Source organism: Meriones unguiculatus, chromosome 4 (genome assembly GCF_030254825.1).
Source record: "Meriones unguiculatus strain TT.TT164.6M chromosome 4, Bangor_MerUng_6.1, whole genome shotgun sequence".
Taxonomy (NCBI): Eukaryota; Metazoa; Chordata; class Mammalia; order Rodentia; family Muridae; genus Meriones; species Meriones unguiculatus.
Window position 1 is genome coordinate 82,474,091 of NC_083352.1, and position 144,179 is coordinate 82,618,269.

Consider the following 144,179-nt stretch of genomic DNA (forward strand, 5'->3'; position numbering starts at 1 on the left):
GGCCACCTTGGGGGCTATCTTTCACAAATACCCATTTTCCAGAGCCACCAACTCTGTCACATGCCCTGACCACACCGGCTTCTGGGGGCTGTGAGTGTCTTGATGGAAACACCAAAACCACAGGAGGAAAGGAGCCCATTTCTGGTTGGGCACATGGCAGGACCTGCAAGGGAAGTCTGACCAGCACAGAACAGTCCACAGCAAGCTTGAGTGTCAGCATGGCAATGGGGCTCTGGTCTCAGCCTGGGGCGGCAGGTCATCATTTCCGGTATCAGGACCCTGTGCACTTAGCACGTGAGTACTCCAAGAACAAAGGCCTCCCGAAGGGAGGGACACACAAACCTGCATCTTCATGGGGCAGTCAAGAGCCAGGATGTCAGGACGACCGCTGACTGACTGGCCTGGCAGAGCCCTGCAGAGGACATGGGTGGGACATCTGCAACATTCCCCTTCCATAGCCAGGGAGAAGCCATCACTGGAGGGAAGCTCTGCTTTCCCCACATGCTAGCACACATTAAAACTACAAATGTGCCAAAGGAAGGAGCCACCTCAGACTGCTAGCTAGAAAAGGTGTTTCCTCCCATTTTATTTGATAATACATTTTCACAGAAACATGATATATTTACAAATATACAGGTAAGAGACTGCTGGTCAAAAATCTGAAACTGAAAATGTCACCAAAAATTTACAAAAGCCACCAACTGACCCAGGGAGTCAGACTGCAGAGCCTGGGAAGCCAAGTGTAGATCGGCAGAGCTTGCAGCTCAGTTCCTGACTTCTGGGCTGTGGCCGCTCTGAGCTGAAGCCCAGCACCTGTGGCCGCAGCTGAGTGCAGCTCGCCTGGGGCCGGCTCCGTGCCTGCTATCTCAGGATGCACTGGTTTGCAGGTTTTTCGAAGCTGCGAGCATTGCTCTTACTTTGGCCATGAGATCCTGTGGGGGAGACAGGAGGGAAATCTCTGAGCCTCCTGCCTTTGAGTTAATAGAGCTGTGAACCCATTCCAGGCTGCACAGGGACCAAAGTCACCCTCTTTGTCACGTCATGAGTCTCCCATAGCTGTGACCCCCTGTGGCCTCAGGGCACAAGCAGGGCCCAGGATGTGCTTGTCACCTGTGGAGAGTCAGGCTCCACAGCATGGCAATCCCACAAGGGGGACATGGGCTTCCCCTGAAAGATGAGGCTCCCAGGAAGTGACCCTCCCCCTTCCTGCATCATGGACTCTCAACTAGTGCCTGGCTGTGCGGGGCCAGAACCACTGAGTCAACAGGTGACCAGCCTAAGATTCTGACCTGGGTCAAGACTGGTCAAACAAGGGGGCAAGAACGAAAATTAGCAGAAGAGGGGTGTGTGTTTGGGGGGTGGATATTAAAAAAATGTAAAGGAAAGAGGGGGGGCACTCACAGCTTACCTGAGTTATTTTGCTCTGCACAGAGGAGACGATTGCTGAGGAGATCTGGCCATCTTTTTCCTGAGAAACCCCCCTAATGCAGAGAAAAGAGCAGAGGCTCAGACACACTCAAGAATCTCAAGATCAGTTCCCTCACCCTATACTTGTAAAACTAGCAGGGGTCTCTCACTCAGTCTATTGCTCATGGACTGGACAGTGCTGGTCCTCCCATCTTTACCTCAGCCTGCTGTTATTACAGGTACATGCTGCTGCGCCTGCTCTTCACATGGGTGCAGGGATCAACTTCAGGTCCTCAGGCTTTTATGCTACAAGCACTTTACCCACTGAGCCATCTTCCATCCCAGGAACCTCACATGACCTGCCCTAGACTCAAGATTCCTAGAATTCAAGGCCTGATTGTTTGGTAGATGCAATCCCAACAGGAACAGCCTCCTGAGACTCTGCTTGCTCAGAGACCCACTACGTCCTGCACCTTAGCCCTTTTCCCCATGGAAGGAACCTGATTGCATGGATTCAGAGGGGGTGGGCCCACATGCTCCTGCTTGAGGTCAGGACACCCACTTCAAGTTACTTGGTAACCCTTATTGGCAACAGTGGGGCCTGGCTGAGGCACTCACAGCAGGTGCTATCCAGGCCTCACTGGCCTCCTTTTGCCCTTTCCCACTGAGAGCCATCTAGAGGTCATGCTTACCTGGAGCGTTCCTGGGAGGAACCTCGGCTCTCCACAGGAGAGATGCTGGCCGAGTGGGCTGAATGGGCTGAAGGACGCTGTGCTGCCTGCTTACTCGGGGATGTTGACTGTGACCGGGCCTTGGCCTTGGTGTGAGACCGTGAGTGCCGCTTCTTTTTCTTCTCATGGGGACTTCTGAAAAGGAAATGTTCTTCTCAGGGTACATGCAGCGTGACAAGAGGGCAGTCTGAACACATGAGCTTTTTTTCCTTCTTTTTGAGATATATATTCTGGCTGGCTTTGAACTCACTGTGTAGCTGAGGGTGACCTTAAACTTCTGATCCTCCTTCTTCCATCTTCTAAATTCTGGGATTATAGGATGCACAACCATGACTGGTATGTGGTACTGGCAAATCAATTCCAGGGCATCGTGCATGCTAGGCAAGCACTTTACCGGCTGAGTACATCTCCAGCCTCATATGCATGTCTCAGAGAGCTGTAATCCTTCAGCCAACTGAGCCTGTGTATCCACAGGGTACTGGTGTTAAAAGAACTATCCAGAAGCCAGCCTCTCCATGGGAGAAGCTTGGTCCTGGGGAAATGTCTGGCATTTAATGTACAACGAACAATCTATTTGCATTGAAAATACAAAGATAACCACCAAGTGCAGCCTCTAGGAAAGTCTACACTGTTTTCTCATTCATACCAAGAGATAGGAAATTATCAGCCAAATCCTACACACTCCTCCTTCAACTGATGAAAACTCAGGAGGAGGCAGCCTGGGAGTGTCTGCTGCATGCAGTGCCAGCTCAGTTCTGACCACTGCCCTGCTCCTGTTGCAGGACAGTGCTCCCAAGCCCATCAGGCCCCATTCCACTCCTTCTGAAGGCTCTGGCATTGCCTAGCTGTTTCTACCATCTACAGATGTATACACACACACAAGATGGAGAGCCTGGGAAGACACATACTTGGTGAATGCTGTGTCTTCTCTCACCCCAGCACACAGGGCAGCAACACTGCCAGCCTGCACTCCCTCTCCTACTAAGTCTGTTCTGACATGCTCTGCAGATCTACCATTGACTCCTTGGGCTTTTTCCTCCCCTCTGGGCTGCAGTACACTACCAGACAGCCTCCCTGCTAAGCTCTATCTTTCAAAGTGGGTCCATTTTAATGGGAGTACGGGTAAGTCAGTTTTGACTATTTCTCTCTTGTGGTCATCATGGACTCGGCTCTGAGGTATTTGGGTTTCCAAAGGGATCACAGAGGCACAAAGGTCCTTCCCAACTTGGCCCAGCCATCTATCCTCCAGGAAGAGCCCACCAAAGCCTGTCCACACAGCCACTGATTGACAAGGCTGAATCAACTGTTACTCTGGGTTGCACCCTGTCTTTTACAAGGCTGTATAACTCCCTGCATATCTTTGGTGTCATGATGTGGAATGCTCCTGCCTAAAGAGAGGCTGTGTTTGGAGTCTGTAAGTATGGAAACTAAGGATGGTTTTCCATTCTTCCACCTTTTCATGAGTCCTGGGGATCACACCCAGGCTGCCAAGATTGTAGAACAAAGTGCCTTTACTTGCTGAGCCATCTCAGCAGCCCTGGTTTAATCCTAACAGTCTGACTTCACAGAGGAAGAAGTCAAGCTTTTGCAGGAACAAAGTAGTTTGCTTACTTCTGAAGTTGCTGAGGCACTCTTTGCAACTTGGCCCTCTGTGCTGTTGCTGAGTGGCCAAAGCAACACTGTGGCCTGTTGTTTTGGAACATTCTCTCAGTGGTGACCTCTGCTATATAGGAACCAATCCCCATACCACTGTGTGTGGGGCTCAATGGTACTTCCAGGTAAACCTACTCAATGGTGCTTCACCTGTAAATCTAGGCATGTCCTTACTTGTTCTTATGCTAACAGCAGCACTGTTCTGTGTGCAGTTTTAGTAAACTGACATCCCCTTGCTTCTGTGCCCAATGTTCCCAGTAAACTCTGGGAAGAAGAGCAGCAATAGAGTCTATCAGGCGCACCTGTAACTTTGTAAGAAACTGTACACCGTTTCTAAGAGGAGGCCTCAGGCCTGTGGCTATGAAAACAGGCTGGGAACACCCTTGTCCACTAAGCACGGCCACTAAGCAAAAGCAGAAACTCTGTGTTCCCTTACTCTTGACTTACATCCTCTCTGTGTGCCCTGCTAATGTGTTTTTCTGTGATGTCAGTGGCCTCTGGCTTTGACATGGACTTCAGGCAGACACAAGTACTGTGGGTGTTTTTATTTCTAGGGGAATAACCACTTGGTCTCTCAACTGCCCCTGGAAGCAGGTTTTTCACGTAATGATGCTGACTTTCCTGCTCTTTCCTGCCATTGGTAGGGTCTTCTGTGTTCTTGTGGGGTGCACGTGCACGTGCATGTTGGAGGACAACCTCAGACTTTGTTCTTCAGTTGCTATCCACTTTCTTTTTTTGGAGACAGGGTCTCACTGTGGAAGCCTGGCTGGCTGCAAAATCAGAATTCTGTCTGCTGAGTTGCAGGGGCCTGCCTGCCTGTTTTGCTGGTACTGGTATTACAAGCACGTGCCTGCCATCTGTTGTGTGTCTCTTATGGCTAGAACTCAGGGCCTCCTGCTTGTGTGGTAGGCACTTTACTGGCAGAGCTGTCTCCCTAGCCCACCACCAGGGTTTTCTATACCTAAGGAGTCTCAGGCACACATTCTGTCTCCTTGTTCTGTCTTGTGCATTTAGGTTGTTGATCTAAATGAACCAGTGTCAGTAGTTCGTTCTTTCTCATCCCAGTGTCCAGTGGGTTGAGCAAGTTCTGCTAGAGAACTCTACCATCCCTGAACTGCATCAGTGCTGTGGTCTAAGCTCAGGTCAGACTGCAGCGTGGGCTTGGAGGATGCTGCAATCCGCTTGGTGCTTTGCCATGAGGCTTGACTGTGGCTTCCACAGGGATCTAGGCTCTTTGATGGTCATGGTTTCAGAGTTTGTCTGCCAGTTCCTAAAAAGGCCTAGAATTTCTGATGGGTTTGAGTTCGATCTATAGATTACTGAGGAGAGGAGGTGTGAGCAGTTTGTGAGAACTGAGGAAAGGCTCTAGGTTTCTCAGAGGACTGGTCTGTGACCACAAATATGCGGAGTTCTTGCTGGCCTAGGAATTAGTCATATGGTCTTGGAGGTGAGTGGAGAGTGGCCCTCCTCTTTCCGCTGAGAAGGTCCCTGAGCAGTGACCTCACTACTCCTGCATGCCGGACTCAAAGAGAAAACTGGGTTGGAGCTGAGAGTAAGGTTCTAAAACTGTAAATTCCAATACCTAAACTGGATGTTCCTAAATAGACAAGGAACTGATCAGGTGATGTCCTTCCCTGTATCAGTTTGGGACACTGTCCATCTCTCTGGGAGACTGAATTGCCTTATTATTCATTACGAGTCTGCAGGCCTTTCCTGCTTGATCAATTTAACCACAGACTGGTCAATTCTTTGACTATTTTCCATGAACCATCTTTGGTTCTTCTCCTTTCTTTCCTTTCTTTTTTTTTCCTTTTCTTTAAGATTTATTTATTATGTATACAATATCTGCCTATGTTTTGCCTGCATATCAGAAGAGGACACCAGATTTCATTACAGATGGTTGTAAGCCACCATGTGGTTTGCTGGGAACTGAACTCAGGACCTCTGGAAGAACAGACAGTGCTCTTAGCCGCTGAGCCAGCTTTCCAGTCTGGTTCTACTCCTTTCTTATGCTGCTTGTTTTGTATTTTGCAAATGTCTCATCTCACTTTTATAATTTCCTTGCTTCCACTGTGTTCTTTCCCCAGATTCTTAACATAGATTGGCCATGTTTCTACATTCTGTTCTCTTGTAGTATAATGCAAACATTACAGAAATTGCCCTCTTTCCTAGCTGGTCCCCACAAAGCAGAAAGGCCACACTTCCACATCAGCTACCTCCAAGAATGGCTGACTCTTTTCCAGTGATGACTTCTCTCAGCAAGGATACATAAAGTGTGCTGTAAACGCACCTGTGGCTTTCCATACTGTCACAGGTCTTTAGCACACTGCTCTGTGATGAACACAGAGCACCACTGTCTTAGTCAGTGTTGTACACCTACTTCAAAAGCAGGTGTGCTCTTGGGCTGCAGGCCATGGCTGTAAGTCTCCGGTGTCTGCCCATCTGCTTGCACTGCATTCTGTTGTTTCTGTTCCAAACACTGGAAGAGCCATTGTTCCATTTTGCATACATTTGGAACATCATAGCCTGATGCTAAAATACCCTTGCCATGAAAATGGGGAAGTGGATCTTTCTTGCCTTTTAAAAATCTTTTCCGTCAGTATATTTATCTTTAAAGTGCCCCCCCACCCCCCGAATAAAGTTCCACTATCCCAGGCTGGCTTCAAACTGGTCATGTAGCTGAGATGACCCCACACTCCACCTTCTATAGGCATGCCTTGTTCAGGATCCTTAGTCCTCTCCCAACTGAGCTACACCCCAGGCCCTAAAGTGTCTCTTACAGGAGGTACAGCTCCATGAGTGCATTGTTTAGCCATGGAGAGGCCTTGGGTTCACCCCTACCACTATCCAAACCCCCAAATCTCCAAAACAACTACTGTATAAAGATCTGTCTGACCTGCTTAATCATCTACTTTCTCTTTGCCTCATTTGTTTTCCTTTCCCTTCCCTGATCTTCTATTGTGTTTTGAATGCAGTATTAACTGCTTTATATCCTCTCAGCTTTTATTCATTTTATTTATTTTAGCCTGGCTGTCCTAGGGCTCTCTCTGTAGACCAGGCTGGCCTTAAACTTACAGAGACTGCCTGCCTCTGCCTCCTGAGTGCTGGTGTGTGCACCACCCCTGGCTTCCTCTCATTTTAAAAAACATTTATATTTACTTATTTTGTGTGTGCATGCATACACTTGTGTGTGGCAAGGCTCCCATGTAGAGGTCAGAGGAAAAACTGTGGGAGTCAGTTCTCTTTTCCAACATGTGGGTTTGGGAGACAACACCCAGGTGGTCATGCTTGGTAGCAGGCACCTTTACCCACTGAGCCATCTCAGCAGCCCCACCCTATATGCTTTTCAGCCATGTTTTTTTTCTGGTGGCGGAGGGGACTGTAATATACATCTTTTCTTTTTCCAAGTTCACCTTGAATGAGGAGCATCTCAGACACAGTGAGAACCCTTCAGTCATTAGCTTCAGATGCTATGCCAGATGCAGCGCTTTGCTCTAGAAATGCAATGGCAAGGCGCTACTCCTACCGTCTCCTTCCTTACTGCAGTGAAATAACCAGGACATCCTGTTGGTGACAGTGGGAACTTTGTGTACTCCAGTGAAACACGATTCACCACGCGTGCACATGCTGTGTAGGATGCTGCTGTTTGCTTTCATGTTTTACTAATTTTGTTGGGTTATTTGGAGACAGGGTCTCATGAACTTATGCAGCTGTGGATATCCTTTAACTCTTGATCCTTCTTCTTTTTTCACCTTCTGAGTGCTGAACGGCTGGCTAGGTCACAGGTGTGCACTGCTCTGCCCTGTCCCGCATTTTTCACTCTAAACACATGTATCAGGCTTAGATCCTGAGTTTCAAACCTTCACTAAAAGGAAGTGGGTGGGCTGGAGGGATGGGCCAGTGGTTAAAAGCACTGACTTCTCTTCCAAAGAACCTGGTTCAATTTCTAGCACCCATATGGCAGTTCAACAACCATCTGGCCTCCACAGACACCAGGCATGCATGTGATGCACAGGCATACACGCATGTAAGCAACCATGCACATAAATAATAAAATAAAAATTAGAAGAATGAAAAGGAGTAGAGAAGGGACAGACCTCAGAGCTGGGGCAGGAAAGGCAGCAGGGAGTCTGGACATTTGTACAGAGAAGCTAGTGTCTACAAAGAACCAAGAGTCAGAACAATGTGACAACTGGCTTGGAAGCTCCTGGAGTCTGCCACAATCAGCCAGAATAAGGCAACAGAAAATTGTATAGTCAACAATGTCCAGAGCAGTGCTCAACACGGGAGGAGCCAGCTAATGAAAGAAGAGAGACAGGACCAGTAAGTAGCTATTCTTGTCGCCACCAACTAACATGGCAGAAAACTGCTGGGAACAGAGTTCTGTGTTTTGCTTGGTGTCCCCTAGAAGGCGACCTGCTTGTTCTGAGAGGTGAAGGCAAAGGCAACTTTAGCTGAGGGACCAGGTGTACCATTACTAAGGATGCATTCTGCAGAGAACTTGATGCTGCTTCCATGGATGAGTACCATGATCCTGCCTGTGGCTTTCTGCAGCACCTGCAGCTAACCAGGACTCTTTAGCACATGTGGGAAGAAAGGGCAGTGGGTGGAGCCAGAGGGTAGCAGGAGAGGACACACAGCAAAGATGTTGTTGACCAAATGCCTCTGTGTGCTCTTGGTACCATGTTAAAACCCCTAGTTAGTAGACAGGACAGTGGTGGCACACACATTTGATCCCAGCACTTGGGAGGCAGAAGCTGGCAGGCCCCTGATTTCGAGGCCAGCCTGGTCTACTTATCAAGTTCAAGGACAACCAAGACTAACAGAGAAACCCTGTCTGAAAAAACAAAAATAAAAAACAAAACTGCCAAATCAGCCTGCAGGAAACTGTTTCAGACTGTGTGGTGTTGGGGCAGCAACATGCCCCTCCATCTGGGTGACACAGTGTCAGAGTAACAGTGAATCAGCTACAGGCCACAGGACTAAAGCAGACCCCACCGAGACACTGAGATGGAAGCATAGAGAGAAAGATAGAGAGAGGGAGGAGAGGGAGAGAAAGGGACAGAGGGAGGAAGAGAGAGGAAGGGAAGGAGGGAGAGAGAGGAAGGGAAAGGGAGGGAGAAAGGGGGAGGGGAGAGAGGGGGAGGAGAGAGAGGGGGAGGAGAGAGAGAGAGAGAGAAAGGGAGAGAGAGAGAGAGACAGAGTCTGATACAGGAGGACTAAAGGAGCTGGATGGCAAATGTACCAGCTCCAGGCCTGTGGCAGAAAGTATTGGGCTAGTAGCTGTACACTCTCAGTGGCTGTTCCTGGGTAACCAGCAGTCCTCAGCTGAGAGGTCTCTAGTGCAGCTCATCTACCTCTTCCTGTCTTTTTGGGAAGACAGTGCTCCAGCAGAAAAGCTTAAGTCCTGATGCCTAAGACAGGGACACTGGCCCCTCCACACATTCTTCCATCATCTCCCCTTGAATGCAAAGGTTAATTTGAGGGCAAAGCAAGCATTTCTTCTGTTGAGAAAGATCTTTTGCTGTAAGAATTAATTTTAGACCATGCCCTTTACATATACCAAAGGTGATGATGAACTTGAAATGTTAAACCACTTGCTTAAGGAACAAAGTCTATGCACTGCATGCAGTAGCTGGTAGGATTACAAAGGCTGGAATGTAATTTATAAATGTGAACTTGTATTGGAAACCTTTGATGACATCCATCAGCCTAACAGCTCCTCCAATGGCTTCTCAGGCTAAGGAAAGTGATCCCTTTCCCCAATTAACAGAGCATCCTGTGACCAGCTAACAGGCTGTTTTGTGCTATCACCTTAGGCTACCTCCAGAGGAGAGATTCTAAGGTCAGTGCTCACGTCCTTTGTGGGCAACAGCTGGGGCCCTGGATGTGTACTCTTCACCTGAAATCCAGGGTCTGCTCCCTAAAAATTGTAACCCTTTCTGGCTGCTTTGTCCCACGATATGTAGAGGTCTGATGACTCCTGTTCAATTGGGAACTAAAGGAATCCATTAGGTGACACTAGCAGTTAGAACCAGGAGGGTGCTCCAGGCTAGCACCTATGCTGAGAACATGGCTCCCATAGAGTGGCTGCACCCACTGCAGCCGTGGTCTAGATTTCCAATGTCTTCTAAAGGCCTATACAGAACTTTGTGCACTGTGTGAAGGCTGTCTTTGTAGTATTCAAATGCTGATTTCTGTACCAGTCGAGAGCTGAGTACAGGACACACTTTGCTGTTGTTATTCTTTGGCTGCATCATATTTCGGAAACATACTTCCCTCAAGTACTGATTAGTTTAAAAAAAGAGCTGACTGGCCAATAGCAAAGGCAGAAAAGAAAGGTGGGACTTCTGGGCAGAGATAGGAACTCACCAGCTGACATGGAGGAAGAAATAATGCCCGGACTCTGACTGAGAGGTAATGGACTATGTGGCAAAACACAGATTAATATAAAGGGGTTAATTTAAGTTAAAGCTAGTTGGGAACAAGCCTAAGCTAAGGCCAAACTTTTATAACAAATAAAAAGTCTCCGTGTCATTACTAGGAATTGGTGGTCCAAGACTACTATACTATTATAAATTGGCACCTCAAAGGGTACAGGTCCTGCAGGGAAGGTCTGGTGCTATCAAGAGGCACCTAGTGGAAGGCTAGTAGGTCACTGGGAACATGCCCCTAAAGAGGGTAACAGGGACCAGACCTTCCTTTTTGCTTCCTGGTCACCAAAGGGGTTGGCCCTAACATGTGCTTCCACCACAATTCATTGCCCCAGCACAGGCCTAAAGCAACAGGGCTAACAGACTGAGATCCTGGAAGCTGACCACAATCAACCCTTGCTTTCTGTAAGCTGATTATCTCAGGCACTGCACTTTTAGAGATGGAAAGGTGATGAGCACAGCAACAAAGATAGGTGCCACAGAGTGTGGCCAGCTTCCCCAAAGTTAGAGAAGAGCAAGACAAAGTGCTAGGCCTCGAGACTGACAGGTGAGGCCAGGGCAGCTTGGGGTTCTCACCAGGTGAAAGTGCTAGAAAACTGTAGCTCAGAGGGGTAAAAGCCAGGCTCAAACATAGTGGTTGGGACTTCTGCTCTATAACCATGTTGGCTGACCTCCCTGTTATCTTCATGATGGAGAGAGAGATACCTATCAGAGGTTCAGAGCCAGAGCTTGGACCCATTCTCTGCCCTGCTCACCATCATTCATTATTCACCACCCAGGCTCCAGTGGCCATTACTAGAGACAAAGCAGGACACTGAGTCAGGAGTTTATACTTTCCTAGTTGACCCCTCTGTTCCCTGTAGACAAGTAAGAGGGACTGGGGCAGATCCAGTAGAGACAGCAAGGTCTCTGGGCTAGTGATAAAGAAAAACAGGGTCCAGAGAAAAACCATGTGAGGCCTCCATAGGCATGGACACAAGTGTGCCCTGGACCCCCACACCCTCGCTACTGGTGATCCAATGCCAAGAGACAGTACCTTACTATTATGCTAGGTAAGCCTGGGCTCCCAGAAGAGACATTATTACTGAAGATCAGGACTGCACTCTTCCACTATCTGCAACTGTTTCACAGAGGTGACACCAAGACTGCATTTTTCCCCCCTGTGAGATATGGTAGCCTACCTGGACCGGGTCCGTTTCCTGCTGGCTCCAGGGCTGCTGCTCATCCGGTAAGCAGTGGGGACACTCCTGTCTTCCCGTCGTCTCTCGGGAGAATGAGCTCTCCTTCTCGGGGACCGAGAGCGTGACCTAGATAGACAACAAGGTGGAGTTTAGTTCTGTCTGAGGCCTGGTCTTTGTGGTATACACATCCCTAGCATGAGGCGAGAAGCCCCTGTCTGAGATGCAGGCTGCTCAGAGCCCTGCTTCTTTAGAGGCCCTACATACTGACACCAGCTTGGAGGCACAGCACCTCTCCCCACCCCTGCCTGCACTACAGCAAGGCGCGTGCGTCTCCAGGAGGCTGCGCTTGCACTCCCCTGCTCCTGCCTTGTGCTTACTCTTGGCCTGAAGCTTTCAGCTCACTGAAGATGCTCCTACCCTCAGGCAGAAAAAGGTGCTGAGATAATGGCAGTAGGGAGAAACTAAAAGCTGAGAAGCCAAGGACTGCAGGCTGCATCTGGCCATCCTCCTGTCACTCATCTCAGGCCGCATGGCAGGAGGCATCAGGAGCACACTGCAGGGCCACTGAGGCATCAGGAGCACACTGCAGGGCCACTGGCATGAAGCCCAAACCCTGCATCTGCTCAGAACATGATGCCCTCATGACAGACTGACTACTTTAAGTTTATGGGGGGCTTCATGGTCACAAAACCATCTCCTAATACTTATTCTTTGATTCATGCCGGAATATATTCCACAAAAAGCAAGAAAGACCCTCAAGACCACCTCACCCTTTGGGGTGTACAGAGCCTTAATAGAGGGTTTCTCAGTGATGGCTTGAGACTTTAATTTTAGTTCTCCGTCCATCTGCTATTTCAGGAAAATCTGCAATAAGCAGAAATTTAGGTGGGAAAAAAAGCCCTAACAAACTCAAACTCCTCTCTTTGTTCTGTTTCCATGACAACCCACTCAAAAACAATATAAAGAGAGCAGTTTGATTCCCTCATTTGAAAAAGTTCTTCATTGAATCATTCTAAGCACAACGAAGTCCTCCCTCCCAATACAAACAACACACAGTTGTTCAGGAAATCAAGTTCTGGTCACACCCTGGCTCCCATGAGCCCATGCCGGCTTCTCCAGCAGGGCTGGTCTAGGCGGTGTGCCTCCCCAGACCTTCCCTAGGCTATACAGACTACAGAGGTGGGGGCAGTCAGACACCTTGACGGTTTACCAGGTTTCCCCTCAAAAGAGCTCCAGGAGTCAAAGCTGCTCGAGGCCGAGGCTGCCTGATAACTCTCCTGCTGTGCTGCCGCCACTGCCGAGCTGCTGGGACAAGGCTCCACACTCAAGATCCCTGGGGAGGCTGAGGGCCTGCGGTCGGAGGCACATACTTCACATTCAGAATGAAATGTGCCGGGCTGGGTGCTACCAGAGCCGTGAGAAAGCTCCGCTCACTCAAAGCTTTAGCACCTATGGATGCTTAGCATAGAATTCTACAATAAACTCAACAATTAGGAAAAATAAGTTAGTTTTTAATGCCTGAGGATTCAGAACGTTGAAGTACAATACCGTTTTGCAGTGGCTATTAGTATTATGAATTCTTCAGAACACAGTGGCTGTTCCCAGTAGAATTCAAATCTTCTGGGAAGGAAGCCCTGCTCAGAACAGGGCAGCAAACAACAGCCGGTAATTCCTTAGGTCTCACTTTAGTTAAGCAAGCCTTAATGCTTTTCATTTTGTTAACCAGGCTCTTAATACTGATGCCAGGATAGGGCAAGAGCCGGGAATCCCAGCTTAAGAGTAAAGCTGCAGTGCAATGTCACAACAGGCCTTCTTAAAGAAGACAAAGTGCTTGAAACTCAAAACTTCCAGGCATAGTTCGACAAAGACATCCCTTCCTGAATGACCACAATGCTTTGCTCTGGGAGGCAGGAGACTCTGAATGATAAAACTCCAAACTAACGTCTAAATGCTAGTGTCGGCACCGACAGGAACCAACTCATCTGCTCCACTCACTGCACCTGGGCTTCTCAAGCTGTGGGACACCAACAGGTGACCTGGCAGCCAGGGTGCGGATCTAACCTAGTGGGAACTGGCCAGTGGTGTGAAGGTTAACTGCACTGGGGTCAAGTCACCCTCTTGTTCATTCCTCCCACAGGCTTGTCATTGTAAAGTGCAGACACCTGAGCCTTACCTGGCTTGTTCACAGGTCACCCTAACATAAAACTAACAGCCCACATCCATATGGGAAGTGTCACCACACAGAAGTTCCAACCATTCCCCTTCTCCCTTTAAAAAACATGTTTGGGGATTACATTTCCTTTTCTGGTTTGTTAACATAGTTTACCACTGAGAAACAAGATAGTAAAGACTCACCAATTTCACACTAAAATCGAACCTAAATTTTGTCTGAACAAGTTTCTTTTTGGCTTTTTGTTGTTGTTTGTTTTGTTTTTAGAGACAGGGTTTCTCTGTGTAGCCCTGGCTGTCCTGGAACTCAGAGGTCTGCCTGCCTCTGCCTCCTGAGTGCTGGGATTAAAGGAGTGTGCCACTACACTTACTGAATGGTAAATAAAACTAGCAACAAACAAACAAACAAAACAAAAACTCATCAACTCGACCCCCTCCCCCATTGGAAGGGACTTATAAAGTTACCCTTACGGAATGTTCTTATGCAGATCCTCTCCAATGGCTGGGCTGCCCTGAAAGTACTACAGATGACTTAACTGTGTGCCTGCTGCCTCAGCAGGACTTAAAGCTGGACACAGCACAAGTAAGAGCAGGGGCAGTGGCACAGACATGATTTACACTTTGGTCAAGGCTGCCTCAAACTCCTCACAGCCACTGTTTCTGAGGTGCTGAGCATTATGAAACCAAACATTCTTGTTATGAAGAGCTTGCTTTTGCAGATACAGTGCCACCTACAGTTTGGCCATACAGAGTAAGTGAAGCTTCAGCACTATGGTAGATCACACAATAAACAAATCATACTGTCCTGCACTTTATATGGGACTAGAACCACTTAATATAGAGAAGATAATAATGCATTTCAGTTGCAGTATGCTCCCATTGGAGAATGCCAACAACTGTAGCATTTTACTTTGAGCTAGCAGTCATCATTTAAAAATGACCACTTAGGATGTGTCAGGCCTGAAAAATAAGTCTAGTAAGTACGTCCTATTGTAGCTGTTACCATGGTAATGGGCTACTCTACCTGAGAGGATAGTTAAAGACAAAATAATGACAGTATCATCAGCACTTTCTGCACTGTAGTTAAGAGTGTCAACAGCTCATAGTATGGAGCCTGCCATCATGATTCAGTCACAACTGCAACAGTGTATTTGGTGTTTCTCTCTATGTAAAACAGGCTGGCCCTGGACATCCTCCCTTCTGCCTCAATCTGAGTGCTGGGATCATAGGCATGGCTACTGTACCACTATAACTGCTTTCAAACTGCTTTGATCCTGAGAGTGCTAACAGGGCCTGGACTGGGCAAGCAGTTCTGCTTTCAGCTTGGGAAAATATGAGCAAAAGGTAAAGGGTGTAGTCTGCTGTGCAGCTGAAGACGGCTCCTTCCAGGGGCCATGTTCCAGCTCTCAGTGTGTTGTATGCACAAACAGCAAGCAGCTGGTGCAGATGAGGGTGCGTGTGTGTGTGAGAGAGCACCAACACTCTTACTACGCAACAAGGCTGTACTTTGTCTTGATGTTCTATCTAAACCATAAGACCAAAAAATCAAAGATGGACTTATCTCCTGCCCTAAAGGATGTGAGTTATTTAACCAGATTAATCCAAAGTAGCTTTGTGATCCCACCTCAGCCACTGAGTCAGAAGTTTGGAGAGCTTTGAGAATAACCAAGCTCTGACACTGTAAAACATTTTCACCAAAGGTCAAATTAAGATAAAACTGGTGGCCTGCCATGAAAGGAGAAATAATAGTCAGAAAAAATTCAGTGTCATTTTGTCTTTTAACTGAGAATTACACTAAGGAGTAGGGTTTTGCTCCAGGACCTGTAGGCACTGAAGACAGAGTATTATAGAATGAGTTGATCCTTTATAGCGAAGGACTACAGTTAAATATAGCCAGGAACTTATAATGCATGGGTTAGGTGAACACTTCCAGTCAAGGGCACCAACCTGGGGACAAGCTGGACAGTGAGAAGTCAGTGGCAGTGTGCCGTACCACATGCTGGGATTAGTGTGGTGCCTGCATCGAGGAAGAGTCTAGGAGCTCTCTCTGTTGGCTCAAGGCCTGGGAGTCATGATGGGGCTGTTCATCCCCTTGTCTGAGCCCTGGGGTACAGGAGATCAGGGAGAATTGACTGATTGGCCAGAAGGAGGCTGAAGGACTGGGATAGCCTGTGCTCTTTGGATCTGTAACAAATTCTAGGAGCATAAAACAACAACAAACCTAAAGCATGACAGCAAAACTATTCATTTAATTACAAAATAGCAAGGTTTCTGCATGTGCATAGTAACAGTACCAAGTGTTGAACTTCTAAGAACTAGAGCCAAAGGCTTACCATGAAGACAAAGCCACCCAAAATGAGGACTTGTCAAGCCCTGGCCTTGGTGTGGGTAAGGAAGAAGAAAGCATGCTGCTTTCAGGATATACGCAGACAGACCAATGTGCACAGTACATCCAAGAACACAGGGCACCATCCCAGAAGAAAGATGCATGCTGGGAGTGAAGGAAGCTGGGTGTGTGATCAGAGTCCAGGGGACACATGAATGTCCAGGGCAGGGTGAGAGCTAAGGACTGAATAGGTGCTCTGGATCTCACTCACACCAGCTACCGCTGAGCTTCATTTTAAACCTTCTAATACCACAGGGTATGCTCTGAGACCCCTGAAGTACAAGTTTACTAATTCTGTTGCCAGAAACGTCAAGCCGCTTCCTGGCTACCTGGCTCCTTATCAAGAGAGCTTTATGGTGGGATGTTTGGAGAGGCAGCAGGCTCAGAGGAGGAAACAGATTTCACACTCACTGGAAGACACTGTTTGGAACATCTGAACACAGACTGGGCGGAGGGCTGCTGTACCACTTCACACTCAGAGACAACCAGCATAGGAAGTTCATTCACTCCAGCATGGCAGCCTATGAACTCCTACAACTCAGCACATGTGCCAGGCTCTTTATAACCTGTAAAGCATCCATCCTGCTACCCCCTAAGAGGAAGTCTCAGGCTCTCAAGTTTGCTGCTACATAGTCGAAGATAATCTTGAATGCCTCCATCCTCCTGCCTCTATTTCCCAAGGACTAGGATCACAGTCATGTCTCCAAGCTCACCCACAATTTCCTTTTTCACACATTTCCATGGAAGGGCGGATAACTTGTTTTATTTGTGTGTATATGTAGAGGGCAGGACAACCTTGGGTGTTCTTCCTCAGCAGTCATTCACTGTGAGTTTGTTTGTCTTGATTTTTTGTAGCCCTAGGTAGCCCAGAAAATGCTATATAGATGAAGTTGGCCTCGAACTCAGAACACACCTGCCTCTGCTTCCCAAGTGTGGGGAGTAAAGGCTTCTGCCCCTACACCCAGCCCATTTACCTTACTTTACAAGACAAAGTCTCTCACTGGGTGGATTTCCCTGATTGGGCTAAGCTGGCTGAAATTTAGCCTCAGCCTGTACCCAGCTCCCCTACGCTAGAATGAGAGGCATGCACCACTATGCCTGGCCTCTTCATTCAATTCCTCAGGTTGGCAGCAAGATATACTGACTGAGCTATCACCCTAGTGTAACTTAGACTGGCCTTGAATTGGAGATCCTCTTGCCTCCGCCTCCTGAGTAAAGAGTGGGTATAAATAAGCAATCAGATAAGAAACATAAATAAATCATGTAACCTGTACTGGCTGATGAGCTCTGAAAAGCCTACACAATGGTGTTTGAAACATTTCCTTTAGATTTGCAGGACACAGACACACCCACACACACTCCAGTCTGTGCTCATTTTACATTTCTGCTGGTTCTACGGGTGCGAGGAGGAAGCTCAGAGTGTAGGGCAGACCAGGAGCAGGAGGGCATGAGCGCAGCACACCCACCTCGACCGCCGCACTGTCCGGTAGGCACTGGGCAGGGAGTGCTTTGCTTTTGAGTGGGATCTAGACCTGGGCTTGGAAGATGAGTGGTACTTGGGGGAGCGGGACCTCGTTCGAGACCGTTTTTTGTGCTTCTTCTTCTTCTTTTCTCTTTCTTCTTCTCCTCTCGGTGGGTCTCTGCATCTGCTTGAAGGCCTTTCTGGAGGCTTCACCTCCAACATGGGCAGAGTTCTGCCTCCAACCAGCAGAGGACAAGGCATGACACCAGTTTCCTAAAAACAAAGTGAACGTGTGGATGTCAACAGGAAATACAACTCTAAAAGGGTAGATACTTGTCTCTGAGGAAAGACCACCTTTCAGTGGTTATCTATAAACATCTCCCTGCTGTGTGTGGTGGATCAAAGCTGCGACTGAGAAATAGAAAAAGCAGGTGGGAAGCAGAGATAGGAGAACTGCTGTGAGTTTGAGGCCTGCTTGGGCTACAAAGTTAATTCTAGACTAGCCTGGGTTAGAGTGAGATCCTGTCTCAAAGGACAAGCCTCTGACCTATCAGGAGAAATGTGGTCATCGAGTGGCACTCATGGAAGAGTTCTCATTTTGTGCCTGTAGGACTTAGCAGTAAGATTTATGGAAAATTCAAAGTAGATGCTCTGTGGGACCAGCTGCCCATTCTGCCCCAGATGTCTGGGAGCCCTGGAATGGAATGGGGGTAGAAGTGGAGAGCATGTCATTTGTAAACCTACAACTGTGGGTAGGAGGGCCGCCTTCCTGCTTTACTCGGGTCCACTCTGGCAGGCAGCTGGTGAGCATCCATGCACAGGACTTAAAGAATGCTAGCTCACAGTGAAAAGTTATCCAGTGGGTTGAACAGAGGCCAGATGGCTACTTGCAGTTGTCACACAGGAAGAAGGTCTCCCAGCTTTTCCCCAAGCTTCCTGCCCCTTAGGCCACTATGCTTAACCACAGACAGGCTAATCACCATTGATGGAATATTCTTAGCCACTGCTTAAAATTTTAGTGTGCCATTAACCTCTTTCTTCTTTTAGATAGGGTCTTACTTAAGCAGCCCTGGTTGGCCTGGAACTCAGAGATCTGCCTGAGTGCTGGGATTAAAAGTATGGGCCATCATACCCATTCAGCAATATTTTTCTATGTCAGTGAGTACAGTTTAAGACATCACTGAAAAATCACACCTACCTAAGTAAAAATCACTTCTAATGGCCAATGGCACTGGGCAGACCAGCGCGCAGGAAAGGACCATGTTACACACGTATGGTGAAATGCTGCCCCAAGCGCACCTGCCCATCCTGAGGAGCTGGCTGAGCTCGTCTCAGTCTGACACATCTAGCAGTGCTACCTATAACCTTATCTCACTTCCTTTTGGAGCCTGTGAGAACTCTTGACTACATCTATGTGGTTAACTGGGTGACTGTGCCAACATTTGTAGGCCAAGTGTACATCAAGGCGTTTGGTGAAGTAAATGGCAGTGTATTCCATGAGGTTTCTTGAGATTAGTAACATTTTGGGTTTGACTACCATTCATGAACTGTCCTTGTTTCAAAGCAATCAGACACTTATCACCATCTGCTCCTCAGGTTCCCGTTCTGTTGAAGCAGCTAGTGCACACACAACCAGGGAGACCATTCCAGAGTCAAAAGCCGTGGATTACAGACTGGGCCAAGGCTGGCAGACAAGATGAGAGAAGGCACTCTGAGAGAAGGCACAAGCTGGGTCAGCCACCAGCAGGCTGATGACAAGTGACTTTGATAGACTGAATTCCCACTAAAACAGCCAGATGAGAACAGAGGCAACCTTGTGTCCATGACTTGTTTTTATCTATCTGCAGGTGTGGTCTTACCTATTTTTACAAATCACACTTCTTTATATATTACGTGCCTGTGTGTGCAAGTGTGTGGAGGTCAGAGGACACATTACTGAGTCAGTTTTCTCTTTCCACCATATGGGTCTTAGGGATCACACTCATGCTTACTAGGCTTGGCAGCACCTCTACCTACTGAGCCTTCTCATACTGTCCTGTCTAACTTTCACCCCAACTTGGAGACAAGGTCTCATGTAGCAAAGGTTGACTTCAAACTTGGCATAACCAAGGATGACACAGAACTTTGAACCTCCTGCCTCTATCTCCCCATGCTAAGGTAACAGGGTGTATTGACGTGTCAAAGACAGCACTCCACCTACTCAACTACACAGTAGGCTTATAGATATGTCTTAATCTCTGTTCACTGTACAAATGAGAGTGAAAACAGTAAGCAACTCAGTCAAATCCCACATACCACTACCCAGGCAGGCCCTTGTTTGAGGTTTCTCTGCTTGCTGCCCATGTTTTCCACAGCTGCAGAGCTCATGTTTCTGCACTCCCTCCTGCACGGTCCCTGCCACAGTGCCTCACCTATGCCCTCACCTGAGGCCACAGTGTACTTTGTTCTTTCACTTCTCCAGGAACAGGCTTTGAGGGACCAGAAGATAGTCTACATCTGTGGGGCTCTAGGAAATGGGGTTATAGTGCCCTAGTGGGGTTGCTGCTATGTTTTGCCACCTTCAAGAAAAGCTCATTCTGGAAAGGCCACTGCAGAGATCATCCTGAAAACAGGACCACTAAAAATATAGACGGTGGACACAGAAGCAGCTGGTCTGGATATTCAGGAGATGGGGAAGAGTCTTTAACCATAGGCGCACTGCAATTAAAAGTTAAAAAGGGTGAAGGAGATGGGTGTGGTGGCACATGCCTGCAACCTTGAAATTTGTGAGGCTAAGGCAAGAGAAATGATGTGAGTTCCAGCCCCTTTTCCCTTTTCAACAACAGCAAACAAGAGGAAAGGGCTTGTTCTGCATTATGAAGGAAAGTCAAGTGTGGTAGTCTGAATGAAAATGGCCCCCATAAGGCCCTAATGGAGTGGCAACATCAGTGTGGCCTTGCTGGAAAAAGTGTATCACTGGGCTGGGCTTCGAACTCTCCGCATCTCTCTAGCACCAAGTCTGCCTGTCTGCTGGCCATGCTTCCAGCCATGCTGCTATTGGACTTAAACCTCTGAACTGTAAACCAGCACCAATTAAACATTGTCCTTTAAAAGAGTTGTTGTAGTCATGGTGTCTCTTCACAGCAACAAAACCCCAAGACACCAAGCATATAAAATATTTAAAGACACTTGGAGACAGACAGGCACGACCAGAATTGTCACAAAACAACACACACCACTGCTGCCAACAGCCTTTACTGAGAGTTCCTGGAGCTAGGCACTGCTTCACATGGCTTCACACAAGGTACCATGTGATGGCTCTGTTCAAGGCCATCACTTAGGACCAAGCTGCCGGGGTTCTCCATGACCTCTTGGTATTGAGAATGAGCTCATGGACTCCCACACAGTAGTACTCTGCCACAGAACTATACCAAGCAAAGATACAGGTGAGTGTCGTTTACCCTCTTTTTTAATTACAGTACAATACAGACACAGGTGCTGACACTGAGATCTCTGCTCAAGTGTAAGCTCAACAATGTGGCTCCAACCACTGAGGCCCTGCTCTAGCCATATCTGTCAGACCACAGGCAGCTGGAGGTCCTGCATGGGAGTCCATGGGCTGAGCTTCCTGATGAGGATCCACGCCTCTGTTCCGAGACTGCAGCCTGCATTTGATGTGTTTATAGGGCGACTGTCACAGTCTCTCTTCACAGACTCCTGTGACTATGCTGGAGGCAGGTGCAGGGCTGCTGGCACCAACTTGGGCTGGGGCTCCAAGGGCAGGAGAGCCCAGAACCAACTTTCATCTACTGCAAACAAGCATGCCATCGGGACTACCGTCTACGTACCTCCACACTGAAAGCACTTTCCTCAAGCTTCCCAACTTCTGATTCCGGAAGAGGATTTTTTAAGGTTTGTAAAAACAAAGCTGCTTTCCTTTTACGTTCAGCCTGAAGCTGCTTCTCCTTTGATTCCTTGGATGCCTGGGCCAGCTTTTCCCGGGCAGCAGCAGCAAGACGATCCTCCAGCTTTTGTTTTGCTAAAGAAAACAAAAAAGGCAGAGTCCACAGCAAGCAGGATATTATTTCTAATTTTCACAGGTATATAAACACTGGCTATATAAACACTGTCATTTTAAGACGAACCTCAGAGCAGGTAGACACCTGGAACAGACCAGAATTTAAAGAAAATAAACTTATGATGTCTTTTTACTCTCAAAAGCAGCGAGGCTGAAGGGGTCCCACGGTGGCAGAATCTGGGGCTGGGTACTGGGAACAGCAGAATGGTTCCTAGACACAGGAGCCCCAAACACTCCAAGTCAGTAATGAATGATGCCCTGTGGGAAGTGTCTCAGCTCTGAGGGCATGGCAAACTGCTGAGCTCACACACAGGGAGTACACACACACACACACACACACACACACACACACACACACACGGTGACTGTAAGTGCACTGAGGGTGAGCACCTGTCTCTGGAAGACATGCTTCTCTGGCTCCAGAGCCTCCCATAACCAGTGTTGTATGGTCTGTTCATGCACAGCCAGAAACACAACCCAAGAAAAGCAGTTAGAACAAGCTTAGGCAAGCACTGTAGCAGTTCCAGCCCCAGCCTGAACACCCCACATGCTACTGGCCATGCTGTGACCCATGAAGATGAGCCGAGGCTGAGAAATCAGCTCCAGCAGGCATCATCTTCAAGGGCTGATGGTTCTTCTGAAAGACATTCTCACAAAAGGGCCTCTCCAAGTTTGGTGCATTAACCAGAGCGGGGAGTCCAGGCCTGGTGTCTCACCCCGGGGCTGTCGTCCAAGTACAAAGTGCGCCTCCATTAGAGCCGTCCGCTTAGCACATTAGGCTGCTCTGAGTACAGATTGCCAAGGGCACTGCATCAAGCTAAGGAGTGCACAGTGCCACACAGCATCACAAGTGGGGCTTTCAGAACGCTCCTGCATGGCTCCAGGCTTTCGTTTGCAGACTTAGAATTTCTAGCTTAGAACATAAATCTTATATTTGTACTCTTTTAAGAACTTTCAAAGCTATCGACAAACCTTGCTTTGCTTCTAGCTCCTCCTGGGTAAGCTGGGGTTTCTTCTCCTCCACAACCACACAGGGTGGGGCTGCAGCTGGGCTGGGGTTGGCCACACTGCTTGTGCTTTCCTGGCATTCCCTGCCTTCTTCATCTTCTTCACTATCATCATCCAGTTTGACTCGGTTTTTTTCCAGGGGAAGGAGGTCGTTTTCCTTGGCCTTGATGGCAAAGCTTATTGGAGCAAATGAAGCTGTTGAGAAAAGTTGGTAAGTGTGACGCACTTTCAGGCTACAGAGGCAGAATGCACAGACACTGTCATACGCAGTACCAATTACAAGAGAGATGGTTGACAGGCAGATGGCATCTACAGCGAAGGCACAGTGTGTATGTGTGTTGTACAGGTGGGGCCACTGCAGTGTCAAAGCATTTAAACAGGACTCCTTTGACCACTGTGGTGCCCATGATAAGCATGGTTCAGACACACATCCATGCTTGTCATGGGCAGCACAGTGGTACTGCCATAGTACATACCTACTGAACATGGAGTGGCCATCTTCAGGGTTAAATGGTCAATTTTTGTCATTTTCCTTTTTTAAGAAAACTTTTAAACATTTATTTGTTGTGTATGCGAATGTGCCACATGTGCACGTCAAGGTTAGAGGGCAACTGGGAATTAGCTCTCTCCTACCACAGGTTGTGGGCATTAAACTCAGGTTGGCAGAATTGGTGGCACGTGCCTTTACCCACAGAGACATCTTACTAACCTGTCATTAAAAAAATTATTTTGAAAGAATCTGGCATGTAGCTGAATTGGTGTGAGTAGGCATGTGACATGGCTCAACTAAGAAGCATTTAAATAAGCCTACTCTTCAAAATCTAAACCAAAACGACAACCAAGATGAAAACAAACATGGAATCCATTCCTTTATTCAGCTAACACGACAAGCATCATGCCAGAACTTACTTTACACCTATTACAAACATTTCAAGGTGTAACAAAAAATTAGGGGATATAGCCCCAACCCCTAACCAATGGAGGAATACTTAATTTAAGAGAAATACAAAGGCCTTAAAAAAGAAAGTCTTCCTGCGCTTGAATCAGCTTGTCAAGAGTCTCTGTCAATCACTATGCCAAGTGACTCTTAAAGGTGGCTGGACACAGTTGGATGCTATAGCCTTTATTCATGACAAGTGTCAAGAAGCTACAATGAAGGGCATCTCCAGTGCACTGGAAACCACTGCCTCTGAGTGAAGTGGGTTGTGGGAACACAGGTTCCAGCAGGGCTATGACTGTGGTGCCCTCCTCCTAGACTCTTAGCTTCCCAGGGCAGGTCACCTGGCCATGTGCTGGGCTGAGGGAGACTTTCCTCACACTGTGTAGGTTAAACAGGACACATGCCTGCGACATACACTGTATTTAATGCCCAAGACCCAGGAGAGCTGACTTCCATCCCACACCTGGCAGGCAGCACAGCACACTTTACCCTCTTGCGGTGTTGTAATGCTGATCAGACACTAACCAAAGTCTGCAGCTTTTCTAGCAACCCAGGTGCCTTCGCTAATGGTGTGGTGGTGAAGATCTGCAGAATGATGCAGCCCAAGGGTTGACTGCTGAAGGCCGTGGTGAGTACTTGGTGAGGTGATGTGGGTTACTGTGCCTATGCTATTTTTGTACATGTCTTAAGGTTCCTTAAGAAAACTAAGTTTAACAAAACAAACCCTTTACTGCCTGTAGTAATAGAGTCTGTTTAATAAGCAGAGGGTCATGGACATTTTTAAAAGAGAGGAAATGTAAATGGAATAAAATGTAAAAGAAATAAAATGTAAATGGAGTCACTTATGAAGTGAGAGTAAAATACACGACAATTTGAGAACACTTATACTGTTTCCAGAAAAGGGAACAGTCCTGCAGATCATGTCAACCCAAGTCTGTAGAACATTTTGCCATACTCAGTCTGGAGAGGCATTCACAGCTAGACAGAGCCAAAGCACCATATCCCATCCCTCCCCTTGCCACCCAAGGAACCTAATTCAAGTGTCCCCTAACCTGTGTGTCTAGGTGCCCTGCCCTCACTCAGTGCTGATGACGCGGTTACCAGGTTCCCCGTGTCCCACTGCACTAATGAGAACCAACAGGCCAAGGCTAGGAAGCTTCTCTAGGTAAGTCAGCCTAGTCAAACGCCTTGGGAATTCTTCTGGAATATTTTGCACGCCACTAATTGCATTACCACTAATCTTAAAGCTCTTTCTCCAAGTGCCCAAGACTTGGTGTGATCCAGCTACATCTGCCTTTCTTCACTGTGCTCAAGCTGAGTCAGTCAGTCATCCTTGCCTGCTGCCTGCAGGATCCCATCCTCCTGGCACATCTGACTTCAAGGCCGGGGTCCAGCAAAGCCTCTCTGAAGCACACCCATGGCCTTAAATCCTTCTTCTCCACATGGGTATAAACATAATTTGCATTTGGAGATGAGGTCTTAGTTATACTGCCCAGGTTAGTCTTAAACTCCTGAACGCAAAGGATTCCTCTCTTCAACCTGAGTAGGTGGGAATGCAGGAGCATGGCACTTTGGCTGGATAAGTGATATTATATATATTGTGTGGCATTTATACGTGCACACGTATGTGTAGGTGAGCACATATATGAGAGTGGAGATGAGAGGCTGGTGTCTTCCTCTGCCATTTTCTACCTTACTCTTTGAGACAAGATCTCTCACTGAAACTGGTATTAACTAATGGCCGGCCTGGCTGGCCAATGAGCCCAGGGAATCCTGTTTCTGCTCTTCCTTACCCCAGATGCTGGGGTTACAGTCACCCTTGGCTTTTCAGTAGATGCTAGGGATATGAATGCAGGTCCTTATCTTTGCATAGTAAGCACTTTACTCATACAGCCATCTCCTCAGTCCCAATACTAATTAAAAAGAAAAAAAAATCTAGTTTTACGATTTTGTTTCAGATTTATTTATTTTATGTGCATGAATGTTTTACCTGTATATATGTACATACATGCCTGGTGTTCTTGGAGGTCAGAAGAAGGTGCTGGATCCCTTAGGACTGGAGTTACGGATGGCTGTGAATCAGTATGTGGGCTCTGGGAAGTGAACCTCTGCAAGTGCAAGGTGCTCTCACCTGCTAAGCTGTTTCTTTCCAACCCCAACTACCAATCTGAGAAGAAAGACCAGCGTCTTTAAAACAAACCCTGGCACACTAGCCTTGTATTTTCTTCTGAAGAATGGCCTCAGCACATTTTCTGACTCAAAAAAACCTCTTTCTCTCTCTCTCTTTTTTTTTTTTTTAAAAAAGCTCTTTCTATAGTAAGGGCATTAACCCTCTATCTTCTAATTTACTGTTCCTTTGACATTTGCCTTTTGACTTTATTCCGGCTCTGTTTCCCTAGATCTATTAAGTCTGATTTCAATTCTGGCAATTCTCTGATTCTAAGATTATATATGTTAACAATTTCTTTCCCTTTCTTCTTACTCTTCCCTCTTCCTTTTGCTACAGGGTCGCATGTAGGCTCACGAAGCTGTGGCCCTGAGCTCCCACTCCTCCCGTGCTGAAATCATGGGCAGGCACTGCCCATACTGACTGCACTTTAAGACACTGTACTTCTGAAATCACTGCTGTTGAGATCCCTAAGTCTTATTAACTCTTTAAAAGTGAAGAGGGCTGGCGAGATGGCTCAGTTCATAGGGCACTTGCTGCAAGGTTTGACACCTTGAATTTGATCCCTGCCCGGGACACACATAGTAGAGTAAGAGTCGAAGTGGGACCTGCCCGTCCAGCGTCAATTATCATTGTATAGGGAAGTTTCAAAAGCAGCAGCACTTTCTCAGCGCCCCAGAAGTCTGCTTGCAGACAGATGATAGAGTGGCCACACCAGAGCCCTGGAACAAGACCCACTGCCCATTCCTGTCACCACTTTATGTAGCCAGGTTCCATTTAATATTTTAACATCGTGCTTCTTAGTGCTGAGGTCTATAGATCGCTGAGCTCTTAGAGCTCAACTCCCTGGCTCCTATAAGCTCTGGAGGAGCTTTTGGGGTGGAGACAGTCTGGTTCTCCAGGGTGGATTAAGCCAGCCTTTAATTTGTTTTGGCCTCTTGCCTGGTTCTAGAGGCTGTTCACCAAGCAGTATTTCAGAAAATCTCCCGGACTAAAAATCTGTCAGGTTTTCTTCCTTTCTCTTCTTTTCCTGAAATAATTTTGGCAATTTATGTCTTCTTTGAAATGGTATTTTTCCGTGACTTGAGTTCATTTCCATTTAAGGGGATGAGCATGCTATCCTTGTGTATTTTAAAAAAGATTTACAACGTTGTGTTTATATTTATATTATTTTTCTCTTAAGCACACATAACACAGTTTACTGACTTTTTAAAAAATTACTTTCTAGTAATTTCTCCTTTATGAGCATCTTATATCAGAAAGTTTACATTTGAAATCCTGCCTCAGCTTCTGTAGTGCTGGGTTCTAGGCCTGTGCCATGTTCTGCTCTTCTTCCTCTCTGCCTCTGATACCAAGGACTGAACATGCTCAGACTAATGCTGTACTGAACCCCAGCTCACTTCCTGGGTTCACTGCTCACTCAATCTTTTTTTTTAATTTTGTTCACCAACATAAACAGGTAATGCTATTGTCTTTTTTGGAATAGTATTTTATTGCATAGTATTTTTCACCCTAGGCAGTATAGGGGATAGAATGCAGGGAAGTGCTACCACTGAGCTATATGCCCTAGCCCATAATAACTCTTTGATGTTCTCAATGCCCTTATTTCTGTGGACTCAGGACTTCGGGGTGCTGATTCGCCTCCAGGTCTGGCTTTCAGATGTGCTGAGAAATGAGGCACTGACCTGCTTTCTCTCCTCTTCAAGAGAGAAGCCTGGCTATTTCTACGTGGATGAACCTCTCTCTTCTACACCTGTCCCTTCCTTTACGATTTCTGAGAGCTTCCCGAGCTGTTCTCTAGTCAATCTGACTGATGCTGGTGATCTTCCTTTTCTTTTTGTTTTCTTAGATAGGGTTTCTCTGTGTAGTCTTGGCTATCCTGGACTCACTTTGTAGACCAGGCTGGCCTCAAACTCACTGAGATCTGCCTGCCTCTGCCTCCCTGAGTGCTGGAATTACAGGTATGCACCACCGTGCCCAGCTGACCCTGGTGATTTCATCATGCTTAAGCTACCAGTAATCTGGAGCTGTCACAGAGGCCCGAGTTTTATAACATCTCAGCTCTTTTGAACATAAAGACCTAAGGATCTGTTCTAATACTCAGGACTAGAGGCTCAGCAGCTGGCTTCTGAATCTCTGCAGGGCTGGGCTTTGCCATCCTGAACCTCAGAGAAGCAGGTCTGCTTCTTCCAGGTCTCACTGTGGGAGGAGTGCTGTCAAACACCATGCATCCTGTCCTCACTTCTCGGGCATCTCCTGCCAGGGTGGGCAGGCTCATGTAGCAGCTGGTCGTGGAGCTCCTTTCTCTGTGGCTCCTCAGCCAAACCAGGCAAGAGCAGTCTGGAGGGTGCCTCCTGGAAAACAGCCAGCTCATGGATGTCCCTTAGTCCCAGCTTTCCACCTTCTCCTTGCTGGCAGTGCCTGTCTGTGGATCACTGTCCACAGATCTCTCTCCTCCCCTTAGAAGTAAGCACTGTATGTCCTTCCAGCATGGGATAGTATCTTGAATGGCTTCGAATGCAGAAGCTGCCCCTCTGCTTGGCACTGTGTCTCTGCTTATTTCAGTGAGGGCTGGAGTAGATAGTCACCTGACTTTGTAAACAGTGCTTTCCTAATAATAGCCAGATTACTGTGAATACTCACCATTACCCCACCCCATCCCAAAGGCCACTCCAGGTCAGGCAGGAGACTGCTGCCTGTGTCTACTGTCACTCTTCTACTCAAGCTTGTACTTCTTCTGTTGCCACTCCTACACTAGGCACTGGGTCCCCAAAGGACCCCACCTGTCCCTCTGTCTTAACCTCAAAAAGTCAATGCTAGATAAAGAATTTGTTAGTAACCACAGAACCCACAAGAAGCAAAGGCCCAGATGCTGGACAGTACACCTCTCCAGACTGAATCACTAGAAACACCTGTCACCAGACCACATTTCGGACCTCCCTTATCTCTGAACATCCAACACCACACCCTTTTCTGCAGTCTCTCTTTCAGTAAATGGAATCCGATGACTTCTTTACATTCTACCACAGGGCTCTGCTAACTGGCTCGAAGCAGCCTTTCTCCTGTCTTCTATAGTATCAGCCACTTACACACATCTGTCCTGCTAGACTACATCACCTGGCCAGAGGCAGGGCAAGGAGACCAAACGTAAGTGAGTGCAGCACTGCCTGACAAATGTGCTCAAGAGAGCCATGTGGATAAAGAAAACAAACTTCATCACAACAGTCTGCACAGGGACTGGAGCTGGAACCTAGTGGAGAGCACTTGCCTAGCTAAGTGAGTCCCAGGAGCAGTCCCCAGTACAAGGAGGTGAGCACAGAAAGTTTCAGGGGGAGGGTGAAACAGTATCTGAAAATGTATAAACACATCCACTAAATGGCTCAAGCTGAAAGCTGACGCATCCTCGGACTAGCTTCTATCCACAGAGCTCCAGACACATGCTGTAGAAGCAGGACAAGGTGAGCATGTCTGAATATGGCAGTTCACGACGGCAAGCCCAATAAGCCCCCATGGTTGAGGTACCTAGTCCTGTCCCTCAGGAGGGAAGCCCATGAGGCTTGGGCTTCATCTGGGCAGCGCACCTTTTACGAGCTTCCCGTCCACGGTGCTCTTGCTGGACCCAGCCTCCTTCTTCCCGCTGCCTCTTCCCCCAGTCTCTGCCATACCCTCAGGAGCGGCGTCCTCCCCAGCTTCACTTGACTCTTCAGCAGCGTTTTCTGTAGGAGCCTCTTCAGCTGTTGATGCTGCCTGAAAAAAGACATCACTGAGCACGGCTACATGACAAATACAAGGGTTTGTCAATATATTCCACAGTCCACACCTATAAGCCCACCATTCAAAAGGTAAAAGCAAGAGCACAAGGAGTTCAAGGGTATCCTTGACCAAAGAGAGTTTGAGGCCAGTCTATGCTGGATGAGGTCATTCTAAAAAACACATCAAAACTCATCTCCAACCCATCTGTAATAGCCAGCCTTTCCACATTTGAAATTCTGGTGTAGGATTTTCTTGGGTGCTTTCGTGTGTCTGTGTGTGTGCGTGTGTACTGGACCCAGGGCCTCTGATATGCTAGGCAAGCGCTCTGCCACTGAGCTACATCCCCAGTCCTACCTGTATTTTTCTAGTATGACAGACTAAATGGGGGGAGGAGTAACTTCCCTTGGAGCCTAGTTACTGAGAATACATTCAGAACAGTCCCCCACTGCCTATAGATGAACGAGATGCTTCAGTCTCAGCAATTATTTCCGGCAGAATAAGCTCAAGAGTGTGAGGGACAGGACAAAGTGCGGCGAGGGCAAGAGAACTGTTCAAGGGACTGTGTGCCTGTGGCAGCCAGAGTCCAGCATACCCACCACAAGGAGCATTACAGAGCAATCAAAAGCAAACTAGGCACAGTGGCACACCTGCCATCCTGCACATGGGAGGCGGGGGCAGAAGGACCAGGAACTGAAGGCTAGACCATGTCCTTCACTCTGCCAACAGTGGTGTTTGTTTGGAACATGCAGGACAAATGGTTACCGAGGCACAAGTGGGTGTTTCAAAAGACCTAAGACAGCTTCACCTCTTGAAGGGATGGGTTAGACATAGTGTAGACTTGAAAGTCCAGGAAGTCCCTTCTGTCATCAGCGCTCCATGCCTTCCCACCTGCAGCTCCTACCTGTGTGCTACCGCCTCCTTCCTTCTGCAGAAAGAACTGCTTTTTAAACTCATAGTAGGCGTTGTACTGGTGCCAGGGCTGAAGGAACTCAAATCTGTGAACAGAAAAGGACCTGGTGACCCAGCATGACCTGCACACAGGCTTCGGTGTTTCCACATGTGGTCTGCACTGTGCTGGACAGCTCATAGAATTTATTAGAACAACTTCATAGACTCTATGTGAATCAGGCAGAGGGCTAACCCACTCTCCAGGGTCCTATCACAGGTAAAAATGCAGCTCACATTTTATACACACTGCCAGGTGTAGGGGATAAGGACCCTTGAAATATGAATTCCAGCCTTTCAAGCACCTACATTTTTACTGCACAATAGAAACAACAAGAACCCTCTCCAACTCTAAGTAATTTAATAAGATGAACGAACAAAAATATGTCTAGTTATAGATATTCTAGAGAAGATGAAAGCACAAAGGAATCATAACAGGATTTAAAGAATACTAAATGAAAACCCCAAATCTCATATACTTGACATGCTTAAATGTTTTGAGGTTTTCGTTGTTGTTGTTTTTTCAAAACAGGGCTTGATCTCAGGAAGTCATAAATGCCAGGCAAACACTGCCACTGAAATTCATGAGTGCCAGCCCAACACACCCCAGCCCAACACTTAAACCTCCTCATCTCACCTCTGATCGTTCTTGGCTCGAACACTGGTCTCAAATTTAAGGCCGTTTCTAGCGACGTACTCTGCCAGCTTATCAATCACAGGCTGGATGTCAGGGGGCGGGGGTATGATGGCCACGGGAGCAAGCGCACTGTGGAGAAGAGCTGGTGAGCAACCCTGAACTTGGCATAGCTTAAGCCTGGCATTGGCAGTTGGAGGGTCCTTTCCGGTTCAGCCACGTAAGAACAAGACTCTTGTTCTAAAGACAAGAAGCCCCTCAACCTAATGAAGCCAGTTCCTGGGCACTAATAGGGTCCAGATCACCACTGATGAAGTGACAATACAGGAAGCTGCATGTGGCACCTTGCAAGCCCAATACTGGAGCCCAGGTTATACAGTGAGACCCTATCTCAAAAAAAGAAAAGAAAAGAAAAGAAAACAAAAAACAAACAAAAAACAACAAAAACCTGACAGTGGGATTTATTAAAGAATGAGGTTCAAAGTCTCAGAGACAAGTTCAATTCTTCTTCCCAATTAGCATTCATTTTTAACTATGAGCTACTTCTTAGGAACAAAAGAAGGAAAAGTCATTAAAGACAGCTGTCAAGCATGGCTCAACATCCTTCACTGGTTCACTGTCTCAACAGTGTGGCCCCAAGTGTCATTCCCCAACTCCTCCCACAGGCTAGGCTAGTGATCTAGTTCTTAGTGTTCTTAGTTCTTAGCCCACATCTGACTTCTAGGCATGATTAGAAAGGGGAGCTTTAGTCAAGCTTTGCAGCAGCCTCTAACAGACCTGACACACACAGACGACCCTCCATGGGGTGCTGAGCACTCTGTCCTTCTGCTATTAATGATTTTATACTAGATGCCAACTGTACAATGTGATATCTCAAGGAGTGGCCAACAGAGCCCTTCCCTCACTCAACTGTATGAAACCCCGTGGGCTCTGACGAGTTCAGTCTGCCTCACTTGGGCTCTGCTTAACCCTGCCCAGCTGAGGTGTCAAAACACTACACCAGAGCAGCCCAGAATTAAGGAACAGATACCAGGTGCTGCCCGAGAGTCACATTCAAATGTGGCTAGATTTCACTGCTTAAAAACTGTTTTTGGTATTAAAATGGGGTCTTGCTCTGTAGCCAATTATACTGAAGAATACCCTGAACTCCTGATCCTCTTGTTTCCACCTCCCCAGTGCAGGGAACACCCATAATGTAATTATCTAGCTGGCCTTGAACTACCCACTCCTCCACCCCAACAAGGACTCATTGTTTATCTTTGGCTAGCTCACTGTGTAGATGATCTCAGACACTGCCTGACCCTGCCTGGCCATGGCTTTGAACTTTTCCTCCTTTTGTTTCATCCTTCCAAAGCTACGAGTACAGGTGTGCGGCAATACCATATGAATGATAACCATGCTAATTATGGAGAACACTGGTCACTGCAGCAACCACCATGCTGAACAGACGGCACATACCTTGTGGTGGTGGTTGTGGAGGTAACCCCACTGCTTGTTTCAGCTGTGGTTGGGGGTGGAGGAGGTGTGGTCCCGGGAGGTGGTGGTACAGTGGTAGTCACACCGGGCGAACTGGACACAGTCACTCCAGCAGGAAGGGTGCTGTAGTAAGTGGCCACATCGATCCCAGGTGGGGGTGGTGCTAGGCAGTAGGTGCCATCTGGCAACATGTAGTAGCTGTAGTACATGGCTGCCACGGTTGCTGTAAGAAACAGGTTTTGTGAGCAAGAGGCCAATGACAGGTGTCACAGAGTGAAAGTGCAATGTCCCCCAAAGGCTCAGGTTTTAGTTCCCCTGAATAAACGCAACTCCTTTCTTGTGTACAAAGTGCAGGTGGGAAAGTCCTCCCTAAATGCAGAGTGAAACTCCCTCTCTCTGCAGGAATAACTGATGGAGAGCCCTCTTCCCACTTGGCTTGTCAGCTAACCTGATATCACACAGTGAGTGAACTCCCTAACTCTCCCTCGCCCAGTACTGGCTACATTTTCTGGAATCTGTTTTTTTTTCCACTCTATTGTTCATTTTAGAAACTGTGCTGTCCACATGCCCAGCATGGAGCCACTGTATTCAGTTCAGAAGTCTAACATCTCTGGAGCTACTTCTAGCCTTTCCTATAATCAACAGTCATCAGTATCAGCCTCCTGCTCACTTTCTGCACAAAGGACAGCAACCTACTGTGCTAATACCAGTCCTGAAAGGTAACCATCTTCTTGAAACATTTTTATGGATTTATTTATTTTATTATTTAGATGTACAAGTATTTTGCCTGCATGTATGTGTGTGCCTGGTGCCTGCAGTGATCAGAAGAGGGTGTCAGATCCCCTGGTACTGGAGATCCGAAAGTTGTGAGCTGCCATGTGGGTGTTAGGAAACCCAGCTCCTCTTCAAGAACAGCATGTGCTCTTACTGCTTAGCCAACTCTTTTGGCCCTACTCATCTTTTTGAAAAATGTTCAAAACCAGCACTGAGCAAAGAAGGCTCAATGAAGTCACAGGGTTTTCACTTCTAATCCTCTTGTAGATAAATAGCAATGCTGTCTACAGAGGGAATTAATTTCCTCTTCATTAGGGGATAGGAACGAAGGACTCTTACTGATTTTCACTTGTTCATCTGAAATGGTGGCATGGTAAACCACTGTGGACTCAGCAATACATAGCCGCTACTGGGATAAATATCATGGTAGAGTAATTACTGTCCCAGAGGGAGGAGAGGAGTCTTTCTAGCTCTGACAGAAAATGTGTATGCAATTCCCTCATGCTGTTGGAACAGTTGTGGTGTGACTCACCTTTTATCAGGCATGTCACACACATGAAGTCTGCAGTGCCATCCCAGCTCAGTATTACAGACTCTGGTACACAGGAACAGCAATAGCTAAGTGTCTGCATGGGTTATGTGGCCCTGGGCATTTTCCACCTCTGCTCACAGACACCTAATACATCCCTTCAGATGGCAGGGCCGGCAAGGAGGAGCTCATGGTGAAAGACGGATCTTCTCACTGGCACCCGTTTTCCAGCACTGAGCACTCAGTATTTGTTTGGTCAAGAAACATGATGTGCTAGCAAGATGTCCAACCCAGTATCTTGGAGAGCTACCCCTACAAACACTGACAGTACTGGACAGAGTACCACTTACAACTTAATCAGCAGCAAAGCTTCAAAACCAAACTGTTTGGTGAACAGGTCTACAGGCACAACAAAGATTACTGAGGCTAGACCAAAGAGAGGTGGCACCTGCCTCCCACTGACTTCTTACTCCATATGACAATGCTCAAGATTTCAATTCAAGCCTCAGAGAGGACACTTCTGTGACCTCAAAAGGACTCCAGAGGTGGTGGTGTTCTGGCATAAGGCACTACACAGGCTCAAAAGACCCATGCTGTAGTTATGCACACTCTTCTTCACACTGCTGTTCCCAGAGTCCCACACACAATGTCAAGGATGAATAGGTGTTAAGGAGGAAGCTGGATCTGCCGTTTCCTGTAAAGGGCACCAGAGCAATGGACAAGTCCCAACAATGGCGCGAGAGCCAGGCTTCTCAATGGTCCTAAGCCCATTAGCTCATCCTGCACACATGAGCCCTCACTCTGTTGCTTCTGCTTCTGCTATGTGCAGTGTCTCTGCTTGTCTTGAGGCTCTTCTTAGGTTTAACCCACTAGCTCCTGTTTTTGGAAGTCCCTCCCCCAGGCAGATGTGGGAGGACCCACACCACCTGTGGTAATTCCTGCAATGCTAAGACTGCATGCCTGTTACTGCCCCAAGGGAGGCACATCTCCAAATCATTGACAAGTCCTTGAAAGCTCCTGATGCACTCAGAGGGTAGAGCTTAGCTGTGCTGTTCTCAAATAACCCAGTGCTGAAATACTGTGGTGACCACAGCCCACACGAGCCAGTCCTGGCTCAGCGTCTCCTTGGCTACCCACTCTGTAGCAGTGGAGTCTATAGCCTTGTCACCAGCTGACCCCAGGTTTCCAAGCCACTATTAAGTACCAACAAAAATCCTTATCCCTCCCCCCACCACACACGGAAATACCCCCACAAACATACTCACAGGCTTTCTTATTTTATAATGTAAATTACAAATATACTATCTGACTTTTCATAATCTCACTTTAAAGCCTTCTGTAGAATCTTTCATAAAACTTAATTAAGTAGCTCAAGTATCATGTTTGCAATATCTTTGCAAAATCTTAGTTTACATTAAAAAGCCACCTAAAGATTTTAAGGTTTTATATTTTGCAAAATAATAAAGGTACCAGAAACCAGCCAAGTAACAATGTAAATGTGCCTAATACTACTGGACTGTCCAATCAAACACATCTCACAATATTATTCAGAAAGTCACATATAGAATATAACAAGGTTAAATAAGATGCTATTACAAGAAAAAAGAAAAGGTGCTGGAGAGATGGCCCAGTGGATAAGATCACATACTGCTCTTAAAGAGAATCCAAGTTCGGTTCCTAGCACCCACACTGGCCAGCTCATACCCATCTATAACTCATAATGATCTAAAACTCCAGTTCCAAGGGACCCAACTCCCTCTTCTGGCCTCCAGAGGCACCGAACACATGTATACAGAAAAACAATCATGCACATAAAAAGAACAACACACTTAAAAAAACAAAAAACAAAAAACATGGCACCTACAACAGAAGATGTGGATAGCAGTGCCATGTAAGAAAAGTGGCTGACCCAGGGAACTGCCCGTGTTCTCTAATGCTAGGCTGCTGTTCCCAGGACATGTCCCAAGAGGCCTCTGCTGCCTCAGCATGTTATAACTGAGGTTTCCAAGGGCTTTGCTTATATTCCCATCTTGATATGGAGTCTTGTTCTGTTCCCAGCTGGTCTCTAAGCCTTAGGCTCAAGTAAGGACCCTTCTTCAGTTTAGTGAGGAGCTAGGACTACAGGAACACACTATCATGGCCTGACCAGGAGTGGGTTCTTAAGTGAGTGAAAATATGATGTGCCATTATGCTAGTAAATACACTTCATGAGAGCTGTAGACCCATAGCCAGTAAACTGACAGGACTCCACCAGGTGCCCAGGCCATCTAGACAGCAACATGGAGAGGTGAGCTGCTGACTGGGAGGCCCACTCAGAAGCACTTCTCCAGCTGTGCACAAGCTTCCATGTGCAACAGCCCAAGGCAAGACTGGCAGTCTGCCTAATCATCTTTTAGTCTTTTCTTGAACTTGCTGTACCGTGGAGGATGGCCTTGATCTCCCGATAATCCTGTCTTTACCTCCCCTGCACTGGAATTACAGGTGTGTGTCAGCACCCTCAGTTTATACAGTGTTGGAGACTGACCCCAGGGCTTTATACTTGCTAGCAGCCATTCTACCAAGAGTCACACTGCTAGCCCTTTAAGCCCTGTTAGAGCCCTTCAACTCTTGCTGAGCCCAAGCACAGGTGTGTGCTGAGGTTCCAGAGACCTTCCTAAGACATACCTATGACATTAAAGGAGAGATGTTAAAAAGCTCACAGGTCACCTGAGGGATTCTGAGAAGCAGCAGTGACCCACCTTCTGGCTATCCCTGGTAAAGTACCCTGAGGTCAAGTGCGGGGGTGGGGGTGGGGAGGGAGCCCACTATGACTCTGCCCTGGAGCTATGAACCGTTCATGCCATACCCTTCAACCTCCTTCCCACCTCTAGCTGTCTGACAGGCACTCCTCAGCCTTTTCTGAGGACAAAGGTTTCACATTCTATTCCTTTGATGAAGGCAGAATTACTGTCTCCTGGGCTGTGTTTGTCTAAGAACTATTTACTCAGCACTCCTATCTACAAAGTTCATACTTGTTCTAAACCAACTGTGTCCAGAACTGTCTTGGGCTTTCATCTACACCTTACAGGAACACACCAGCATGCCTGACCAGGACTGGGTTTTTAAGTTCTGGTCTCCGGAATGCGATGCATCCAGTCAGATTTCCTGGACCTCTCAGCAATACCTCTGCCAGGAGTTCAGACAAGCTTCTGTCTGGGAGGCATTTCCACGAGCTTCTTCTTCCTCTTTTCTTAGGGCCTCTGTGAGAACCACCCCAGCTCATGACAGATTTCTCTTAAGCCTTTGGTCAGAATCATCTGTATTCTCACTGTGCTGTGGGAACATCATCCACTGTGAATAGCGCTGAGCCCTGCATGGCTGTTATTACACACATAAACCCATAAAGGTTTAACTTGCAAGTCAGTCACAGTAAGTGTGACAACAGAAATAAACAGTGAAGTGGAACTACTCCAGTAATGTACATAATGGAAGTTAAGCGAACAGGGTTATTCTCCAAACATGCCACTGTGCTGTGCACATAGATGGCCTAGGCACAGGCATGTAGCAATGCTAGACAACCAACCTGAAAAGGACCATCTGAACATGAACTCTAAGACAAACAGAAGACCAGTCCTATGTGAGATCGGGAGGGTAGCGATCAGCTGGGCAACGGAACAACTCAAGACGAGGTGGGAACGACTGGGACAATTCCAAATCTTATCATGCAACTCATAATAGTGCACGATTAAAAAGTTTTGCAATGCTTGTTTCTGGAAATTTCCATTCAATATCCTAAGACTGTAGATCTCATAGAAAGCAAAACTGCAGATGTAGGGCCTGCTGTCTCTCTACTGTTTACCATCTGTTTTGTTCTCTAGAATGGCAGTGCCAAATGCAAATACTTTGTCTAGGCATTCCTGACATAGCACTGGCATGGACATACTGTTCAGTGAAAGTACCAGTTGCATAAGAGAAAACAGGGAGTCTCAGCCTAGGCCAAGAGAAGTGGTAGCACAGAGCACCCCAAAACTAGAGGAAAAAAACACATATCTACCCATAATTCTAGGTCCACTCTACTATCTATCCAGTAGGAGCAGAGTCTATACAGTTTCAGATATCCAAGGACTGAAGTAAGAAGTATGTCTTCCTGCGTAGTTTCTTGTGGCAAGTTACTAGAGGATGTTCCCGGCAAACAAACAAGAGCCCCAAAGAGACAAACACAGGAGTTAATATAGTCAAGTGATGGAGAAACCACAGCAAAGCCTACGACTGTTGGCTGAGACCATAGCCTTAGACGAGAGTGGCAGACTAAAAAACAGCTGCCAACAGCCAACATACAGGTGCCCAACCTGATGGACCAGCCCACTGTCCTTGGCTTCAGTAGTAGTCACTACGGCTTAGAAAGATGGCACTATTAGAACCCAGGATGACTAATCTTGATTGGTGGTTCTGAAAGCATATATCCAAGAATGATTAAATAAGGGAAGAGAACTCTCCAGAATCATGCCTAATACAGGCTGTGGCACCAGGAATGGGTCCAAAACAATAACCAAAATCCCTGTAACAACTCCACTCAGGCCATATGATCCAGCAAACCTGATGGTATCTGAGGTGTCCATGGTAGCTAGGGATGCTGTTTGTAGCCTTTGACAGGTCCACACAGGTGAATCATAGTAGAGGCCTTTGGATTTTGGAGCCAAGACCTTGTTGCCACCTATGGACCATAATTTTCTTTGAGACAGCTCTTTGCCTGCTACTGGGACTTAATAGAAACTGAATATTTGACAATGGGTACTAATCTACCACGTGACTTGAGCTGCCCGTCATAGGCTAGGCATTACCATCATCAACAGGAAGTAGTATTTATGTGATTGGGCTCAAGCAGGTCTTAAAAGTTACATGAAGAAGTTACCTAAATGCCTATAGTTTCTACTCTTCCAACAATGCCTTCTGTCCCCAAGCATTACCTCATAAGGTGTTCTCTGTGATTGGATGACTGAGCACAAGAGCAAGGCCTTATTTATTAATTTTATATAAAGTCCATCCACCAGAAGTAGATAGCTAGGTCTAGTATTATAGTACCTTCCTGGGATAACCCTGAAGGACACGGTGAAGGAAAATCCTTGTGGTGGGTACAACTTTGGGGAAGAAACAGAGTTGTGTATTTTAAATACTATTTTTACTCATTTATTTCATTTTCTATTAATTTATTTCTCTCTGTGCATGTATGCATGTTACTGGCGTGTACTGAGGTTAGAGGACAACCTGTAGGAATTCTCTCCTTCCACTAAGCGGATCCTAGGACTGACCTCAGGCTATCAGGCTTAGTGGCAAGCACGTTTACCTCAATAAGGTATCTTGCTGTTCATAAACATTTTATTTGGACAGATGTGCAATATACACTGACTTATTGGCCATACCCAGTGGTTTGGATGAACGACTTGGAAGGAGCATAACTGAAAAACTGGGAGAAAGCCATTTGGAGAAGAAGAATATACACAGAGCTCTTCAAACGAAGTGAAGATAACTGTGTCCTGTGTATTAAATGTTTCTCAAATGGTGACATATCAGTAGAGGAAAATGTCAACAAGCAAGTATGATGGCCTGTTTTGTAGACAGAAGTCAACTCCTTTTCTTGGCCATTCTTGTCATTGCCCAACAGACTCATGAACAAAGTGGTCATGATGACAAAAATGGAGATTATGCATAGGATCAACAACATGAATTCCCATTTGTCAAGGCTGACCTAGGTATATTTGCTACTGAGTGCCAAGGAATTCATTTCATACAGTGCGGGCTCACACTCTTGGAATTCAGTAGTTTTGCCATCCTAAAGCAGCTGGCTTGACAAAATGGTGGAATGGCCTTTTAAAGACACAGCTAGCTACAGAGCCAAGTAGGTGGCAGTGGCCTGAAGGGCTGGGCAGAGCCCTCTAGAAGACTGCATATGTTTGATTCAGTGTTCAGAATACGGTAGCTTCTCCTATAGCCAGGATTCATGGATCCAAGAATCAAGGGGTAGAATGGGAATGGTACCACTCAACCACTACCCTTAGTGACCCACTGGCAATATTCTGCTTTCTGTTCCTGCAATCTGCCCTGCTGGCTTGGATGTCTTGGTTCCAAAAGGAGTGCTTCTATTAGGAAGCATAAGAAGTATTACAAGGATTCAATTAAACTGTAGGCTGACTTTCCCCTGGCCACTCAGGCTCCTGATGTCCTTGAGTCGACAGAATAAGAAAGGAGTTACTAGAAACTGGAGAGACTGGACCGCAATGGAGGAATGAAGAGTAGAGTCTTTTTTGGTGTGACTACATTCTGAGCAAGTATGAAACTAACTACTCAATCCAAGTAGGGTGGTAAGAGCCAGAACCTTCAGGAGGCCGAGGCAGCGAGGACACAAATTCTAAGCCTTTCTGTGGTATGAAGTGAGTTTCAGACCACTCCCACAGGTAAAGAACCAGGACTTGCTGAGTATATGAGTTGGGCAGTAGAAAAATTTAAACAGCTATGGCCAAATGACCAATCATCTGGCCAAATGAGGACTGTAACTGCCATGTATGTTTCTGTCTAACATTGTTAAAATGTTTGTGGATTTATATGTATGCAGATATTTGTATTTTCTTTCTTTTCCTATTCTATTACTATTAGTATAGTAATAGTATATAGTATTAAGAAAATGTCAGTACTTAAGTGTTGTTGATCTACGTATCATATTTAACTTATAGGGTATAGACATCTGCTCTGGGGGAAAACCGGTATATTTCCAGTTGTACATAGTACACTTTTAACACTTCAGGCTGAATTATGGCTTTGTTATTCATTTGCAAATTAAGCATGATATAAAGAGTAATGGGGGGGGTCAGGCTGACAAAGGGTAGACTCGTGATGCTTAATCTTGTCAACTTGATGGCAATTAACTTGACAGAATAAAATAAGCAACATGCCTCCGTAGGGGTCTGTGAGTGCACTTTCCGGAAGGACTAACTGAGAGGTGACCCATCCATAAGGTGGGCAGCATCTTCTCATGGGTAGACCACATACATAATGATGTTTGAGTCAAAACAGTACTGCATGCCTGTCTGCTTTCACTTCTTTCTCTCCTAAAAAAGATTTTATGTATTTTTATATGGATGAAGTGTTTTGCCTACATGGATATCTGTGCACCAATGTGTACCTGGTGCCTTCCGAAGCCAGAAGACATTAGACCTCCTGAGACTGGAGTTACAGGTGGCTCAAAACTGAACCTGGGTCATCTGGAAGAGAAGCCAGTGCTTTTCACTGCTGAGCCATCTCTCCAGCCACTTCCCTTCATTTCCTGCTGGTAAGTCCACTTAACTGTACTTTTGCTGCGACTGTCATCTCAGCATTTTGTTGGTATCAGACTTCAACTATGCTAGCCTTCCAACATATACTGAAGACTAACAACTCTCTGGAATCTTCCAGGTCTTGAGCAGCACCCTGATTGCTGAAGCATTCAGCCATATTCATTCAGAGGTCACCAAGTTCTCATTTTCTGTAGCATGCAGAGAGCTGGTGGACAACCCAGCCACTACTGTGTGTGCTCTTCTAATGAACCCTTTCCAGAATACATACTATATACACACACCTTCTACAAGTTCTGTTCTTCCCAAGGTGTAAGACAACCAAAACTCCACCAGGTTGGAGTGTTAAAAACTCTGAGAAAGCTTGAGGGGTATATGAGTGAAGTCAGATCACTGTCTGTCACAGAGAAAGATCCCAGAGCACGTAACCTCAGGATGTGGAGGAGCAGAGGTATAGCTACAGCAAGGGTGGGTAGAGCCTCACCCAACACCAGAGACCAATGCTACAAGTAATTCTGGAACCCAGATTGTTCTGTGAGGTGCAGAACAAGTATGCACTTGACTTTCAAAGTATAGTTATATCCCACTCTAATTGAAACAAAAATTTAGCATATACTCATTATAATCAAAGAAACGAGGAACATCTTACCTTATTCATCACATTCTTGAGTTTACAGCAAAGAGGAAGCACATTACTGATACTTTCCCTCACCCCATACTGATGAGCAAATAAAGAGTCTTGTGTGAGCCACATATCCAGCCCTCATTACTATTTATTTATTTTTGTGTATGGTATGTGTGATATGTGTGTGGTACCTGCATGTGACAATGTGTCATCTCCAACTGTTTCTGCCTTATTGCTCTGAGATAGGCAAGATTTTTCACTAAGTCAGAAGTTCACCATTTTGGCTAGGTTGGCAGGCCAGTGAACTCCTGGGATCTTTCTGTCTCTAACCCCACGCTGTATAACTGGTATGTGCAGCCACATCTGGCTTTTATGTGTGTACTGCTGATTTAGACTCAGGTCCCCATGTTTCCAGGCCAAGTGCTCTTAACCACTAAGCCATCCATCTTCCATTTCCTCCTTTATTATTCTGAAACAAGTTTTCAATAAGTTGCCCAGGCTGGCCTGGAATTCACTCTATAGCCCAGGTGGGCCTTGATCTTACAATCTCTTTCCTCAGACTACTATAGCTGCCATTAAGGCCTGGATTACCAGGCATGGTTCCATTTTCCCTCTCAGTTACTTTCTGACACCCACTTGCAAAGTAAGGATTTGTGTCAGTCAGCTGGGCACTATAGACCTAGCAGTACATGCAACTGAGTGGTGAGTCATCTGAACAGGACAGTTTTCAAGATGGATCCATGGCATCAGGACTGGGGAAATGGTGGTGAGGCTGTTGCTCCTACCAAGATGTGACGAACAAAAGAAATCATCTATTAAATGTGCAGGGCACATGGTTGCTGACACAGCACTGTGGATAAGTAATAGGCTGGCAAACACAGCTGTACTTGGGAATTTCTACCCAGGATGAATCAATCCGCTCTGAAAGTAGACACAATGAAAGTGATCCTTTGAATCAGCACCTGACTGCCTCTTGCCAACAGAGCCAAAGCAGCAGAATGTGCTGGGAAGATTTTCTGCTGCTGTTTGAGAAAGCTGGTCTATGGCTGACAAGGCCTCAGCAGAGTCTAGAGTTCATCCTCGCAGACCCACAAACTTCTGGCATATCCTAGTCAGATTCTTAGTTAGCAAGCACCACTGGCAATCTTGCTTCATGGCTAAGCCTGGCCCCTCTTGGATTTACACATCCACCTATCAATTTTGCCCTCCACCACTGGCTTGTATGTATTTCTGTTACACCTCTTCTCTATCACCCCGAACAAACTGATGCATTTCTTCATGAAGCTAACAATATAACACTTTACGAAAGTTCAAGAACAAAAAGAAACAAACAAACAAAAAAACCCCAAAACCAGTACCAAGTGTTTCCCAAGAAACAAAGCTAGCTTAACAAAACTTTTTTTTTTTTTGCTAAATTTACAAATTTTACTAAATGTACGTTTTAAAGTGTATAGGGCTCCAAATAAAAACAAGGGAAATAAGAATGTAATTGCATGATGCTTAGGTCAATGAGGGTTCCATGTGACTGTTACCAGTGATGTCACAGCCATCTTAGTGTGTGTATGCACACACCAAGGTATAATCAAGATGTACAATTTTCTAACAATGCAGTCTTCAGAACAAATCCCTATGGGTAAGTGACACAGGGATAATTAGGTAAGTTACCTCACTATTTGGGACTGAGAGTGGGGGTGGGCAACACTCTGTAGAAAGACAAATATTGGGGGGCTGGAAAGATGGCTCAGCGGGTAAACGTATTTGCTGCCAAGCCAAATGACCTGAATTTGATCCTCAAGAGCCACACGGTAGGAGAGACCCGATTCCTGCAAGTTATCCTTGGATTTCCATTTTCATGCCATGATACACGCATAGCCACACATACACATATACAGAAACTATCATCAAAGCTGCTGACACAGGACTGTCACTTCTAGCAGACCAAGTGTGCTAGTGAGGAGAGTGGCACTCTTCCTGATTCAGGATTAACTGCCCATCACCTTCAACCACACTCTGCACCACACATCCTATGCAGACATGAGCTGATGGAGCTCACTGTGGCGCTGCTGACAACTCTGGACAAAGGCTGCAAGCTTGGTACTTTCTACAGAAATACTTGTCTGCCTCCCCAGTACCACAAGTCCGCCCCCGCCCCTCCTGAAAGGCAACTTTTTCCAAATATAAAATGCTTTTACATTTAGTATCTGAAATTTTCAGTCTTTCTGAAAACAGGGAAAGTGGGAGGAGCAACAGCTCTTCTTGATCCCATAACAACTGTGACTTTCTTGATTTTGTTTGTTTTGAAACAGGGTTTACTCTGTAGGCTAGGCTGGCCTTGAACTTGTGGCAATCCTCCCATCTCTACTTCTTAAGTATGGAAATTACGGACACAGGCACAAACCACCATACCCAACATTTGGTTTCTCGCTCTTTTCCATTCTTTCAGTGTACAGCAGTTGCACTGAGAGGATGGTGTGTGCATCCCGGCATCTTGTGGATCTACTCTTACCACTCCGCAATGCTGTACTGAATTAGTCTGTCTGTACCGTTGTGACCCAAACCCCAGACATAAAGTATGTAAGAGAGGAATGAAGTTATTTTGGCTCATGGTTTCAGAGCTGCTTAGTTCACACTATGGTAAACCAGAAGCAAAAAAAAAAAAAAAAAAAGACTAAGAAAGAAAGAAGCCAAGGCAAACCCCATGTCCTTCAGAGGCTCTATCTTTTACTTTTCATTCCCTCCCAATAAAGCTGTCATATTATAAGACATCAAGGAACTGTCTAACTCTTGATTTGATAAGAGTCCTTGTGATCCATTCAACTGCAGAAATAAACTCACAGATATGCTGAGTGGTGTATGTCACCATTCCCTGCAGTTTCTCAGGAAACACTCCCAGCCAGCCAGCCAGCCAGCTGTGTGCTTCCTTCACCTGCTGCACCTCTGAGCACAATCAGACTGGCAATCTCAGGGCACAGGAGTCCCAACAGTACAGTTACACTCATTCCTTTTTATCTAGCAATGTATCCACTTCCACAAGGAGGCAATCACAAAGCAAAACTTAGGCAAATCTGCAGTGACTGCCTGGGAAGGCTTGCTCTAAAGCACCACAGCCTGGCTCACTGCCAGAAGCAGTCATTTCTCACGGATGTGTTTTGCCAGGACCAGTGTCAGGATGATTATTACCACAGTAATCTCAGAGTCAGTGAGGAACTCCACATCACCTTTTCCCTGACAACAGATGCCTGCTGCTATTTGTGCACTGCAGCAGGTATCGTGAGGTAAGCAGACTTCTTTTGTCTCCGAAAAGCCCTGCTTCCTTCACACTAAAGTTGCACACTCAGTGGAGGCCAAAGTGTCTTGAGCATAAATGTTGGCACCAATAACAGTCATCGTCACTGCTGAGTCATTCCTTTTCAGCACAGGAAAGTTCACACAAAGAGTGGATATTGAAAACCTTCAAAGTCTCCAGAGGTAGAACAGGGGAAAACAGAGCCGAGAACCCCAAGTTTCTCTTTCCCACACAGTCAGCTCAGTTCTCTAGATTTTGTTTCATCCTCTGATCCCAGGTACCTGACTATCAGGAATCCCCAAAAGATCCTTTCCTAGTATAAAGCAGTCAGCACTTTCTAATACAGAATCTTCTACTGTAGAGGGTAAAAACAAAGTCAAGCAACCTCAAAACTCCTTACAATGCGCTGCCCAGTTTTTAAATAGAAAAATGTCACTGTCCTCTTCATCCCTGCAAGCATACAAGAGACTTAATAACTGGCTCAGCATCTGTCTCAAGGACATCCCATTACAGTAGACAATCCCATTACAGTAGTCTGCTAACAGGGTGCACACATTGACATATCTGAGAAAATGGACACCATATGCCACACCAGTTTACCTGCCCTGTTGCTGCCCTGTTGCGGCTTCTGGCTGGGGAGATTGCTCTGACATGAAATGCTTTTGCTATAAGCATAAAGACCTGTGTTCAAGGCCCAAATCCTATAGAAAAATACACAGTGCATTGTTGAATACTTCTAATCCCAGAGCTTGGAAAGTGGTGGCAGGAGGGTGAGTCTGTGGGACTCTCTGTTGAGGCTGTCTAGCTTAACTGGTGAGTTCCAGGCTAATTAGCAATTTGTCTCAAGGGAGGTGATTATGTAGGCATTTCTGAAATCCTCTGGCCTTCATACAAATGTGCTCTCACATGCATACACACACAATAATTAATTTTTAAACACACACACAATAATTAATTTTTTTAAAAGCGTACACACACACACACACACACACACACACACACAAATAATTTTTTTAAAAAGTGTCTTCAAGAAAAGACTTGTTGTCAGGCATGGCGGCTCATGCCTTTATCCCAGCACTTGGGGAGGCAGAGGCAGGTGGACTGATGTTGAGTTTGAAGCCAGCCTGGTCTACAAATCGAGTTTAGGACAGTCAAGCTACACAGAGAAACGCTGTCTCGAAAAACAAAAAACAAAATACAAAAAGAAGGAAGGAAGGAAGGAAGGAAGGAAGGAAGGAAGGAAGGAAAAGAAAAGAAGAGGAAAGAAAAGAAAAGGCTTGTTTTGCCATCACCGGCCTGAAAATAGAACTGGAATGACTTATGCAGTGGTGCATGAAGGTCACATCTGGGATGGGCCACCAGATGTATCCGTACATCCAACACGTTTAAAAGTTCTTTCTTTTCTTGGATTAGATTTTCCTCTAGAAAAGCCTCTTTGAGCTAAGTTAAAATTTAACTAAGTAAAAATTAAAATTCGCTCATGTATGTGGAGATCAGAGGAACCTTCCTCCAACTGCTTACACCTTATCATTGGAGACAGGGTTCTAAAGTTGTGTTCTGGGCCGTGGATGGATAAGACCAGCTGCTTTAGGCTCCCACCTCTGTGTCTTCCTTCCTGTGCTGGACTGTGCCCTGGAACAGTGAGCTGAACAAACCCTTTCTCTCCCAAGCTGCTTTCTGCCAGGGTACTTTATCACAGCAACAGAAAACAAGCGAGATCAGAAGGTAGGATCAGGACGCTGTCAACCAAGCAGGGGTCAATGTGGGGTTCTCATCTGTTTGTTCACATGCCCCAAGTGCAAAACTGCATTCATATATTTAAACAGAAAAATGGAAATAAAAACAAGAAAAGTAGTTATTTTTACAATATAGAAAATATATGGTTCTCAAATCCTGGTGGCTACAGAGTTTTTGTATTGTTTCCCCTGATGGCATTTCATGTAGAACCTGTGATCCTCCTGCCTCTAGCTCTTGGCTTATATAAAAATATTATTGTTGCCCAGCTATCTTGTCTGTGGCCACTTTCATATGACAATCACAGAGGTGGGCAGCTTGGTAGGACCCTGGAAGCTGGAAATGTTTACTCCTGACCTCTAAGAAGTTCTGGCCCCAGACAGGCTGTACAGCTTAGAAAGAGGACTGAAACACGAACACAGAACCAACGCAATATGAACAGGATCAATCAGAGAATACAGAATAATCACCTGATGCCAAGCAGAGGCAGAGCCACAACCAGGGAACAGGACCTTCACAGGAAAAGGAGGACCAGAGCAACAGTAAATGGAACTGAAAGAGCCTAACAAAGAGGGGAATGTGAGCCTCCTGCTGAAGGCACACACGGGAAACAGAGCTGACTAAGCAAATGACATTAAAGGCAGAGGTGTTCTTTAGGTTGCCTCAGGTGCCCGGGTGCAATCAGCACATAGCTAATGTGCAGGGAAGATGAAGGCATGACTGAGTCACTATGTTGTAGGCGGTAGAGGCTCAGTAGATGCTGTATTGCTACATATGTTAAAAGGCAGCAAACACTTTCAGATACAAAAGAATTTAAGAGAACAGCATCAGACCCAGCAGACGAAAACCAGTCAAATAGTAACACCAGCACCTGCCAGCCCAGGGTTCTCTGTGGTGTCAAGAGTTACAATGGGCTCTGGTTCACAAAGCTCTGAGGGACAGAAACTGTTATCTGAAAAACCTCACACACAGACCCTGATGGACTTCTTTTACACAAAGGTTGAAGGCTGACTTTTTTCTTTCTTCTTTCTTCCTTCCTTTTTTTCGAAACAGGCTCTCACACTAAATATATGCCATGCTAACTTCAATCACAAGAGCTTCCTGCCTCTGCTTCCTGAGTGCCCTGAATACAGCAGCTACCAGGGGGTCATTAACCATGTGCCACTGGGCATTTGCTTTTCACTTATGCAAAAATTTGTGAACTTCTGGAGAGCCCCTATAAGAAACTAGTTTATGAGACTCAAAATGTCTAAGAGCTAAATTAAATGTGGAATTCAACTGAGGATTCTGTGCAGAGAAAAACAAATCTAGTCAGTCACAGAACTAAGGTTAAGCAAGCAGGAATTACAGTTATAGACAGAACACACACCAGCTAAGAACATACACATCACTCATAAAATATCACAAAATGAAGCTAATACTCATACCAAAACCAAGCAGTCAGCAATGAGTAAACAGAAAGCGAACCAGGCATGGTGGTGCATGCTTTTAATCCCAGCACTTGGGAAGTAGAGGCAGGTGAATCTAAGTGAGTTCAAGGCCAGCCTGGTCTACAAAACCAGGATAGCCAGGGCAACATAGAGAAACCCTGTCTCGCAAACACACAAACAAACAAACCAAAAAAGGGGGGGGGGGGCGTGCTAGGCAAGTGGTTCACCACTGAGCTATACAACCCTGGGGAAAAAAAATGATTTCACGGGGACTCATTCCCTAGAAGACAAAAACATGTAACTTACCTGTCCTGACTGGTGTTAGGGCTGAACCTGGAGTCCTGTGCCTGCCATGTAAGTGTTCCACTTCTGAGCTACATCCCCTGACCACCAGATCTCTACTAGAGAGTTCTTTCAGGGATGCTTCTTGAGTGGTGAGCAGCTTTACCTACAGTTCAGCATTAAGTTACATCACAGGGTCTGCTGCTGAGCTCCAGTCAAATCTTTCTACCATAATCCACACTGCTTAGGTTTTGCTATTCAGGCCTGGCTCATCCCTTTCCTCTGTGCTGAGGTAGTTATGTGGGCTTAAGCCTCCTCAAGGATGCTCACGAATTCGAAGAACCACAGTGCCTTCTTTCTGTCTTTCTACCTCCCGTGACTAACAATTACACTATCTACAAAAGAAAATGCCATAGTCAGCAGTAACCCAACTGTTAACACTGGGATAGGGACCAGTGAGATGGCTGAGTGGGTCGAGAGTCTTGCTGCCAAGCCTGACAACTGAATTTGATTCCTGGGACCCACATGGTGGAAGGACAGAACTGACTGCTACAGAACTCCCTACATGTACTATGTTGTAAATGCGAGCACACACAAACTTTAAAAATACAATAACAAATGTAAAGTAGGATAGGGCTAGGGAAGTGGCTTAGCAGGTAGACTCGCTTGTACACAGGCCTGATGAACTGAGTTTGATGCTGAGAACCCATGTCAAGGTGGAAAGAGAAAGTGACTCCACAAAAGTGTCCTCTGGCTGCCACAAGAAAACTCTGGCATACATGTACCCAGGTTCACATGCAATCGTATGTACACACACAGAAAACTTAGTCACAAGGAATACTTTAACTTTAGTTATTTTTAGAACATTACAGAAAGCATTGTTGGCTCTGACAGTAGACAGTATTTTAGCGTTAATGCCTCTTGCATAATTTACTTATACACTTCTATAAGGATTTATTGTTAAGTAGCAAAGCAATACAGAATAGAGCTTGAAAAATGGTTCATCATCAAGCTAAGAAATGAAAAAAAAACTTAATTTTATACATCTTAATTTAAAGAACTTCTAGAAGAAATTTCATAAAATAAAAATTAATTGGTCCTCTTTTCTAGGCTGTACAAATCTGGGAAAAATAGTGGAAGGTGAGCTACAAGGAGCCTGGGTATATCCTGGGTTACTGAGTAACCACTGCAAAAAAAGAAGGTCCACTAGCTTTGCTAGCACAGACCTATAGTGCTGTGCCTAGACAACAGTGGGCTGTGTTTTCAAGTTGCACATCAATGTCACAGCTGTGAAAAACTCACTCACCAGTGGACCATATATACCTGAACACCTGAGGCCAGGGTACAGCTCAGTGGTACAGTATTTTTCTAACATGCATGAAATCCTAGGTTTGTCCCCAGCATTACCTAAAGCTAGGTGTGACAGTGCATGTCTGCAATGCTAGCTTGTGGAGTTGGAGGAAGGAGAGTAGCAAGTTGGAGGTCATCCTTGGGTACAAGGTGGAGTTTGAGGCAAGCTTGGGTTACATTAGTCCATGCCTCAAAATACAAAGCAAAACCCTGAATGTTTGTTGGCAAGGGGTCCAAACCACTTTAAATGACAAGCAGCTGTTCACAGAGGCAGGTAAACCAGCCACCACTCCACCTCTGCTTCCTTCTCTCAGTTCTCAATGACACTATACCTGACACCTACAGAGATGTCCTCCCTCTACCTTACAATGGCCTTCCTCCACACACTCTATGGGACCCCCCACAGCGCAGACAGCACCATTCAAGGTCCAGTGCGCAGATGGTGTGCAGGGGAGCAAAACACCCACACAGCTCCCACTATGCTGTGGTAAAGCCCCCTCAGTCTTTGGCCACTACTGAAATCCTACTCAGAATGGGTGTCCTTGGAGACTAATGGGAATATGCTTTGGATGTAGAGCTTACAGAGTCTCATACTTAATGTCATTCATACTGCCTGCTCACACCCACAATCCCACTGATAAAACCACTATCAGTTTCTCTTTGCTTCAGTGACATCCGTTTTTTCATTCAGGCCCTTTGGTTAAGAAGCCCATAAGACTGTGTGTATGATCTTTCTATGGCCTCCAACCCAACTTTGCCCTGATGCATTGTGGAACCTCCCTAGGAAGCCCTTGTGCAGAGGCTGGGGAGCAGTTGGGCTGAGCCTTTGAAATGAAGCACACTCACTTTCACCTTACTTATTTGTACCGATTTCTGACTGTCACTTATTTCCTATCTATCTAACAGTGAAAGTTATTTGTACATTAAACATTTCCCCTATTTCCTCAATAGGTTCATTAAAAACAAAACCAACAAAACCATTTGTAGGTGTAATCAAGTGTTGACTACTGGCTTAAAGAGGATGGCTGGCTCTTCCTCCTGCCGAAGTGTCTTTCTTTATGACAACCTCCCCATCTGGCTCTGGAACTCAGAAGTCAGCTTTTGGATGCCTGACGGCAACAGCTGGCTCTCTTTTCCAGACACTGCTCTTGACTCCTGGCTGTGCCTGCCTTCAGGCTCTCCTCTGCGCTACCCTTTGCAGACCAGTCAGTGCTGGCCTCTCTGTGCTAAGGCTGTAGAGCAACTTGAAGGACAGTGGGTTCCACCTGACTCAGGCAGCCTGCGCCATGACACACCAGGCGGAGTGGTCTCTTCTTTGGAAGGTTGAGATTTTTGCTTTTATCAGATTTTTCTCTTAAACAATTTCTTTTCAGTTAAACTTACTGTAATTACGTATTTGGTTAAATTTTATGCCAACACACAATTTGAATAAGAAGAGAATTGCTGTTTCTGTGAATATAAAGTTGAATGCTTTGGAAAAATTGGACAAAAAGCCAAGTGCTTTAAAAAGCTACTGTGCAATTACAGAAAGAAAACCGTTGAGGCCTCAAAATAACAAAATAAAAGCCTACACTGCAGTACCATAGCACTTGGCACCTGCTTCCCAGGACAGAAACCTTGACAGGGATGGGGGTGGGATGAGAAAGGTGGGGTACAGAAGCCCAGGGAGCAGCTATGGCCCAGAGCTGAAAGGGTGGAGAAGAGCACATACAAACTCTTCAAAATAAGACTGTGGGCCAGTGAAGGTGCTCACCCACCTGACAACCAGAGTCTGATCCCAGAACCCACTGAGGAGTGAATCAACTCCTTGAAGTTGTTCTGTCACCACCACATGCGTGCTGTGGCATATACATGTGACTTAAGCCATATACACACATGTATACACGCACGCATGACACACGAGAACACACAGAGATAATAAATCAAACAAGTTAAACAGATAAAGACCAGGCAGGTTAGCCTGGTGACAGTGAGATCTGCTTCCAAGGATTGCTTTCAGATCCACAACCACCATCTTCAGACCTGTTTTCTCTCCATATTTTAAGACCTATTTTGTGAGCTTCCAAGAGCAGATCACATTTTATAATCTGTTAGGATATGTCCCTCCTGTATTAGACTTCTTTTCAAATTTCTCATATTCTGCCTTACTGTTAAGATAATCAGGGAAATTTCCATAAACCACCCTAGGTTTCACTTGTCCGTTGCAATACGGAATCTTAAAATACTATGAAAAAGCTTTCTTCAATGTTTCATTCAGAATATAATAAATTAACATTCTATATGTATAAATGGGAAAACCAACGCCTGCAGAAGTAACACAACACATACAGACAAGGTCTCACTGTGCAACAGCCCAGGCTGGTCGGACTATGCAGACCAGGCTTTGAACTCTCAGAGATCCACCTGCCTCTGTCTCCCAGGTACTGGGATTAAAGGTATATGCCATCAGGCTTGTCATTTAAGATTTGCTTTTATTTGTGTGTATGTTTCTATATGTGTTTGTGACTGCAAGAGGTCAGAAGAGAGTACCAGATCCCTTGGAGTTAGAATTATAAGCCACTGTAAGCCTCCTAACATGGGTGCTGGGAACTAAATTCAGGTCCTCTGCAAGAGCAATATGTACTCTTAACCATTGACCCATCTCTCCATCCCTCTTAACATTTTAAAAGTTACTCACTAGAAACCATTCTGAGAGCCTTGTGCATTCCTAGAGTAAGGCAAGAGGGTACACAAGCATGTCAGGCATGACCTTTATCCACAGGGCATCCACATGTACAGACACATGGCTGTTTAACACACCAGTACAGTGAACACAAAGTGTGCTAGCTTGGTAAAGAGGGCACATATGGGTGTGGATAGCCATCATCGCCCCCTCTGCCCCTCTGCCCACAGTAGCCTTGCACCTCTTTATAGTAACAACCCTCTGCATTAGCCTCTCCATCAGCCAGACATGTTCATTCTTCTCATTACAAGAACCAAGGGCATAGTCGTACTAAGCCACAGGCAAACAGTAATTTATTGCCAGGCTATCACCTATTCTTTGAAGTGCAAGTGCAATGGAATCCAGGCACACTCTGCACTGAGTCCTGACATTGCTGCCCAAGGCCCCACAGTCCCAGGCACTTCCTGCTCCAGTCCTGTCAGCTAAGTGGTAAGGCTTGGTGGACACTTGCCGAGGAAGTGTCCAAGGACAGGGGCAAGGTTAATGAATGATGGCGGTCAGTCATACATATGCATGAACATCTCTCCAAGTGTCATTCCACCCCTCTCTGCAACTGTGGGAAAGAAGGAATTCCCAAGAATCTCCTGAAGATTCAGGAGATACAAACCCTGATACAAACCAGGCTAAGTCATAGGCCACTGTCTGTAAGCAACATTCTGAACATTACAATTAATTAACGAACCTTTGGAAGTTTAACAGTAGAACACACTAGAAAGATGCAGAATAATTTAAGGGCAGTGGAGGCTCAGGGGGAAAATGCTTGCTGTAAAGCTTGACAACCTGAGTTCTATCCCCAGAACCCACATAAAAAGAAGTGACTCCACATGACATGGGCATCACTCCATCTTACACATGCAGCAATAATAAACAGAAGCAAAACATGCTGAAAATAAGAAAAGGACAGCAGGAAAAAGGCCGGTGACCTGCTGCACAGGACCCCTGCAGTTTCCTCTGTTAACACTTAAGCAATCTAATCACCACATGTGGATAAATTTACTGCAAAAGAACTTAAACCATCAGCTGTGACTGGTCTAAGTCACAGTCCCTCTGTTTGACTACATTTAGGTGCTGTACTAATGAATGGCTGCAAACCAAGTGCCACCTAACTGAGCAGAGCCAGAGCTGCTTCGAATGACCAGCAATGGGCCAGAGAAACTCCAAAAATTCCAGATTTTGGCCATTTTACAGCAGGAGGTAACAAGCGCTTGACAGTGATTTGGACTCAAGTAAGTGTACAGAGCTGTAAGACAGGAGCAACAAGCTGAAGCAGACACCCACAAAGAAAGTACAGAGGGAGGCAAGATTTCCAGGCAGGTACCTTACAGAGCTGGAGCCCTGGAGAGACCAAGGCTGTTCCTGTCTGCAGCAGACCCACAGCCAAGGATGCTGGGACTTTTCTGATGGTTTTTGAGCAGTTTCATTGAGACTCAGATCCTAAGCTCTAGCCACTGGCCTGGCTCTGCTGTAAAACCACAGGGAGTCCACCTGTTGTACCCCATGATTTTCTTGATCTTGGGCAGAGAGCTGTGTTGGTAGGCTCTGAGGACTGTGGTCCTTGTAGCTGATAATAGGAACATATCTGAAACCTACCAACCCCATGTATATCTGTTTGTTCTTACAAACTCCAGGCATCTAAATAATCTATGCTTCCTTATGTCCAGGACATTTCATCAAGGCCTGATGCCCTTTTTCGTTGAGGGCAGTGTTGAGTAGGACTAGCTCTCAAATAGAACTTAATAAGCCTGAGACTCCCCCAGAGCCACAGGAAGAACTGTGGGGTCCTGGGGCCCTGTCTTGAATCTGTCTGATCCTTTGACATCCTATGCTGTCAAAGTTTGCCTCAGGCCACTGTTCCCACTAGACTGGGGATGATGAGTCACAAGGAAGCTATGATCAATCAGCTTGCTCCACCATCCTGCCTGGCCCACAGTGTCTAGGCACAATGTACCACAACTGACCTCTGTGTGTAACTGTTCAGCCTTTAATGACAGAGTTAACTTCTCTACTGCTCCCTTCTATGGCTCTAGAGGGATACAGAAACATGAATAGACAATGCATTTTATTTAAGCATTTTGGAAGGACCCTGCTGTTCAAGGTTGCAGCCCTCCCAGTCTGGATGGCCATTCTGAGCTCCACGTTAAGGTAAAGGACTCGCTCTCACCAGCAGGGCCTCCTGCTCTCTCCCTAGCTTCACCTAGAGAGTATCTCTAGACATAGATGTCCCTAACCACATTTGATATATTGCCTTTGACACAGCGTCCTGCTAGCTCTCCCCTCCCTGCCCCTATACGATAGTTAGGTACTGTGTTCCAGTTCATGATAGGATCATGCTGTTTAATGCAAATCAAGCATCCTTCAAGTGCCTAGTTTTAACCAATGATGTACAGCTATCCTTGAAGTCCCCACCTACTCCCCAAGGGAATTAAAGTTGAACTAGCTCCCTGAAATGGTTCTCAGAGTGTCTGACCTCCATATGTGCTTGTTGGCCTTCCAAGCTCTGTACCTTGTCTCCTATCCCTCCTGACTTCGTGGGCTGGTGGGAAACAGCCCTCCAGGCAGGAGAAGAACTACAAAGCACATTCAAGACAGTCCTGGAATAGGAATGCAGGGGTTGGGCAAGATGGATGGCTCAGTGAGTAAAGTGCTTGCTGTGCAAGCATGAATGTCTGACTTTGGATTCCCAGTACCCCTGTAAAGCTGGGAGTTGTGACTTGCACCTGGGACATACATACAGAAGGATCCCTGGGGCTTGCTGGCCAGCCAGTTTAGTTAAATCAGTGAGCAATCCTATCTCAAAAAAAGTAAACAGTAGAGTAATCCAATCTAGGAAGGAGCCCAATATCCAAAAACCCCAAACACACACCCACACACAACCCCGCCCCCATACCTCTCCCTTTCCTTAGGTCTATGCATACAAAAAATTAGGCAGAGATTAACTAAAGATACTCAATATGCACTTGTGATACTCCACATGCACTTGTGAACAAGGATCCACATACGTGAACATGGATGTACACATGAATATATATACACTTAAAAAAACAGAAAAGCAGGGAACAGGCATGCATGAGGTGGGAGTGGGTGCCAGTATCCATTCCCCACTGGAGTGCAAACAGACTGCTTGGCAGAGCCTCCAATTGCTACAGATTAAGTAATTCACGAGCTTTCTCTGGAGCTACACAGGGCATGAAAAACAGGCGGACTATGCACATGGATCTCTTCCCAACTGTGCACATGAGCCAGCAGCAATCTTCAGAATGCTGCAGGGATGGCTGGCTGTACTGGGATGTGACAGCAGGGCACGTAACATGCAGCCTTGCAACGCTACCCATTTGATCATTTAAAGAAATGATCTACACTCCAGCCCAGATTTGTTAGGGAAATGCTCACAGAATTCACTCAGGAAGTGCTTCTTTTTAAAGATAAGGTCTCACTGTAGTAGCCCAGGCTCACCTTGAACTCAGAGATCTATCTGCCTCTGCCTCCCAAATGCTGAGATGTAAAGGCCTATGCCACCATGCCCAGCAACTGATTTTCAGTCTTGTCACTTTATCACATCAAAATGCTACATCTGTGTGGACCAGTGTGGAGACAGAAGTGCAGAGGAGCTAGCATATATAAAGACTGTTCATCCTCCATAAACGGCAGCTCCCTCCCTGGTGCAAGACCCACCCCACAGGCATCTCCCTTCATGTGAGGAACGCAATGTGCAGCAGGCCAGCTACCGCACAGGCTGTTTCTTCTTTGCTAGGGTTCTTCTTTCACATGATTCTCACACAATGCTTAGCCTCAGAACAGCAATGAGACCTGATACATTGAACCTAGGACAGACTGTGATCCCTCTCCAGAATGCTCACCTTCAATGCTCAGAAAGGTAAGAGAGCAGCAATCATAAGATTCCAAAGAGACAAAATCCCCTGCACATTACATCCAGCTCCCTATATTCTTAGGCCCCACACCTACTATTCAAGTAGCTCTGATTCAAAATAAAAGAGGACAAGATGTATTTGTATTGAACAGGCACTAATTTTTCCTTGTCATGACCCCTTGAACAATACAGCATAACAACTATTCACACAGTCTTCACAGTGTAGAACAAGTTCTGCAGGAAGGAGTCTAGAGTCTGTGAGGGAAACCATAGGTTTTCCTATCTGCTGGAGGGCAAGTGGTATCCCTAAAACTAACCCCTGTAGAAACTGAGGGACTGTACATGCAAAGCCATCAAGACAGACAACCTCACATCTTCTCACCCCTACGTGCTGTTGTCAACAAAACTGTTTCTGCCTAATCCTGTGCCAATACCAGGGCATTCTCACAGCACCAAACAACTCTGCAGCACAGACAAGACTAACCGATCTCTGCTCTTGTCATTCTTAAGGGTCTGTGCTCTGTTTAGCACAATAAAGTTTTAAACTTAGGTGCCACTTGCCAGCCTCCTCCAAAGCTCTAGCCAATCATGAGCCAGAGGTGTCAGTGTGGCTTTGGGAAGCATGGTTGGCTGGTGCTTATTTTTCTGCCCTTGTCTGACCTTCTTTTTCAGGAATGCAAAGCCATGGGCTAGGCAAACATGCCCTCCAGGTAACTCCCTTCTGGACCAGAGGGGAGGTTTAGAAGGAAAGCTCCGCAGGATTGAGGGAGAGCATGGGGAGCAGGGTGGCAGTGGTTGCAAGCTGGATATACAACAGGATGATCTGGGTACTCACAGTCTGTCGTGTACTCCACCTGGGAGGGCTGTGTGGGTGTGCCATCTGCAGTGGGAGGGGCTGGAGCTGAGCTGTCAGCCTGTGCTTTACGGACAAGGGCTGCTAGAGGGTGATCCGGGTCCACCACCTTCAAAGGCTAAAGACAGAGAAGACAAGTGGCCTTAGCATCTTCTAAGTTCTGAGCTGTGTAAAATTTCCTGCTGAGAAGAAGACTCAACCTCACAGTACTATGGGCACACCTTACAAACACCTCAGCACACACTCAGACATAGTGAAAGCTGCCACTGCAGAGGCAGTCACTTATGTCATACTCAGAGCAACAAAAAAAGAAAAGCTGGAGGCCATGGCAGCAGAAGCACATACATGTGTCCAGTGAAGAACCCCATCTGGGCACAAGAGCACATTTGCCCTGAGGCTGCTAGCTCAATGCTGGCCTGCTGGCTCCAGTTCAGCTCTGGTAACTCTCCTCCTTGAGCCTCTGAAAACCACCATCCTCCATTACTCCTCTAACCATGCCACCACCCGTAAAAGCACACACTCCCAAATACAATCTTCTTGGCAAGAACCACTATTCTTTAAGCTGGGGATACACAAACAAGTCCTGTCCAGTGAGCCAAGTGCTCTAGCTGAATGTGAGGATTGGAGGAAGTAAGGAACTAGAAGTTATCACCTCTACAACTTCTAAGCAAAGTGTGGAGGGAGCACTGAGTCCAGACAGCTACTAACCAGTGTGGAGACAGACTCACACAGAACTTCAAACTCCAGCCTTCCTCAGTGGGGCTGGATTTCTCATCAACAGCTCTTACCCTCCCATTAGCCAAGAGCCATTCTTCCCAGACATCAATACTCTTCTGTGACCGTGCAGAACCATGCTTCAACCTCACAGACTGTCTTCTACATTACAAACGGCAGGGGGAGAGTGCAAATGCACTCACTGATGATCTCAAAGATGAGAGGAGAGCCGGAGGTAAAAGCATGTATTTACGAATTATCTATGAAGGGAATCGAGGCTCCACTACATTAAAAACCCAGAAAATCCAATCTTAAATTCCAATTTACAAAACAAATTAGCTTCCAAGTCTTCACCGACACTATTTATATAATAAAACAGCAATTGTTTGCTTGTGCAACCCATAATGTAGGCATGTAGGAAAACAAATGCTTTGTCACCACATGGAACAGAGAAATGAAGACAGCTCAGTGATAAAAAAGACATAGCTATACCACAGGAAATGGCATACTTTGTGTTTCCAAACGTAAATGAGGAACAATTTTGTGACAGTGTGAGCCTAGTGAGGAGATAGAGACCTTCATCAGCTCTTCCAAGCGGCTGCTCTTCTTGGAAGCAAAGAGAGACGGGTGTAGGTAACTCCCATCCTCCTCCTCATCTTCATCTTCATTGTCAGAGGTCGTCCCCGACTCTGGAATTGAATTAAAGATGTCGGCTATCAGGTTTGATTACACACTTGTTATCTCAGCACTTGAGAGCCAGAGACAAGAGAATAGCTGCAAGTCTCAAGCCAGACTGAGACTCTAGCCCCCACCAATTTTTTGTTTGGGTTTAACTGTTAACATGACTAAATTATCACTATTACTTAGAAGGATTCTGCTTGGTGGCAGATACTTGTAGTTAATCCCAGCATTTGGCAAGTGGGAACAAAAGAAGTTCCCACTTCTTTTGAACAAAAGAATTCAGAGCTAGCCTGGGCTACAGGAGACATAGTCTCAAAGACCAAAATAAATATGGGGCTACATAATGACTCAGCAGGTAAGAGTATTTGTTGTTCTTCCAGAGGACCTATAGTAGGCAACTCATAACTGCCTGTACCTCTAGCTGCAGGGGACTTAAAACCTTGGCTTCCACAGGTACCTAAACAGATGTAGCATAGACTTTAAAGAACAATCACATACATATACACACATACAATACATATACACATGTGTGTATATATATTGGGTTTTGAAACAGTTTCTCTGTGTAGCTCTGGCTGTCCTGAAACTTGCTCTGTAGACCAGGCTGGCCCCTGCTGCCCAAGTGTTGGGATTAAAGGTGTGTACCACCACCACTCAGCCATAAAAAAAAAACCTCAAGCAAACAAACAGATAAATCTTAAGTTAAAAAGACAGACAGACAACTGATTAACTTTGGGAGCCACTGAGTTTGATCCCCAGAATCCACATGGTAAAAGCAGGCCATCCTCTGACCCCCACATGTATACAATGGCATGAATGGGCCATATATACAATATAAACAAGTAAACATTAAAGAAGAGCAACACAGGCTAGGTGTGGTGGCACATGCTTTTAAGGTCAGAGACAGGTGGGTCTCAGTTTGAGGTGGGGTGGCATGTGTGAGGGTATTTATATAGTAAGGGAAGGGGACAGGGAGGAGAAAGGAGGGAGGGGAATGAATACAAATGGGTTGAAAATTTGAAAGCAGATAAGGGCAGAGTCCTACATAATTTCCCCCCCTTAGGTACTTGTATACAAAGCCCTATACAAAGGGGTAATGTTCCTAGTTGTTATACAAGTTGTTCAGAAAAAAGCCAGACAGAAGGGAGTGCCCTTTTTCTACCTCTCAGCCTTCCTTTGGTGTTTACTGGCATGCTTTAATGAAAATTCTTATTTTCAAAAGGGGCAAAACCCTTGATTCATGAAAGTAAAACAGTAACAACTGAAAAGAAATGAAAACCCACGAAAACTCAGAATTACCACAAATACGGAATACATGTACAGTTGTACTTACACAACTGTAAACGTTAAGATTTACACAGCTGGACTGGGTTGGAGGTGCAGCTCTATTTGCAGGGTGCTTGCCTGGTGTGTGCAAGGCTGAGGGACAGGAACAAGGTGCAATAGAAGACCTGGCTAGGGAGGCTTACCCCTGGGAGTCAGTCAAAAGGGAGACAACTGGCTTTCTACGAATCTGAAATGGAGACACTTGCCAAACAGCTTCAGATAGGTAATCCAAGTCAATGGAAGCATCTGTGTGAACGTGTGTGATTTAACTTCCTACCCTATGCACTGTGGCGCAAGTGTGTGCACCTGCAGAATAATCTGACAGTGAAACTCTTCTCTTCAAACTGTTAAGTAGCCAAAAGGACAGGAAACATTTCCAGCCTAGATGACTGCTTGGCTCACATCAATATTTAACCGTAAAGTATGATCTAAGGATTGAGAATGGTGCACCAGCAGGGCTAATGAGCAGATCACAAGAATTCAAGTCTGGATTTCAGTCACATTCCTCTGAGAATGGGTACCTTCACACTTCCAGACCACCCTTCCTACCCTGAGGCAGTCCCACGTACTTTTTTTCTCCTCGTTCTTGTTCTCTGCCAGCACCGTGTACCGTCCTTCCTTCATGGCTTTTTGGATAAATTTGTAGTAGGGGTTGAGGTAGTGATCAAATCGAAGGAAGTCGAACTGCGAGTTCCGTGCTTGCTTGGCCTTCAGCATGATCTCAAACTGTGCTCCCTGCTTACACACGAAGTTGGCTGTGCGCTCAATGATGGCATGCATCTTGGCTGTTGGTGGCTGAGGAAAAAATCATGTAATCAGTCTGTGTGTGTGTGTGAGCACCCACATGCACGTACACATAAAAATGAGTTACAAGATTTAATTAAAAGGAACAGCTTGGTTTTACTGTCCCAATTTAAGAAATAGGACATTTCAAGGCTAGCAAGGTGGCTTAGCAAGTGAATATGCTTATTACCATGTCTAACAACCTGAATTCAATTACCATAATCTATGTGGTGGAAGGAGAGAGCTGACTCCTGACCTCCATGTATGTACTGAGGCACATGTGTGCTCCCAATGCCTCCAAATAAGGAAATGTACAATATTTTAAATATCAACAAAGAGTTAACACTAGAAAATTACATGGAAAAAACCTGGAAATTATTCACACTGAGGATGGGTGGTTAAGATGCTTATGTAACTTCAGGGCCTTATATTTTATAAATGAAAGTGGCTTCATTTCTCAAATTTAATGATGTCCTAATTAATAATGTCCTCCTCACTTTAAAAAGTAGAAATGTTGAGAAACCCTGTCTCTAAAAGCAAACAACAACAAAAGAGACAGAGAGAGAGTAATGTCAAGACCATGAGATGGCTCAATGGGTGACAGTGTCTGCTGCTAAGTCTGATAACCTGAGGTCAATCCCTGGAACCCTGCAAGCTGTCCTCTGACCTCTACACAGATGCAGTGGTGCATGTTAGACCCGCTGCCACCACCAAGCAAATGCACTGTAATAATTTTTTTTTTTTTTTAAAGAGAAATGTCTACAGTTTTAAAGTTATTTGGCTCCTGGGTAATGGTTCCATGTTCAAGGAAACCCAGTGTACACTGGGATATGGGCCCTGATGCAGATTTTCACCAGCTCTGGCTTAACACAAAGATCCATTTGCAAATCAGTCCATTTTCTAACATACCAAGGATTGAGGATCACTTCAGTATGACCTATGAAGGTAGGCTTGATTTCGCCACACAGCCTCTTAAAGGACCTCTTAATCGAAGGCCTCAATGTCTTAAAATCAACTACTATGATAATACTGTGACTGTAATAGTTCAAACACAGCACCAATCACTGCACAAAAACAAAGCATCTTGTTTTTATTTTTTTTTCCTTCACATTATTTATTTTTTGTATGAGTGTGGGTGCTCTTGTGGACGATTTGCCTGATAACCTGAGTTCAATCCCTGGAACCAGGACAATTTGCAGGAGTCAGTTCTCTTCTATTATATGGGTCCCAGGAATAAAACAGGTTGTCAGGCTTGATGGCAAGTGCCTTTATCTGCTGAGACACCTTGCCAACTCCAAAGTATCATTTGAACGTACTTCAAGATGTGCGACCAGGATAATAAAATATAAGAAAAAAACCTTTCTCCTGGAGAAATCCAATGGTTAATTCTTCTTGTCAATTTGGCAGAATCTAGTATCATGTGGAAGATGGGCCGTTGAGCACGCCTGTTGGGGATTATTTTGACTACTGTTAAATGAGGTGGAAAGGCCTGCCCACTGTGGTCGGCACCAAGCCCTGGCTCGGATCTTGGACTGTACACAGCAGCATGCGCATTCATTCCTCTGTTCCTGATTACAGATTCGATGTGATCAACTGCTTCAAGCTCCTGCCACCCTGACTTCCCTGCCAGGACTATATCTTGAACTTTGAGAAGGGGAAAAAGCCCTTCCCACCTAAGTTGCTTCTATCAGGGTACTTTATCACAGCATCAGAAGCTAAGGCAACATTCTCTCACCTGTACTACTCGGACCTAAAGTTCTCTTTCATTTACGACCGTCACTACCATTCCATCACTATAGAATACTATTTTAAAGATATACTCAGTAAGCCTGCTATGGTAGCAGCATTTCATTCCAGCACTTGGAAGGCAAGGTAGGCAGTTCTCTATGAATTCCAAGGCCATATAATAAAACCTTATTTCAAAAACAAAACAAAACTAAAGCTCCACAAAAAAACAAAAACCCCAAAACATCAACAATAAAAACAGGTAATAAAAACTGGGGTACAACTCAATGGCAGAGCACATGCTTAGCACTCTTGAGGCTCTGGATTTGAATTCTGGCACTAAATAATCACATAAGAGCCCAAATCCCCCCTCTACCTGCACACAAACATACAAAAAAAAAACACAAAACAAAACAAAAAAACCTCAAATCAACAAACATGTTAAGTATGCATGTCACAAAGCCTATATAGCAGAAGGGAAATGTTCTTTTTGTCTCATCTTTGTGTTAAGTCCTGTTTTGGGAGCCCTTCTCCCTGGTAACTCCATCGGCTTAGACCCAAACTCAAGAAGAACTGGGAAGTGGGACAGCCACAGGACAGGAAGCTTTTTCACAAAGATAGATTTCCTAAGACCTCTGAGAAGTTCTGGATAGACTCAGCAGGGGAACAGGAAGGGGCGGTTCAGAAAGAATGTGGTAAATAGGGGAGGGGTGTCTGTGAATTGTGTGAATGAAAAGAAACACACACACACACACACACAAAGCACCAGATCAGTTACACAACAGATATACCAACAGGACCACAGGAGAATCACACACAGACTCAAGGCTAGAGCAGCTCCCACAGGTGGGGGATGACCGGCCCTCCTTTACCATAGATAAATGGACAATGAAGTTTAGTCAAAACTCAGGAGAGCTGAGCTGCACTGGAGCTCTCAGAGCCCAGGGCTTCTCCTGTTTCACAGGACTGGGATTTGCAAGCACAGATGCACGGGAACAGGCCTAGAACACAGCATGTCCACAGGAAGTGCCTACAGTTCCATAAAAGACTAAAATGTTACACATAGCATATAATAAAGCCCTCTTTTTCCTTTCCCACTGTCCAGAGCACTTTCCCAGAAACATGTTCTAACAGGCCTGCTAAGCAGTAAAACTTCTGGGCCCCTAGCCCTGACTAATGGTAGCTTGTGGAACCCAATAAAATACAGTACCAACCCACAGGCAAGCCCATGAGGCCATAACCACCTGGAAGACATCCTTCATGGCTCAGGACTCATCACACTAGGTGCAGACACCCATGTTTGCCTTTCTACTGTCTTGGGAGAGAAGAATGGGTGGAAAGATGGGCCAAACAAAGAACTCTGCACTTCATCTCATTTGTTACAAGGCTCCACAGGGCAACACAGCCAGCCAGAGTAGATAGCTAAGCTGATGGGTGGGACTCTGGGAAGGACACAGGGTTTTGAGTACCTGGGAAAAGGACAAATGACTATAACATGTCAGGACACATGATACATAAATACATATTTGGAGGAAAACAGGTTTTCTGTTTCTCTTCTCTTGGAGCAGAAAAACACACCTATAAAAGTACCATAAAACAAAACAAAACAAACTTCTAAAATCCAAGGTCAGATCATCCAAAGAGGCTTGAATCCTAAAGGCTCAGCAGGCATGGATCAGGGACTGTGAGTCAGTCACGCTGGCGTGAGGTAGGTACACAACAGGAAGCAGGCAGTGACCCCAGGTGTCTTGTGTTCACTATGCTCTCACCCAACAGCTGGTATAAACCAAGAGCGCCAAAAGCACCTGCCTCCTTCCCGGTCAAAGCCTCCCATCTTCAGTTGTCAAAGCAACACTCATCCATAGAACCTATGTACCACGCATGCTTAGTCACCAACCAGAACTACCACCAACACCACAAAGGCAGTACACTGCCACCAACACTCCACAATCTACCAAATGAGAGCCACAATTGAGAAGAGTAAGATACTGACAGTGACAGAGGGGGGAAAAGGCAAAGTAGACACTCAGCCAAGGACTCGAGCAGGTTTTTCTTTCACACGCCACATGCACTCTATTCAGGGACCTCTCAAATAACACTGGAGAACTGCAGGAACAGAGCAAGGCTCCCTTCAGTGTCTGTAGATTCAAGGTAACTACTGAACTAGTGATGCTCTGTACAGAGCTGTCAGATCTTATAACAGGAATAAGCCATCAGCATTCTATTGTATCTATGTTTTTATGTTTGCACAGACATTAAAAAAAATCTTTGTGTCAAAAACAATAGGGCTGAGAAGGCTCAGACAAAAGGAGCTTGTTGCACATGCATGAGGACCTGCATTCAATCCCCAGAATGCACGTGAAGAGCTGGGCATGGTGGCATGTGCCTGAAATAGCATCACTGGGAAGACAGAGGATGAAGAAATAAACCTTAGGGTTTGAAGTTAATCAACCCAGCCCAACATGTGAGCCCCCGGTCCAAGAGTTACTGTCTCAAAACTAAGGTGAATGGCTCCTGAAAAAAGACACCTGACGTTGACCTCTAGCTTATACTTGCAGGAGCACATATGCACACAAAACACCTCATACTTGGCAGATAGAAGAAAGAAGATCAAAAGGTCAAGGCTAATGTAGGGTATGTAAATTGAACCTATCTCAAAAAATGGGAAAGGGAGAAGCTGGAGAGATGGCTCAGCAATAAGAGCACATATTGTTCTTGAAGAAGACCCAAGTTTGAATCCCAGCACTTTTAGGCGTACACTTGATTGTAACTATTTCCAGGGGAATCTTACACCCTTTTCTGGCCTCCTTAGGTACCCTCCACACTTGTGCACAATGCTCCCCGGCCCCCCCACCCGTACACATAATGAAGAAAATAAACAACTAGGTGGGGTGGAATACACATTTAATCCCATTCAGGAAGCAGAAGCAGGCAGAATTCTGTGAGTTCCAGGATAGCTGGACCCAGGCTTTATTCCCAGCACCCATCCACCGTGGGCAACTCACAACTGCCTGTAACTCCAGGTCCCGGGGATTTCACACCCTCTTTTGGCCTCCATGGGCACCTTCACTAATGTGTACCGCCTCCTACACAGACATGCATAATTTAAAATGAATCTTAAAAAACCAAAAATATGTCTTAATGTAAAACTAGGATATTAACTCTTCAGGTAAACATTGTCAGCTCTAACCACAACAAAACAATCAAAAGACAGAAACAGGGAAGTAACCATAACAGTAATCACACAGACATTTCTACCCAGATTCGGAAAAGACGTCAAAAGGGAGGGTCAGGCACCACTTTCCCTCACAGGATGCAGGAAAGGAAAAGAGTAAGAGCCTCAAGTCCATGTGAACTGAGGGTCACCAAACTAGGGGTAGAGAGACTGTCAGGGGGCTGTCACCGTCGGTGGGTTAGGGTGTTTACTGTCCACCTGATGATGTAGTGTGCCAAGCATATAACCTGGAACAACTATCTATACTTCTGACATTTGCCATTGAGTGAAAATAATATCAAAACACATTTTCCTGAACATGAATCCTTAGGAACCCTTTCCAAACATGGTTGGGCTGGACAGACACGCCTGTTATGGCAGCATTTGGTGGGTGGAGGAAGAGAGGGTCAGGAGTTCAAGCCTAATCTCAGATACACACTGAGTCTGAGGTCAGCCTGGGTTACACAAGACTCTGTTTCAAAACTAATTTAAAAAGGGACTGGCAAAATGGCTTATCAGACAAAATGCCAACCTGGAGCCTCAACTGAGACAAGTAGGAGCATTCAGAGCTCTCCCTCTGCTTTCCTCACACATGGAAGGGTGACCTGGACATGTCACATGCATCCAAGTGTCCAATGAATGTAAGGCAAACAGCAAGTGCCTCCACAATTCACACCAGAAAAAGCCAGAAGCAGAATCTTTGCTGAAAGCAAGACTGCCCTTGAGCACAACTGTTTTCACATCTGTATGTGGACTGCAATATCTCAGCCTAGTCTTGAATGGCTAGTAAACTCAGAGATCCTACAGAACTCCAGAGACCCAGTGCAACTCACTGGTGCACACAGCTGGTCATGGTGCTCTACTTCCACTCTCTCCTTTCGTTGCCCCTTCCTTTTGTTTTAAAAATGTATGTTCTTAAAAAATACAGTACGTATGTATGTATGCATGTATGTATACATGTATGTATGTATGTATATGAATGTGTATACCTTCATGAGGCTATGTGTACTGTGTGTGTAGGAGCCTGGGGAAGGCAGAGGGCGTAGGATGCCTGGAACTGAAGAAGTAGGTGGTTGTGAGCCACCTGATGTAGATGCTGGGAACAGAACCAGGGTCCTCTGCAAGGGCAGAAAGCAATTCAAACAGAGCATCTCTCCAGACCTCCTCCTCTTGTTTTCTGAGACAGGGTCTCTGTCTGAAGCACTCAGGCTGGCATGGAACTTGAGATGCTCCTGCCTTAGACTCCCAAGTCCCAAGATGACAGCTGTGCACCACCACACCTGCTACCATTTTTCTTCAGAGGAAGTGAGCTGTGCTCTTTCTCTACAACTCACAAACAAGCATGCAGCACAAAGTACCTAACAGTGGCTGCGTTTTACCACCTGCCCTCTCATGCAACACAAAGAAGAGCAACAAATAGTAGGAATGTTTGGGAAGCACACATACCAGCTCCACGTCAGACGGGACACTTAATCCTAGAGGGGCAATGAAAGGCTCTTCATTTTCTTCCAAGTTTTCAGCCTCACTTTTCTCTGTTAAAAAAAAATTAAAGAACTTCAACATGATGACTCACTAACAGCAGGCAATGATACAGTCTGGTCTTCTTACTCTTTACCACTGCACCACTACATCCAAAAACCCCTTCCAGCTTCCTGCTCTATCCCATTACATCTGACTCTCCCGTTCACAGATTCCAAAGAGGTGGTGGGTGGTGCAGCAACAGGTGCATGTTTCTGGGGCAGGTGGAAATGTGAACTCCAGCTTGGGTATTTCTTGACCTTGGGATCCTGGGCATATGCTTCCTATATCTATCTGTCTGTGTTTATTTCAGCGCAGCCCAGCTCACTTCCTTGGTGTAAGGGAGCTAACACACAACCACTTCCCCAAAGCAGAATACTTACGGCTTAGGAGATACTCAACAAATATTCTTTAACTGGGCATGGGTTTGCCACAGTGCATATGTGGACATCAGAGGACAACCTTGGGTTGTCCTTCAGCTTTGACAGAGGGGCAGCATTTGGGCTAGCTGAACAGATTCTAGCTCTACCTCCCATCTCCCATAGCTGTGATGGGATTACAGCTGCTCCTGCTATTCTTTCCAGCCTTTAGATGGGTCCACATGGATGTACAACTAATATTTTCACCAACCAAGCCACCGATGAGTGTTCTTAACATCCTCTGACAGTAATAGAGACTAGTTATCTTTGTCTCTTTTATGCTAAATGGGTAATTTTCTTACCATGCTGGATAAGATAGAGCCTAGATCCGCTCTACCACTCTGAGCTAATTCTGCCTTTACCAGACCCTTGTTTAAAGCAGATGTATTAACTGGCATCAAATCTACCCTTCGACTGTTTCTGTAGATCGCAGATAGCAACATAAGGTAATCAGTGTTTGATCACCAAATTGTAAAACAATAAAGCCGCTCCACCCAAGCAAGCTATCCTCTTTACAAAAGTAGTCACAATGCATTTTTAAAATGTCTATTTCATCCATTAACTGTTGTCTGCTATATACTAGACAAGGTCCCACATGCTATACCTTTTCTGTAACACAGAAAAGTAACACAGCTCAATAGCCAACTGAATCTTTACCCACTTATTTATTTCTAAAATGACATTATTTTGTGTGTGACTACACATGTGTGGCGGTCAGGGGACAACTTGTGAGGGCTACCACATGGGTTCTGGGGATTTAGCTGTGACATTAAGTCTCTGTAGGATGTAATCCAGGTTCCTATTTTAAATATATGAATGGCTTTCCAAAGTTAAAGGTCTTCCTCTTCTTCAGACAGAACATCTGGCAACACTGATTGTCAGTGACATGTCCCTAATGCCTGAAGTTCCCATCACTGTTACTGAAGATAGCTAATGGTATGTCCTACTATGACAATGATGCTCTCAAGGCTCACGGAGCTCACACAAGTGACCAAGGACTCTGCTTCCACTATAAATGCTTAGTTTTTGACAGTGCTATTTTTTATGTTTGGAGTAGCCACATTAGCCTAAGGAGGGCACTGACTTCAACCTTTAATGTTGTACTAACAGGCTTGTCTTTTTGTTTAGTTTTAACAAACCCCTCAGGTGTCTTTCATTGGACACTTCTTCTGGGGACAGGAGATGCAGAAAGATGTTCATAACATAGTGTTACTAACAATTCCTGGGCGAAACAGAATGGATACTGACATTATGGAAGTGTGATGATTAGAATAAAAATGGCTCATGTGTCTGAATGCTTAGTCACCAGGGAGTGGCACTATTTGAAAGGATTAAAAAGATTAGAAGATACGGCCTTGTTGGAGGAAGTGTGTCACTGGTGATGGGGTATGAGATTTCTAATGCCCATGCCTATCCCAGGGTCTGACTGTCTGTCTCTGTCTGCCTATGGATCAAGATGTAGTTCAAGTATTGCCTCAGTACCTGTCTGCATACTGACATGCTCCCCATTGTAATGATAACGAACTAAGCCTCAAAAACTACAAGCAAGCCCCAGTTAAATGCTTTCTTTCCTAAGAGTTGCCTTGGTCACAGTGCCTCTTCACACACAATGACTAAGATAGGAAGGATGCAGAAGCATGATCCCAGGATAAGGAACTCCGTGAGACCCACCCTAAAGGAGCAGGGGAGAAGTCACTGGATCCAGGCAGCTAATCAGAACTGCCTTCCACTGGCACTCACAACTCATCTTCTAGTTTCTAGCTTTGCTCCAGCAAAAGAAGGAACCTCATAGTGTCACAGTGGTGCTGCAGCCAATGCCCAAAAGGGTCAGGCCTTCTCTCCCCTCACCTCTCTGCTTTGAAGGCTCCTCCTCTTCTGTGGGCTCTGATGGGTCATAATAGTCACTGCCGTAAGTGAACCCTACAGCACTGTAGTTCCCATCCTCCGCCAGCGCTTCACTCAATCTTTTGTATTCTTCCTCTTGAATAAAAATGAGAATTTTATTAACAAAAATGGAAGTTTACTGAGAAAAACTCACAAACTTCTAAAGTGCAGCTATCAGTAAAGCATACAATACACTCTTTTTTGAGGAGAAAATGTTTCTGGAAATGCACACTTGGTATCTATCGGTATATACTTTTGCCAGTATGTGTTTACCCACAGACAGAAGAATACACGTCTTTTATGGAAAATTTCTTCCTGCTGAGGAAATTTTGGGATTAAGAACTGTATTAAAGATCATTAAAGCAAAGACAAGAACATTTAATTCATACGATACTGTTAAAGAAGAACAGTTAAAGAGTTTTGTTTTTTGGGTTTTTTTGTTTTGTTTGGTTTTTTTTTTTGTTTGTTTGTTTTTGTTTTTCAAATCCCAGTCTGCCCTCAAAAGCTGGGAAAATTCTCTGTGGCTCTATATATAAACTATCCTGAGGTCCTCTCAGAACGCAAAGACTCCTGTTTTTCCAATCCACTGGGTACTGTCAAGATAATATCAGAAAGAGTGAGTATAAAAAAATGAATGGGAGTAACTTTTAAATACTTAAAATTTTAAAAAGGTGTGGCTAAAGTAAGTCTTTCTTGAGCAGTACCTTGCCTTGCCTCCTCCTCAAGCAAGTCCGTATGCAAGGCTAAATACCTCTCTTCATCACACAGCGCCTCTACCCGCGCCTCCTCTTCAGACAGCTGGTAGTCTCGGTTCCACGTGGCGTACTCAGCATCGTACGCAGAGAGGTCATGCAGGTGACCACGCCCGTCATATCTGTAATGTGAACGAACTGGTCAGTGGACAGAAGTCTACACCCATGCTGATTGTGTGTGACACTCTATGCACATACTTACCAATTAAAAAATGAAATAAAAATATTAAAACAAATACAAAGCTTCAGATTTATATTTAACATGACTAGTCATCTCTCACCTACTTCTAATCTGAAGTAATCATAACAAAGTCTAAGCACCTCTCTACAGCACAACAGAACTTAGAGCTAAAGGCAGACAATCCTTTAGGGCAGAAAACGTATCCCCCTTGCTAGCAGTTCTTACCATGTATGCTTTGGTCAACCATTCAATGCCACTTGTAAAAAAATATCTGTTCTCAGTAGTTAAATATCACAGCTTACATTCACACAGACCGAGTCCATAAATACCTATCCGACAGAACCAAACGGGCGAAATTTCCTCGCTTCTTCCTGCTAGTCCCGAACTCTCAGGAGAGATCTTCACCAAAGAAACTTGCGTCCATTGGAGGTAAAATCTTGGCTAGGCTCGCCCCTAGCCACTTGGCTGAGGAAAGAAGTGCTGGGTTATGTGGTAGAGAGACACACATACAAAGGAACAGTGACATATACATGCAGTTTAAGGAGGTTCACTGCAAACACGGCAAAACCAATGGAAGGCACAGCTTCAGTTTGTCCCTTTAACTTTAAGTCCCAGGATGAATACACATCATTGAAGACCAATGGGCACTTTCCAAATATGACTAAGAAGAGCACTTTCTGCTATGTTTGAACACAAAGAGTCGATGGAGATGCTGTCAACGTACAACCGCCAGACAGTAAACGTGAACGAGTTAGTGAAGTTTAGATACTCAAATTTAGGTTGCAAAAGTAAACGTGGACTGAGAAAAGTTTGAATAATTTATTAATGTTGACTTTTTTTAATGGAGACCAGATTAAGGACAGAAAAAGCACACCACTGGAAAAAGGCCAAAAATTCCTGGGAATCCCAACTGTTTCATTTTATTAATTATCAAAATGTGTTTAACTTTGATGTAAACCTCCTTAACTTACAAATGTATTATTTTCAAATATTACACATATACATGTGTGGTGTTTGCTCCCCACCGGTTTTGGGAGATCTAGCTCAAATCATGCACAGGATGATATGGAAACGGCATATGGTGTAGAGGCCTCAGCATTTGCCCAACTGTAACAGTACAACACATCACAGTGAGTGCCTACGAAGCCTGACAGGTCAGGCAATATCACTTGCTATCAACCGAGGTTCAAAGGCATTGCACATTCCAGCAGAGTGGACCATCAGATCCAGAGCGGATCTGGCCTGCAACACTCCCTTCATGAGTCCTTTCTCCTAGATCTCTCCACAAATGGAGATGTAAGAGACTGTAAGGCCTGCTAGTCATTACTGTGTCCATTCTGGTCAGTTCAGTGGTCATCCCTACAGTCATGCATGTCCCAAGTCTTTGCAGAATCCAGTTTTACTTGTCTCAAACGATGGGTTTCCTTCACTTGGAGAAAACCACTCCACAGCTTAATGGTTGCCCACAGTTAGCCTTTCAGTCCTGGCCTCAGAAGCAATACTGCCCAATGGAAGGACAAATACCCAAACCCAGGATGGTGGAGAAGGAAAGAGGGACTGAAAAAAATGAGAAGAGAGGTGGGGAGCAAACCACCCACATCATGTAATGCCATCCTTTTCAAATCAAACACCTTTAGGAATCCAGTCCCACCCCTTTACCCTCAATTCAGGGCACCCTTAAGTGGGTGTGATTTGAAAAGAAACAACACAAAGGTAACCCAGCTCCACCCTTCAGCTTTAGGAAACAGTGAAACCAGCTCTAAGAAACACTACCCCTAAGAGCAAGGTCCGCACGGGGTCGACCGGCCTCCAACAGACGGCAACTTCACCCACCACCGCGGTTGGTCAAATGGTCGCATAACCGCGGGGAGGGTCTCGCCGGACGCCAAAAGTCAAGCCGGCCAGAGACAGTTCAGGCTAACTCACGGGGTCCAAAAGAAGCTTCTACCCACGGCCTTGGCGTGCGGCGCTTCGGAGGAACAAAAGCGCACTCCCGGGCTCCCTCCCGCACAACGAGCGGAGGGACAGCGGCACCCGCCCCATGGCGCGGGCGGGAGGCCCGGGCAGCTTCCACCGCGCTGAGTCGCCAGCGGCAGCCCGGGCTCGAGGGGTTGCGGGAGCAGAGTCGATCCCTTCGGCGGACGGCGCGGCGCAAGCTCTGGCCGGAGCCTTAGGGCCGGTTTCACCGTACCCTCCCCCCGGACGCCGGGGAACTTAGGGCAGGGAGGCCCCCGGGTCCCCGGGCTCCGCAAAACCCCCTTTCCGGTCCTGGCCATCAAGTCAACATCAGGCGAAATCAAGCGGGCGAGGGAGGGGAGGGTCGACGGGTGGGGGGAGGAACCGACCTGTCGATGAGGATCTTGTGGTCCCCCATCCAGGGGATGAGGTGCTGTCCCTGTTCTTGGGCCAAAGCCCGCTCGTCGTCGCGGAACAACTTGCAGGCATAGCCGAAAACCAGAAGCTCCACCCGGTTGCCCCCAGTGCCGGTGCCGCCGGGCCCGGCCTCCTCCTTCGCTCCGCCTTTCCTCTCTGGCTTGGCGCGGCCCCCGCCGGCACCGTACATGACAGCGTCCCGGACGTCCGGGCCGGTCTGCTGCTGAGCCACACAACGTCCCTGATGCCTCGCCTAGCCTACCCTCTCAGTCAAAGGCGCAACATCCCCGTCGCAACTTCAACACAGCCGCCATAGCGAGCCACAAAATGGAGGAAACGCAACTTCCGCTAAGAGGATAGCACTTCCGGAATCTAGTGGTAGATTCGTCACGCCACGAGCTGTTTGCTCCACTAAAGAAATATGTAGGCCTTAGGTGTTGTTGTCCATTTCTATCTTACGATGGGAATTTGTGTTCATGCAAAAATTTTGTTTTTTATTTGTTTTGGATGCCACTAGGCTTGGCGAAAGTGCAGTTAGTGGCCGCGCGCCAACTTCCGCTGCAGCTGGAGAAACCATAAGGTATGGAGGCGAGGCCGGATTTTGTTGGGAGGGAATCCCTGCTTAGTGAGGCTAGCGGTCTTTTGCTCACTTCTGACATCCCGGCTTTTAGATCACTAGGGAGCCTAGGCTCTCGTCTTCTGACTCAGAAGGTTTCCCGAGCTTGTGAACCATAAATATTTGAGGCGGTGAGCTGTCAGTGCCTGAGAGCTGCAGTGGCCGAGCGAAACCCCAGCTAGGAGACAGCGCGGCCGGATTCTTTTTTAAATACAGGATCTCACTCTGAGCCTGTTTGGTGTCGAACTCTGGCAATCCTGGCTCGGTTAAGTTGCTAGTATTACCGACGTGAGTTCTGCTGGGCTGCAGTTTTTCTGGTATCTGGCCAAGATTCTTGGATCAGAGAGTTGAGCAGGATGGAACATAATGGTCCTGCTTAGGAAAGAAATTTCCTTATTTCTTTATTCCCCTTTCAGTTCTGAACATGGACTCAGGGCCTCACTCTTGCTAGGTAAAACACTATCACTGAGTTATATTCCCAGCCCTTTTCGTTTCAACATAGGGTCTTGCTTAGTTTCCCAGGCTGACATTTAGTTTGGGATTAAGACATTTCCAACTGCTTCCGAAATGGACACAAACATATTCTGTTTTGTGTACTACATTTATGCAAAGCAACATATTTACTTAATATGTTTTCACATTTACTTAATATGTTTTACTTAATATGTACATCACACGTGCTTAAATTTTTTATTGCATTTTATTTATGTTGTGTATATATGTGTGGGGAGACTGGTTAGATCCTAGGACAACTTCCCTGTACCTCACCCCCACACATATATAACTGTACATCTTTAAAAAGTGGATAGTGGTTCAGGAAAACACTTGAGGTTGATGTTGGCTTCCACGTGCATGTGCATTTGCATACACACACAATAGACCTTGGGTGTTTTGGCTTTTTCCTCCTGGGCTGTCAGTTGTACTAGTCAGCCTTTTGGTTTTTTTTCCATCCAGACCTGAGCTGAGAAGAAAGGTTAGCTGATTACTTTCTCTGCCTTTCTGAGATAGCAAGTTTTCACCCCGGCATCTGACTTCTGGGTCTTTATTGGTAAAATAGAATAGTTGGCATTTTCATCATTGTTTGTAATAACAGATGATACTTGAGAAATGGCATCCAGTGTTGTTCTCTGGCACACATTTGATTTTCATCTAAGGCTTCCTTAGGAACATGATGTCCTTTAACACTGTAAGTCAGTGGCTTGTGACCCCCGAGGTACATGAGCTCATGAAGACTGTCTTTTGGGACCACACATCTGTGATGTAGTTGATGCATGCACTGGTACTTCTTGCCCCAGCTGGCTTGCTATCTGGGCCTTGGCTGACTCGTGTGTTTAACAACAAAAAAGCACAATCATTTGATGATTTTACCAATAAAGACTCAGGAGCCAGATGCTGGGGTCAGAGAGACAGAGAAAGCACCCAGCTGACCTTCCTCCTCAGCCGAGGTCACAAAAGAAAAAGGAAGCTCCCCTCCATGCTGTCTCAAAAAACCCTCCAACTGAATGTTCCTCCATTCTACTTTATGTGCATCCCTCTTGACTTCCTCTTATTCTTCATGTTTTTTTTTTTTTCCTGTGTTCACTTCTTGTCAACTGGTTGCTTGCTCTGCCTCTTGACCTTGGGTTAACTTTATTTACTCCTGTTTACAATATTCAAGCAGAAAACACTTGGATTAAAAGTGTGTGCTAGGGCTGAGCCACACCACAACTAGAACCCCCCCCAGTAAATAACACAATCACAGGATTCACAGTGTGATCAAATATTTTGCAACAGATTGACTCACAGTGAGATCTAGGCTTCTGCTCTCCCTCAGGCCTTATTTGTGAATAATAAATTATTTTCTTGTAACATGTTGCAGGAGTGTTTTCTACCTCACTGGGTTCAGACACTGCTAGCCAGTGCACATCAAACATGCCTCACACTGAGCTTTTGTGGCCTCTGTGTCTTGTCTTGTGGAGGCCACCACTGGTATGTCCCTCCTGAGTTCATTTTTGTGTTCTCTGTTTCTATTTGAACTTTTTTAGAGGGGGACAGGAGTGGGAGTTACAAACTGGTATAAAAGTCTCAACAGAAACTGCCCTGGTTTTATCCTGTGGGAACCTGGCTGGGTTCATCAGGAGACCTCTGGTATGTAAAATAAAACCTAGAATCATAGGTTGGTTTTGATCTGAGGAGGTTAGGTTTCTGTGTGGAATTTTGTCCTATGCCACATATAGTTGGATGTGTACATAAGAACTACAGGTCCAGTGGCAAGCTCCAGCCTTGCTTGCTCTTTCTTTTCTTTCTTTCTTTTTTTTTTTTTCCTTTTTGGAGACACCAGGCTGGCCTCAAACTTGTTATGTAGCCAAAGATTACCTTGAACTTCTGATCCTCCTGAATCTACTTGAGTGCTGGGATTACAGGGGTGCACTGCTGTATGTGGTTTATATGGTCCTGGGGATGGAACCCAGAGCCTCATGCATACTAGGCAAGTACTTTACAAATGGACTGTATCCCTAGCCCATCACTTGTGTTTAACACCAACTTTAGAGGCATCTGGATTAAACCACACTGCTGGAGCTTCCTAAGGCTGCTGCTTTCAGGAATATGTGACCTATTTCAAAGGAAGTTTGATTATGCATAAGGGTGTGGTTTTGGCCTTCTGTCATCAAAAGGTCACGTATCAGTAACAAGTACAGACTCTAGTGAAGACTTGGTGAATTTTAGCTGGCTCAAAGATCCTGAAAAATAACTTTAGCCTTCACCGTCCTCACCCACATATGGGAGACTTGAGATATTCGAGCCTGGTGGGAGTATCCCACTACTTAGAAGCTTCTCCACAGTGGCCTTGGAAAAAGGTGTGCATGGCCTTAACTTCATAGAAAGAGGCTAAGAGGCTTACTCAAGGCCCCAGATCCCTGACTAGCTGGATGAGGTCCAGGTGTTGCCAAGGAAGGTCCATGGGTTATGTTTCACAGAGAAACCTGAGCTAATTGTGTCTGTTTTCACAAGCGCTTGGATCGACCTACAGAAACATTGGTTAAAACATGGGTGTTGTAACATTTTATAGCTACATCTTGTGTCTCCCTGGCCTGCTTTGAATTGTGGTGGAAGACAGCCTTGAGCTTCGGTTCCTCCTGCCTCTACTTCTCAAGTGCTTAGTTACAAGCATTAGTCACCGTGCCTGGCTTCAGGTCAGTGGTTCAGCCTTCGTAACTCTGTGAGCCTTTAATGGAGTTCCTCATGTTGTGGTGAGCCCCAACAATAAAATTATTTTCATTGCTTCATAACTGTAATTTTGCTCCTCTTATGAATCATAATGTAAAGATCTGTGTTTTCTCCTTGTCTAAGGCAACCCCTCTGAAAGGGTCATTTGAATCCTGAAGGGGTCTCAACCCACAGTTTAAGAACCACTGCTCTATGTGGTATTGGGCTCTAACACAGAGTTTTGTGTGTGCTAGGCAAGCACCTCACCAGCTGAATCCCAACATCCTATTTTGCTGTTTTGTTGAGAGATGGGGTCTCAACAATACATAGCCTGGGATGACCTTGATCTTCCAGCCTCAGCCTTGTGATGGCTGGGATCAAAGTTCCATGCCACCGCACCCACCCACCATCATGTCCTTAAAACAAGAGTGTTGTGATTGCAGTGTGCCCCAGGCTTCAGTGCCTCAGCTTGGCGTCTTAACAGCTTAGTTTGGAGATGAATGAAATGGGAATTGTGCCAGGTGCAGTGGCTGCATGCTGCCTGGCAAAGGGGAATTTTATTTTTTAAATAGAGACAGGAGTTTACCTTGAATCTTCACAGTGATTGCACCTCCACCTCCCCATCCGCTTGTATTTTCTGAGAGCTCCAAACCTCAGGGAAAGAATAATAATAACAACAAAATTTGTTCGGTCCTAACAACCATCTTTAAATTTTCTTCCCCTCATGTGTGAGTGTAAGGGGCCTCTGGGTGGGTCAGCCCAGAACACACCCAGACACCAAATTCTCAACACAAAGAAGATTTATTACTCTAGTGAGGTAAGGGTGCCTTCAAGGGGGGTGGGAGGGTGGGGTGGGATGGGCTGGAGTGGGGGTAGGAGTGGGTGAGTGGGGGACAGCCTCTCTGGACTGGACAAAGACAGTAGAAGGTGTTTCTGCAGGAGTGGTTCCTCCCACCCAGGGTCAATCTGGCCTACAGTGTGAGTTCCAGGACAGCCAGGGCTATACAGAGAAACTCTATCTTTAGAAACCAAAAACCAAATAGATAGATAGAGAGTGAGAGCGAGCAGTCCTGGTCACTGTCCCTGTCACTGACATTGTGTTGGCTTCAGTCTGCCCTGCAAGGTGGTCTACCAAGTTACTAGAACTGTGTGAAATCTCCGTGTTTGACCTTCCTCCTTCCTCATTTGTAAACCTGTAATTTTTTTTGAGAATCTCATTGACACGATTAGGAAGTACATTCACAGTCAAAACACATTAACTTCCTTTCCACCAACATATAGGAAGAACTTCCTTGACTCTTTTTGACCCCTTTTGATCTTATCAGCCTGGGATTCTGTCCAGTGCCCCTCAAAAACCACTCTATGTTCTCCTTTTCGAAAACAATAACAAGTTCTTCAACAATTATCTGAACAATAAAACTTTAGAAGTCACTCAGCCAAGAACTGGAAAAATGGCTCAGCAGTTAAGAGCACTGGCTGTTCTTCCAAAGGTTAGGAGTTCAATCCCCAGCAACCACATGGTACCTACACCCATCTATAGAGAGATCTAGTGCCCTCTTCTGGCCTGCTGGCTCACATGCAGGCAGAACACTATATAATAAACAGATTGTTTAGAAGTGAAGTCACTGAGACCATATATGCTACTGTGAAGACAGTCAAGGGTAGCTCTCTTGTGACAGGTCCACACGAATGTTTTGGTTGTGTGCTATTCCTCTTTCAAATCTATTCTAAAGCCTTCCCTCCCTCCACTGTGTGTGTGTGTGTGTGTGTGTGTGTGTGTGTGTGTGTGTGTGTTTGTGATAACTATGTATGCAGAAGTGAGTCTGGAAGTCAGAGGACGATCTTGTGTGTCAGTCCTTAGCTTCTATCCTGATTGACATCAGGTCTTTTGTTCACTGTAGCACACACCAGGTTAGCTGGCTATGAACCTCAGGAGATTAGGCTGTCTCTGCCTCCCATCATTGAAGCAATGGGATTACAGACCCATGCTACTGTATCTGGTTTGACATGGATTCTGGAGATCCAAACTCAGTTATTCATGCTTGTACCACAAGCAGTTTACCCACTGAGCCTTATCTCTAGCTCCTAAAGATTTTTCTTTTTCTATTTTCTCACCATTGAGACAAGATTTTTCTGTGTAGCCCTGGCTGTCCTGGAACTCACTCTGTAGACCAGGCTGGCCTCAAACTCAGAGCCACCACTACCTGGCTCCTTTACTTAATAAATACAAACTCTGTTTCATGGTAGAAATCCTTGAATAGAACAATGCCGAGCACCTCATTTTCACCTGAAGGAAGTTGTCTGAGGAACTCAACTGGGTTCTGCACGGCAATGCAACATCTGCTTTTGCTGATGGGATTATCCGAGTCTCTTGGTCCCTTTCCAACTTAGCTGCAGTATGGGAGCTGGAAGCATGGAGAGAATTAAATTCTTCATGTCAGATCATAAAAGAGGCTCCATTACTTATATAGTGAAGGTGGAGGAAAAAAACCCAGTTGGCTGAAAAAGATGTTGTGACCTGCAAGTCTTGGGTCAAATGTGTCTTTGAGATGCAGTCCCTAGTGAATTCATAATTGGCTTGTTCTTTCACATAAGAGCCAATATCAAGATCGTCACTTGGGTCTCCAAGTGTATCCCCTGTGGATCCCTCCCCATCTCACCTTAAAGACTACTCTAGCCTCAGACAAGCCGGGCTCAAACTCAGGATCAGTGCTGGGATCATAGAGTGAGCATGCCTGGCTTCAAAGATCTTTCTTTGGGACCTTGTAGAGACATTTTTTTATTTGATGTACAACTTTCCATAGCTGTGACAAAAATACCTGAGAAAATGAACTTAGGGTAGGAAAGTGTTATTTGGATTCATTTCAGAGGTTTCAGTTCATGGCTGCTTAGTGTCCATTGTTTCTGGGCAATGGTGACACCATTATAGCTGGGAGGGTGTAGGGAGGGGCAGAGCTGCTCACTTCTTGTCTGGCATGGAGGGAGAAGGAGAGAGGGAGGGAGGGAAGAAGGGAGAGAGAGAAAGAGAACACACAGTAGTAGAATACAAACAAAATATACCCCTTTATCCCTGTGGCTTACTTTCTCCAATAGGTTCTACTTCCCAGAGTATTCCCCATCTCCCAGTATCCCACAGTTAAGCTGTGAACTCGTCAATGGACTAATCCACCAATAGGGCCAGAACCATACATTTCTATGATTGTTGCCACAGTGGGGACCACAAAGTCAACACATGAGCTTTGTGGGGCCACTTCAGATCCTGTCCTAGTTTGCTTTCTGTTGCTATGGAAGGGCAAGGTTTGGCTAAGGGTTTGAGTCCATCATCAAAGGAAGCCAAGGCAGGGACTCGAGCCAGGAAGGAATGGAAACAGATCACGGAGAAATACTGCTTTCTGACGTGATCCCCAGTTCAAATTCAGCTACCTTTATTATGCAGCTTGGGCCCCATGTTCAGGGATGATGCAGCCCACTGTGTACAGACCCTTCCACATGAATTAGTGAAGAGGAAAATGCCACCCCCACACACACACCCAACAGCCCATAAGCCATACCAATGGAGGCAACTCCTCAGTTGTGATTTCCTCTTTCCAGGTTGACAAAAACTATGACAGACCCAGACCATAATACCTGATAACAGGTAAAGCTCCAGGAAGGAACACCTCAAACTAAGCCCAGCTGGGTTGTTTGAGGATAACTAGGAAGGTCCAGAGCACCATCCTCTCCAATTCTGAGTGAGGACAGAGAGGAGGGCATGGTGCCTCCCTATCCACATGGCAAACATACCCTAAGGGTCTTTGGTTTCTCCCGGGTTCCTTTGACCTCAGATTCTTCTTTTGATGACTCAGCTAGGGTGCTGCTGCCAACCACAATGCCCATATGCAAATTAGGAAAGCCACTTACTGTGCATGACACTAGAATCCTTGATGGAGGGACAATGGGCTCCTCTTCATCCTCTCAGGGTACAACCGACATTACCATGCAGGGTGGCCCTGACTCCAGTTTCAGAAAGTGGGTTCTAACCAGATAAAGTTAAAACAAATTTCCCCAGCACCTCCATTGTAGAAACTTATTCTCAAAGGATCAAGTGTTGTGTGCAGAGACACACGCAATAACAAATTTATTTAGGATGGCGGCAACCTGGGAGGCCAGGTAAGTGTTGGAAACAGAAGATGCGGTTTGTAAGTGATTATACATTATGTTTGCTGCATACCAAGCAGGCATTAAGAAGCCTGTAATGTATACAAAGAGGCTGGAACAAAGACACTCATTACGGTGCTGTGTGAAATAGAAGATCGAGATGAATGTTTGTAGATAGGAAATTGCTTAAGTAAGTTATGAAACATCTTACAATTGGTCACAGAGCCATTAAAAATAATGAGGGCACTGAAATGTAGCCATTTAGAATCATGTACTATATAAGAATGCACTAAAATTGCTGCCATCCGAGTACGTATGCCTATGTGTATGTGGGCAGGGGTGAGCAGGAGTGGGAGGGGATAGGCTTGTGTGTACTTGTTTACATACATAATCTCTCTGAAATAGGGCTTACAGACAGCGTGATCAATGCTGTCTTCAATAAGGACAAGGTTTTGTGAGGCCAAAGTAGCAACAACAGTATAGCCTGGACTGCAGGGAATGCGAATGGTTACTAAGAACATTTACTGCTCTTCCAGAAGATCCAAGTTCAGCTCTCAACCCTGTATCAGGTGCTCACAACTGAAACTCTAGTTCTAAGAAATCTGGCCTTATATTGTGGCTTCCATAGGCACCTGCACACATGGGACTCGTATAGACGAACACGTGCATATAAATACAAATAAACCTTTATTTAAAATGTAGCTTAAAGCCAGGCATGGTAGCATGCTCCTGTAATCCCAGCACTCTGGGAGTCAGAGGCAGGGGGATCTCTGTGAGTTTGAGGCCAGCCTGGTCTACTAAGTCCAGAACAACCAAGGCTACACAGAGAAACCCTGTCTCAAAACAAAACAAAACCTCAGCTAGTAGAGGCACTGGGTTCAGTCCTTAGCACTGTATAAACTGGGCGTGGTGCTACAGGACTGTAGTTCTAGTACTTTGGAGGTAGGGATAGGAGGATCAGGAGTCCAAGGCCAGTCTCAGCTTCATTGTAAGTTAGAGGTCAGCTATGGGTTATATGAGATCCTGTGTCAAAAAAATTAAAAACTAAAAGAACCCTCTTGCAAAACAATGAGGGATTTATTCTACTCATAACCATTTTGTATGTCACCTTTTTGAGCTTTAGTCCTGTCTTATTTTGGGAAATGAAAACAATAAACAAATAATCTGTAACAATTACAGAACCAGTTGCTCATGTAAGGTCCTTCGTAAAGCATCTTGGTTGTGGTGGGAAGCTACCAGCTCTGGGCCACCCAATCTGGGAACCATTGCTCAGGGCCTACAGTATTTCTTCTCCAAATCTGTAGTCCTCTCACATATAGTCTGTACCTTTTTGTTTGTTTGTTTGTTTGTTTTTTGATCCAAGTTCTCTCTCTGTAGCCCAGGTTGGCTTATACCTCACTATGTAGCACAAGCTGGCCTCAAACTCAAGGTAATCCTCCTGCCTTGGGATTGCAAGCATGGATTAGCATTAACACACTCTACCTTCAGGAAGCTGTAACTGTTGAGAACAGTGTTTCCTGGATTTCTGGACCAGTCGTGCAGTGTCCACATAGAGACGTCCCATCACTGCTTTCTTACTGACCCCCACATATTACCAGGGTGCTGGGTTGAAAATATTTTAAATGCTATTGGCTGCTCACCCCACATTACCCGCAAATAGTACCCATGACTTCCAAAGTAGCCCCCCCCCCAAGCTTCTTCCCTGAGGCCCTCTTGGCTCTGACTGTTCCCACTCTTCTTATGCTCAACAATTCTGGCAGGTTGAAGAAGCCCAGAGGGGAAGTTCCCAATCCTGGTCCTCTTGGGAGAGGGGATGGCCAGTACCATGTTTTCATCTGTGCTAAGGCAGGAGAGATTGAATAGGGAACAGGGTTGAGGTCAGATGGGGAGAATAGGGAGCTGGAGGGGGCTCAGGTGACACTTGCTGTTACTGGATTCCATTTCATTGATCCCTCATCATTTAAGAGCGGCCCTGAGTCCACAGTCTTGGGTAGCTGCCAGTTGGGGGGTTTTCATAGCAGCTTGCAGGCACTCCCATCTCATGCTCAGAACCATGTTTTAAGCCTGAAAATACACCAGTGGTCAGCGGCAATCCCCAACCCGGTTTCCACCCTCTTTTCATATCCCTTCCCCCTTTCCAAGGCACAGACCACTGTCTGTGAAGCCTGAAGGGATGTGGCACTTCAGCCTCCCCAAGAAAGGATCCTGAAACCTGAGATGAGGCCGTGAAGCTGGTAATTCATCTTGGAGCATCTCCAACCCTCACTGGAATGGTCTGGAAGTGTCTTGAGTTCCAGTGTGGCTGGAGGCATTCATTTTGTTCTAAGAGTTCAAAGTCTAGGCAGCACTGTCAGAAGGGGACCTACTTAAGTTGTGTCACTTTTTTTTTTCCTTCAGGGGACAGACATAGACGTAGGACAGATGCAGAGAGTCCTAGGAGTCTCCAAGGGGATGAGGCCTGATGGACCTTGGGAAAGACACTTTCTTATCAAAAGCAGAGACAGCCCTGCTAGGAGATATCTGTCTTTGCACTTCATGTTTCAACTGTCCTTTGAATGTCTGTTAGAGAGGTGTGTGATGTTGAATAAAATATATTAGACGCTCAAAGGCTTCTCTGCTTGGGGGAAAACCACCATGGCCAAGGAATCGTTCTCCTCGTCTTCGCAGTAGCTGTAGCCTAAAAAAGCGTTGCTTGTGCTCTCAGCCCTTTTCCAAAAATCAGTGTGCCCCTATCTAAGGAAGTTCCAGTCTAAGCCTAGGTTTCTGTCAGCTTTTGCCTCCAATTGGTGTGACAACTTAATGTAGAAAATATATTGGGCTCTCAAAGGCTTGTCTACCCCAGCTAATTCCCAAACAACCAGATTATAATTTATTTTATAACCCTTAAGCACTAGAGCTGTGCAGATATCAGCCCTCTAAGCTATTTTGCTATCTACCAGCTACACTTTCCATGTTGCTTACCTTAATCATTCCTGTCTGAGCTGCTTCTGTTCCATCAGTCTGTCCTCATGGCCACGTGCTCATGGTCCACCTTCTTTCTTCCTTTTATCCTTTTCCCCAGCCTCATGGTCTTTCTCCAACCCCAAGCCTAGAAACCTAAACTCTGCCTACCTCTCTTCTGCCCAGGCTGTCAACAGCTTTATTAGCTAATCAGGAATAATTGGAGAGTTTTCTTTACATCAACTACAGGAGATGGTTCAACATACACCAAAATGCCTGTGGCAGGGAGATAACCAGGTCTCAGGGCACTGAAACCAGCATCTGAAAACACAGTGCACAAGACGCTTCTCCAACAGTGTGACGTCTCCCTGCACTCTGAAGAGATAAGGAATGTAGAAAGGCAAGGTGGAAGGAAGAGACAGGGTACCAGCTCTGAACAGTTACAGAGTCTCCTGGCACTGGCTCCAGCCCTCACCTTTGCTATGATAAACATTCTGACTCAAACCAGCTTGGGGAAGAAAAGGATTTATTCGGTCAGGTCACAGTTCATCGCTGAGGGAAGCCAGGGAAGGAACTGAAGGCAGGAACCTGGAGGCAAGAAGTGAGGCAGGGACCATGGAGGAATGCAGCTTACTGGTTTGTTCCAGTCTCATGTTCAGAATAAGAATACTGGGGTTGGGGATTTAGCTCAGTGGTAGAGCGCCTGCCCAGCAAGTGCAAGGCCCTGGGTTCGGTCCTCAGCTGTGGAAAAAAAAAAAAAAAAAAAAAGACAAAAAACAGAATAAGAATACTATTTTAATTCTGCTCGATTCTGCCCACAATGGGCTGGGCCCTCCTGCACGAATCAACAATTAAGAAAATGCCACATAGCCCTCTTCACAGGCTAATCCAACAAAGGCAGCTCCCCAGTTGAGTTTAGCCACCACACCGGCTCTCCCTGACATAACCTGTTTTATTCACAACAGCCATTCTCTTGTCTTTGTTTTTGTCCCTTCCCACTTCTGGAATGCTTCCTTCAGCAACTCTCTTATGAGGATATCTGCCTTAGGTTTCTAATATCCTTGACCAGACAGTGTGGCTTTTTTGTTGTTGTTAGTTTTTATTTTTGTTTGTTTGTTTGTTTTGAGACAGAGTTTCTCTGTGTAGCCTTGGCTGTCCCAGACTCACTTTGTAGACTAGGTTGGCCTACAGAAAATCACAGAACTCACCTGCCTCACAGGTGAAACTCACAGACATTCACCTGCCTCTGCATCCCTGAGTGCTGGGATTACAGGCGTGCGCCACACGCCCAGCACTTTGTCCGAGGACCTGAGATGCAGAAGTGATGGTTGCCCTGGTTTATGTGGGACAATGGGGATGGGGTGCTAGGAGGGGAGTTAGAAGAAGAGTGGGTTGAGACTCACCACTGCTAGCCCTGGGAATTCTAGATGCCTAAGTGAGACCTGCTTCTCAAAGACCACAGGCTTGCTTCCATGTGTGCACACGAGGAGATGATAAAAGCCATGGGCTGTTTCACCTGAATGGCACTTTAAGCCTCTGGCATGGGGACTCCAACTGTGCTCTGCTGGCGTCGGCTGCAGGTTCCTGATGAGGCTGGAATACAGCTTCCATCGCTCAGGCTGAGACCAGAGGCTCTGCAGCCGAGCCTGCATTTCTCCCACAGCAGGGCTAGCAGCAATTACCGCGCCTGATTGATGCCACACTGTTTCCCTCCTGATTTATGGAGAGCAAGGTGGCTCGGTGGGGCCAAGTGTTCACGACACAATCATGACTTTGCTTCAGCACTGGAGTCTAACTATGTTCTGGGGACAGGAAGGGAAAGTCCTGACCTTTGCATACTGGAGTGTTGGGGAGAGGGTTGGGGAGCACCCACCACCATTTCCAGAGCCTCAGGAGTCTCAGTGCTCAGAAGGGCGCAGACTCTACTATTCAGATCCAGTTTTTCCTCCTGAAGTACAGACAGTTGTCATGGCTTCACTATGGCTTCTTAGGGCAATTTGGTAGCCCCATGCTGGCAACTGTGGATTTGTCTGGGTCCTTGCGCATGGTAGAAATTTTCTGGTGAGGCTGTTTTTGGCCTTGATGACAATGCTGTTGCATATTCAGAGGCTGACTGGGCCCTCTCCTTCTCCTCACTATCTTCTCCTTCCACCCACCTTGAGATGCTAAAGCAGTGAATCTCAGCCTTCCTAATGCTGTGACCCTTTAATACAGTTCCTCAGTTCCTCATTCTGTGGTGACTCCTGTAATCATAAAATTACTTTCGTGGCTCCTTCATAACTGTAATTTTGCTACTCTTATGAATTGCAATGTAAGAATCTGTGTTTTCTGATGGTCTTAAGTGACCCCTGTGAAAGGGTCATTCAAACCCTCTGAAAGGGTCGCATCTCACAGGTTGAGAGCCACATTTCTAGAGTGAGTCAGGCTAGGAGAGGCAGGGGGCTGAGGCAGGAGCACTGTTCCAGCGCCAGGCTTGCTTGATGGGACATGGGCAGGAAATGTAGCTATCTCTTCTCCTCCCACGCCCTTCCCCTCCCTTTTCTTCCCTAACATGTACATTTATTTGTGTGGTGGACAAACGTCAATGTCAGGTATCTTCCTTGATTACTCTCCACCTTAGTTTTTGAGGCAGGGTCATCACTGAATCTGGAACTCACTTGTTTGACTAGATCTGCTGTTCAGTAAACTCCAAAAATCTGTCTGTCTCTGCCGCCTCAGGGCTTAGATTACAGGTACAGGCAACCATGCCAGCCTTTTCCCACTCCAAATGTGGGTAGTGGGGATCTGAACATAGGTTCTCATGTTTACACAGTGAACTCCTTACCTACTGAATGGTCTCTTCAGCCCTTTCCTTTTTAATTTTAGAGTGTCTCATTCTATAACTCAGGCTGGACTTGAACTCACAGCAATCTTGCCTAAGCCCCCATTGATGTGTGTGTGTTTTTAATCTGAGCAGCTCTTAACTTTCCAGTCATCTGCTCCTCTGAGCCCTCTGAGTGTGTGGCCACCGAGGTAGCCATGAATGCAGATATTGATGAGGCTTGACAAGAAGTGTCTTTGTGTCATTCCATCTCTCTGCAGCCCTTGGGGACTAGCTTCTTGGTTCTAGTCCTGGGCTCTCTGGCCTTGTGTAAAGGTGACTTACTTTGGATTCCCTAAGGTGAGCATGTCATTAAACTAGCCCGAGCTCAGGACTTTATCTGAGCCAGTGTGGAAAGCAGTGGATGGATTGCTATGCACTCATCATTACAGCTCTCCAATTCCAAAGACTTTAAAACAAACCAGCTTTTCTTCCAAGGCTCCTCTGTGAAGGGACCCCTCACTTTAGCCGCCAGGTCATGAGTGTGACATGGAGGGTTTCCTGGCAGAAGGAACAGCATGTAGAAAGGCCCCAAAGAGGAAGAACTGATATGTTTTGGAAAGACCTGGAGCTTCTGATGAAGGGAAAAGAGGAGTGAGTACCCCAGACATCAGGAGGTCACAGTACAGGGGTCTCTGAAGACCTTGGCCACCAAGCCCTGGCATGGACTATAAGTTCATGAAACCAAAGCCACTGAGGTTGGTGTGGCTAGGAAAAGACAGGATCTTTGGATTCCGGAACAGTTGTTCTGCCTCCCACCCCTCACAGTGTACTTGCTCAGACAGAGTGAGAATCTGTGCTCTTGTAGAACCACCTGCTTCACAGATGCTGGGCAGGGAGCTATTTTGGTCCAGCTCTCAGGTTATATTGGGTCTAATCATCACAGTGCAGTAGTGATCCCCCCTGACCCACAGGTTGAGTCTGAGTCTCAGCAATCATGGCCCTGAGGAGCACTGAGTTAACAGGAGTGGTGTTCTGAGATGCCTGAGGGAGGGATAGTGTCTCCCCACTCCTCGCCTTTCAACCACCTCACACGTTAGCCTTTCATGCTATCTGAAATGGATCCCAAGCCCTGCAAGGACACAGCCTGATAGGCAGCGGGGACCCAGGGGCCCTAGCAGAAGGTCTAGGTCATGCCTCCTACCCTGAGATATCTGGAGGGGCTTAAGAACATCTGCAGAATTGCTCAGGTGGTAGCGGTGGTGAGGATGTATGAGAAACTGTGATCACTCCTGGCTATTGGCTGAAGCCTCCCTCTCACGACTCCTACCTAACCTTTGTCTCTGTGCACGGTGTCTGAGACACATAGATTATAATGAATGCTTGTTTCTGCGAGGCTTGGTAGCGTTAACTGTGTGTATGAGTGTGATAACTGGGGCATATTCATCCCACTAACAATCTCTGTGTTCATGGAGCAACCATCAACCCTTGTCCTTGGCAGCAACACTTTTTCCATTGTTTCTCTGGGTCTGGCTACTTTAGACACATTATGTAAGTATAATTGTGTAGTTACTTCTTCTTTAAGACTGAATAATATTCGATTGAATAGGTGTACCCCATCATCTTCACACACTCAAGCCTTAGGATAATTGGACTGCATCCAGATCTTGGCTCACATGGGTGAGTAAAAAAAAAAAAAAAAGAATTTCCAGATTCTGCCATTGGTTCTGGATGAATGCCCAGCATGGGGATGACCGGGTCAGAGACAGGCCTGCTTGTAAGTTTCTGGAGGACCTCCATAGTGTTTCTCAGGACAGCTGCACTAATTTAAATTCCATTTCTCCTTGCCAAATTTGGTTACTTTCTGATTTTACTTTTTCATAATGACTGCTCCTATGGGGAGAGATGATGGCTCGGTATGGCTCTGATTTTTACTTTCCTAGCGGCTGGTGATCTTGAATGTCTTTCAGTGTATCTGCTGGCCATTTATGTAGCTTCAAGGAAGTGTGTTCTTAAGTCCTTGGCCCATTTTCACCAGGGTGGTTTGGTTTTTCCTGTTGAGTAGCAGAGGCTGTTTACGCACTTTACACATTAACCCTGGCTGCTCACAAAGTGGGAGGTCGTTTTCTCCATCCTGCAGGTGACCATGCCTCCTGATACAAAGAGAAGCTTTGACACTGTCATCTGATCCATCAGCTGTCACCTTTGCTGTCTGGACAGTGTCAGCTGTGGGACATCATCACATAGTGAAAATTGTTCCTCGTCTTGTCAAGACCGTCTCCCCTCTTCCCTGAGGAAGTTCACAGCTGGGCCCGCAACCGCACATCTGCCCATCTGAGTTCATCTTCCGTGCTGTGTGAGGTGAGGGTCTACCTCCACATCTGCACATAGAGGCTGAATTTTCAAAACCACGTGTTCAAATGTCTCTCCTTGACATCTTTCCAAGATCACTTCATCGCCTCTGTGAGGCTTTGCTTCTACCCTCTCTGTTCTGTCTGGTTGCTCTGTCTGTTTTCATGTCCACAGCCTTTTGACTTAACTCCTGAGTCTTGCAGTTTTCCTAAAGTTGTAAATGCGGGGCTTCCCACTTTTTTTTTTCTTAAGAATGTTTGGAGTCGTTTGAGATTCTGTATGAACTTTATTTTGTTTTCTAGATCTGCTGGAGGCAGCAGAGGGCCTTGCGACATTGGCAAGGATGGCACTGGTATGTGGATCATGTTGGATAACACAGTCACTTACCAACACCAATCTCCAACACGAGGCTTCTTTCCTGTGTTTGTATTTTCTGTCAGCAGTGTTTGCAATCTTCAGGGTTGAATATCTAGTCTCTCTAGCCAATCCCCTTCCTAGGTGTGTCATTCTCTTCACTGCTATTGAAAGTGGGATCGTTTCTTAATTTCCTTTGGGGATTGGTCATGTTGCTGTCTCAGAACAAGGCTGCTTTTCCATGTTGTTCACTCTGTGGCCTTGCTGCCCTTGTCCATCCATCCTGACATTTGTGGTGTTTGGGGTTTCCCTGTGCAAGGTCATGTCATGGGCAAATGTGTCTTCCTCCCAGCCCCCTCTGCTGTGGTGGCAGAAGGAACATGGCACAACCTTGGTATTCTGTCGTGTTCTGTGACTTATGATGGGAAGTGTCTGGGGAAGGTCCGTTGCCTCAGGAAGAAGGTCTGTTCTGGTGTGGTTGTGTGATCATCTGGACAACCGTGTCTTCCAGCTCTTCTGTTTCCTGTGGCCTCACTGGCTGACCCAACTGTTCTTGTGAGTGGCTGCTTCAATCGTCTGCTGGGAAAACGGTGTGAGATCCCCCCCCCCCACTGGTGGCAAGCATGCTTCATCCATCAGGGTTTTCCTGCAGGTGCTGATATTCACACATTGCATCTCCTGCCCAATCCTCTCACAGGAGGTCCTTCCTGCCTCTTGTGACAGGCTTTCCCTGGGTGCCTGTTTTGTCTGACACACCTATGGCTACCTCTGCTCTCCTTTTGGTCACCATCTGTATGGAATACATTTTTCTGTCTTTTCCCTTTTAAATCTGTGTATGTCCTTGTATCTAAACTGTGTGTTTTCACATGTATATACACACAAAGACTTTTTAAAAAGACAAAACAAAAGGGATGGGATACAGCTCAGTAAGTTAAGTGCTTGCTGTGCAAGCATGAGGACCTGAGTTCAAATCCACATAACCCATGTAAAAGTAGACAAAGTAAAACACATGTGTTCCCAGTGCTCCCAGAGCATGATGGGAATCAGACAGGAGAATCCCTGGAAGCTCATGGGCTGGCTAGCCTGGTGCACACAGCAACCAATAAGAGACCATGCCTCAAACAGACAGACAGTGAGGACTTATACCCAAGGTTGTCATCTGATCTACACACACACACACACACACACACACACACACACACACACAGCTATAATAATAAGTAAAATAAAACATAAATAAAAATTTTTAAATGAATGAGTAAATAATTATCTTCTAGACTGTCTGTGCCCGAGTCTTACTTAATTTCTATTCAGTTGCTCTGATTTCGTGGGGACATGCCATGGCTTTCCCTCCCTGCATCTTCAGTAGCACCTCTCACACTTACTGCGGGAACCACATAAAGTGCTTTAGAGTTTAACACCTGTCTTAACTGTTAGCAACCCGACTTCAGTCACTCCGCCCTCTCATGCCCCTCGGCTTCATACCAGCTCATCACAGGTCACAACTCTTTGTTCTTCATGTCCGTTAACACAGAGCCACGGTGGCCTCTCAAAGGCAGGACCAATGGCCATTCTTGTTGAGTGTCACAGGGTCCCCAGGTCACAGGGAACCAGTAATGGGGACCCATGAGATAAGAGGGGAGCAGGTCCTCCTCCATAGGAGATGTCACCACTCCTTGCTGCTGTAGGCCAGACAGCCATGCCAAGGGTTTTACCTCAGAGAAGTCAGAACTTTTCAGTGCCTGTGTCTAACTGGCAGCCTTCAACACCAGTGTGAGGCTTAAATATTCATGTGACATCTCATTCACTCATGTCCTGTGCCTGGAAGCTTCACTCTACCCTGACCTGTGCCCAAGGTCAACTCCTCATGACAGAGGGAACAGAATGAAGCCAGGCTTGGGGTTCTACCCATACGCTGGGGCCTAGGACACTGACATGGGCTCCACTAGTGACACAGGACAGTGTAGAGGGGATAAAAAAGGAACAGTCACTCAAAACCTCATTCACTCACTCACTAAGCTGCTTACTCACTCTTTCATTCAAGCTTTCATTTCCTCATTCATTCATTTATTCACTCAGTAATTCACTCATTCACTTATTCATTAACTCATCCATTCACTTACTCATTCATTCATTCTCTCATTTATCTGCTCACTCATACCTAGAGTTGATTTACTACCATGTCAGGGGGTTCTGGGTCATAGGCAATTTGAGGATCATGTTTATGGATTCCAGGTGAGGTCTTCTGAGCTGACCACCATGGAGGACCAAGTGTCACTTGAATCCTTTCCTCCTTGGTTTTCAGTCAGGAACATCTCAGGGGAGGACAGTCCCTCCAGGTTTACAGTTGAGGAATCTTAGGGGCAGGCAGGTTAGGCATGTGGACCAAGCCAACCTGGGTGGTCAGAGGCAGCGTGGTGTCCACATCCTGATTTCCTGGGGCCCCACATCCAGTATGTCTTCCATAAGACCCATGTCTGAGTGATCCCTCATTCTCTAGAGTCTCATTCTCTAGAGTGGGGACCTGTGCAGCTGAGCTTATCTGCCTGCTGAGCATTGGTGCCTGTTTGGTTCTTTTTGTGCCCCCTCCCCCCCCCCGCGCCTCTGTCCTGAGACCTAAGCAGGAGTCTGGGTGCCTTGCCTGGCTCTGGCTGGAGCTGGCTTGGGGAGGTGTGTTACACCACCCACAAATGTTGATTTCGTGAAGCATGTTTGTCTGCAGCGGGTTGGGATAGGGGGAGGGGGACCACGAAGCTTGGAGCTTCACAGATGAGGCCACAGGCCACTGGTGCCCCCACTCGACTCTGGTGCAAATGCTTCTGCAGCACTAGGACAGGAGACAGTTTGGGGAAAGCAAATCCATGTCCACTTGGTTCCTTGTCCCTGCACCAAGGAAGGCTGCACAGCTGGCACAGAAGCCCTGGGGCTCAGCGGTGAATCTTTCATAAGGTACCAGGTTCAGGGGCCTCTGCTCCATGTTGCCCCATGGCTGTCCCTGCTCTGTTGGGTCCTGCCATCTGGGAGAGGAGCTGTTCGCACAGCAGGGGAGGACAGGGCTCTTTGCTTTTTCCAGTGTTGCTTCATATCAGGGCTGGCCCAACCCTGCTCTGTGCTACAGGGGACAGGCCATTTTTAACCACCCCTTACTCCTATGAGCCCCCTAAAGGCCATAACCAGCTCCAAGGGGGCTGAGAGGAGGCACCATCTCCATCCCTCTAGGAGCTTCAGACTGGTCACTGCAGTTGGGGTGGAGTTAGACTTTAGGGTTAAGTTCAGGCTTGCTCTAAGACTCTCCTCTTTCCTGGTGCTATTGTCAGGGTCCCATATGAGTAGACAGCCGAGGGTCTGTCCTGGGACCCCGAGTCACTCTGTGAGGATCAGTGAGACCTTGCTTAGGAGGCAAACCTGAGCCCACGGGCTTGCTTCATACTACAGCGCAGCACAGCCCACCTGACTGATAAACACCATCTTCCCCTGAGCCAACTCCTGGCCTCAGCTATCAGACAGAACTGTGGGGACAGACAGGAGGACAGCACAGGGGTCTCATTTACAACACTACACACAAGAGTGAGAGGTCAGTGGTGCCTCTGGAATGACTTTAGGTGTAAGGGTCAGCACATCCTGGGGCTTCCTGTGAGCAAGGGCTACATTGCCTAGGGTTGGGGGAGGTGGGGCCAGCCTTGTCCTGGTTTGAGGAGAGTGTGTTTTGCTTCTCAGGCATGAGAGTACATTTCCAAAGCCCTTGATCTCTTTAAAAACTTCCTTCCTCAGAACCCACATGCCTGAGAAGGTCATTCATTTTGTGCCTGCATGAAATCAGGTGGTAGTGCGGCATTTCCGCGTGGCTGCTCTAATTCATCAGGCGATGTGCACATCTCTCCTCTCCTTGTCGAGAGTTTTAACTCATGAACTTGTTTCCAGGACACACGTGATTGGCAGGGAGAGGAGAGGATGGCATGTCTGAGATGAACACTGGAGAGCCTTCTGTGTCCTTGTGCTTCTGTCCTGCAGATGGAGGCCCCGCCCTGCACACAGACCAGCGGTGTGTACAATTGTCTCTGCTCACCTGGGCCTTCAGACTGGGGCCCTGCGCTGCCCTTGACTGCCATGGGCTTGGGGTAAAAGTGGTCTTTGCCAGGAAGGGGCAACTTGTGGAGGACACAGTGACTTCTTCAGCCTCCTTCAGGGTCTCCCTGGTCTGGGCCCATAGTCCTGGGTCCCAGAGGTTACACCAGAAAGTGGACAGATACTCTGAGACACTCTAAGGCAAGCTTTTAAGAACTTCATCACCCCTTTCCATGGCATCTGGCATGTAGAATACTGGTTCTCAACCTATGGGCCATGACCCCCTTAGGGGTCACATACCGGATATCTTGCATATCATATATTTACAGTATGAGTCACAATTGTAGCAAAATTACAGTTATGAAGTAGCAATGAAATAACTTCATGCTCAGAATCACCACAACACGAGGAAGTGTGTTAGAGGGATGCAGCATTGGAAGGTTGAGAACCACTGTAACAAAACATCCCACAGAAACTGCAGAAACCTCAGCCCTGGCCAGTAGAGTAGTCTCGGAGATGGGTGAGGGATCCAGGGACAAATCAGTGATGGAACTGGCTAGCCCACAGAGAGCCTGGGTAGCCTGAGTGATGATGTCCAGCCCAGAGCCTAGCAAGCATCCTCTGGACTCCTTGTCTGGGGCCCAGCAGCACCTGCTCTGGACCAGAAACAAGCTTGGGAGAAGTGCTGTCTGCCATCATTGTCTCTCAACTGTCACAGTAATCCCAGGGCACAGGGTTCCTATAATGCAAATTAAAAGTTTAATTCTGAGTGTGAATTTTAGTATTCACACACACACACATACACACACACACTCTCTCTATGTATATATATATATATATATATATATATATACAGAGAGAGAGAGAGAGAGAGAGAGAAAACTATATATATAACTATATATAGAGTTGTTGTTGTTTTATTTTGTTTTTGAGACAGGATTTCTTTCTGAAACTCTGGCTGCCCTGGACTTCAAGGCTGGCCTTGAACTCACAAAGACCCACTTGTCTCTGCCTCCCAAGTGCTGGGATTAAAGGCATGTGCCACCACTGTCTGGCTATAATTTTGGCTTTTTTTTTTTTTTTTTTTTTTTTTTTTTTTGACAGAGTTTCTCTGTGTAGTGCTGGCTGTCCTGGAACTTGCTCTGCAGACCAGGCTGTCCTCAAACTCATAGAGATCCTCCTGACTCTGCCTCCTGAGTATTGGGATTAAAGGCGTGCGCCACCAACGCCTGGCTATATTTGACAACATCAGTCTAAATGCAGATATAAGATCATTTCCCTCATGTGATAAATCATCTAAGAGACACTTGGTTCTCCTGGAGGGTGACTGGAGGTAGCCAGACTGACCCTGACCTGGACTAAGAGCTCTCAGTTTTTGGGGTGTGGATGAAGTGAGTAAAGCCACGAAGGAGGGGAAAGTGTGGCCATGACCACCATAGCCACAGCCTCAGCCTCCTCTCTAAGACCTCAGACCCCCTCTGTCCTGTCTTCCCAGCACCCTAGTGAGCCAGGCTCAGAGCTGCTCAGTGAGGGTCACTGCTAATGCATGGCCGTCATTCCACATCGCCACCATGTGCTGTTATTCACAGATGTCACACATATCTTGTTGGAGGAGGAGATGGTGACCCAGGCTGGGAAAGCAGGAGGCAGTGACTGGGGGTCTGCAAGAGTCCGGGGACTCGTAGGCATCTCCAGCGCCATCATGTGTTAAGTCTGCTCCGTGACACCCAATGAATCCAGCAGGCTCCTCGAAGTAAAAGGCAACTGGACCCTGGCTGGAATCTGCTGCGGGTCTGAGGCCCACAGACCAGAGCTGATGTTCTGAGAAGTGTGTGGGTTGTGTCTCTTCCCTCCGTCAGAACTCCAGTATATCTCAGCCAGAGGGCTCCTCTTGACCTCAGATCAGCAAGGCCCCAAACACCCCAGCTCAAAGCAGTCTGGGGAAAGGCATTAAAATAGAAATTGCTAGGACAATGGCTTACTTAGATTGCCTTTCTGCATTTGCTTTTACAAACCCTCACCCAGAACTATGTTAGTGGAGAAATCTCCACTGGTTGTGGGTAGGCAGCTGGAGACACAGGTGAGAAAACTAATTTCTAAGCACCGTGGGGAGAAAAGCATTTATTCCACCTTCTTAGGTTCAGTAACTGGAGGTGTGAGAATTAAGCTGACAAATAAGTTAAGTGGAGAACAAGTACTTCTTTATTTTTATTTTCTGACTTTACAAGGGCATCAGAGGGCATCAGCAGAATAAGCAAACACCCAAATGCACAGTAAGGTTTGAGGGCTTATAGATTCAGCTGGGTGGTGTTGTGGAGGGCAGGGAGGCACTTGAGAAGATACAGAGGCTCTGTCAAAAAACAAAACAAAACAAAACAAAACAAAACAAAACAAAACAAAACAGGGGCCCTCAAGAGACCAGGGGGAGTGTGGTGGTTATAACTCTCTGAGTGGGATGAGGACATAGGGATTTCCAGAACGAGAAACACATTCCCAGTTCCTCAGTTGCTGTGGCAAAACATTCTGACAAAAAATAACTTAAGGGAGAAAGGGTCAATTTATCTCACAGTTCAAGGACATTTCTCATCACAGCAGGGAAGTCATAGAGAGGAGATAGGACCTTGGGGCATATGTAGTGAAGAAGTATGGTTTGTTTGTTTGTGCTTAGCTCACTGTCTCCTTTTATATAACCCAGCATCACCAGCCCAAAGGATGAGTGCTGCCATGGGTGTTTGGTCTTCCCATCTTAATTGGCCCTAGCCCAGTATAGGTAATTCCAATGGCTCCACCTCCACCATTCTGCAGTTAACACAGTGGGGGAAGGCACCATCTCTCAGTAACAAGCACCTCCCAGAGCTCTGGGCATTTTCTGGGGGTCCCTAAAAACTTCTCACCCCACCACCATATGATTCTGAATCGGAAACTATTTCATCCTCATTTGTTATTGATAACAACAGCATACTGTAATTCAACACCCTTATTCAATCCCAGTTTTGAACCCCTGTCATGTTACCAAGTCTCTTGTTCCTGGGAAGAGGAACTATTACCATCTATGTCACTGTTATCATCGCCACTATCACTACTATTGCCATCACCTCATCATCACTGTCAACATCATTACCATCGGCATCCTTATCAATATTATCACCACTACCGTTACCCTCATTGCCATCCATAGCATCATCACCAGCAATATCACCATTATCACAACCATCATTGCCATCATTGCTGTCAACATCATCACTATCATCACCATCATCATCAACACTATATCCATCAGTGTCACCATCATTGCCATCGCCAACACCACCATCATATATCATCATCGCTAACTACCATCACTATCATTTCCACTATTACTATCATCATCACCATTATCATTGCCCACCTGTTTGCTTTGTTTTGTTTGGTTTTCGAGGTAGGGTTTCTCTGTGTAGCCCTGGCTGTAGACCAGGCTGGCCTCAAACTCACAGAGATCCACCTGCCTCTACCTCCCTGAGTGATGAGATTACAAGCCTGTGCCAATGCACCCAGCTGCCCCACTTGTTTGCAGACTCTCTATCCCCTATACAGTTGAAGCTGGATCATTGTAAATCTACTCCTTTCCCTTCTAGCCTTTCTTTTCTTCTTCCTTCCCCTTTCTTTGTTTTTCTTGGATTTTGACTTTATAGTGACTTTTATAATGCATTTATGAATTTCTCAAGATGAGATCTATGTTGCACTGAGGAGAGTGGATAGCTGTTTCATGCTAGGCTTTCTGTTAAAGGACGTGGCTAGTTCTTCCTCCCTTTTCAGCATCTTTGCCTCTCTCAGGAAGAGCTGTGCTGTCATCCTTGTCAGTATTTAAAAATGATGCCCCTCATACACAACAGATATAAAAGTTTATCGGATGGAGATGGAGAGAGAGAGACATGATAGAGGGAGGGGCACCCCGATAGAGAAAGGAGAGAGAGCGGGAGAGGAGCAAGAGAGAAAGAGTAAGAGAGAGAGAGAGAGAGAGGGAGTGGCAGACCAGTCACTAAATACATGGTCCAGATGATGTCACAGGACACAGGCACTGACACAGGACATTGTCAGGAGCCTAAAGGTCCCCAAGGGAAGGCCAGCCAAACTGCCTGCACAACAGAATATTCCTCACATACACCCCGCATAAGTGGGGATGAGAACATGATATCTTTGTCCCTCACTGTTCTTCAGGAGGGTGTCACTGTCCTAGCTAGTTTATTGTCAACTTGGCACAAATTACAGTTATTTGGGAAGAGAAATTTTTAATTGAGAAACACCATCATAACATTTTCCTGTAGACATGTCTATTTTCTTATTTAGTGATCATGTGGGAGGGCCCAACTCATTGTGGGTGGTACCATCACTAGGCAGGTGGTCCTGGGTTCTAGAAGAAAGCAGGCTGAGTGCCAGCATGGTGGCACATGCTTTAATTCCAGCACTTGGGAGGCAGAGGAAGGAGGATCTCTGTGAGTTCAAGGCCAAGCCTGGTCTATAAAGTGAGTCCAGGACAGCCAGGGCTATTACACAAAAAGCCTGTCTTGGAAAACCAGAGCAAAAGCAAAACAAAAAACAAAAACAACAAAAAACCAAACAACACCCCCAAACAAACAAACGAACAGACAGATAGACAAAAACAACAAAAAAGTAGCTGAGCAAGCCACGGGGAGCAAGCCAGTAAGCAGTGATCCTCCATAGCCTCTGCATCAGTTCCTGCCTGTAGCTCTCTGCCTTGCTTGAGTTCCTACTCTGACTTCCTTCAATGGTGGATTGTGATGTGGAAATATAAGCAAAATAAACCCTTCCCCCATGTTGCTTATGGTCATGGTGTTTTATCACAGAAATAGAAACCCTAACTAAGACAGTCACCAAGACAACACATCAGAGTGCCAGTTGCTGATACAGGAGGACAAAAGGAAGCAGACAACCTCTGTATGTGTGGTCAACAATGCCTAGAAGGGGCCAAAGCATGGTACTGACCCCTAGCAAGTGAGAGCAGGTAGGATGAGAATTAGTCCAGGGGCTGAGCTGGACCAAACTTAGGGGAAGAACACAGGAGCAAACAAGAAGACTAAAGGGAATACTCAGTGGAGACCACAGCCAGGCTGAGGTCTATGCAATGCCTAGGAGAAGTAGCAGAGCCATGATGACAGGAATGCAGGGTGGTACGAGTGACAGAGTGATGATAGCAAGGATGACATGCTGGCACTGAAGTGATGATGGCAGGGATGAGAGCATATGTGAGCATGGTAAAAATCACCTTCTAATGAGTCTTGTCAGGTGTTGGATTGCTGGGCTCCACCTGTACCATTCTGCAGATGTGGAGTTAACTCAGCGGGAGGTGCCATCTCTCAGGAACAAGCCCCTCACCTGTAAGTGACCCTGCCCAGAACGCTGGGTATTGTCTGGTGGTCCCTAAGAACTTCTCATACACACCCCCATGATCTTCTGAAGTGGAAACCATTTCATCCTCATTTGTTATTTGTTTTGTCTTGTTTGTTTTTTCAAGATAGGGTTTCTGTGTGTAGCCTTGGCTGTCCTGCTTTGTAGGCCAGGCTGGCCTTGAACTCACAGAGATCTACCTGCCTCTGTCTCCTAAGGTGTTTGCCACCATGCCCAGCTGTCATTTGTTATTGATAACAACAACACACTCTAATTCAGCACCCTTATTCAATCCCAAGGGGGATGGGTTGGCTCTGCCAAGGAGAGCAGTGGGCAGTAGGTGGCCAGGAATCCAGAACTCTCATCTCTTCCCCCACCCCCCGGGCCATGCTTCCCCCAGGGCAATGCTACCCTCAGGCATGTCTTCTCTGGGTTCCCACTGGCTGTCCTATGTCCACATCTGCTTTGGCTAACATACAATAGGAAAGGCCAGAGTCTCTCACTTAAGGTCTCCTGGCATGTGATTGGATATAGTGAAATCTCACCCCTATCAATCTGGGGGAAGGGTGGGGTGCCAATTGTCTGAGAATTTACCCAGTGATTTGACCAAGGATAGAGAGAGATTTCAAACTCTAGGAAGGGTGCATTCTTACAGTGTTGGAATAGGCATTGGGATAAAGCTACTGGGTAGAATTCACCCTAAAAGCTGGCTGCTTTGCTGTGTTAAAAAGGGGCACAGCTTAGCAGTGGAGACACCCCAGGGCTACATGGCATAGGACATGCAGGCAGAGGGATCCCCCAGTCTGGCCTGGGCTATAACTGCTGGCTGCGTTGCCCTTGAAGGTGCCAGCCTCTGGGTCACAAGTCAGCTGAGGAGACACCTGGGGCGTGAAGGATGCCTTCCATGGGCTCCCTCCTTCCTACCAGAGCCTACCAGGAGACGAGGATCTCCACAGAGCAGCAGGCAGTGCTGTACAAGTGTCCCTGATGATAAACTGAAACACAGAGCCATAAAGACTGCGGGAAGCACACACAGTAAAGCAATTAAAGTGATGTCCTGTATTTCGTCCCAAGGATGGGATGGATGAGGACTGGTGAGAACATTCATCCTTTACAATAAGAATCAACTGACTATTAAAAATTAATTCATCAGTTCCTGGGAACACATACAAATCATCTGTGCTGTAAGGACCTGCTAATCTAGGATCTGTGCATCCCGAGTGGATCTGGCCTTGACAGCTGAGGTGCCGAGGCTGCCTAAGGTCCCTGTGTTCTACAGAGTCAGTCAGACAGACAGACAGACAGACAAACAGACAGACAGACCAATACAGCACAGGGTTCCTGCTCCTGTTTCCAACACAATCCTTTCTTAAAAGGCCAGGCATAGAGGAGAGTGGGGCTTAGATCCTCCAGTTTCTTATCTCAGACTGTTTGCCTGGGGCAGAGAGACAAGAAGGTGTGATGAGGTCCCAGGACAGATGATCAGCTCCCTGTGAGACTACCCTGCCCTTGGTCTGTCGGCATATACTCTGTGATGGGCCAAGCTCCATCTTGTGTGTTCCATACTTCATACTGACTGGCCTACTCTCATCTAATGGGCCCACCATGCTCTATCCAATTGGCCCCACACTCCATTTTCCATAGTCCATCTTGATTGGCCCAGGTTCATCGAGATTGCCCATCCCTTCCCTTCTGATTGGTCAGTGTTATATTTTGACAATCCAGGATCCTGAAGAGTATTATTTCAATCAGCATGTCCCACAGGACCTAGAAGGTATTAGGAATCCACTCACCCCTCATCTCCTTGCAACTTATCCCCAAAGGAGAGACTTTAGGCAAAATAGGAGGTTGACATCCATAAGCTCATGGGATCCCTTCAACTCTCTCTCCAGGGAAAATGGACGTCTGAGGATCAGGCTGGGATCTCAGGGGGAAGTTGATGTTCTCTTCAAACCTGAAGCTCCCTTCATGCCACACTTCTGCCTATGGCCTGCCATCTCTTTCACTGAGGGCAGGACTCTGGTCCATGAATGGACCTTTCCTGTTGCCATCCAGGGACAGACTGAGCAGTTCACAGATCTCATGCTGAGCTGGATTTATAAAAACCAATTGGGTGTGTTCCCAGACTGTCTTCTGAAGCTGAGATCTGCTCCCCATCCCCCATTCAAGGTGCAGTTTTCCAGGTCTCCCTGGAGAGCCAGGTTCTTCTTAGAACCTGTCAGCTGTCCAGGAGTGGAACAAGAGGAATGGGATCACATGTGTCCACTTCAGCTGCACAATGCCTAAAACCCCAGAGCTGCTGCTGTCCTCTAGGTGAACATTTAGAAAATAAAACGGACTAGGGAGGAGTCACCGCCAGCCCAGGCTCAAGGACCCAGTAGCATAAGAGCCCCTTGGTTCCATCATCTGTAACACAGGCTGATGATGGCTTCGATATAAAGCTGTGCTGGGGGGGAGGGGAGCATGGCATTGCAGCCTGGGGACTTGTGCAGTCAGTGATTAGAAACCTTGCAATCCTGAAGACTCACACAGACCGAGGTGGAATCCTGTACCAGCCTAGTAAGGGGAGCAGGGTATTCTCTGAACTCCATTGCTTGCTCTTTGATCACTTCCTCCTGGAGAGGTGGCCTTGCTAGGCCACAGAGGAAGAGGATGCAGGCAGTCCTGAAGAGACGTGATAGTCTGGGGTCAGTTGGTAAGGGAGAAAGGCTCTCCTTTCTGAGGACTAGGGGATGGAGATAGGGGGATGAGGGAGGTAGGGTAGGACCGAGAGGAGACAAGGGAGGGGGCTACAATTATTGGGATGTAAAGTAAATAAATTAATAAAAGAAAAGAATCACTTGCCAGGACTTGGCATAGGGAATAGGTACCAACTACAGGCCTTCTCATGCCACCTGCAGACATTTTAGTCAGTGACAGAACAAACATCTGTAAGACATAGAAACCTGGTGTCTCAGCTCCTGGACAGAGCCGTCCATATGGATTCTTGATGATTTGAGAACTAACTTTTGACTTGTGACCCAGAGCCATCTAGTTCACATGAGACCTGACCTCACGGGGCTTGTCAGTTCTCTGCTCACCCAGCTGCCCACACTCACATCTCAATCACTTGTTCAAGGTCCTGGATGACTCAGGCAGCTGGACTTTGACACCTGTGTTCTTTCAGTTCCCCTCTCTCATCACTATGTAGGTGCTTCCCAGTGCCCCTCACCTGCAATGGGTGATACTGAACCATCTTGAAGAGCAACAGGTGTGAGATCAAGGCCATGGCCAGAGGATCAGCTTTTTCCTTCCTTCCTTCTTTCTTTTTTTCATAGCACACTCCTGCCCCATACACTTGATGCACACACAGCAATGACCTCTATTGACCTCAATCTGCATTTCAGATCAGCTCCCTGGTTCTGCAGAGAGAGCAGCAGTTCTTCAGTATGAGAATGCCATTTCCAACCCCTCTTTGCCTGAAAAGCCCAATTATGGCTCCTCAGGTTGCTCCAGACCGTGACAATCCCCAGACCCCCAGCAAGAGCTGGGCAGAGTGAAGACTGAAGGCAAGCAGGAACAGCACTGGGCCTCCAAGCCTAAGACAGAGGAGCTGGGCCTCTAACTCAGAGGACCTGGCCCTGACCTTGGCCCAGACAGCACCCAGACCAGTCCAAAACAGCCTGGAACCCTACAATCCTGCAAAGTGCTAGAACCTGAAGGCCATCTGAGGTGTGGTGGCCACTGGAGTATCCACAACTCCAAGGAAAAACTGTGTTGGGGTTGGTGACTCCTTCCTGGGGCCAGAAACACAGATGCCAGCACCACCATGAGATGGAGAGAGTCCATGGCCTGTGCTGACAGCAAGGACAGTATGGTCCCTCCTGGCCTAGTCGCCCTTCACTTCTTCACTCCTTCCCCCATCTCAGTGAGTGACGGAGATGATCTCTGTATTAACTGCTATTATTTATCATGTGTTTGCTTGCCAGGCCATTGGCCAGAGGGAAGAGACTTTTCACCACACATCATCTTTAGCAGTTGAACAAAACTGACCTCAGACCTTCTGTGAAAACAGCCTCCAAATGTATCAAGGGCATTACGTGGAATGCAAGATTGTGATTTCTCAGAGGGGGAAAGGAGCCATTTTTTTGTGACCTTGGCATAGGGGAAGCTGAAAGCACAAGCTACAGAGAAAAGAAAAGTCGGTCGATTTCATCAAAGTTAAAATCCTTCATGCTGCAGAAGGCACTGTTGAGAGAGTGACAGGCCAGCCGCAGCTGGGCAGGAAGCATCTGCAATTCATATGTGACAATGCACTTGTGTGCAGAACACAAAAATAAGCTCAGACTCAATGACGGCCAAACAAAGACCCCAGTGTTCTTTAACCCGACCAAAGTTTCACACAGACATTTTACTCCCTAGAGTACAAGTAACAAATACACAAGAGAAGAAACATTCAACCTCACGAGTTACGAAGAAATTGAAGATGAAGGAAGCAGCAAGCGGTGCCGTACACATTGATAGTATTAAATGTCAGTCTGGAGAATCTAGACTCACCTGGTAGATCTCTGGGCATACAAATGGGGGTAATTCAGACTATATCAGTTGATTTGGGAAGACTTGCCTACCATGGGTAGCACCATTCCATGGCTGGGATCCTGGACTTGGGATAAGTGGAGAAAGAAACTTGGCCGGCAGTATGAAATAATTCTTCTCTGTTATCCCTAAGTGTGGATGCAACATGACAAGCCTTCCTCCTGCTCTGAACACTATACCTTCCCTGCCTGCTTTCATGGCTTCCTCACCATGATGGACTGTGTTCCTCTGTAACTGTAAGTCCCCCCAAGCCTCTTTCTTTCTTAGGTTGCTTTTGTCATACTACTTTGTCACAGCAGAAAATAAATAAGACAGAAACACTCATTTAGCATGTTGGATTTATTTCTTATTTATTCACTTATTATTTATTTATTTATTTATTTATTTATTTGTGTGTGTGTTTCTGCACACACATGTGCACCACGGGAGTCTGTCTTTTCTTTCCTCTGTGGGTCTTGGGAATTGAACCCAAGTACTTGAGTTTGGCAGTCAGCACCTATGTAATGCTCTTTTTTTGAACTCTATTTTGTTTGGGGTTCCTTAAAGCTTCCCCCTTCCAACTCCCCAAACCTAGGTAGGAGAGAGAAGGTTAGTGGGGAGAGGGGACACAGACCCCTTTATTTCTCATGGCTGTTTAGAGTTGATGGGTTCTTTTAGGGCTACACCAATCTCCAACAAGAGCAAACTCAGCCAGCTGTTTCCTTCAAGCTGCTGTGCCCCTAAGCGTTTCTCTCAGTCTGTGTACTCCAAATTGCCACACTGTCCTTCTCTGCTCTCTCTAAACTGCCACTCACCACTGAAGGAGCCACACATTCTCTTTCTTGGCTTTCATATTTATAGCCTCAGAGCCCTAGACCATGCCCCTCTCCATGCTCTGCAGGCCATTACCAGCTGTCAAAGGCCATGCCCCACAGAAGACAATTATCAGCTGTGAACAAACTAAAGCCCAACTAAAATCACACACTTGGTATTAAAACAAAAACACGTTTACATAACATAACTGAGTTTACAAAGAAAACAAATTGTCTATTACACACCTACCCACTGAACCTTCTTCCTGAATGTTTTTTAAGAAACGAGAGAAATAGGCAGCTCAGTCTCCAAGTGGGGTCCCTAGTAAGGGGAGCAGGGGCTGTCTCTGACATGAACTCAGTGGCTGACTCTTTGATCACCTCCCTCTGGAGGGTGCCTTGCCAGGCTACAGAGGAAGACAATGCAACCAGTTCTGATGAGACCTGATAGGCTAAAGTCAGATGGAAGGGGAGGAGGACCTCCTTCCCTATCAGTGGACTAGGGGAGGGGCATGGGGGGAGAAGAGAGAGGAAGAGTGGGAGTGGGAGGAGATGAGGGGGGTACAGCTGGGATACAAAGTGAATAAATTGTAATAAGTAATAAATAACATTTGAAAAGAAAATGAAATGAGAGAAAAAGGAACTGTTAATGTCAAACGGGGGTATGGTGATGGAGCAACAGGAAGTCTGTGTGCTGATGCTCACTTGGTGCAGGCCAAACAGTTTCCAACTTGTTAAACACCTCCCATGAGTCATAGCCCCAACCCCTGCTCAAAAGAAATAAAGATGGTGACTACACATGGAGAAATGCTCTTAGCTTCATTTATAGCCACAGACCCTGGAATCAATCTGAATATCCCTTGGGCTGTGGCTAAATGTGGGACTCATGCTCCCTACCACTCAGCAATCACGACTGAGCACAGAGCAGGGCTGCTGGTGGGGGCAGGAGAGTGTGGATGAGTCTACAGTGAGTTAGTGTGGCCAAGGGAAGGAGAGCTCAGACTCTGCAAGGCTTCATTCCCTGTCCCGATGCCCTGGACAGCTGGAGATAGAGAGTGCAGTGCAGGTACCAGGGTTGTGGCATGTGAGACACAGAACAAGTAGATGAATTTGGGGGGGGCACGGGCTGTGCTGGAAGGGACCCACATAGCTCCTGTTCTTATAGAAAACCAGGTGTTGCAGACCACAAAGTGAAAAAAAAAAAAAAAAAAGATGAAGGTAAGAGTGGCTTCCTCTTCCACCAGCTGAGCCAAGGAGCAGTTCCCCTGGGGTGCCCACGTGTGATGGCTTCTAATCCAAAGCTCAGGCACCTGAAACAGACCAGCAGGCTGGCATTCAGGGCTGCAGCATACTGCCATAGAGCAGAGGAGGTGCTGTTTTTCATGTGCCCACAGGAAACACTTCTGAAACATCCTTCCATGAACATACTCTCTGTGGAATAGCATGAGGGCCAGTATGCAGGTCCCTAGGTGCAGGTCAGGCTGGGAACAAGAGGAGAACCTGGGCCTCCCAGCCACATGGGGATAGACAGAGAACAGGCCTGCAAGGACAATGGCACTGCATAGAGATGAGGTCTCCTATCCTAAGTCATTGGATCCAACTCTCTTGGGTCATGAGTGAAGACCAGGCACCCCAAAGTGATAGGAAATCCCCCCCAAATGAGAAAGCCTGCAATCTCTTTCTTCAAGGAAGGCATGTTTGTCTTCAGAGTTAAATATGTGAACCTACCATGCTCACTCTGCAGGGTGTGTTATAAATTACATATCACACAAGGGAGGTGAGTGTTTATGTAATAAGATAAACACAGAGTGTCAATGCTGTGGTGATAAATCGTCTGCCAACAACGCAGGGAAACTCCATCCAGAACATGCTGACCCTTGAGGCTTTTCAGGTACAGTAACTGTTGTGTAGACTTTAACCCTGCAGGTGTGGAGGGACGGGGAGAGAGCCACCGCAGAGGCCGAGCTCCTGGGAAGTCAGCTCTATGGATGCATCACAGGTCTCAGCATCTCAGCACAGCCTGGGAGACAGGGTAGCAGTGAGAATGCCAGTCCAAGGCGGGGCCTGTGAACTTTCCCTCTAGATTCCATGACAGGTGAGCCAAGAATAGAATCTAAAGGGGAAGCATTGTTGGTGCACACTGGCTCCTTGGGAAAGAGACATCAGTGACAGCATGAAATGTCAGTGTTTACAAACCGGAGGGCTCATGTCCTGTGCCACCTGTCTCTGGATTTAAAACACTAATATTAAATGTCAGCTCAAAAGTATGAGGGAAGATTCCTTTCAACATGGTGGGAGAGGTTCTGTGGACCGAGTGTGAAGCCTGCTAGTCTAGAGGGGCCAGCATGCCCCCTGGCTAAGCTGATGTGTCTTCCCCAGGGTCTTCACAAGAAGGGGAATAGGAGGGAGGCTGGTCTGTGGGAGTTCAGGACAGCTCTCTTCTGACCAGACCCAGAGGCAGGGGAGGTAGGTACAGGTGGGGGAAGGGCTCAGACTCAGATGCAGGTAGGTTTGACAAGGAGGGGGAGGGGCACAGACCTGGATGTGGGTACAAGTAAGGGAGAACTACAGACTCAGGCACAGGTGACAGCTTTCCTCAATGGTCTCTGGGGACTGTTCCCTGCACATTGATGTTTGGCTTTTTCTGGATGGTGGGAAGCAGACCCTCCCAGCTGATTTCATCCCAGGAAGAAGGCAGCTGGGCAACAGGGACATCTGGGACACTTCAGAGGCATCGGCAGGTCCCATGAACATGTTCTAAGTGTGTCTGAAACCACAGAGCAGAGCCCTCATCTCAGCCTCACCAAGGAGACGGAGGGTCGGGGCTGCCCAGGGATTGCCAGTACAAAGCTGGGACTCTGCGACGTATGTGGAGCACAGGCCTCCGCAGGTGCAGTGACCCTTGTCAGCTCTGTAAGGGTCAATGACAGCGAGATGCACTGCAACACTTTCAGCTTGTGCTCAGCCCTGATAGTTCCAGAAGAGAAAGTTACTCCATCTCTCAGATGTTTCGTCATAGGGGCCTTGTCTCAGGTCTCTCTCATAGAGCTTTAACAACTTCTGTCTGATTAATTATCAGAACGGAACCCAGGATAGGAAACATCTTAGGCACCAAACTTGTGCTCACTCTGAACACAGTTTAAATCTTTATTCCCCTCCAGAATTAGAAATCCCATTACCAGGCCTTGCTCTGCTGTAAATGGCTAATTGCTGCCTCTTGTTAATTAGCGAGAGGCCGAGGGCTGTGTCTCAGCCTCTTGGCATAGTAGAAGGGAGCAGTCACTCAGAAAATGAGGCCTAGGTGACAAAAGTAGGCTGGTAGCTTGGGACAACATCCCAGGGAGGAGATGATATCCCCAGGGGACAATATTCTAGCTGTAGAAAAGGAGCGTAACCAACTCTCTTCCCCCGTGTGCGTCTGTGGGGGAATCCTTGCACCCTAGATTCCGATTTTCCTTTCCTTGAGGACACCCACAGGCTTCTCAGGAGAGAAACCTGCAGGATTACTTTTGCCAGAGGCTCCTACAAACCCAGAGTGAGGCTCCTCCAGACGCTGGAGGGGTGACTAGGGGAGAGGCTCTGTTCTATTTGGTAATGCTCCAGGCTGACCTGAAGTCCTGCTTTCCTCACTCTGTCTGAGAGCTGGGGTTGCTTGTTAGTTATGCTGATCAGAGCTCTCCATTCTCTCCAGGGCCATTGTGCAGGGCTGGGCAGTCAGCTGCGCCTTTTTGGAGGAGACTCTATCTCACAGGTCCTGCCTTGAAGGGCTGTGGAGGGCCTAGACAAAAGAAGCTGAGCTGGCAATTACAGGGCAGGAAGGAAGCCTGAGCTGCCTGAGTGCCCTGGGCTTGAAGCTTGCCCTCTCATGTGTGTCAGTCATTGCATTCGGACTCCTGAGCTCAGCCTACAGACGAGCATGGACTGGGCACTTGTATATCTTGGGACACAGCAGCCTGGGGTCACTCTAAGAGTGGATGGGATATTAGATATGAGATGAAACTGGCTTGTTAGGCTACCTGTGTGCCACAGAAGCCTGACCCCTCCCCTGCAAGGTGTCTGGGGACACACTGATATATATGTATTTTATGACTCATGAATTTGGCCCTATTGCTGTGAGCTGGCTCCGGCCTGGAGCTCTAGCTGAGATCCAATTTCCCCAAAGGTCAGTTTGCTTCAAGGAAGCTTTGTGCCTGCTGCGCTCCTACACTGACACTCAATGGACATGGCAGTTCACCACGAGGATGCATGCTCTCTAAGGTTGTCATGACAACGGAGGCAGACAGTCTCAGTGGGGACAGGGTCAGCCTGGAGACCTGGCCCCTCCTCCCATTCTGAACTCCAGCTTGGTGAAGGCTTCCTGCTCAGCTCAGGTGAGCAGCCCTGACCAGGAAGGCCAGGGAGAGGGAGGGGCATGACATGTAGGAGACTTTTTTGCTGACTACCTGTGCAGGAATGCCCTCCTGCTCCTCTTCACGGGAACAATAAAATTTACTTTTATTTTTTGCATATATGTGTCCCTGTGTGTACACATGTGTGAGCACAACAGCATGAGTGTGGATTTTGGAGGCCAGCTATTGGGAGTTGGTCTTCTCCTACTATGTGGGTTCTGGGGACTGAAGTTAGGTCATCAGTCTGGACGGCAAGCACCAACATCTGCCGAGTCATCTCACCAGCCCTCACTCGGGAAAACCTTCCACTGTCCTTTCAGGTTCTATGGCTCAGGGACTGAGGTTGAGATGCTTGCCTGAGGTCTACTGAGCTCCCAGGCTTCACGACTGGGACAAAAACAAGAGCTGTTTTTGATAAAAAACTGTCACTGTTTCAAACAGGATGAGCCACAGAGGGACACAACCTCGCAGCATAACTGCATCCCTCTTTCCGGTTCCTCTGTGACTGAGGGGACCATCAGCTGCTGACATGGTGCTCAGTGTGAAAGACTGACCTCAGAACTTGCATACATGTTGGTCCTTCATCTTGTCCTCCAAACCTCCTCGGGCTCATGTCATTATTCTCCTCCCTGCTTCACACACAGGGAAACATACACAGGGAGCAGAGTGACCAGGACTGTAACTCAGGCCTTTGGGGGCAGATCCTGCTGCCTGCTCTGCTTCTGCAGCCCCTTCAGGGCTGACATCCATGACATCTCCAGGTCCAGGCTCTTGATGAGCCCTTTCCAGCCTGGTGGTATTTGCTGCTCACGGTAACCTTAGCCTACAGCCTGGATTATCATCACTTTGTACACTTGCCAGATGTCTTTGTGGAGTGTGGACACTGCCCAGTTGCCTTCTGGGTGCTAGGGTTCAGAGAGTAACACTCGTGCCATGCTGTGGAAGGCTGCTGGCTTTGACGAGGATGTAGCAGGTAGCCTGCAGCTTTGGGAGGGAGTAGGGGAAGGAATGAGGGTGGTTATGAGGAAGGTGAACACCTGGCAAGGAGGATGTGATGGTATGCATAACAATGGGGGGGGGCTAGAAGGTGGAGAAGTTAATTCTTTCCTTTGGGTCCCTAGGGGGAGCCCCTTTGCCAGCGTAGAGGCCTCAGCCCCTTTCTCACAACTGGGCCCTTGGCCTCCCTCCCATTATGAGAACTGTGGCTTTTGCTCTCAGTGAGGTCACAGCTGCAGGAGTCTAATGCCTCATTCAGTGGCTCATGGGCTGGAGCTAGAAATAGACCTGGGTAACCCACCCCTGCCCACATTGTAGCCTGGCTCCTGCCTTCCCTTCCCATTTGTGGGTGGAACTAGAAAAAGACCTGGGTGACCCCACAAAGCCACACATTGCAGCTGGCTGACCTTTATCTCCACACCCTCCTGTGGAAACCCCAGCTTGGGAGAGGCCTCTTTCTACACAAGGCAGCCTTGTGTGGTTATCTGAAGGCCTTTCAAGCTGCCACGTTGCCCTTCTCCTGACAGTCCAACTATGGCCTCCTTCTTTCCACTGACCCCTGGTCTCTTCTATTAGGGCAGGTGTGAGGGGACCCACAGCCCTGATGTCCCTCTCCCCCTCCCTCCCTTCCTCCCTCCCTCCCTCCTTCCCTCTCAGACAGAAGACTCAGAACTGCCCCAGGAAATTGTGGGCAAGTGAAGCCCAGTTACTATCCTAAGAGAGCAAGCTATGTGATATGTGATATGCCATGTGGCTAGAGAAACTGGGCATGTGTTGGGATCAGTAAGCAGGCATCTCTACGGCCAGCCCCAAGGGACCTGACAAACGGGTTATCAGGCATTTGTGAAGACCACCTGCTGATCACCTGGAACTACCTGCGCATGCCCTGGGTCACCTTATAAGAGAACTCCTGGAGCCCCTCCTCTCTCTCTTTCTCTTCCGCCTCGTCTCTCTGCGACCCCCTTTCTCTTCCCCTAATAAACCTCCCACGTGGAACCGGTCTCGTGGTGTGATTTGTGAACCCGTCGTGTAACCTTCACAGGCGCACGTTTTTCTAAGAGCACGAGACATACTCTATCTGTATGTGGACAGTGTGTATCCACCTAAGCATTCACATGTGTCCATGTATGTATACAGCTCTGACTCTCCCTGGAGGCAGGACTCCTGGATGTGGTTTCTGGGATTTGATGTCTCATCAGCATCCAGGAGCCCTGTGTGTACCACTCCTGGCACCAAGACAGACCTGTGTTTGCTCAGAAGCAGCTACTGGGTGCTCATAGAAGCTCCATTGCTGAATAAAGCCTGCCCGTGCTCAAAGAATGAGAGAGTCACACAGGGACACTGCCTGCAGCAAGTAGGGATGCCCTTAGGGGCTCTTTCATCTGGGAGTCCAATCACCTCACTCAGGCCTGACAGGGTCTGGCCAGGAAGGAAGGGTCCAGTGTCTACATCCCTTGAGGACTCAGCACCACTGTGGAGCAGATTCTGGCTCTGGGCTGGACCACAGTGGTCCACCATGAGGCTTTAGGTACTTCTGGGGACAACCCCACGCAGAGATGTGGATGTCTGTGTGTCAGCCTGAGTCTTTAGCTAGCTAGCTCTGTGAACCCTGGAAAGGAGTCCCTGGACTGTGGCCCTGATTCATGTTCCATTCTGTCACATCGTCTCCAAAGTGGGAGGTCACTGTCCCTTCTGGCACTCACCTGCTATTTACAAACTTTGGGGGAGAAGGGTGGGCGGCTCTTGCTCAGTGCTACTGATTCCAAGAAAGCAATGGGTCTACAGCTCTAAGGAGGAGTAAGCCACGCCCCCTAAGCAGCATATTCCAGCCCAGGCTCCTCGCGTTGGCTAAAGGGATGACCATGTGACCTAATTGTCCAATCACAACCTGGGCTGGGTTTCTTTCTGCGCCCCAGGGAGGGAAAGAGTCTTGGTAGGCACGTGCCAGCTGGATACGGATCTTGCTGGAGTGTGTCCAGGCTGCCTGAGGACTTGGGGATGACTAAAGTGTTTTAGTTTCTTTTAAAATTGGAAGAAAAATGAGCTCTTAGGCCAAAGGAAGCGTTTTTAAAATACAACATTGATTGATTCCTGTTCGCACCAGCCACAAGCTCTAATTTGAAAATTTGTTTTATGGAGGAAGAGCTCATGAAGGCGACAGAAGCCACAGCGCAGTTGCATCTACTCTTCCGCTCATAGTGAGGCCATCTGGCCACACGCTGGCAAAGATGGGAAGGGAGACAATGGGGGCCTGGGTTCTGGGCAGACAACACAGGCACGCTTACAGCTACTTACAGCACACTGCAGCCTCCCGGTCTCACTTGGAATCAACTGCCTATTGCACAAATAGAAAAACTGTGGTCCAGAAGGGTTTGGCTCATGCCAAAGTCACACAGAGACAGACTTGCAGTCCTAGTTCTGGCTGCCGAGGGGCTTCCTGCAGGAGGTCAGGGAACACCTGGATCCAGCCTGGTGGTGTGTTTCTCAAAGAGCTTCGAGAAACACGCACGGGGGCAGGAAGGGAGGTGGCCAAGCTGCTGGGACCTCAGCCCCTATTATAGAGGACTGCTCTGTGAGTCTGGGGTTGGTCTTTCCTCCTAGCAGCGGAGCTAGGGATTGCAGAAGCTGAGCAGCATAGTGGCTGAGCTGTTTGGTGGCAGCTTATTGTGAAAGAACTAGCCAGAGAGGTGTGGCCTCTTGGAGGTTTGTAGAGTGTGGCAGGTATATAGAAAAAGTCCCTTTAAACTTGGTGTTTGTGTGTGCGCGCGCGTGTGTGCACTAGCACCTGTGGGTACAGATAGGATTTATAGATGTAGACATTTAATTTCTGCCAACGTCATAGCCACAGGCCTCTCTGTCAAGGAAGTAACAGATCAGATCCCAAAATGAGCAATTAGAGCGATTGCTTTTTGAGTGAAGAGCCTCTGGCAAAGTAATTTAATTAAAAGTGTCATAACTCAAGACCCAGGCAGCTGGCAGGGGGTGAGGGATGGATGGATAGCTTTTTCCAGTGCAGAGGGAACAAGAAGGGTAGAACCCCAGTAATATCAGCACTAGGTTGGTGTGCAGATGGAGAATTGTCCATCATCCAAATGGCTCCCAAGACTCACCCCAGTGGTATTCAGTAGTGTGTGTCCCAGGGCCTGGAGGACCATAACTGGAGCATTGATGAGGGCATAGGCTGGACCCCTGTGAGTGGGAAGATGTGGACCACATGACAGTGGACAAGCGCTGAGGTAGTCAGGGTCCGAAGGGCAACAGAACCAGGGAACAGGGGACGTGGCCACCTCCAGGATCAGGGACACTCAGGGAGGAGGAAAGATGACTTCCTGCTGAGATGGAATCAGAAGGTCCATGGTGGTTTGAATAGTAATGGCATAGACTCATGTGTTTGAGTGTAGTACTATTAGGAGGTGTGGCCTTGTTGGAGGAAGCGTGTCACTGTGGGGGCAGGCTTGGAGGCCTCCTATGCTCAAGCTATGCCCAGGGTGGGGCACAGTCTCCTAATGCTACCTGCAAATCAAGATGTAGAACTCTCAGCTCCTTCTCCAGCACCATGTCTTCATGCGTGCTGCCGTGCTTCCTGCAGTGACAACAATAGACTCAACCTGTGAAGTAGTAAGCCAGCCCCACTTAAATGTTTTCCTCATTAAGAGATATCTTGGTCATGGTGTCTCTTCACAGCAATGGAAACTCTAGCTGAGACAGGCCCTAGTTGAGATGATGGATCAGCAGAGGGTTCTGCCGGCATGATGGATCAGCGGAAGGTCTGCCAGCATGATGGATCACAAGAGGGTTCTGCTGAGATGATAGATCACAGGCAGGCCTTGCTGGGGTAATGGATCACAAGAGAGCCATCACATGCTGGCATGATGCATCAGCAGAAGGTTCTGCTGGGAGGAGGGATCAGAAAGGTTCTCCTATTGAGCTCCAGGGCTAGACAAGACCACTAGGGTGGTAGGTGAGAAAAGGACTTTTCTTTGATGCCATGTTAGAAAGGCTCTTTCTGGGATGAAGAATATGGCTCTCCTGTTATCTTAGATCAGTTTAACCAGTTGCTTGCTTGAGGAGGCATGCGCTGTAATTCCAGGCTGTAAAGTAGCAGGCACACCCTCCTTCAAGCACACCCCCTGACTACGGGGAAGATTCTAGAGCATCCTGAATGACCCCAACTTTGACCCCAGTTTCTTCTCTTTGAGGGAGCAGAGCACAAATTAGGTTTCAGATGCATTAATGGCATGGCAACCCCACTAAAAGGGAGGAAATTCCTGACCTCGTTCACTGACACTGAGGTGATTTCTGCAGGCTGAATGACAGCTGTCCTCTGGCTTCCTTGTGTAGGCTGTCTTCTGAACAGACACTCTGTTCTCTCCAAATACCCACAGACTACATCCAGATAAGACCCACCAAGTCCTGTGGGGATCTTTTAAAGGTTCTGCAAGTGAAAATTTCCCAAGCAAAACCTTATCAGGTCTAAGAGATAGCTTAGTGCACATAGGAGTTTGCCACCAAACTGGATAACCTGAGTTTGATCCGGGGACCCACAAGGTGAAAGGAGAGAATCAGCCATCACAAGTTGTCCTCTGACCTCTATGGCATGTACACACACACACACACACACACACACACACTAAACAAATAAACAAACAAATGTAAAACAACCCCGAAGCAAACAAAGAAGAGATGGAGAGAAATAGCTCAGTGGTTAAAAGTACTTGCTGCTCTTCCAGAGATTACCTACATTGGGCATCTCATAACCGTGTGTAACTCCAGATCCAGGGAGTCTGACACTGTTTTGTGGCCTTTACCACATGTATGTGCATGCACGCACATGCACATGTGCGCACACATGTCATAAATAAATAAATAATATTTTGTTTGTTTGTTTTCAAGACAGGGTTTCTCTGTGTAGCCCTGGCTGTCCTGGAACTCAATCTGTAGATCAGGTTGGCCTCAAACTTAGAGATCCACCTGCCTCTGCCTTCCACGTGCTGGGATTAAAGGCCTGCACCAACACCACTTGGCCATAAATAAATCTTAAAATCTTCATTCTGATTGTGGTGGGAAGTTACATTAGCGAAGTTTCTTGGGTATGATGGCACAGACCTGTAATCCTTACATTTGGAAGGTAGAGGGATGGGGATCAGGAGTCCAAAGCCAGCTTAGGCTGAATGAGATCTGGTCTTGAAAATAAAAAACAACCAAACAACCAACAAACACAAGTTCTTGCTGTACATGGTGGTGTAGCTACTACCATACCTTTAATCCCAGCACTCCAGCAGACAGAGGCAGGCAGTATGAGGCTGATGTGATCTACACAGTAAGTTCCAGGCCAGCCGGGGAACACAATGAGACCCTGTCATAATATATATATATATGGTTCGGCCCTGGCAATCTAGGCCCTGTACACAGCAAATATCAAAGACAAGTTAAACACTTGAAGAAGCATCCAAAATGAGGCTTAAAGAATCAACAAATTAGGTGCGATATTGTATTTCCATAGAAACAACACAGATAATAGACCAAAGCAGTAAACACTGAATATGAAGCATTTGTTTAACGCTAAACAATAATAAATGGGGTTTAAACTGCTTTTCCCAGGATTATTTAACATGATCACACGGCACAAAACAGCTATCTCTAATGTCTCTTTACTTGGATCTCATTTGTCCATTGGATTAATTTCTGCAAGATGCTGACGGAATAATGAAATTAAAAAAAAATAATGAACCCCTCCATCCCCAAAGCCCCACAGTTCATGTGACTGACAAGGAAGAAAGAGTCTGGGTCCCAGTGGCATTTTTATTTAGAACAAATAAATGCACCTCGAATATGAATTCAGGTGACGTCCTACTCGCCGGTGCCGCCAGCCACAGCCTGCATTTATTAATCTAGATTGGTGATCTTTGCTGAAAGCGTGTAGTTTTCAGGTTCCTTGGGTATAGTCTCCACTGCTCAGTGCTAGAAATGAAATCAAAATGTCATGATGTGTGGACATAGGAAAAAAAACAAACAACAAAAAACCACAGTGATAATATCTCCCAAAGCCTTCTGGAAAGTGGGAAATGAGATGGCTCAGCCAGTAAAGGTGCCTAGCATTGAGCTTCACAACCTGAGTTCAAGTCCCCGGGACCTTCATGGGGAAGGAGAGAATGGATTCTTGCAAGGTGCCCTCTGATCTTCAGGAGCCCATCACCCCCCACCCAGCACACAAAATAAATAAATAAAACATACTAAAAATTAACAAACAAATAAACAGCAACCAAAAACCTACTGGATGGTAAGAGATGCCTGAAAACCCTGGATGTTCTGTGAGGGACAGCCTGTATCCCTAAGACCAGGACCCATTCTCAACTGCCATGATGGATGAAGAAAACAAACAAGGGAAAGAAGGAGGTACTTTTCAAGGTCTGGATAATCTTCCCAAGAACATCTCTGGCTAATGCGATCCTGATGCTGGGGTTGGGTGGCCACAGTGTGCACAGTGAGATCTGATGCTTGCTCCCAGAGACACAATGAGCGCATGGCCCTAGCATTGGGTATGGCCCAGTGTCACAAGTTACTTCCCTCGGGGCGCCCATAGCCCGTGTGAATGGGTAAGTCACTGAGATGTGGAGTTAATCTCATTGTTTTCATTTCACAGTTTATTTAAATCCGTCATGCTTGCCCTCAGTCTATTTAATACCCACTAAAATCATAGCTTTTCAGAACTGGAAGGAATCTCAGATAATGGCTAATCTTACTTCAACCAGCTTATGACACATCTGAAAATAAAATATACATGTGCTTTACTCAGCCTCTTCATTACATGGAGAAAGCACTCCAGTGATCCCATCTAGGTCAGCTGCTCCTTGGACACGCTCCAGAGTCAAGTAGAGTTTAACGCCAATTGGTGAGTTTGAGATGACAACCAGGGATAATTTGCTGATGGGAAAATTGTTTTGGAAAGCTGTGGGCTTGCGCATGGGGACTCACACGGAGTGTAGTGCCTTCCCTTGAGGCACCTTGGCACACACAGGCTTTCAGCTGCACATTTGTGCCAGCCCTGGGGTTGGGGAAGAATCCAGGAAGCCTTGGCTTAGCCCTGCTGTCCGTGCTCCTAACCTCCCCCGAGCAGGTGATCCTTGAGAAATATTAGAGAAAGCCCTGGGAGAAATGATCAAAGAGGAAACAAACAAAAACCTAAGCCAAAGACACACCACCCAAAGTGCAGATTTGCAGAGAAAAATCTTGGGAGACTCAGAGCAAAAAGGCTAAAGCCTCCACTGAGACTTTGTATATCATGCCTAGCATTCTATCCTGGTCTCTGTTTACTGTGCCTGGCATTCCATCTTGGTCCCTTTGTCTCATGTCTGGCATTCCGTCATAGCCAGAGAGCCAGGTGCACAGGAAGAGACATTCAACTTTGAATGTGAGTTCGATGGTGAAGCTATCATGGCTGGTGAGCAGGCCTCCATGCTGCAGTGTGCCATGTCCTCCTGAGCTGCAGGGCAACTCCTTCTAGCAGGAGTGGTCTGAGGCCAATGCCAGCTCCTCTTTGTGGACAGCCCTAGATTCCTGAATTGCTTCTGCAAGGGAACTGTGAAAGACTTTGAGATTTGCCTTTTGCATGTACTTAATAGGAACGAAGGAAGAAATTTACAGCTGAATGAGGAGAAATGGCATTTGCTTCAGGGAACCCACCCCAATTCATCCCAGATAAAACAGAAAAAGGGTCCTTCTGCACACCATACTCCAGAAACCTCATAAGAAGGTACACAGGTGTCAGGGCCACTGGTAGATGAGCCTGACAATTTCTGTCCTCCAGCCACGTGGGCACCTCTGAGCGCACGGGATCCAGCTACACTGTGACTGCTTCTCACCCTCTTCTACTTTATTTCTAGAACATTCCAGGCTCAGAAACAAGATGCGTTTATCATCAACCACTGGGATGTCATTCTCACCTTCCATCTCTCCCTGCTATACTGTGGGAGTTTTAACTTTCAAAAACAAGAACAGGAAGCTAGGGTGATGTCTCAGTGGGCACGGTGCTCGCTGCTGTGTGAGGCCCCAAGTTCGGATCTCTGGCACCCAGATAAAAAGCCAGGTAAATGCTGCACCCCTGAGAGCACAGCTTTGGAGGTTGCAGGGACAGGAGGATCCCAGCCCCCCCTGACCAGCCAGTCTAACTGGATTGCTGAGCTCCTATCAGGTGGGTGGCTGGGTAGGGACAGGGGCTGGGATGGAGGGGTCATTCAGTCTCTACGGGAAATACCTGAGCATGTATCCTGGACTGGCTGAATTTGGCCCCAAGTCTTTCTGTGAGACAAGCGTGATGACCCTACACTATGGAACCATTATAGGCCATTCTGTTGGATTCTACGCTAGCACCTTTTTGGTGGGACCTGCTGAGGGGGGTGAGATAAACTTCCCCTGTGTCAGGTGCTGCTCATTGGGAAGGAAGGAGGCTCCTGGGTCAGTCACCTCTTCTGGCTCCTTAGGGACCATTGTCAGCATGCATGCACAGTGCACGTATCATGCTCCAAGACTGAAACATCTGGACCTGATTCCCTCCTGCATGTGTGGTGAACACCACAGGTTTTTTTTCCTCCCTACATTTTGAGCTAGTGCTAGAGTGCTAGGAAATCCCACATAAGAATATGGATTTTTCAGTGTCTGTTGAGATTCCAGCAACCTGCCACACGTGTTTATCTTCCTTGGTGGCTGCAGGTGGCGGAGTCCTCTGTATCCTTCTGGTAGGCCTGCTTCTGCACCACTGTCGCTGTGGAAACTGCATCCTGCCATTTGCCTCTCCTGATCTCCCCATGGCCCAGATACTGTGAAATCCTGGCTGCACCTCCTCTCAGCCAAGCACTCTTCAGCATCACCATTGCTATGGAAACTGCATCTTGATATTTACCTCCCTCATGCTGGTCCCCTGGTTCAGGCTCTGGGCATTGGAAAGCAGATGTGTTGATCAAATCTGATTGGCTGGTGCTTGTGCCCTGCGTTCTGAGCCATTCTGAGCATCACCTTGGCTTGTTATGTTTGGGGTCATGACTCTGCTAACTCGGTAATAATAGAGACCCACTCTGAACTGTTTAAGGGGTTGTGCTTAAAGGGCCATATAATTCCAGTGTCAGATGGGCCTCAGGATGGGCCAAGGTTCACAGTGATCCATCCTCTTTAGAAAGGAAATGTGTTTAAAATGCACACATGCACACACGCACACACACGCGCGCACACACACACACACACACACACACATCCTTGACTCATTCCCACTTCCTTCACATGGTGCTCTTACTCTCTCCTAATCTCTCTAGACACATGTTCTGTTCATGTGGACACCCAAGAAGGATCTGAGAGTCGGGGTCTTGAGTTCTCTGATGCGGCAGGAGACATCTTGCACTGACAAGAGCATCATGCCCACTGCAGGCACAACCGGAGCAGGACCCTGCCAAGAATTATGGAAACAGCACCTGAGAGTCCACTGTCGAGCAGGGATCCCAGCCCCAGAGGGGGTCATAGTACATCTGCAGTTTTCATGTCAGTGAGTGCGTGGCAGGCCTGGGGACTGTACCCTGGGCTCCTTCCTGTGTCCTGCCCCAGCCCCCCAGCACTTCTCCCACTGTCCTGGTGATCAGTGACGTGGTATGAGACGTGTCCCAGTGACCCTTCAAATGCACATGTTCTGAAACATGTGTCCCCAAATGCAGGAACTGGAGACTTGCCAGAGATGGACTTAGGGGGCCTCTTCCTGTGGCTTGGAGGAGTCCAGGAGTTGGTAATGGGTAACCTTGGAAGCCAATAATCTGGGATTTTTGCATTTGGTCATCATTTACTCCACGCCTCCCACACGCCAACTAGGTCTCCGTAGATCCTGGAGGGCTCCTCTTGCTCAGCACAGAGTGGTTGCTCTGAGCCACAGCCTGTGGGTAGGTGGCCTTGGGTTCAAATCTCAGCCTTGCCAGAATGCTCTGGGGTGAGGGACCGTTCATGAAAATCATTGTGACCTCTTAGTGCCCCCTCTAATTAGGGGGCATCCAGGACTGCCTTAAGGTGAAGTCTGTTAAGATTCAAGGGGATGAAGAGAGCTATGCTCTTTGGCAGAGCTTATCAGGAGTCTGTCCTTTTGTGATTCAGTCTCTGCAGCTATGTTTTGCTATGTAGACTAGGCTGGACTCAGACTCACAGAGAAATCCTATCTCTGCCTTCCCAGCATTGGGAATAATAAAGGCAGGCGCCCCTACTCCCGAGTTGCAGTTGTATTTTGAATTTGGCCTCAAATAAGTGTATATTCTGTTCTGTTCTTTCTTTTATTAACTTATTTAATTATATCTTTCTGGTGTGTGTGCAAGCGTACATGTGTGCATGTGTGCTTGTACTTGTGTGTGCATGTGTGTGGGTGTATACCTCGTGGGTGTGAACCTGTGTGTGTATGGATGCTCAGGGGTACAAAAGTGACAGCAATGAGAGTTGGTTCTTCTTCTTCTTCTTCTTCTTCTTCTTCTTCTTCTTCTTCTTCTTCTTCTTCTTCTTCTTCTTCTTCTTCTTCTTCTTCTTTTTTAACTTTGTGGGTCCCAAGGGAATTGAACTCAGATTGTCAGGCTTGGTGGCAAGCACCTTCACCCTCAGAGTCACCCATCCAGCCACACCCCCTACCCTGTCTTTATCTCTTGTTTTGAGATGGGATCTTATTTAGTCCACTTTAGCCTCGAACTCCCAATTCACCTGGCTCCACCTCCCAAGCGCTGAGATGGCAGGCATGCATATTCTTTTTAAAATAACTCTTACTACTTATTAATCTCCACAAGCAACAGTCTCCCCAAATTTATGATACTGGACAAGTTCAAGGGCAGGAATGCAGATGTGTGGCTCGCTTTCCCAGAAGGTTCCCCGTGGTGCCAGTAGCAGGAAACATGGTCTTAATCCACTACCTTTTATTACCCAAGATTCAGGGTCTTGTCGCTTTGAGACCAAAGTATCATTTGTGTCTCAGAAAAACCTGCCTTCCTGACGGCTTATGGTTTTAGTAACACTAGGGAGAGGTATCATTGTTTCTGATACTTGTAGCTGTCACAGTGAACCCTTATCCCCAGGGCTGCTCTGGGCTTGGAAACACAGAACATCAATTGCCTTGGCAAAGCTCAGTGGCTTACGAATGTCATTCCTCTTGCCGTGTGCCTCCTGTGGGGATCACATTTGCTGCTTGGGGGACTTGGGGGACCATCTGATAACTTGTGTGAACCCACAGAGCCCATGCCTGCCTCTTTCCTGTGCTGGGCCATTCAGATGTATTAATAATACCTTCTTTGTGGCTGTGACAAAACATCCAACCAAAGCAACGTAAGGCATATTGTGGCTCACGTTTCAAAGGTGCACTTCACCATGCTGGGGGAGGCACGGCAGCAGGAGCAGGAGGCGGCTGGTCACATGGCACCCACGGTCAGGAAGCAGAGATGGAAGCTGGTTCCCAGCTTGCCTTTTCCTTTTCGCTCAGTCGCAGACAGTAGCCTGTGGGCACAGTCAGGGTGATTCCCCCCTCATCAATTAATCTAATCTAGAAACTAGATCACAGACATGCCCAGAAACTTGCTTTTGGGATGATTCTAGAGCCTGTTAAGCTGACAGGTATTAACCGTTGCATACCGTAATTCCGAAGCACACGGTGGTGTGCCCGTGGCTGAATGGGACCCCGAGGGAAAGGAGTACAGCGGTGTTTGCCACATACACAACTGCAGTAAGGGCTTTTCTTCTGGCTTCCTTGGCAAAGAGAAGTCCAAGGAACCATGACAAACCTCTAGTTTGTTGGATGGTGACATCTTGGAAGGTCAAAGTAGACCAAGGCTTCCATTAGCTTTCCTACTCAGGCAGGAAAAGCAACTTGGGTGGTTGTCCCAGAGTCAGAACACATGGGTTTGGGGGTTCTAAGTCATGTCTTCAGGAATCATGTCCGCCATCAAGAGGACCAGGGCTGAGGGATAAAGAGATACAGGTCCTCAAGAGAGCTACTGGGGAACAAAAATGGATGGCTCAGGTTGAGGACCTGGAGCGTTAAAGCCCGTTCTGCCATGGCCACGCTGTTCTACCAAGCTTGACGTGGGTTCCAGAATGTCTGTGAAACAGAAGCCAGGCTTCTTATAGATCTTTAAAAGAAAATACTTATTTTCTTAATACTTATGTGTGTATGTGTACATGCCTGTACATGTATGTGTATCTGTATGCATGCATTTATGTATGTGTGTATTATGTGCGCTGTGTGCATGCAGATATCTGAGGAGGTCAGAAGAGCGTGTCAGATTCTCAGCAGCTGGAGTTATAGGTGGTCGGGAGCTGCCCAGTGTTGGTGCTGGAGCCCCTGAAAGAGCAGCAAGTGCTCTTAGCTGCAGAGCCATCTTTCCAGCCTAACCCAGGCTTCTTTACACAGCAGACAGGTATGTTGAGTTGTAAATATTCAAAACAAAATAAAACAACAGCACCCTGCAAAACACCTACCCTAAAGTATCTGAGATGAAAGGAGGTCTCTCCCATATCCTCTGAAAGGCTAAGGCAATGACATCAGGAGCAGCTTAATCTAGAATCTGGATGATAAGCCTGTGTGGTGGTGCATGCCTGTAATTCCAGCACTAAGGGAGGCAGAGGCAGGCAGATCTCTGTGAGTTCAAGGTCAGCCTGGTGTACAAAAAGAGTCCAGGACAGCCAAGGTTACACAGAAAAACCTGTCTTGAAAAACCAAATAATAATAATAATAATAATAATAACAATAATTTGGGTGATGTCAGCAGGCCCAAATCTGGGTTCTTCTCCAAGGGATCAGTTTGCAGTGGGAGTCATGAAGCAGTGTTCATGTTGGAGGGCAATATTTCCACACAGAAACAAGTCTGTCCTTCTGGCTTGAGGCCTTTAGGCCTTGCTCTCCAGGGTCAAGTGTATCTTATGTTCAACATGTACTTAGGTATCTTTCAGGTTTCTATTGCTGCAATGAAACAGCATGACCAACAAGCACATCGGGGAGGAAAGGGCTTACTCAGCTTATACTTCCATATCACCGCTCAGTTTTAAAGAAAGTCAGGACAAGAACTCAAATAGGGCAGGAGCCCGGAGGCAGGAACTGATGCAGAGGCCATGGAGGGGTGCTGCTTACTGGTTTTCTCACTATGGCTTGCTCAGCCTGCTTTCTTATAGAACCCAGGACCACCAGCCCAGGGATGGCCCCACCCACAATGGGCCAGGCCCTCTCGAATCAGTCACTAATTAAGAAAATGCCTCAAAATCGAGATTAATATTGTGATTTTTTTTTTTTTTTAAGCAGACGGGCGATGGCTGCTTGTGGGAATAGTTCTCTGCTGGGACTGCATCATGGGAGCTGTGTTCCAGTGATTTAGGGCATGCCCTGAATGGCTTTGATTCTAATAACCACAGGCTTTCACAGGCACCAGAGAGTCCATTCAAGACAAGGAATTCATTTTATTTTCCCATGAATGAAAATCTTCCTTTTCATTAAAAACAAAAACAAAAACAAAAACAAAAACAAAAAAAATTACAGACTTGCCTACAGCCTAGTCTTATGGGAGCATTTTCTTAATTGAGGTTTTCTCCTCTCAGATGACTTGAGCTTGTGTCAAGTTGACATAAAACTAGCCAGCAAGCACATTGAGCCAGCAAGCACATTGAGCCAGCATGCATAGTTAATGGGGTACATGCATATTTTGACTCACATGACCGGGTCAATTTTCCTTTGATAGTCCCAAGGGTGCCGAGCTGGGGAAAGTTTCACCTGAACCCATGGTTGCGTTGTCTTTGAAGGAGAAGTCCTGGATGGTGATGCCATTGCTGGCTGACCCTGTGGTGACTAAGCACTTGAGAACTGGGTAGTCACTGCTCCCACCTACTGTAGCTGCTGCAGGAATCAGAGCAGACTCATAATAGGAAGTTAGCCATGCATCTGTCACTATTCCTTTTGCAGAAACATGGCCGCCTTTAGGTTTGCTTTGGTATGTTGGATGTGACCAGCTGATCCAAGGGGCTTGATTTTCAGTGTCTACCATCTGTTCTTCAGGAATGCCCTTGTGCTTGGCTTGCCTGAAGGGGGACATAGTCACATGCATATCCAGGCTGCAACTTGCACCAGGCCCAGGTTTTAGTCTCCTTTCCTAGGCAGCAGCATCATTCTAGGAGTGCAGCGTGCAAGAGAGGCACACAGGAGCAAGGTGAGGCACAGAGAACTATGCCCAGGGGTCAAAGGTCACTACGCAGCTGACAACACCTCACCCTAACCCAGAGTTTCCAGGTGTCCTGTTCAAATCAACTACAGTTACCTGGGAGGAAAGACGGCAGCTACAGCCAAAAGAGCTGGGTGACAGCTCAGGGAGTAGCTGGCCTATGCCAGGGCATGGTCCCGAATCACAGAGCTAAGAGGTATACAATGTCCCTGGACCCGCCATATTCAGTAAGTGTTGTCTGAGCCCCTGCTGTATGCTGGGTCACCACCACTCTAGCTTTTAAGAATTCATTTATTTTTATGTACTTTTGGTGTTTGGCCTACATGCATATCTGTGTGAGGGAGTCAGAACTTGAGTTTCAGACAGTGTGAGCTGCCATGTGGGGGCTGGGAATTGAACCTGGTTCCTCTGGAAGAACAGCCAATGCTCTTAACTGCTGAGCCATCTCTCCAGCCCCCTCAGGGCCCATATTTAGGATCATTCCAGGGTGGGCTCCCTTCTCAGTTAAGCTCTTCCCTCACAGTCTTTTTAAGCCAGGGGGACCTTGTCCTTCAGGAATCATGTCCAGCAGAGAGAAGAGAGCCTCTGCTCAGCATGCTCCCTGAATCTAACCACAGCTCCTTGGAGATTCTTGGATTGTGCCCTTATCCATGAGCTCTTACATGGCTGAGCAACCTGAGGCACTGCCTGACTCAGCCCCAGATACAGGACTTGCCCAGGAGCCATAGACTCAATTCCAAGTTCTTGGCTGATTGGTCAGCTGAGGGAACTATGAGAAACTGAGGCACCCTGGTAAGAAAGAGAATGCACAGGAGATGATACAGGCCCCACCACAGCAGTATTGACCACAGGGTTGTTTAATCAGTCACAGTAAGGTTTCGCAACAGGGCAATTAAGATAACAGAGGCTGCAGTAGCCAGGCAGGGGCAGGATTAGAAGTCTTTGTTGTGAGTCTTTGTGAGTTTGGCTAGAGCCCCGGGGCATTGGAGCTTCACCTGGATTGTCTGCAGCCTGCGGCTGAGGATTATATCTCAGCTCTTTTGCTCTTCCTGACAGATGCCAGAATCCAAGCTTAAATGGGAAGGAGATTCAATAAGGAGTTGAAAACTTCATTCCCAAAGGATCACTGTCTCCACAATTTGAACTTCGATATTAAGCTTCGAGGCTGGCTTCCGGCTGGCTGACCTCCTTTGCATTTTGTAATAACTCCCTCCTCCAGCCCCTCCCCCCCCCAGCTCCCAAAGATTGCTGAGGGAGAGAATTGCAAAGCATACTGCTTACAGCCAGCTCCCTCATTTTCCTGTGGGAATCATCCATCCTGTTTGCTCCCTCAGCATGTTGGAGACCCGACCATGTCACCACCGTACCCTCACCCATCACCTACCTAATGAATGCTTCTCTTCCTAGTCAGGCTTCTGTATGACCATGTGAAGAGTCTTTGGTGGTAGAGATGGCATGGCTTCATAGCCTTGGTCTTCCTGTTCTGTGAGAGAAGACCCTAGAGCAGTGATTCTCAACCTGTGGGTAGCAACCCCTTTGGGGGTTATATGATCTTTTACAGGGGTGGTCTAAGACCATCAGAAAACACAAATATCTACATTACAATTCATAACAGTAGCAAAATTAGTTATGAAACAGCAACGAAAATAATTTTATGGTTGAGGGTCACCATAACATGAGGAACTCTATTAAAGGGTCACAGCATTAGGAAGGTTGAGGACCACTGGTCTAGAGGTTGTCAGACATGTGGTGTGTGTAGCATCCCAGACTATACTTCTGAGGATAAGGGTGTGTTCAGAGGGGGATATGCTTTCTCAGGGGGTAAGGGTGGACCACTTAGTTCTCACTTTGATGTCGAGGGAGACCATATCTTCTTGGAGAAGCTCATGAGGGCTAGATTTCTTGGCTTTCTTTCCGGCTGTTGTGATAAACCCCCCAGCCAAAAAGAAACCTAAGGGAGAAAGGGTTTATTTGTGCTCACAATTTCAGGTCACAGTTCATCATTTTGAGGAAGTCAAGGCAGCCAGGAACTTGAAAGAGCTACCCACCGAACACTCACAGATAGAAATGAATGAGTGCATGCTTGCCAGTTCACCTTATGACCTCCTAAGCCACCACCACCACTACCACCACCACCACCTCCTCCTCCTCCTCCTCCTTCTTTTTCTCTGTTTTTTTTTTTTTTTTTTTTTGAGGTAGGGTTTCTCTGTGTAGCCTTGGCTGTCCTGGATTCGCTTTGTAGACCAGGCTGGCCTTGAACTCACAGTGATCTGCCTATCTATGCCCCCCTTGAGTGATAGGATTACTCAATGTGCCGCCATGCTCGGCCTCCTATACATTCAATCTAGGACCCAGCCCATGAAATGGTGTCACCCACATTCAGGATGGGTGACAATTAAGAAATCCCTCATGGCCATACACACAGGCTAATCTGATCTAGATAATTTCTCATAGACTTTCTTCCCAGGTGATTCTACATGGTGTCAAGGTGCCGATCAAAGCCATTGGTCACACCAGGGGCCAAAGCACAGGCCTGGCACATTTTAGACTTGTACCCCATCTCTGAGCAATACCACAGCCCAGCACTGATGGTCCTAATAATAAGGCTTTTTTTGTTATACCCAGTTTGCGAGCCCCCAAAAGATCTACAGGAATCGACTCCATTGTAAAACACATGAGGGTCTTTTTATTGTAAATTATAAGCTGCAGCTTGGGCCCACAACACCCACCGCCGAAGTGGTGGGAGCTGAGCGTGCCATCCCCAGGTTAGTTGGGTGATTTATAGATTCTGGTCCCTTCCAGCATGCCCAAGGCAGGGCAATTCCTGCCTGGCAAGCATCTGTAGGTCAAGATGCTACATTTTGAATTGATTGGCTATAGGAAGGTTCCCAGACCATTGACCATGACCAGGTGTCCCTCCCTAGGGGATGGTCCAGTTTCCTAGCAACTGTATCTCTAGTGGGTGGGGAAAGAATGCAGTGAGGTAGCTCTCCCCTAAGGGCATTACTAAACTTCTTTACCGCACCTACTTTAGGTCTTAACAGGAGCTGCTACTTTATCTTTTGGTCTCTCATTTTCTGCTCTGATTGTCTGCTTGTCAGTGGATGGGATGGGTACTGTGCAGGTTAATGGTTTCACCTTGAGAACATGTGCTCTTGTCTGATGCTGTGAGTAAGTATCTCATGCTATTGCTTTTGCAGGAACCAAAGGGTAGCTCACGGGCTGTGGTCAGGGTCATGAGATGCTCAGTGGTGGTGAGGGAGAGACCCTACCAAGACAGACACAAAGGAGATGCTCAATGTGTTTGGGAGACAGATGAGACTTCACCAAGGTTTCCTCATAAGGGTCCTTGACTTCATCTCATCCGTTCCATCTGCCCTAGCCCTCTCAGGCTTCTGTAGCAAAATACTTGAACAGGATACATTTAAGCCAGTGAGACCCCTTATCCCGCTGAAAGAAGGGAATGGCACCCCAACACTGGCAGATTCTGGGTGTGGGTCAGACTTGCTTCCTGGTACATGAAGGATGCTGTCTCCATGTCTTCACGTGGCAGAAGGGGCGAGGGCTCTGAGCACTTCTTATCAGGACACGGATCTCATTCACGAAGACTCTTCCCTTCACCATCCAGCCACATTCTAACGTCATGCTGTAATGTATCCTGGTGTCAACTGGACTGAAAAGTTTGGGATATTGGCAGTACATAGCTGTGGGCATGTCTGTGAGGATGTTCCCAGAGAAGGCTAGCTGAGGGCAAAGGCTGTGGGGTCCTATGCCTTTCCCCTTTGCTCTGTGCTCCACAGTGACTCTACCATGCGCCACTCGGCTCTGTCCGGTCCTCTGAAACCCTGAATGTCTTAGTTAGGGTTTCATTGTTGTGAAGAGACACCATAACCATGGCAAGTCTCATAAAGGAAAATATTAATTAGGGCTGGCTTATAGTTTCAGAGGTTTAGTCCATTATCATCATGGTGGAAAGCATGGCACTGTGTAGGCAGACATGGTGCTGGAGAAGGAGTTGAGAGTTCTACATGTAAGTCAGCAGACAGCAGGAAGAGAGTGACATTAGGCCTAGCCTGAGCATTTGAAGTGCCAAAGCCCACCCCCAGTGACACACTTCCTCCAGTGAGGCCACACCTCCTAACAGTGCACTTCCCTATGAACCTATGGGGCCATTCTTATTTAAACCACCACACCAAGCCAAACAGACAAACAAAAAAAATTCTGCCTCTGAGTTATTCTGTCTAATTATTCTGGTCACAGCAATGAGAAAATAAATACACACCACTGCCTTGAGAGTGAGGAACCAAAGGCTGGAGGGATGGCTCAGTGGTCAAGAGCACTGCCTGCTTTTCCAGAGGTCCTGAGTTCAATTCCCAGAAACTACATGGTAGCTCACAACCACCTATAATGGGATCTGATGCCCTCTTCTGGCATGCAAGCGTACATGCAGATAGAGCACTCATATACTAAATAAATAAATAAATAAATATATAACAACTCTTAAAAAAGAGAGAGAGAGCGCAAGGAACCAACATAGGGATTTGGGGACCCTCATTTGGTCCCCAGTGCTGTGATAAAGTGTTCTCTGACTCAGATGACCACCCTTACTCCTGCTGTTCTTAGTCACTGGCAGGAGAAGTCCATAGCAGGTTTCCACTTGTCCCTAGGGGGTCTCACTTCCCTACCATGACCTCCCCTTGGTGTCACACTGTGTGGTGACACCGAGTTGTTTTGCCACTTGGTGTCTTTTTATCCACAATGGGTGTTGGATTTCTCCTCTCTCTCTTTTTCTCTGTGTGTGTGTTATTTGTTAATTTTCTTATTCTTCTTTATGACCCAATGCCAAGGCCTGGGTCTTTATGACCCAATGCCTGACCTGATGACGTGGTTCTTTTCTTTGTATTTTTCCAGAAACTTTGCTTAAAGTTGATCCCAATTCTTATTAAATCTTTGGCAGAATACTACAGGGGGTTCCTGGAAATTTCATTTTCAGCAATATTTGATTACCTATTCAATTTGTTCAGTGGTTATAGAGATAACCAAATCATCTAACTCACAAGGGATAAGATGTGATAAGTTGTGATTTTTATAATTAAAAACATAGAACACTCGTTGGTTTTATTTTATGTGTGTATTTTGCTTGCTGTATGTATGTGTATCCCATGGATTCCTGGTGCCCATGGGGGTCACAAGAGGGTGCTGGAGTAATAGACAGTCCAACCACAATGTGAGTGCTGGAACCGAGTCCATGTCCTTTGCAAAAGGTAGAAAGGCTCTTACTGTCTGGGCCATTTCTCCAGCCTCAGTTTGTGCTCTTTGAGACATTGGCATGCTTCACGGCGATGTGACATGTAAGTCAGCAAACAGCAGGAAGAGAGTGACATTAGGCCTAGCCTGAGCATTTGAAGTGCCAAAGCCCACCCCCAGTGACACACTTCCTCCAGTGAGGCCACTTGCTTTCCAGTGTTCTCGCATGGTCCTTTCAGTATGGCACAATCTGTAAAATATTTTTCTGATTTTTGTCCTTTATATTGATAAATCATTTCTCCTCTGTTTTTGTTGCTTATTATTTATTTAACTATTTTTTCAGCCTTGTTGGAATTTGTAAAATTTATTGATCTTCTCAAAAAGCCAATTGTTTTACCACAAACTGCATTTATGAAAACATCATTCTGTATGCCATCAATACACATGGTTTTTATCTGTGAATTGTCCCCAAAAAAAGCTAATGGAGAGAAAGAAAGAATCAACTTTTTGTTTTTGTTGATTTTTTTTTTTTTTTTTGGTGGTTTTGGAAATTGAACTTATGGGCATCACACAGTGGCTTTCCCATTAAGCTCTAGCTCCAGGCCTATTTGATGAATATATTACGTGAGTGTGTGTGTGTGTGTGTGTGTGCGTGTTGTATAAATGTGCCAAAGGGTGCGTGCCAAAGAGGGCTGGGGACCCAACTCAGAACTTTGTGATGAAATCACATGCCTAGCTCCTGATTTTCCAATCTGAACCCACATTACCAATAGCTAAAATGAAAATACAGCTTCAAAGATCAATACGATCAAATCTCAAGAACAAATTGTCCCATGACACAGTGTTGTGATTGGTGATGGCCAAGGCTATGTGCCTGCTCTGGTATTACCTCTCCTGAAGTGCTTACTGTATCCTCATCCTTGTGGGGTTCAAATTCTGCCACCTATGCTGTATCAGTCAGGGTTCTTTAGAGTAACAGAACTTATAGAATAAATCTCTCTCTCTCTCTCTCTCTCTCTCTCTCTCTCTGACTCTTTGTCTCTGAAGTAGCTTTATAGGATGAGTAACTGGCTGTGGTCCAGCTAACCCAGCAATGGCTGGCTATAAACAGAAATTCCAAGAATCCAGTAGTTTCTCAGTCCATGAGGCTGGATGTCTCAGCTGGTCTTCAGTAAAAGCTGGAATCCCAAAGAATTGGGCTCTAGTGCCAGTGAAGGAATGGATGTGCTAACAAGGTGAGAGCAGGCAGGCAGAGAGGAAAAGCTTCCTTCTTCTGTGTCCTTATATAGGCTTCGAGCAGAAGATGTGGTCCAGATTAGATCTGGATTAAAGGTGTGTCTTTGCACCTCAAGATCTGGACTAAAGAAGTGTCTGCGTCCCCCCCCCAAAAAAGATATGGATTGAAGTACTGTTTTCCTACCTCAAAAATTAGATGTAGCCAAGTTGACAGCCAAGTATAGCTGTCACACATGCCCGGCTCTGGGCTTGCTTATGATTCCTCACTAGACCTCCATCACTGTTCTGTGATTTAGGGGCCTGGAAGCTCTTCTTGGTTTGTGTGTGTGTGTGTGTGTGTGTGTGTACTGTTACATGATGAGAAGCACCTTAAAGAAGAAATGCAAGTAAAAGCTCAACTGTTGGAGAGGGCTCTCCTAAGACTCAAGTCTACAAGGCTGGGGCTACGTGTCTGTCCTGGGGTGAAGCTGTCCCAAAGAGTCACTGATAGACCGATGTCAAACACCACGAGCATGAGGCTGGATAGATGTCTCAGCAGTTAAGGGCTCTTGCTCTTCTTGCAGAGGACCAGAGTTTGATTCCCAGCATCCATGTTTGAGTCTCAGTCCAGGCCATAACTCCAGCTCCAGGAGAATCCAGTGCCTCTGGCCTTCTCAAGCATTTGCACACATATGTGCGTGCCCATACACAGAAATACACATGCACATATTAAAAGACGACAACCACCACCACCACAACAACAATCTTAAAAAACAAAAGAAAACAGAAAGGACAGAGCTAAGTGTCCTGGACACAGCAGGGGTTTTCCCAGCTCAAGGGCCTTGTTTGGCTTAGGTAACTCCAGGATAGAGCCTGGAGCCTCGGCTTTCCAGCCCAAGAGGAACCCACTTGTTTGAAACAGAAGGAAGGAGCCAGAGCACCCCAGATGTGTTTATCATGCCAGCATCCCCATACCCCAGAGTACAGGCAGCATAGTAAACATGCCATTGTAAACCACGCTACCTCCTCTCCCAGCAGGAGCCAACTTGGCTAGAAAATCAGGCAGGGTGGGTGGGACCCCTGGGCTGCACTTCCAGCTGGGAGCCTGATTATCTGCAGATTTCTCCACCCTGGGAGACATGATGGGGAGGTTTGTTCTATAGCTTGTGTTATTAAAACAGTATTTTTCCTGTTTGAAGGGGGGGGAGAGAGAGAGAATTAGAGAGGGAAATATTCATAATTTACTCATATTGATCATAAACACTTTGACCAGGCTTATGCTAGAGCGATAAAATGGTTTAATAAAATAGAAAGGCAGTTTCCTTGTAGGTGAAAGGCTACACCTCTGGAGAGATGCCCCTGGGATTGGGGTCAATTAGGACCCTGCCCAAAGGCCAGGGAAAGCCCCCCCCTCCACTGTTAGTAGCCAGGCAGCCTCCTGAAGCTTGGTCTTAATTATTAAGAGGCTTGGAAGGCCTGAGGGGAGACCCAGAGTGAGAGGCCATCTGGATTGCTTTAGAGGCCCCGGGTTGGATTGTTTCTCCCCATGTGAAAGCATATGGTGAAACACGTTAACATGCAACCCGCATAACTTAGGGAAGGTAGAACCAGGTTGTCAGAGATGGATGGATCATGGGCCTGGGGTCTAGAGGGAAGAGTTCAGATGGAGGCCCAGAGGCAGCTGCTCCACCAAGGACCTTTGAGCTGAAGGGTGGTTGGAAGCTCAGGATGGGCAGTTGGTTGGGTGGAAAGAATGCCTCTCAGTGACTAGCCCAGATGGCAGCCATATATTTGTTCCTCAGTGAAATCAAAATATGTTTTCAGACTGCAAGAAGATGCAGATATTACAGCTCAGGAAAGGAATGCAGTGGGGTGAAAACCAAAGCTGGTGGGCCATGTCAGGGGCTGGCTGCATACCATTCTGTCATGCTCTGGGCTGGGCATGGGCATATGGTAGGGTTTGAGCCACATGAGGGACAATGCTGTGGAGGTGACATTGTCTGCCTTGTTGAAACAGAAAGGACATTTTGTGGTACAAGGTGCACATGGCACTGAGATGAGGAATCTCAGGTCTGTAGGGCTGGGCTGTGTGCACATGGGAAGCATCGCCTTCTTAGGCTTCTAGGAGTGAGCATACACGTGTGGAGAGTCTCTGTACCAAGGCGTGCTTTCAGAACAAAGGGAATTTCGTAGGGGATTGGCCACGGAGCTACATGACGGAGGACACATAGCTGCTGTAGTGGAGCCCAATTGTGTGCTGTGTGCAGACTTGTCTCTCATCACATTAAGTAGGAAAGAATGAGGTTCAGGATGCCCCTCCTCCTAGGGGTCCTCTACTCATGAAGGACTTCTCTTCTTAGGGACCTCTCATCCCAGAGACCCCCTCCTCCCAGGGACCCCTATCTATGAAGGACCCATCCCCCTAAAGGTCCTTCCTCTTTGATATGTGTTATGTACCCTCCCTCATGGAGTGCTGATCGGACAGACCTGGAATATCCCCTGAAACTCAGTGTGTGAATGGGCTCAGGTCATGCATTAATGACCCCTCCTTTCTCCTTATCACTGACCTCAGTCCCGGGAGGCTCGTAACATCAAAACTATACTCACGAGGAGGTCCCATTATCCCCGTGATACCCGCATCCCTGACAAGCTCTTCCCTGCTGATGTAGACTAGGACTGTGAACCGAAGGAAGATAAGGAAGAATATTTCATGCCCCGGGTGACCTTCGAGAACTTTTGATGAGAAAACTGTTGTGCAATCAACTGTCCATCACCTATCGTCCTTTTGTCAGCTTACCTGGTGAGTGAAGGCTCACCCCTACACAGGACCCCGCTGATTAGAATGGCCCTACATGTGAAGCCCTGAAAAAAAAATCGTGGTTAGATCTGTCTACTGCTTGGTTTTCTTCTAGCTGAAGGTCTCAACTTGGGCGAGGTTAGCCTGTAAAAGGGAATGAGGGGATTCTTAAACAGACAGGAGCAAGACACTATGGTGTCATCCAGCGTGTTGTAAGCCTGGCATTTTTTTTTAATGTGTGCCTTTCATTGGGAAAAACAAACAAACAAACAAAAAAACAAAACAATAAGGATCTATTTCTTCTAGAGAAGAACTTGGTGCCACCTGAATGAATGGCGTAAATTCCAACATATCTCCCACACCAGAAACAAAGTGGGGGAGTCCTTCGAGGACCGATGAGTTTGTGTGTTTGGGGGAGGCCCGTCCTCTTCACGGCTCCCGATAGAGGGAGACCAGTGGGAGCAGGGAGCGTGGATCATCACAGCAGCAAACTGGGCAAGGCTTGTCCCGTTTCCAAATAGGGCTGTGAGTAGATGCCCCTGCATTGTCCAATTCCTGTTGGACATGGCTGTAATGCAAGGGCTAGTGTCATTTGTTGTCCCTTCGAAGGAGCAGCAGGGACACTAACAGCAGTCATGAAGAAAATAATATTTATGGAACACGAAGAAACAGACAAGGGGATGGGACTGGCACACTAGAAAATATCCATTTACCAGGAAGGACAGCAACAGAGGGGAACAGAAGACAGAAACAAGAATGACAGTGTTATCAAATAAGGAGTTTTGTTTTAAAGAGAAAGGACACACAAGAGTGAACCCAATGGGGTGAACAAAACAGATCCATCCCAGCCCGGCTATTTGCATAATAGAAAACAGGTTTTTCATCACTTACTGAGCATCTGCCTTCTGTTCCCTGTTTCATCTACAAATATTGGTATTTACTGTAACTGAAGGCCACTCTCAGCCTGCAGCTTTCTAGGATTCTGTTGCCCTCCCCTCTGTGTGGGAAAGCCCCACATTACTGGAGGGAGCTGACTGGGGCCCTGGTAGGAGTCTTGCTCACCCCTTCCTCTCAGACTTGTCTCAGTTTCCTTCCTGGAGTGAGATCCTTTCATTAGAGATCAAGGAAGAGTAATAGGGAGGGGACAGAGCTGTGTTGGGTGACACAGGGTTTCTGTGGGTAGCCTTGGCTGTCCTGGACTCACTTTATAGACCAGACTGGCCTCCCCCACACAGGGATCTGCCTGCCTCTGCCTCCCCGAGTGCTGGGATTACAGGCATGCTCCCCTGAACCCGGCTGAGCGACACATTTCTTGCTTGATTAAAGGTAGGTTTTCCACAAGGAGCTCCTGGTGTATGTAAAGCTGTTGGCACAGAGGAGACTACCCAATGGACCAAAGGATGCATGAGTGAGGACATCTAGTTCCCTCAGCAAGGGGTGCTCTTTGGCCTCCCAGCTGCAGGAGGTGTCTCTCTGCAATGTAAATTCACAAACTCAGGGCTGGAGAGATGGCTCAGGGGTTAAGAGCACTGGCAGTTCTTCCAAAAATGCCAAGTTCAATTTCCAGCAACCACATGGTGGCTCACAACCATCTATAATGAGATCTGGTGCCCTCTTCTGATCTGCAGCACACATGCAGGCAGAATGCTGTATAAACAATAAATAAATAAATCTTTTTAAAAAATTTCACAAACCCAGTATCGATCAAGGGGAAGCACAGATGGGTTCAGTAACAAACATCTGAACACTTTGTCCCTGCCCTTGGCTGGCTCTCTTCAAGTCCCTGCCTATCTGAGACAGTTGTGAACAAGCAGCAAGCCCCTTCCCTACTTCTCTATTTTGTTGAGGGGGCTTGCTCGCTCTTAAAGTGCTAAATGGAGTCTTAGACTTTGGTGGCTCAGGCATCAACTGAGGTCACAACCCATCGCAGGAAATCTGTCCTTTGTCCCATCTCTGCTGCTAAGAACCATGGCTCTTGGCAAAGAGAGAACACGGTCGGTATCCATTCAGCAGTATTTTCAGGAGCACTGGCCCATCTGCACTGGGGGTGAGTGTGATCATGTGTTGTACGAGTGTATACATGTGTGAACACAATGCGTATGCTGTGTGTTGAAGTGTGTGCTTGTATGTGGTTATGTCTAATATGTTACTATGTGCGTGTGAACACAAGAGCTTCCATGAATGCCCTCAGCACTGACCATGCCCAGGTGAGCAGAGGCCATCGATGAGGGTGGGCCATCTTTCTGATGGAGAGTCAACATGGTCCCTGACCCTTTATTTCAGGTCCCTGTGCACTATCTGCTTAGAGAGAAGTTTGGAGGAGCCTGGCTGTCCTGTGAACCGCATAGCTACAGTTCTGAAACCACCAGGTTGGTCCATCACACTGGATTGCAGAGCCTCATGGAGACACTGAGCTAGCCCAGGGGAGGGCTGCTGGGCTAGTGGGCTGAGGGACTCTAGACTTGTAGGAGTACGGTCTGCTCTGGAAGCGTGTGTTCTGGGATCTGATAGTCTCACACAGCTGGAAATAGTCACAGACCAACAGAGTCCTTTGCCGAATGATGGTTAATTTGCAGGCCCCGGGTCCTTGTTTGTATTTGGCCCCAGGACCCTAGGAGCTGATGTCAGCCTGAATTGCAGTTACTGTGTTAGGGACCAGAGGACAGCGGGTAGGAAGGGAGCGAGTACAGCGAGATGGCCATCGACCGTTGGGTCGTGCCACATTTTACTATGAGAAGGGCTGAGGACCTCTGGCTTGACTGGATAATTCCTGACATTGTAGCTCAAGCCTCTCTGGAGATACATTTTGCTGACACAATTTAGAGAAATCAGCCTTTGCTTGTGTGATGGAAACTCCCAGAACCAGCCTGAGGCTGAATGCCTGATGATGTCTGGTTCCCTCACCAAGGGATTCTTTCTGGCCTCCAGGGGCAGGAGGTGTTTCTGGTACTGTAAACTCATAAACCAGGTATCTACTGAAGGGAAAGACAGAGGAGTTCCATATCAGACATTTGAGCATTCTTTACTTAGGGTTTCTATTGCTGTGTTGAAATACCACAACCAAAGCGACCTGGGGAGGAAAGGGTTTAAATAAACCCTTTACTCACAGTTCTGTATCAGCTCATCATCATAAGCAGTGAGAGCAGGAACTCACACAGGGCAGGGACCTGGAGGCAGGAGCTGATGCAGAGGCCACAGAGGGGTGCTGCTTATTGGCTTGCTCCTCAGGGTTTGCTCAGCCTGCTTTCTTTCTTTTTTTTTTTAACTTTTATTAATTATACTTTATTCACTTTGTACCCCCCCCACAAACCCCTCCCTCCTCCCCTCCTAGTACCACCTTTCCTCCCCCTTCTTCACACATGCCCTTCCCCAAGTCCACTGATAAGGGAGGTCCCCCTCTCTTTCCTTCTGATCTTAGTCTATCAGATCTCATCAGGAGTGGCTGCATTGTCATCTTCTGTGGCCTGGTAAGGCTGCTCCCCCCTCAGGGGGAGGTCATCAAAGAGCAGGCCAATCAGATTATGTCAGAGGCAGTCCCTCTTCCCATTACAACCCACTTGGACACTGAACTGCCTTGGGCTACATCTGTGCAGGGGTTCTAGGTAATCTCCATGCATGGTACTTGGTTGGAGTATGAGTCTCTGGAAAGACCCCTGTGTTCAAATTTCTGGTTCTGTTGCTCTCCTTGTGGGGTTCCTGTCCTCTCCAGATCTTACTATTTCCCACTTCTTACATAAGATTCCATGCACTCTGCCCAACAGTTGGCCATAAGTCTCAGTGTCTGCTTTGATGGTCTGCAGGGCAGAACCTTTCAGAGGCCCTCTGTGGCAGGCTCCTAACTTGTTTCCTGTTTTCTTCTTCTTCTGATGTCCATTCTCTTTGCCATTCGGGATGGGGATTGAGCATTTTAGTCAGGGTCCTCCCTCTTGATTAGTTTCGTTAGATGTACAGATTTTAGTAGGTTTATCCTATATTATATGTCTATATGAGTGAGTATATACTGTGTGTCAGCCTGCTTTCTTATAGAACCCAGGACCACAAGCCCAAGAGTGGTCCCACCCACAGTGGGCTGGGCCCTCCCCCATAAATATGACCAATTAAGAAAATGTATTATCGGCTTGCCTGCAGCCTGATCTTAGGGAGGTATTTTCTTAATTGAGGTTCTCTCCTCTCAGATGACTTCAGCCTGTGTCAAGCTGACATAAAGCTAGCCAACACCAACACTTTGGTCAGTTTCATGACAGCAAGATCAGAAGGGCAGGAATGGGAAGTGCCAGGTGAATCTAACCAACAAGGGCGGGGATGGATGGCTTAACGCCAAGCCTGCTGTGCATGTGTGCCTCCCCTCCCCTCCCCCCCAAGTTCTTATCACCTCTTCTCCTCTCCCCTCCCCCCTTTGTTTCCTTGCCCAGTGCAACCCTGGCTACCTTGAACTCTCAGTGTAGATAGGCTGGCCTTTAAGTCCCTGCAATCCTCCTGTCACAGAATTCCCAGTGGAGGCACGTTAGCATGCTTGGCAGCTACATCTTTTTCTATCAAACTCAGCCGCAGGTTTTTATGACAAAAGCATGGCTGATTTCTGTCGGATGCTCTCTCTCTATCTTCTGGAAGCAGCCTCTTTCTCCCCTCCAGTCTATTGATACAGGATGATGCATTGATTGATTTTTTGGGTGTGAGCCAGCACCTCCCTCCTGTTTTAAATCCCTCTCTGTCAATGACGCTGGATTTGGCTGGCTTGTAGTGCGCGAAGATGCGCACATTTGTATTCACAGGGAGTATTGATTCGTCATTTTCCCGGGATGTTTTCGTGTGGTTTCTGTACTGGGTAACGGTGACTTTGGAGACTGAACTGGAGATCCTTCTCCTCTATTTACAGAGAGAGTTTGTGAAGGATTGGTGTTAATTCTTCTTTAAATGTTTAACGGAGCTCACCAGCAAAGGCCTCTGGGCCTGGGCTTTTCTTTGGAGGAAGTTTTAAATAATGAATTTAATTTGTTTGTTACAGGTCTGTTGGCTGTAATTACTTCTTGGACAGCAGATTTTTGTTCACTTAGATTCATCTTATCTGGTCATGGTCACCTAATTGTTTGCACACAGTTAACAACATTATCAACGTTTTAATTGACTTGCCTTTTTTTTTTTCACCTGAAGGCTCAGTTGAGAATGACATCACTTCTTAGGTGACTCTCTTCTTTCCTTTTTCCTTCGTTACTCTAGCTAAATGTCGTTTTTGTTGATCTTTTCAAAATATCAACTTTTTGTTTGATTGATTTTCTCTCTTGATAATCTTTGACTCTAATTTTTGTTACCTCCCTCCTTTGGTTTGCTCGGGCTTTAGTTTGCTCATTTTTTGTTTTTGGTTTTTTTCTTCCCCCTAAACCTTGAAGGTTCAAGACACTTTATTGATTTGAAATTCTTCCTCCTCCTTCACATTGGCATTTAAGACTGTAAATTTCACCCTGGGCAGCAGCCCTGGCTGTGCTACGGAAGCTTTGCCATCCTGTTTTTATTCTTGTCAATTTCAAAGTATTTTCTAATTCTCTCACTATTGTCTTATTGATCTGCTTCCTCTCTCTTGATTTTTGAGTCCTTTTCTCCTCCCTCACCCCCTTCTCTTCCCTTCCTTCCTGGCTTGAATCCTCCTGTGTACTAGGCAAATACTCTACTGCTAAGCTTCAGCCCCAGCCCTCTATTGACACTTAGGGATATATTGCTGAATTTATGCATCTTTGATTTAATTTAAACATCTTCTGCTGTTGATACCTTAGTCCCTTTCCATTGGAGACTCTGTTCTATTTCAATACCTTAAAATTCATTTTTCAGGGTCAATTATAGAGAATCTGCTGTTTTTCCCTTTACAGAGATTTGTATTTTGCTGTTAAGCTAGCTAAGTTTACCATAATTGGTGACAGCTTATTTAAAACAAGATTTAGATTTACTTACTTTATGTTATGTAGGTGTTTTGCCTGTATGTATGTATTTGCACCTCTTGGGTACCTGGAGCCTACAGAGGGGAGAAGAGGGCTTTGGATGTCCTGAACTAGAGTTGCTGATGGTTGTGAGCCACCATGTGGTTTCTGGGAACTGAACCCAGGTCCTTGGTAAGAAAAGCGCTCTTACCTACGGAGCCATCTCTCCAGCTTTAACTGATAACTTCAAAGAGACACAGACACTCTTGTTTGACCGCGCTGCCTCTCCCTCCCACACTTTTTGACATTAGAGTTCCATTTGTTATAGCTAGGTATATCACGTTCCATGTGTGCTTATGGTTATTCATTTATATAGCCAGCATTTGAAACAAATCAAAGTGAGGAAAGGAGAGAGCAGGTGTATTTTCCAGGTTCGTTCCTTCAATCTTTATTTTCTTTTCTGGTATACTTTGTTTTCTGAATTCTATTTCTATCAGCCACCTTCTCCTTCATCCAGTACTGCTACGTTCCCATCTGCCTCTTCTGCAATGATATTACATTAAACACAGGGTTGGCCTGACAATACAATTGTGCACCTATTGAGCCACACAACTGCTTTAACAAGTGGGTTAAGACCAGAAAGGGGAGGACTCCATATGGCATTGTCTGCCAGCAATATGCCCCCTTAATTTTTGCTTATTCCTCCTCAGTGCCTTGAAAGAGCATATTCCTGGACCCATGTTCCCAGTGGTTCTATTTTACTGTGGGCCTGTGTCATCTCCTGCTCTGGCCTCTGTGGAGCCTCACAACAAAGCAGGCGTGAGTGTCGCAGAGGCTCCCTCGTATGGGAAGAGCCGCTTTTAACTTGTTCCTTTGAAAATTCTCTCTGTATTTTGACAGTTTGATGATAGCTATGCCGTGCATATTCCCTTTCTTTTTGTAGTGTGCTGAGCTTGGAAAATGTGCAGCCTAATGCTTCTAGTCAAGGTTGGCGATGTCATGGCCATCACTTCTTTTAGCTCTCTCTCTCTTTAAAATCAGAGTTCTCTCAGTTTTTATCTTTTTTCTTTTCTTTCTCTCTCTCTTTTAAAAATGTGTATGGGTATTTTTGCCCACGTGCATGTCTGTGTACCACATGTGTGCCTGGTGCCTCTGAAGGCCAGAAGAGAGTGATCTTCTGGAACTGGAGGTACAGGCTGTTGTGAGCCACAGGGGGGTGATGGGAATTAACTTGAGTCCTCTGCAGGAGCAGCCAGTGTTCTTAACCACTGAGCTGTCTCTATAGTCCCAGTCCTTGTCTTCTTGAAGAATTCAGCCAAGAAACATGAATGGTTTAGGCAGAAGTTTATTTAGCAGAGCAAAATAAGAGATCCAAAGTATGCTATACCGAGACACACAGAGACAGACAGACACACACACGGAGAGAGAGGGAAGTGTTCAAGGGACAGCCTGGTGATTTTGTGTTGTAGATCTTTAATGAATATTTATTAGGTGGCTACATATTCATGAGGTAAGGTGACCTTTTTTTCCATTCCAAATCATAATGAACTAGATCTCACGTTGATAACATTTCTCCTCATGATCCTCTAGAAAAGCTCACAAAAGAGGCTGACCTATAAACCACTATGCAAGTGATTCTAATGAAGTCAAGGACTTGGAGTATGTAGACCCATAGCTAGCGAGCATGTGTGGTAACTGGAATGCTGCTTGACATAGCAGAAACAATCTGACCACAGGTTTAGGGACTGCATTCTGAGTGTCAGGAGACACAGCCTCCAAGATCTGCCTGCAGTCTTCTTGGATCCCTTGTAACTCCTTGCTTACCTGGTAATGTTCTCTCTCTCAAGAACTAAACTGTTAAGATCATTACACAAACTGGATGCTGGTGTCTTGCTGCCTCTAGCTGAAATGGGTTGCAGGCATGGGGCTTGGGGGCTTGCAGCTTTTGCTGTTTGTTAGCAGGGCTAGGTCAACCTAGGAGTCCTCATACAAGGAGGTGATTGGTGTGCTGTAATTATCACTATTGGAATCTATAAGACATCATTCCTAGCAGAAGTTTAAGTGCACAAGGGCCAAAGATACAAAGCAAAATTAAGAGCATAAGAAAGGGGACACAGGAGCCTGCGATGACACAATGAGAGACATTGCTGACTGGAGAACCTCGCAGAAGGTATTGTCCTCATTTTAGCCAACGTAGGATATGATGCCTCAGGATCTACTCTGAGAGAGATGAGCCACCATCTCTGCAGCTTGACTATTTGAATTTGTTGACGTCTGGAAAGAGTAAACTTGATCAGATCACTTACGGATACTGGGAGCAAGAACATAGAACAACATAAGAGCAAGAACATAGAACAACATAAGAGGCCTTACTAGAGGGATGAGGAAGGGTAGCCATGGCTATACCTATCCAAAGAGAGAGAATATAGCATGGCATCCCTGGCACCAAGGGAGTCTTCTACCCTGAAGGAAGATGTTGGAAAGACAAGAACCCATTATGTCATGGAGGCAGAGGGTTTACGTTATATAACTTTTCATTTTTATTGTTTATTTTAAGCATTTATTTATTTATCTAGTGTGTGTATGCCACTGTGCAGAAGTGGAAGATGGAGGGCAATTAGCAATAGTCAGTTCTCTTCTTCCAGCATGTGGGTCCTGGGGCTAGAACTCAGATCATCAGGTCTGGTGGCAAGTACCTTTACCCACTGAGCCATCCTCTCATTGGCATCCCTCATTTTTTAGTTTGGGTTAAATTTTCCCATTGACTGTTCAAGATGATATAGGTGGCTTTTAACCATTGAGGTCAGTTGAGACTTGCTAGGGGTAGTTCTTGGAGACATAGATGAAATTCTTAAGCAACATTAGTGGTTTCTTCACCAGCAGTGCCATCTGCGGGAAGGGTAAGAGTCTCGATGACCCTGTGGTTTCCTTTGGAAGAACAGGAGTAGTGACCGCTCCAGGGGCTCCTCTCTGCAGTATGTACACTGTTTTAGATTCAACCTCCAGAGCATCCATGACCTCTCTGATCAAGAGGGCCCATGGTTTACCAAAGTTGTAGGACTATTTCAGCGGGGTCCTATCACAGGCATAGAACAGATAACTAACTGTTCTCTTCATCTTCTATAGCTTTCCACGTGTGGATTGCTTAGCACCCAGAAGCAGAGGTCACCAGTCCTTTAGTTTAACTTTTGTGTAACATTTGCACTAAGGTGAGACCAAAATAAATAAATAAGTTGAAAAGGTTTTTAAGTGAACCCCTATTTTGTTAAGATTCAGTTTCCCAGTTGGGCATAGTGGCTCATGCCTTTAATCCTAGCACTTGGGAAGGCAGAGGCAAAACAATCTCTGTGAGTTTGAGGCCATAGTAAGTTCCAGGACAGCCAGGATCATTACACAGAAAGACCCTGTTTTAACCCTCCCCAAAAAATCCAGTTTCCCAACTAAACACCTGGCAAACTTTGCAGAAAGTGTAATTATCTTGATCAACTATGAGTTCTTTTTTAAAAATAAATTTTTAACAATTTATTTTACATGTCTGGGTGTTTTCCTTGCATGTATGTCTGTGTTACACATACATGCCTAGTACCTAGCTAGAAGAGGGCACTGGATCCCCTGGAACTGGAGTTATAGATGGTCATGAGCCACTATGTGGTTGCTGAGAATTGAATCCAGGTCCTCTGGAAGAGCAGCCAGTGCTCTCAACTGCCGAGCCATCTCCCCAGCCACTTAGTTTTTAAATGTTGCCAGAATGCATCAATATCTCATGTGATCCTCATTGATTTAAACTGTGGATTAGAGTCTGGGACCTCAAGAATGGGTGTGGGTGTGTACATTTGTGCATGTGTGTGTGTGTGTGTGTGTGTGTGTGTGTGTGTATGTGAGAGACAGAGAGAGAGAGAGAGAGAGACAGGTGGAGGGGAGTCATAGGACTACTCAAAAAGTCAGTTCTCTTTTTTTTCCCCCTGAGGGTGAGTTTCTGGGCACTGACTTTAGCCTTCCATTTAACAAGCATCTTTACTAGCTGGGCTATTTTGCTGTTTCCACGCTTCAGCTTTTAAAAACCTCTTTCATTGTTTTTCTCTCAGTCTCATGTAAGCCTGAGAGCTACAGTCTTACATTCTAGCAAGACCTTGCCAAGATTACAAAGTTTCTAACAGCCTTGAACAGTAGAAATATCTCAGTATAGTCAGGGTCAGAAGGAAAAAATGCCAGAGATCTAAAAAATCTTTATATGTCAACTCTGTAATTGCAGTCAGAACACAGACGGTATCTGCTCCCCTCGAGAACTAGGAGAATCAGCAATCTTCCTTCCTTCCTTCCTGGAGAATCAAGCAGGCAGAAAGAGAGAGAGAGAGAGAGAGAGAGAGAGAGAGAGAGAGAGAGAGAGAGAGCAAGCTTGTACTGTACACTCATGGTTGGCCCAGAGATGGCAGGCCAGGCCCAGAACATTTGTATTTGAGGCAGAGGAAGGGGTATGTTCAGGATGGTGCCTGGGTCTCCATGCTACTGTAAGCCCAGGTTATATTTAATTTCATCCCCGTGGAGTTTTGTCGCAGCAACAAGTGTGTAATTGGTAAATCAGACTGACCCAGAGGACAGAACATCTGGATTGGGCTAGACTTTAGTTTTCACGGAGGTCAGAGTCGCTCACCATGAAGAGATCCTAAAAGGCTGGGGAGATTACTGGGTCAGCAAAATTCTTCTCACACAAGCATGAGGACCCAAGTCTGACCTCAGAGCAGGCAGGTAGATGAGCTGGGTAGGTTGGTACATATCTCAGCACTAGGGAAGCAGAGACAGGTGTATCCCTGGGCTCACTGGCAGCCAGCTTAGCCCACTCAGCTTTTTCCAAAAGCAAAACGGGTGATATCCTGAGAGACAAGCATTCGAAGCTGATCCCTGGCTTCCAGACTTGTGTGTGCACAGAGGGAGAAAGGGAGGGAGGAAGGGAGGGAGGGAGAGAGAGAGATTGAGAGAGAGGAGAGAGAGAGAGAGGGAGGAGGGGAGACAGTAAGCTTGGATATGGAACTCTCTATCTGCAGAACAAGATCTAGCCGGAGGATAGTGCCATCTTTTGGCCATTCTTCTTCATTTGTTAGGTCACATTGGCTACTCCAGCATGTAAAAGAAACTCAACGGTCTCTTTTTGAGGATCTCAGGGTCAAACCATTTCTAACATTTCAGGATGCATCCCAAATAAAAGTCCCTGGGGATGGACATCTGATGCTCCATTTACTTAAAGAGAAGAAACAGAGATCCAGAGAGCAGGGAAACCTCCCAACTTCTGGTACCCAGCAACTGCCTCATGCTGCAGCAAGTGTTAAAACCTGAAGCCAGCGGTGACCAGCGCATCGCCTGACCAATGTGGAGACTCAGTGCTGCCAGCCTGTTCAAGCTCCCCCTTCTCCTTACACACACACACACACACACACACACACACACACACCAACTATGCAGACCTTGAAGTCCCTGTAACCCTTATAATAGATTCA

At 46.6% G+C, this 144,179-nt stretch overlaps 1 protein-coding gene and 1 long non-coding RNA gene across 9 annotated transcripts; one reads left to right on the forward strand and one right to left on the reverse strand.

Annotated features, from left to right (window-relative positions):
• Positions 1-555: 555 nt before the first annotated feature.
• Sfswap (splicing factor SWAP) lies at positions 556-73,068 on the reverse strand. 7 transcript variants are annotated; one of them, XM_060382277.1, is made up of 19 exons: positions 72,703-73,062; positions 70,129-70,298; positions 69,389-69,520; positions 67,050-67,135; positions 60,451-60,676; positions 58,451-58,563; positions 57,143-57,278; positions 32,386-32,626; positions 30,931-31,059; positions 30,250-30,343; positions 29,261-29,342; positions 22,453-22,683; positions 21,251-21,441; positions 17,428-17,696; positions 12,604-12,756; positions 11,407-11,532; positions 2,100-2,273; positions 1,409-1,481; positions 556-932 (listed from the first exon to the last, which is right to left on the reverse strand). In XM_060382277.1, the coding sequence occupies exons 1-19, from the start codon at positions 72,918-72,920 to the stop codon at positions 867-869; spliced, it is 2,910 nt and encodes a 969-aa protein (XP_060238260.1). In that variant the 5' UTR covers positions 72,921-73,062; the 3' UTR covers positions 556-866. The 7 variants fall into 7 exon arrangements, with proteins under 7 accessions (XP_060238260.1, XP_021515959.1, XP_060238261.1 ...); XM_021660284.2 differs by having other exon boundaries at positions 29,177-29,342; XM_060382278.1 differs by having other exon boundaries at positions 29,177-29,342; positions 70,176-70,822; positions 72,703-72,814.
• A 56-nt stretch (positions 73,069-73,124) lies between these two features.
• LOC132653674 (uncharacterized) lies at positions 73,125-103,464 on the forward strand. 2 transcript variants are annotated; one of them, XR_009591458.1, is made up of 5 exons: positions 73,125-73,310; positions 88,550-88,770; positions 89,064-89,113; positions 93,037-93,157; positions 101,952-103,464. It is a non-coding gene; the product is annotated as an uncharacterized LOC132653674 (long non-coding RNA). The 2 variants fall into 2 exon arrangements; XR_009591459.1 differs by lacking the exons at positions 88,550-88,770; positions 89,064-89,113 and having other exon boundaries at positions 73,128-73,310.
• The last annotated feature ends 40,715 nt before the right edge of the window (positions 103,465-144,179 follow it).

Coding starts and splice junctions, on each gene's coding strand:
- Sfswap (XM_021660284.2), bottom strand. CDS start 72,920: ATGTACGGTGCCGGCGGGGGCCGCGCCAAGCCAGAGAGGAAAGGCGGA. Junction 29,343..30,249: donor AAGGAGGCGGTAGCACACAG/GTAGGAGCTGCA, acceptor GTCTTTTTTCAG/GCAGCATCAACAGCTGAAGA. Junction 2,274..11,406: donor AGGAAACGGACCCGGTCCAG/GTAGGCTACCAT, acceptor TTTCCTTTTCAG/AAGTCCCCATGAGAAGAAAA.